The sequence below is a fragment of the Arachis hypogaea genome, chromosome 10 (genome assembly GCF_003086295.3).
Source record: "Arachis hypogaea cultivar Tifrunner chromosome 10, arahy.Tifrunner.gnm2.J5K5, whole genome shotgun sequence".
Classification (NCBI taxonomy): Eukaryota; Viridiplantae; Streptophyta; class Magnoliopsida; order Fabales; family Fabaceae; genus Arachis; species Arachis hypogaea.
In genome coordinates this window covers 114,332,776-114,471,489 of record NC_092045.1, presented here as the reverse complement: position 1 = coordinate 114,471,489, position 138,714 = coordinate 114,332,776, and the positions used below count along the sequence as shown (strand labels likewise).

General features: G+C 32.4%; 21 protein-coding genes and 1 long non-coding RNA gene across 33 annotated transcripts; 9 read left to right on the top strand and 13 right to left on the bottom strand.

The window, feature by feature from the left end:
- Nucleotides 1-18,289: 18,289 nt before the first annotated feature.
- LOC112716875 (probable NAD(P)H dehydrogenase subunit CRR3, chloroplastic) lies at nt 18,290-21,160 on the top strand. 3 transcript variants are annotated; one of them, XR_011866985.1, is made up of 4 exons: nt 18,290-18,698; nt 18,917-19,047; nt 19,395-19,596; nt 19,958-21,160. XR_011866985.1 is itself a non-coding variant. In XM_025768903.3 (3 exons), exons 1-3 carry the CDS (start codon nt 18,490-18,492, stop codon nt 19,517-19,519), a joined length of 465 nt encoding a protein of 154 aa, XP_025624688.1. In that variant the 5' UTR covers nt 18,290-18,489; the 3' UTR covers nt 19,520-19,664. The 3 variants fall into 3 exon arrangements, 1 of the variants encoding a protein (XP_025624688.1); XR_011866986.1 differs by having other exon boundaries at nt 19,856-21,160; XM_025768903.3 differs by lacking the exon at nt 19,958-21,160 and having other exon boundaries at nt 19,395-19,664.
- On the bottom strand, nt 19,811-25,861 carry LOC112716874 (uncharacterized). 2 transcript variants are annotated; one of them, XM_025768901.3, is made up of 9 exons: nt 25,471-25,861; nt 24,416-24,766; nt 24,109-24,324; nt 22,331-22,977; nt 21,983-22,079; nt 21,832-21,897; nt 21,640-21,746; nt 21,296-21,492; nt 19,811-20,636 (listed from the first exon to the last, which is right to left on the bottom strand). In XM_025768901.3, the coding sequence occupies exons 1-9, from the start codon at nt 25,636-25,638 to the stop codon at nt 19,999-20,001; spliced, it is 2,487 nt and encodes an 828-aa protein (XP_025624686.1). In that variant the 5' UTR covers nt 25,639-25,861; the 3' UTR covers nt 19,811-19,998. The 2 variants fall into 2 exon arrangements, with proteins under 2 accessions (XP_025624686.1, XP_025624687.1); XM_025768902.3 differs by having other exon boundaries at nt 21,832-21,885.
- A 2,538-nt stretch (nt 25,862-28,399) lies between these two features.
- On the bottom strand, nt 28,400-36,370 carry LOC112718018 (uncharacterized). Its single transcript, XM_025769933.1, has 15 exons — nt 36,271-36,370; nt 36,097-36,191; nt 35,910-36,023; nt 34,872-34,976; nt 34,686-34,757; nt 34,081-34,193; nt 33,377-33,508; nt 32,468-32,536; nt 31,256-31,343; nt 31,092-31,163; nt 30,388-30,488; nt 30,162-30,279; nt 29,432-29,491; nt 29,210-29,320; nt 28,400-28,528 (listed from the first exon to the last, which is right to left on the bottom strand). The coding sequence occupies exons 1-15, from the start codon at nt 36,368-36,370 to the stop codon at nt 28,400-28,402; spliced, it is 1,479 nt and encodes a 492-aa protein (XP_025625718.1).
- Nucleotides 36,371-37,911: 1,541 nt separating this feature from the next.
- Nucleotides 37,912-40,657, top strand: LOC112718376 (aquaporin SIP1-2-like). The gene is made up of 3 exons (XM_025770148.3): nt 37,912-38,368; nt 39,227-39,499; nt 40,352-40,657. Exons 1-3 carry the CDS (start codon nt 38,054-38,056, stop codon nt 40,499-40,501), a joined length of 738 nt encoding a protein of 245 aa, XP_025625933.1. The 5' UTR covers nt 37,912-38,053; the 3' UTR covers nt 40,502-40,657.
- Nucleotides 40,658-44,455: 3,798 nt separating this feature from the next.
- Nucleotides 44,456-45,469, bottom strand: LOC140175912 (uncharacterized). The gene is made up of 2 exons (XR_011866984.1): nt 45,315-45,469; nt 44,456-44,766 (listed from the first exon to the last, which is right to left on the bottom strand). It is a non-coding gene; the product is annotated as an uncharacterized lncRNA (long non-coding RNA).
- A 3,040-nt stretch (nt 45,470-48,509) lies between these two features.
- Nucleotides 48,510-53,521, top strand: LOC112716873 (apyrase 2). The gene is made up of 9 exons (XM_025768900.3): nt 48,510-49,215; nt 50,454-50,582; nt 50,683-50,739; nt 50,823-50,915; nt 51,967-52,172; nt 52,282-52,373; nt 52,493-52,710; nt 52,785-52,974; nt 53,059-53,521. The coding sequence occupies exons 1-9, from the start codon at nt 48,907-48,909 to the stop codon at nt 53,169-53,171; spliced, it is 1,407 nt and encodes a 468-aa protein (XP_025624685.1). The 5' UTR covers nt 48,510-48,906; the 3' UTR covers nt 53,172-53,521.
- A 3,583-nt stretch (nt 53,522-57,104) lies between these two features.
- Nucleotides 57,105-59,048, top strand: LOC112716871 (NAC domain-containing protein 87). Its single transcript, XM_025768899.2, has 3 exons — nt 57,105-57,431; nt 57,521-57,798; nt 58,245-59,048. The coding sequence occupies exons 1-3, from the start codon at nt 57,257-57,259 to the stop codon at nt 58,617-58,619; spliced, it is 828 nt and encodes a 275-aa protein (XP_025624684.1). The 5' UTR covers nt 57,105-57,256; the 3' UTR covers nt 58,620-59,048.
- Nucleotides 59,049-66,774: 7,726 nt separating this feature from the next.
- On the bottom strand, nt 66,775-67,650 carry LOC112718017 (E3 ubiquitin-protein ligase RING1-like). The gene has a single exon (XM_025769932.1). The coding sequence runs from the start codon at nt 67,648-67,650 to the stop codon at nt 66,775-66,777; it is 876 nt and encodes a 291-aa protein (XP_025625717.1).
- A 1,791-nt stretch (nt 67,651-69,441) lies between these two features.
- Nucleotides 69,442-72,241, top strand: LOC112716870 (glucan endo-1,3-beta-glucosidase 8). Its single transcript, XM_025768898.3, has 3 exons — nt 69,442-70,568; nt 70,941-71,606; nt 71,690-72,241. The coding sequence occupies exons 1-3, from the start codon at nt 70,213-70,215 to the stop codon at nt 72,129-72,131; spliced, it is 1,464 nt and encodes a 487-aa protein (XP_025624683.1). The 5' UTR covers nt 69,442-70,212; the 3' UTR covers nt 72,132-72,241.
- An 871-nt stretch (nt 72,242-73,112) lies between these two features.
- Nucleotides 73,113-74,214, bottom strand: LOC112716869 (NADPH-dependent aldehyde reductase-like protein, chloroplastic). Its single transcript, XM_025768897.3, has one exon. It carries the CDS (start codon nt 74,162-74,164, stop codon nt 73,331-73,333), a length of 834 nt encoding a protein of 277 aa, XP_025624682.1. The 5' UTR covers nt 74,165-74,214; the 3' UTR covers nt 73,113-73,330.
- Nucleotides 74,215-74,341: 127 nt separating this feature from the next.
- LOC112716868 (pentatricopeptide repeat-containing protein At4g13650) lies at nt 74,342-79,879 on the bottom strand. Of its 3 annotated transcripts, none has more exons than XR_011866983.1 (5): nt 79,612-79,879; nt 78,965-79,140; nt 78,034-78,451; nt 74,748-77,941; nt 74,342-74,660 (listed from the first exon to the last, which is right to left on the bottom strand). XR_011866983.1 is itself a non-coding variant. In XM_072205541.1 (4 exons), exons 3-4 carry the CDS (start codon nt 78,148-78,150, stop codon nt 74,846-74,848), a joined length of 3,213 nt encoding a protein of 1,070 aa, XP_072061642.1. In that variant the 5' UTR covers nt 78,151-78,794; nt 78,965-79,140; nt 79,612-79,878; the 3' UTR covers nt 74,342-74,845. The 3 variants fall into 3 exon arrangements, 1 of the variants encoding a protein (XP_072061642.1); XR_011866982.1 differs by having other exon boundaries at nt 78,034-78,794; nt 79,612-79,878; XM_072205541.1 differs by having other exon boundaries at nt 74,342-77,941; nt 78,034-78,794; nt 79,612-79,878.
- A 2,229-nt stretch (nt 79,880-82,108) lies between these two features.
- On the top strand, nt 82,109-84,830 carry LOC112716864 (protein SINE1). Its single transcript, XM_025768893.3, has 3 exons — nt 82,109-82,257; nt 82,571-83,904; nt 84,207-84,830. Exons 2-3 carry the CDS (start codon nt 82,582-82,584, stop codon nt 84,687-84,689), a joined length of 1,806 nt encoding a protein of 601 aa, XP_025624678.1. The 5' UTR covers nt 82,109-82,257; nt 82,571-82,581; the 3' UTR covers nt 84,690-84,830.
- Nucleotides 84,831-85,220: 390 nt separating this feature from the next.
- LOC112716866 (protein NDH-DEPENDENT CYCLIC ELECTRON FLOW 5) lies at nt 85,221-87,948 on the bottom strand. The gene is made up of 3 exons (XM_025768894.3): nt 87,220-87,948; nt 86,552-86,998; nt 85,221-85,573 (listed from the first exon to the last, which is right to left on the bottom strand). The coding sequence occupies exons 1-3, from the start codon at nt 87,745-87,747 to the stop codon at nt 85,379-85,381; spliced, it is 1,170 nt and encodes a 389-aa protein (XP_025624679.1). The 5' UTR covers nt 87,748-87,948; the 3' UTR covers nt 85,221-85,378.
- Nucleotides 87,949-88,093: 145 nt separating this feature from the next.
- Nucleotides 88,094-90,916, bottom strand: LOC112716867 (ADP-glucose phosphorylase). The gene is made up of 3 exons (XM_025768895.3): nt 90,140-90,916; nt 89,423-89,713; nt 88,094-88,589 (listed from the first exon to the last, which is right to left on the bottom strand). The coding sequence occupies exons 1-3, from the start codon at nt 90,626-90,628 to the stop codon at nt 88,323-88,325; spliced, it is 1,047 nt and encodes a 348-aa protein (XP_025624680.1). The 5' UTR covers nt 90,629-90,916; the 3' UTR covers nt 88,094-88,322.
- Nucleotides 90,917-91,579: 663 nt separating this feature from the next.
- LOC112716863 (glutamate dehydrogenase 1) lies at nt 91,580-94,931 on the bottom strand. Its single transcript, XM_025768892.3, has 8 exons — nt 94,596-94,931; nt 94,366-94,479; nt 93,643-93,939; nt 93,431-93,547; nt 92,630-92,880; nt 92,458-92,533; nt 92,295-92,381; nt 91,580-92,089 (listed from the first exon to the last, which is right to left on the bottom strand). Exons 1-8 carry the CDS (start codon nt 94,701-94,703, stop codon nt 91,904-91,906), a joined length of 1,236 nt encoding a protein of 411 aa, XP_025624677.1. The 5' UTR covers nt 94,704-94,931; the 3' UTR covers nt 91,580-91,903.
- A 6,027-nt stretch (nt 94,932-100,958) lies between these two features.
- Nucleotides 100,959-103,965, bottom strand: LOC112716862 (uncharacterized). 2 transcript variants are annotated; one of them, XM_025768891.3, is made up of 3 exons: nt 103,125-103,965; nt 102,567-102,886; nt 100,959-101,253 (listed from the first exon to the last, which is right to left on the bottom strand). In XM_025768891.3, the coding sequence occupies exons 1-3, from the start codon at nt 103,465-103,467 to the stop codon at nt 101,236-101,238; spliced, it is 681 nt and encodes a 226-aa protein (XP_025624676.1). In that variant the 5' UTR covers nt 103,468-103,965; the 3' UTR covers nt 100,959-101,235. The 2 variants fall into 2 exon arrangements, with proteins under 2 accessions (XP_025624676.1, XP_025624675.1); XM_025768890.3 differs by having other exon boundaries at nt 100,959-101,308; nt 103,125-103,716.
- A 2,343-nt stretch (nt 103,966-106,308) lies between these two features.
- On the top strand, nt 106,309-109,417 carry LOC112716859 (eukaryotic translation initiation factor NCBP). Its single transcript, XM_025768885.3, has 6 exons — nt 106,309-106,620; nt 107,004-107,099; nt 107,190-107,294; nt 107,405-107,482; nt 108,850-108,969; nt 109,052-109,417. The coding sequence occupies exons 1-6, from the start codon at nt 106,477-106,479 to the stop codon at nt 109,181-109,183; spliced, it is 675 nt and encodes a 224-aa protein (XP_025624670.1). The 5' UTR covers nt 106,309-106,476; the 3' UTR covers nt 109,184-109,417.
- A 145-nt stretch (nt 109,418-109,562) lies between these two features.
- Nucleotides 109,563-112,233, bottom strand: LOC112716861 (superoxide dismutase [Cu-Zn] 2). 4 transcript variants are annotated; one of them, XM_025768889.2, is made up of 6 exons: nt 111,908-112,233; nt 111,634-111,807; nt 111,486-111,517; nt 111,214-111,289; nt 110,545-110,598; nt 109,563-109,764 (listed from the first exon to the last, which is right to left on the bottom strand). In XM_025768889.2, the coding sequence occupies exons 1-6, from the start codon at nt 112,068-112,070 to the stop codon at nt 109,736-109,738; spliced, it is 528 nt and encodes a 175-aa protein (XP_025624674.1). In that variant the 5' UTR covers nt 112,071-112,233; the 3' UTR covers nt 109,563-109,735. The 4 variants fall into 4 exon arrangements, with proteins under 4 accessions (XP_025624674.1, XP_025624673.1, XP_029145673.1 ...); XM_025768888.2 differs by having other exon boundaries at nt 111,610-111,807; nt 111,908-112,231; XM_029289840.2 differs by lacking the exon at nt 109,563-109,764 and adding an exon at nt 109,952-110,107 and having other exon boundaries at nt 111,908-112,228.
- A 2,079-nt stretch (nt 112,234-114,312) lies between these two features.
- LOC112716858 (tubulin alpha-5 chain-like) lies at nt 114,313-119,303 on the top strand. The gene is made up of 5 exons (XM_025768884.3): nt 114,313-114,605; nt 115,422-115,636; nt 115,702-115,901; nt 117,091-117,599; nt 118,864-119,303. Exons 1-5 carry the CDS (start codon nt 114,493-114,495, stop codon nt 119,168-119,170), a joined length of 1,344 nt encoding a protein of 447 aa, XP_025624669.1. The 5' UTR covers nt 114,313-114,492; the 3' UTR covers nt 119,171-119,303.
- Nucleotides 119,304-122,882: 3,579 nt separating this feature from the next.
- On the bottom strand, nt 122,883-123,777 carry LOC112718374 (ethylene-responsive transcription factor ERN1-like). Its single transcript, XM_025770147.3, has one exon. It carries the CDS (start codon nt 123,663-123,665, stop codon nt 123,045-123,047), a length of 621 nt encoding a protein of 206 aa, XP_025625932.1. The 5' UTR covers nt 123,666-123,777; the 3' UTR covers nt 122,883-123,044.
- Nucleotides 123,778-125,662: 1,885 nt separating this feature from the next.
- LOC112716857 (syntaxin-132) lies at nt 125,663-132,439 on the bottom strand. Of its 2 annotated transcripts, XM_025768883.3 has the most exons (14): nt 132,221-132,439; nt 131,653-131,760; nt 131,437-131,493; nt 130,306-130,354; nt 129,536-129,624; nt 129,152-129,225; nt 128,574-128,616; nt 128,229-128,289; nt 128,103-128,128; nt 127,935-128,012; nt 127,264-127,344; nt 126,663-126,728; nt 126,284-126,492; nt 125,663-125,891 (listed from the first exon to the last, which is right to left on the bottom strand). In XM_025768883.3, exons 1-13 carry the CDS (start codon nt 132,236-132,238, stop codon nt 126,316-126,318), a joined length of 927 nt encoding a protein of 308 aa, XP_025624668.1. In that variant the 5' UTR covers nt 132,239-132,439; the 3' UTR covers nt 125,663-125,891; nt 126,284-126,315. The 2 variants fall into 2 exon arrangements, with proteins under 2 accessions (XP_025624668.1, XP_025624667.1); XM_025768882.3 differs by having other exon boundaries at nt 125,663-126,492.
- Nucleotides 132,440-133,335: 896 nt separating this feature from the next.
- Nucleotides 133,336-136,460, top strand: LOC112716856 (uncharacterized). 2 transcript variants are annotated; one of them, XM_025768879.2, is made up of 2 exons: nt 133,336-133,475; nt 134,890-136,460. In XM_025768879.2, the coding sequence occupies exon 2, from the start codon at nt 134,930-134,932 to the stop codon at nt 135,983-135,985; it is 1,056 nt and encodes a 351-aa protein (XP_025624664.1). In that variant the 5' UTR covers nt 133,336-133,475; nt 134,890-134,929; the 3' UTR covers nt 135,986-136,460. The 2 variants fall into 2 exon arrangements, with proteins under 2 accessions (XP_025624664.1, XP_025624663.1); XM_025768878.3 differs by having other exon boundaries at nt 133,343-133,475; nt 134,928-136,460.
- Nucleotides 136,461-138,714: the final 2,254 nt, after the last annotated feature.

Here is a 138,714-nt window from a genome sequence, read left to right as displayed (position 1 = left end):
ATCAAAACTCTAAAATATGCGAACATAAATAAAAATAAAAAATAAAAAAATTAAATTAAAGTATATTAAAAATTATTATATTATATTGATTTATTATTTTAATATATATATTTTATTTTGATTATAAAATTATTTTGATCAATTTTAATTTAAAATTACCGTTTAATATCTTATCAAGTTTTGTGTGTTATGCTGGATCAACGGATTGAATTGGGAGTAATTGAGAGATTTCTATAATTATCTTATATAAAATAGTATTTGTATATGAAGGGATTTCATTTATTTTTTAATATAAGAATGCAAATGCATATTCTTTAATTTCTAATTCTTTAACTCAAACTCTACATTAGTTTAAAGTATAAATACATTTTTTCATAATAAATGTATAATAAATAAAAGCATGACTTAAAGAGTATTCATTAATTTTTTTCATAAGTTAGAGTAATAAATTTATTTTTATTTCATAGTTGTTACTCTATAAAATATATCTATTCACTCAAATTTATAATGATATATATATATATATATATATATATATATATATATATATATATATATATTTGTTATTATTAGTCTTATAAATATGTTTTTTATTTTATTTTTTTAAATATTTATAATTGAGTTCATAATCTTGTTTGTTAAATAAATATAAATATATAAATATTATATATTACATTATATATTATATTGTATAATGGAGATAGAATATTAAAAAAATATTATTATTTAGGATGAATGATGTCCGAAAAAATTAGACACCAAACTTTAATTTTAACATTTTATATTGTTAACCTTATAATTCTTATATTGTTTAATGTATTGTTTGATTAAGCAATACATCGGTGTATATATAATTTTTTTATCTAAAATTAAACGTTAATACTCAAATATATAATAAACATTGAATATTAATTTGATTAATTTTGTTACAAAATATGAGAGTATTAAATACCAACATTATTATTATTAATTTTTTATTTATTGAATTTTTCATTTTTATTTTTTATTATAACGTAGGCAAGTGGAGGAGTTTACTGTGTTAGCAGTTGCATAACTCCAGCGTAGGTTAATGAAGGAGTTATATAATTAAAGTACAGTTTATAAAATATGATTGTTACAAAGTTGCTTATCCCTCTTCCAATTTTTTTTTAGAACAGTTAATAAATATTTTTGACTCTCAACAGTATATATAAGTCCCTGGTTACCTATGAAAACAGTTAATCTATGTTCTTGATTTTCAACTGTAATAGGATTCCATATTTGGAATAATGGAAAATTATCAAAGAAAATATTTTCCATGCCATACTTACAATTAATATTATGCAGTAAAATAACTTCCAATCTTCATCACTAACGTATATTACATGTCCAAACTACAAGAATAATCAAACCATGTTTAAAGAAAACAATGAATGAAAAGCAATTTTTTTTCTACATTCGTAATGAATTTTAGATTTGGATCCTGCAATACTATTTTTCGAGTACAAAAGCCAAAACTTAACATATAACATTAACAACAACAGAATACCCAATGTGTATATGCAAAAGATTAAATACCCATATCTGAAATAGCTAAAACCCTAACATTTTATTTATAACCAACAGATTTAAAAAGTTTTGGATTTCTTAGTATCACAACTTCTGATTTCTTAGTTATGACATAACAAAACAAAATATAGCGCTCAAATCACAAGGCTGGTAGCTCAATGCAGAAAAGAAGGAATAAACTAAAAAGATAGAGACAACAATGCTATCAATACAAATTAAAGAAGAAAAAATTTCAAGAACTACCATAGATTTCATACATGTAGAAGTAGTTTCACATATGAAACGAAAAAAAAATTACAACTTTTTCACATCAGAGATCGTAAAACCCTAACCTGTTTGTGTAAACTTAGACTGAGAATGATTGTAGTGCAATGTTGATTGTAACAGCAAGATTGAAGAAGAAATACGCTTTGATTCTGTGGTGGAAGTAGAACCTGAACGCTTCTATGTGATGTTCAAGTTCGCCATTTTTGCAGAAGAACTCTTCTATTTTTTGTTCTCCGTTTTTTTGATGAAAGCTCAAATATGAGATAATGCTTTTGGGTTTTCTTTTCCTTTCTGTTTTCCGTCCATAGTGGGAGTGAAAAAATTTGAGTGGGACCTACTCTGAATTCTAAACTATTTTAGTTTTCCATTAAAAATTTCATTCCAAACAAGCAAGGAAAAATACATATTTTTCCTCCCACTTCCTTCCTTTTATTTTCTTTCTGTTGGTTTTCATTCGAAACAAACAATACCTTAGTTTTAATTTATAAAGAGTAAAATAGAAAAATAGAATTGAATACCAAACTCTTCTATTCACTTTATATATTAGATGAGTTTTATAGTATAGAAAGAAGAGAGTTTCTACATCTATAGATATGTGTTAGTTTATTCGAGAGTTTGACAAGTGTTTAAAGGGAGACAAAATCTGAACTCTTTGCAGGAGAAGTACAAGGCCTTTGCAGGAGAAGTACAAGGCCTTGTTTTTTCTGCAAGTAGTTAATTCAAAATTTTGATTGACTAATTATACTAATTAAAATTAAATTTAATAAGATGATGATAAACCTCACTACAAAATTATTTTTTTTTATCAATCTTTAACAACTACAAAAAAAGGTTTCAGTTTATATATTTTATTTTGTTTGAACTTTGAATCATCTTAATATTTTAATAAACTAACTTATTATTTTTATTTTTAATCCATATTTATTATTGTTATTACAATTATAGTAAATTTTGTTAAATTTAAATAAAGGTTTAATTATTTTGTTGATTTCTATAGTTTTGTAAAATTTTTAATTAAGTTTTTATACTTTTTTTAATTTGCTCTCTGCACCAATTTTTTTTAATTAGATTTTTCTTAATAGTAATTGATTTAATTGTATAGGGACCCAACTAAAAAAAAATTTAGTGTAAGAATCCAATAAAAAGAAAAATAAAATATAAGAATTCAATTAAAAAAAATTAAAGTAAAGACTCAATTAAAATATATATATATATATATATATATATATATATATATATATATAGACCTAATTAAAAATTTCGTAAAATTATAGAGATCAATAGAGTAAATAAACCCCAAATAAAAGACATATTCATTATATTATATTGTAAGCCAAAATACAATTGTAATGTATTCCAAAACTACGGTTTACATATTACATAATTAGTCATACTAACTGTTACAGATCCAGCCCACGGATCCTACACCCGGAACGGTCCCCGAACCCGGTTACTCGGGTCGGACCCGGTCCTCCCTTCCAGAAGACTCGGAACCGACCCACTAGAACCCCTAACCAACTTTCGAATTTAAACGTGTCCCTTATCTTAGCCAAATAAGATAAGATAAAGACATTCACCATCACCTATAAATAGAGGACCCAGGTCCCTCCAGGTATTCATTCATTCCATTCACCTTATACCTCTTGGATCCATTCTGACTTGAGCGTCGGAGTGTCTTTGCAGGTACCTCCCCCCGCCGCTGCTCTACTCGAATAGTCCGACATCCGCCTCGACCCGCAGGTTCCCGATCCTCCTCTCAACCCGTACCAGAGACATCTTCTACATTGGCGCCGTCTGTGGGGACTTGCGACAGTCAAACCGGATGGAGGGCGTCCTGGAGGAAAACCCTTCAAGCCAGGATGACTCCCAACCACGTCGTCCGACCTCAGAACACCAGGAAGTCACAAACCAAGCAAGAATAGCAAGTACTATCCACCACACGAACGAACACGTCGTCACGGACCCGCGACATCCTGAGAAAGCCAGGGACAAAGCGGCACAGATCATCCAGGATCTCTGCCTCCGAGTCCAGGAACTTGAAGGTAAACTGACCAACAGAGAAAAACACAACAACGAACACAGAAGCCAGGCGACTTCCAGGTCAAGATCCCACCGCGGCAGGTCGCCAACCCGACAACACGATAGGAGAGACGGTCGCGGTGTCTCATGCGACCATCGACACGAGAAATCGCCGGAACAGCTTTACAACAAGAAACACCACTGCAGCGCTTCCCGTGATCTAAGTCGTCAACACGATTCGGACGAGGATCGAAGATACCGAAACACCAAACACACGAGAAACGACTACACCATAATGGGAGCTACACCCTTCACAGAAAAAATCTTAAGAGCGAAACTTCCCAAAGGTTTCGACAAACCTACCGACATGAAGTATGATGGAACCAAGGACCCTCAGGAACATCTAACGGCCTTCGAGGCCAGAATGAACCTAGAAGGAGCGGCCGACGCAGTCCGGTGCAGAGCCTTCCCGGTAACCCTTGCCGGACCGGCGATCAAATGGTTCAATGCCCTCCCGAACGGATCCATAGCCAGCTTCCACGACATAGCACGAAAATTCATGGCCCAGTTCACGACCAGAATCACCAAAGCCAAACACCCCATCAGCTTATTAGGGGTCACACAAAAGCAAGAAGAATCCACAAGGAAATACCTCGACCGCTTCAATGACGAATGCCTAATGGTCGACGGACTCACGGATTCCGTTGCAAGCCTTTGCCTGACTAACGGGCTCATGAATGAAGATTTTCGCAAGCACCTCACCACTAAACCAGTATGGACCATGCACAAAATCCAGAACGTCGCCAAAGACTACATCAACGACGAAGAAGTCAGCCAGGTCGTCGCCGCCAACAAGCGGCAGCACGCCAACACCCAACACGGCAATTCGGCTCCCCGTCATAACTCGACACCCAAAGAGAATCAACGGGACCACCCCAGGCCGACCAACCGGCCACCAAGAATAGGCAAATTCTCTAACTACACGCCCCTAACAGCACCAATTACGTAGATATACCATCAAATAGCAGATCGAGGCATCATTCCAAGAGCCCGACAACTCAAAGAAAGGACAGGAGGCAACAAAACCCTCTACTGTGACTACCACCGAGGTTACGGCCACAAAACACAAGATTGTTTCGACCTCAAAGATGCTCTGGAACAGGCCATACGAGACGGCAAACTCCCGGAATTTGCCAAAATCATCAGAGAACCGAGACGCGCGGAGAGAGACAAGTCGCCGGAAAGAGAAGGGCGTAACCCGAGAACTCAAAAGCAACCCCCCAGGGAGAGCCCGGAGGAAGACCCGACCATCATAGTGAACATCATCACAGGCAAGGACGTGTCGAGCAAGTCAAAACTAACAATGAAAAAAGATCTCAAGGTAATGGCTGTCAGAAACCAAGCCCCAATCGCCGTGGCCGACAATACGATAACGTTCTTGCCAGAGGACTGCCAACACGGCACCTCAGCCGAAGATGCCCCCTTCGTCATCTCAGCCAGAATCGGAATAGGACTAGTACGAAGGATACTGGTAGACACCGGCGCAGACTCCAACATCCTTTTCCGAGGAGCCTTCGACAAGCTCGGACTCCGCAACGACAACCTCCAAACACACCGCCACGGCGTCACCGGACTCGGGGACAACTTTCTCAAACCAGATGGCTCAATTACCCTCCCCATCACCATAGGAACAAGCAATTAGAAAAAGACAATCCTATCTGAATTCGTAGTCCTAAAAGACTCCACAGCCTATAACGTGATTCTCGGAAGAAAAACAATCAATGACTTCTCTGCAGTCATCTTTACCAAATACCTCCTCATGAAGTTCAGAACCGACGACGGCTCCATCGGTACCATCCGCGGAGACCGAGAGGTCGCAGCCGAATGCGACAACACCAGCCTAGCCCTAAGGAAAAAATCCCGGGATGCGGCCGGAATATTTCTAGCCGACCTAGATGCGCGACAAGACGGCCAACCTAGGCCAGAACCAGAAGGAGACATGGAAAAGCTACAAATAGGGCCAACCAAAGAGGAATACACCTTCATTAATAGAAACCTCCCATACGATCTTAAAGAAGAACTCTCCCAACTCCTGAAACAGAACAGAGACTTGTTCGCATTTACACCAGCCGATATGCCAGGAATAAACCCCGACCTAATGTCCCACCATCTAGCCGTGGACCCCCAAGCTAAGCCAGTGGCACAAAGGAGACGAAAAATGTCACCAGACCGAGCCGGCGAAGTCAAAAAACAAGTCAAAGCCCTACTCAAAGCCAACTTCATCCGGGAACTCCCCTACACGACCTGGCTAGCCAACGTCGTACTAGTAAGGAAATCTAACGGGAAATGGCAAATGTGCGTCGACTACACGGACCTCAACAAAGCTTGCCCGAAGGACGCCTTCCCCCTACCAAACATCGACGGACTAGTAGACGCAACATCCGGCCACCGATACCTCAGCTTCATGGACGCATATTTCGGCTACAACCAGATCCCGATGCACCGACCAGACGAGGAAAAAACAGCGTTCATCACCCCGGACGGAACATACTGCTACACAGTGATGCCCTTCGGCTTGAAAAATGCTGGAGCCACCTATCAAAGACTTGTTAACAAGATATTTCGAGACTTGTCCGGAAACAAGTTAGAAGTCTACATTGACGATATGCTCGTCAAGACTGAATCCGGCGAACAACTAACCAACGACCTCAAGGTCATAATGAACACCCTACGAAAGCACCAAATGCGGCTCAACCCGGCAAAATACGCATTCGGAATGGAGGCAGGGAAGTTCCTCGGCTTCATGATTACGCAACGCGGAGTTGAAGCAAACCCGGAGAAATGTCGTGCCGTCCTCGAGATGACAAGCCCCAAAAACCTTAAAGACATCCAAAAGCTCACCGGCCGACTGACCGCGTTATCATGCTTTCTCGGGGCATCGGCTCAAAAAGCGATCCCTTTCTTCAAACTAATGAAAAAAGGAGCCCCTTTTAAATGGGAGACGGAGTGCGAAGAAGCATTCCAACACTTCAAGAAGGTCCTAGCGGAACCACCAATCCTCGCCAAACCCCAAACAAGGGAAACACTTTACCTGTACCTCTCCATAACGGAAGAGGCACTCGCAGCAGCTCTCATCCGTGAAGACGAGAAATGGGAGCAAAAACCCGTATACTTCATAAGAAAAGTCTTACAGGATGCAGAAGCTCGCTATTCACGCTTAGAAAAGCTAGCTTTCGCACTCCTTACAGCCTCCCGGCGCCTGCGACAATACTTCCAAGCTCACCCCGTGACGGTCCGAACCGACCAGGCGGTCAAGCAAGTATTACAGAAACCCGACCTAGCAGGAAGAATGCTAGCATGGTCCATCGAGTTATCCCAATCCCAGATCAAGTTCGAACCCCGGAACGCTATCAAAGCACAAGTCTTGACCGATTTCATCGCCGAAATGACTCCGGGAAAGCCCACCCCCGAACCATGGAAACTGCACGTCGACGGCTAGTCAAACTCCACTCACGGAGGCGCCGGAATCATACTCGAAAACCAAAACGGGATCACAATTGAACAGTCAGTACGATACGAATTTCCAGTATCAAATAACCAAGCAGAATACGAGGCCCTCTTAGCAGGCCTGACCCTAGCCCGGGAAGTCGGTGCAAAGACCCTAGAGGTAAATACCGATTCCCAGGTAGTCAGTTTCCAAATCAACGGAAACTACCAGGCACGAGATCCCCTGCTCCAACAATACCTCTCCAAGGTAAACAAACTGAAAGAAGGGTTCGAAAGCATTACCATACAACATGTTCCCAGGGAACAAAACGCCAGGGCAGACCTACTTTCCAAGCTAGCCAGTACCAAACCGGGACACGGTAACAAATCACTAATCCAGGAGGTCGTTAGGTCACCTTCTGTGTCAACAACAATCAACGCTCATCTGACGTCCTCGAACCGGGAGTCCTGGACGTACCCTATCCTACAGTACCTCCTCGACGGAACCTTGCCGCCAGACCCGAAATAGGGAAAGCGAATAAAAAGGGAAGCCGCCAACTATACCATCATAGCAGAACAACTATACAAACGTGGATTCTCGCAACCCCTACTCAAATGTGTCAAACCCGGGGACACGGAGTACATACTCCGCGAAATCCACGAGGGCTGCTGCGGTCACCACGTCGGAGGCAAAACATTAGCCCAAAAAATCATCAGAGCTGGCTACTTCTGGCCCACAATCATTCGAGACTCCATACAATTATTAAAAAGCTGTGACAAATGCCAAAGACACGCCAATATCCACCAAGCCGCCCCACACCAACTCAGCACCATATCGGCAGAATGGCCGTTCGGTACGTGGGGGATCGACCTCGTCGGGCCCTTCCCTACAGCATCCGGCCAACTCAGATATCTCATTGTCGCCATAGATTACTATACCAAATGGATCGAGGCCAAACCTCTGGCCTCCATAACAGCGACCCAGTGCCAGAAATTCGTTTGGCGGAAGATCATCACCCGATTCGGAATCCCCGAGGTCGTTATCTCGGACAACGGAACCCAGTTTACCGACAAAAAATTCAGAGAGTTCTTAGAAGGATTACACATATCCCATCGCTTCAGCTCAGTAGAACACCCCCAAACAATAAGACAGGTGGAATCCGCAAACAAAATAATTGTTAAAGGACTCAAGAAACGGCTCGACGAAGCCAAAGGACTGTGGGCAGACAAATTAGGATCGGTTCTATGGTCATACCGAACAACACCCCAAACGACCACGGGGGAAACGCCTTTCCGATTAACATACGGCGTAGAAGCAGTCATCCCAGTAGAAATTGGAGACCCCAGCCCCAGGAAAACGATCGGAGGTAACGACGAAGAAGCAGAACGAGACCTCATTGATGAAGAAAGAAGCATAGCTCAGATCAAAGAGCTAGCACTCAAACAAAGAATCAGCCTAAGATACAATCACGGCGTCGTTCGACGAGAATTCGCGGCCAACGACCTCGTCCTACGACGAAACGATATCGGTCCCCCGACCCCAGGAGAAGGGAAGCTCACCCCTAACTGGGAAGGACCATACAGAATCAAGGTTGTAATCGAAAAAGGAGCATATAAACTCGAACGGCTCAACGGCGACGAAGTCCCGAGGACCTGGAACGCCGCCAACTTGCGACGATATTACGCTTAGACCGACCTAAATAGGTCGCCCCTTTATCTTCATTTTTTCTTTTGTCCTTTATTTTATGTTTTTAGTACTTATCCTCCCGGTTTACGATTCCTAAAGTCTTTGAATATTTTCATCTAAGTTCCAATTTCGGGTACTCTTTCCCGCCACAAACGGAGGGTTTTAACGAGGCCCAACCTTCAATAAAAATTCCATTAAAACAGCTAGTTCCATTTCGATAAGTGTCCCAAATACGGCGCAAAAAACACGGCCACAACCGGGGGACTGATCACCCCCCAGGCCCAAACACACGGATATCCACAAGCCAAACCCGACCAACCAACGGTTCGAAGAAACAAATAGAATACAAACGGAATAGCTTAAAAACGAACATAGGCCCGGACGGCCCAAAAAAAAACAATCTAACAAACGAAACATACAAAAAAGGCCCGACGGCCAAAACATTCAATTATAAACGAAAAAACAGTGTTCCAAAAATCCCAAATACACGGCCCACGACCATCCAAAACACAGATCTAAGAAAAAACCCAAAAAAGACAAAGATAGAAACTACTCGAGGTCAACGATCTGGCCGTCACGAACAGTCTTGAAGGCCCCCATCACGGACACGTCCACGCCCGGAGCCAGCACCAAAGCCTGAGCCCTCATCGTCTCCTCAGTAGCCACGATCCCATCCTTCGCATCAGTCAGCAGCTCCGTCTTCTCCTTCTTCAAGGCAGCAACCTCGGCCTTCAAGGTCTCCACTTCACTGAGAAGCACAGCTGTCTGGGAACCCGCATCAGAGGCCCGCTTACGCTCCTCCGCCAACTGGGAAAGAAGTGAAGTCTCAACCTCGAAAAGTCTCAATCTTTGTACAAGCCAAAAATCTGACGATGAGGCTGAGCTCTGAAAGACACATACCCCTTCTTGTGCTTTCCCTCCTTAGTCGGAAGAGTACACAAGAAGAGGAAAAGAAAAACGTTTACCGAAGCAAGAAGCTCCAAAAAATCACAGACAAGCTCGAAAGACCGTATCGCCGCCCAGCTATTCGGATGTAGCTGGGACGGTGCCACGGAACACCGGTTCAATAACTGCTGGACGAACGGAAAAAAGGGAAGCCGAACACCAAGCCGGGTGAACATTGCCTCATACACCCACATCCAATCCAGCACAGTCGGGGAGTCGAGATTGGTATAGCAAACCCTCTCGTCAACCCCAGGAAGGGAAAGCTCATATTGGCGATCAACATCGCCACCTCCACAAACAGCCCCCTCATCACGGAGCCGTTGGAGGTCCGCCTTCGTCATCCGCGACGGCGTCCCCCAGACATCACTAGTGACCCAAGAGAAAAGACCAGGGACACCCCGTCGGGGCCACCAGAGCCCTCACACCCTCCGTCCGTCGACGAGCCATACCTAAAATATCGATGAACACCACCGTCAGCCAAAATGCACGGTAGAAAACGGCGGATGAAACTAAAAACAAACACCACCATCATACACCACCAACTATACGGTGGCACTCACCCCCCTTATGGAACCCAACAGAACCATCTACCACCATACAATACCATCATACACCCCAAAACTATTGTAAACCTACACCTAGCAAAACACAACACAAAGGCAACGGAAGGTAAAACAGAAGAAGCAAAAAGAAACAGATACTAACCTGATAATTCGAAGGAAATAAAATCCAAGAAACAAATGCCGCGGCAGAAGATCAACAGAAACCACAAAGTGCGAAAGGAAAGTAGAAAGCGCTCTTTTGGAGAACAAAAAGCAATGGAAAAATAAAACAAACGAGGGAACTGAAGAAGGAAAACCAAAACGGTTTTTGAAAAAACAAAATGACACAAACACCCATGGGAAGCAACGCAAACGCAAGGACAAAAGAGGGAAACACCCCTACGCAATAAATGCCCCCCTCAAAAAAAGTAACTCATAAAATCACGCCTCGAAGAACGCAACAGGCGGAGTAGACACGGAAGGGTCACGTCAGACCTAAGCGGTCAGACGAATCTTCCACAACACGAAACCGAGACTCCGACCTCACCTCGGAAGAAACAAGCGGCTACCCGAGAAGAAAATAAACGACCCAGTTCCACGATTAAAACAATATCTCCCAGCGACAGACCGACCTTGCTCGCTCTCCCGCTGCGGGGGCAACTGTTACGAATCCAGCCCACGGATCCTACACCCGGAACGGTCCCTGAACCGGTTACCCGGGTCGGACCCGCTCCTCCCTTCCAGAAGGCCCGGAACCGGCCCACTAGAACCCCTAACCAACTTTCGAATTTAAACGTGTCCCTTATCTTAGCCAACTAAGATAAGATAAAGACATTCACCATCACCTATAAATAGAGGACCCAGGTCTCTCCAGGTATTCATTCATTCCATTCACCTTATACCTCTTGGATCCATTCTGACTTGAGCGTCGGAGTGTCTTTGTAGGTACCTCCCCCTGCCGCCGCTCTACTCGAATAGTCCGACATCCGCCTCGACCCGCAGGTTCCCGATCCTCCTCTCAACCCGTACCACAGACATCTTGTACACTAACAATATCTATTTGTAACTAATTTTTTTTACATTACGAGCAATGCATACTGAATGATCTTTTTATTATTAAAATAAAATAAATTACACTAATTTTTACTAGCATCTAAATTCACTAAATATATTTAATTAAATTAATAATTAACAATAAAAATATCACTTATTATATTATTATTTATAATTTTTAAATTTTGTGACGGTAAACATACTTCTAAGACAATTTAATAATATAAAACATATGATACAAGTTTTTTTATTAGATATACCATACAACCGTTTATTTTTAAACAATATTGCCATATAAACTAATTTACTATATATTTTGTAAATAAAAAATAAATTTGGATTAAATGGTTAATACTTGATACATGTAGTTCTTTTATTGGTTTGACAATTTGTAATTTTTTTAGTATAATAAATCACAGCTACTAAGTCGTTATTTTTGGAACAATAATTAAAAAAAATCCAATTTATAATGAGGTCTATTATTATGTTAACATAATTAGCCATAATAAAAATAATTACTCACCTAAACTCTATGCTAAAAAAGATATTTTTCAATAATATTTCTATAAAGAGCACAAATTTTGTCTCTTTCTCTAAACACTTGTCAACTCTTCAATCAACCAACACATATTTATAAGTGTAGAAAATTTTTCTTTTTTTACACCATAGAACTCACTTATATATTATTATAGATTATAGATATTAGACTTTTATTTCCGTTTCATCCAACAGAATTATACTTAAATTTAAACACTCAGCGCATATATAATTTACCCTTAAGGATTACACTTAATTTGAATTCGCACACAGTCGCTCAAAACTCTTCTAGATTCCTATTTCTTCGTAAATTTTCATCTTCTTCTCTTCTTCTCATTTCGGCTTAAATCTCAATTTTATTTCTCTTTTATTCACTTGAGCTTTCTTTTCTATTTCTCTTTTTTGTTTTTTGAATTTTCAGTTCTGGCTATTGCCACCAAATCCAGTTAATTAAGGATTTCACTCTTCTTTGTGACAATTTCTCATATTATGTTGATTTGGTTTTGGATCTGTTCTTCGCTTTTTGACAATGTTATCTGTTATTTAGATTATTTTTTTATTAATAATAGGTTTATCATTGTAATTTTTATAGTAAATGTATGTAAAGAGTATATAGTATATAAGGTGTAATAATTCAACAAATATTTTAAAAAATTTGCATTTCAAGAAGATTTTTTTCTTGTAATTTTTTAGTGAGAGTACATAAAAAATACATAATATATAAGGTATAATAATTTGTTTGTTAAGTGAGAATTCTTTAACTAATTTCCGTTTTAGGATTCTTCAACTAATTCTGGATGATGAAATTTTTGGTCTAAAAAATAAGACGGCCAGCGGAAACAAGAGGAAGTCTCCCAATGAATATATGATTCTCTAGATAATAAAAAAGTAAGGACCGAGAAGATAAATAAAGAGAAGCAGAATGTAGACGAAGATGGAGATTTCAGATACAACGAAAACATTAAGATATTTTGATTAATATTTCAATTTACTTGTCTCCTCTTGAGTCTAAGGATTACACCCTAATGACTGAAACAAGGAAGCTGATTTGTGAAGTTCAGTTTATTGGGATGAACATCCTTGACTATCATAATGTAATAATTCAACAAATATTTTTTAAAAGAATTTTTCATTCGAAGAGGATTTTTTATTATAATTTTTTTAGTGAGAGTACACAAAGAGTACATAGTATATAAGGTGTAACAATTTGTTTGTTAAGTGAAGATTCTTCAACTAATTCTCATTTTAGTAGGCTTCTTATATAATTATATTTTCAATAAAAAATATATCATATTTCAATAAAGATACACACAAGATAAAAGAAAATGGGGAGGGGATATCTAACAGGATACAACTGAAAAACTTAAATTTTTGAAATAGTTAAACTTTTTAATTTGGGAGAAAAAAAAGAAAGAAAACAGCTAATAGATATTTAAAATCGAACATTCAAAATACACCGTATAAACCCTAAATTTATCTATACCTACTAACATCCAATATCTAATCCAAAATCTTCATAGTCGCCATTATCATCAAATCGAAGAATAAGAAGGACAGACAGTGGGAATGGGACAGATGACAGATTAACAAAAGAAGAACAGATGAAGGAAAATGAGAAAATTTGGGCTTTGGTAATAGAGTCAGATATTGTTCTATATGAAGAAGAAGAAGATATCATGACAATTTTGCAAGCTCAGAATGAAAAATTAGCAGTGACGAAAAAGATGGCAAAACATAAAAAAAGTGTAAAGGAGTCGTCCTAAAAATCACAGTAAGGTGAGTAAAAATTTGTGTAAATGATTTTGAGTTGCTGGAATATTCGGGAGTTGAGGGGGGTGGTAAATTGAGCATGGTGAAATATTTGAAGAGAAATTATAAACTAAACATGTTAGGCTTGATTGAAACAAAAAGGGAGGTGATCTCTAAGTTTGATGTGCTCAAATTTGGGGTAGTGGGGTGGGAGTATGTGGAGTCTAAAGGAGCTTCGGGAGGCTTGCTTTTAATGTGAGACGATGCGATATTTAAATCTACCAGTTGTTATAAAGGGGAGAGATGGTTGTGAGTTGAAGGTGTGTTGACGAAAAATAATTTTAATTGTGCGTATTGTTTGGAGTACGGGGCATTTGGGAGGGAAGAAAAGCGGGTGGTACGGGAGGAGTTGAGCTATTTTGTGGGTCTGTATTAGGTCCCTTTCTGCTTGTTTGGGGACTTTAATGAGATATTACAGATCGAAGAACGCAAATGGGCGAGTAATCTGCTGGCGTCAGCGGAAGAGTTTAGGGATTGGGTACATGATATGCAGTTGGTGAACTTACCTCTTAATGATAGAAAGTTCACGTGGTTTAGGGGTCGTTCGAATTAAAGATAGACCAAGAGGTTTGTCAGATCACTGCCCGTTGATTGTGGAAGTTTCAAGAGTTAGTAGGGGATCCCGACCTTTCAGACGTCTGGATTCCTGATTTACGCATGAGGATTTTCAGAGGATGGTTAAAAATGAATGGAGAAATTTGAGGGATGCTTAATTTACTTGTAAGCTAAAGGCCTTGACGGTACCTTTGTGAAAATGACACAAGGATAACTTTGGAGACATGGATAGGAGATTACTGTTGCTGGAGGAGGAGATTAAGAGGATTGATAACCAGGTGAGTGATGGCACTTATGATGGAACGACAGAAGTTAGAAGGAAGGCGTTGGTGAGCTTTTGTGAGAAGTGGTATGTTCGGAAGGAGATTCACTGGAAGCAGATGTCTAGGTCGCAGCATGCTAGGAACATGGATAGGAATACTAGATACTTCCATAACATCGCCTCGGCAAGAAGAAGGAATAACAGGATCGACGCTCTAAGGATTCATGGCCGGATTGTGCGAAATCAATCTAGGATAAAGGTTGCAGTTAGAGGGTTCTATAAGGACTTGTATCGGCAAGAATATGTTCTGAGAATTGGGTTTCGGGAGGGTTTGGTGAGGCAGATTGATGGAGCTGAGGCTGAGGCCTTGGAAGTTATGCCGTCGGTGGAGAAAATTAGGGAGGCAGTTTCGGACTGTGAATCTTCTAAAGCCCCAGGTAGCGACGGGTTCAATTTGAACTTCATCAAACAATGTTGGGAGAGATTGGTCAGGAGTTCACTGCAGCAGTGATGGGGTTCTTCCAAAGTGCGAAGCTACCAACTGATGCGAATGTCACGTAGGTGACGCTAGCTCCGAAATTTGTGGGTGCCAATGAGATCAAGGACTTTCGGCCGATTAGTATGGTGGGGTGTGTCTATAAGGTGATTTCTAAGGTTTTGGCTTGGATGTGTGGGTACAGCCACTATGTTAGTAATAGTGAATGGATCACCATCCAAGCCGTTTAAGATGGAGAGGGGCCTAAGACAAGGAGATCCATTGTCTCCTCTTCTGTTTGTTCTTGTGGTGGATGTGTTGCATAGGATGTTGGGAGAAGCTATAAGGAATGAGCGTATTACTCCGTTACTGGTCGGGAGAGATCATATTGAACTGTCACATCTCTAATTTGCAGATGACACTATCTTGTTTTGCCCTCCGGAGACAGAGACAATTGTGAATTATAAGAGGTTATTGCGCTGTTTTGAGCTGATGTCGGGTTTGAGCATAAACTTTGATAAGTCGAATCTGATCTCAGTTAACTGTGAGCAGGAGTGGGTAGAGCATGTGTGTGGCCTCCTAGAGTGCAAGCAAGTTGTTCTACCTGTTAGATATCTTGGGATTTCTCTAGGAGCGAACCCGCGTTTGGTGAAGACTTGGAAACCGGTCATAGATAAGGTGGAAGAGAAGCTCAGCTTATGGAAAGCAAAGGTTTTAAACAAAGCAAGCAAGCTAGTTCTTATTAAATTAGTGTTGAATAGCCTGCCGGTATATTACCTTAGCCTATACAAGATGTCGAAAGTGGTTGCTGACATGTTAGTTGCCTTACAAAGGAGATTCTTGTGGTGTAAGGAGGATGGTAACAATGGTATACCTCTAGTGAAGTGGGAAGTGGTTCAAGCACCTCAAAAGGCTGGAGGGTTGGGGGTCGGGGATGCGGTGCTCAGGAACACAGCACTGTTGTTTAAGTGATGGTGGCGGTTTTTCAATGAAGATTGTCTGTTATGGAAGAAGACTGTCTGTTTGTGTAACAATTTGAATCCTAAGGTTATGCTTCCTAGTTAGACTCTACCGGTAAAGGGTGGCCCCTGGAAAGACATCTGTCAGTTGAATATAAAAGCACAGCTGGTAAAAGAAAAAAATTATTAGTGGACTGACAATGGAAGTTGGTAATAGACGAAGGACACTATTTTGGGAAGATAACTGGGTCCAGGGTGGTCATCTGAAAGCGAGTTTTCTAAGACTCTTCTCTGTTTCAAACCAACAAGGATATGTGATAGGGGGATTGTGGGTTATGGGATGGGTTAGAGTGGATTTGAAATTTTCATTAGAGGAGAGAGTTGTTTCAATGGGAGTTGAAACTAGTTCACTAACTTCATGATAGGTTAAGACCAGTGAAGCTAGCAGCTGACAGAGAAGATAATCTTGTTTGGAAATTTGATAATAAATGTATTTTTTCTACTAACTCTTTTTTGCAGGTGTTGCAATTAGAGACCCTTTCGGAGGAGATTACGAGTTATAGCTTCACAAGTCCGATTTGGAAAGGGTTGGTTCCACCTAGGATTGAGCTGTTTGGTTGGTTTGTTTTAGTGGGTAGAGTGAATACTAAAGAAAGGTTTAGTAGATTAGGCGTAATTCACCAGCATGATAGCATTTGTGTCTTGTGTAAAAAGGAGATTGAATGTATTCATCATTTGTTTGTGTTCTGTGAGTTTACGTGGCAAGTGTGGTGCGTCTGGTTAAGATGGTTGCATAGACCTTGGGCTGTCCCAGGAAGCATTAAAGTCTTGTTTGAGAGTTGGAATGGAACGCCTAATAGAAAAGAGGAGTAGAAGGGTGGCTGACTGAGTTTTTTGCAGTTATTTGAAACATCTGGTTGGAATGCAATAATAGAATTTTCAACAATAAAAGAGGTAAATGTTGATGTCATACAAAACAGGACGTTTTTGAGCTATAAGGAATTGACTGGTATTGATCCTACTGTTTGTTGATGGCAATGCCGGAGATAACATAGAATTGTTAACCTTTGTGTTTAGATTTGCTTTTGTATTTATCTGTTTTATACTTTACTTTTATGTGTTAAGCTTCTATTGTTTAAAAAAAAATAGTAAAAGAGATATATAGTAAAGAGGTGTAAAAAATAACATGTAAATTAAGACAACTCTTTCTAAACTCTAACCTAATACACAGATAAAAAGAGAGAAGAGAGAAAAGAAAGAAAGAATAAAAACAACATAAGATCAATATAAGGATAAAAGAAAGAATTAAAACAAAAAAATCTATACATAAATCTAGGGAATGGCATGCTTAGATAATGAATACACCTTTAAGAATTAGTGGATGAGAATTCACTAGCTAATATAAATGTGCTTTCAGCTAGAAAAGGTTAAATTCTTGTGTTGATGATAAAATAATGTTGAAATAACAAATAAAACGAGTTCTACCATTTATTTTTTTATTTAAATAATTAGTTTAAGCAATTTTAGTTTTAGTCTAAGCTGACACGTCAGTAAATCACCATTTATAATATGGCCACACAAAAATTAACTAATGTTAATTAATTAATTTTTTTATAATATATATATATATATATAATTAACTATTAAATTAATTATCATGTATTTTTGTATAAACATATAAATTATTTAACTATTTTTAATAGAATTTTATATTTAAATATATATTTTATATAAATAATTAGTTTAGTAATTATTTTTTTCTATACACCTAAAATGATTATACGAAATTTAAGTTTTAATATACTTATTATATATTTATTAAAATAAAAATATAAATTATTTAAAAAACTTTTATCAAAGGCAGAAAAATTTGAACCCACAATTTTTTTAAGTAAATTTAGAGAGATTATGTCATTTGAATTATAATTTATTATCTAATATTTAAATTTTTTTACCAACTATAGTCTTAACATTTTTGATACAGAAAATAAATTGTATTTATTTTGTAAATAATAAATACACTAGCTCATTAGTCAAGTTCGAATACCACCTTGTTTATGCTAATGGTTAGTAACAAACTCTTAAATAGAAGTTGATGAAATGTTGTGGACAATAAAAAAAAAATTTACATGTCTCTCTATAAATGAATTTTCCATTTTGATTTCTCAGTTGTCACAAACAAAATGATAGCATTAAAAAAAAAAAAAAAAAAAAAAAACAGACAAGTGGTGCAGATATTTTGAATCCCGTTTGTTATATCTTATCCAAATTGCAAGTTGAAGTTCTAAACATGCATATGCTAATTTGAAGAACAACGTTCATCACATCACTACTTTATTGTATGCATGATGAAGATGCTTTGCTTATCGAATATTATTCCCATAAACAAAACAATTCTTGCTTCTTCACCCAATAACGATGTTCCTATTCCTCCTCCTCCTCCTTCTTCGCCCAAGAGAAGAAAAGTTGGGCCTCGAAGACCACCAAAACCCACTGTAATCCAAATTGAACGCATTGTTGGTGCTGGAAGCTTTAGAGATGGCGAACAAGCGGGGCATGCTCTTCTTCTTCTTCCTTCAATTTGGTGAAGACTCACATGCAGTATTTTCATGTGAATTTGATAGTCGAAAACTGTTACATGATAATTTAGCCAATATTACTAAATTATCTAATAGTTTTTAATATCATCTTCGCACGAAGATAACTGCAAGTGCGTTTCCCCCTTCTTCTTAACTCATTCATTCTTAATTTTGGTTTATAATGAATGAACAGAGATTCGGACGTGAGGAAATCAGTGTTCGACTTGTTCTTGGGCCAAGCATTTGAAGGGCCAGTGGAGAAGAAAATCAGAACAACTGGCGAGTGGCTTCTTACTAATGCTGAGCCTCGATTTCAAAAATCGGGTATTCCATTTTCACTTTCTCATTTTTTTATAATATTAATTTTACAAAAATACTATTTGTACGCGTAAAAATTAATTACCAAATCAATAAAATTATCCAAAAAGTTCGACCAAACTATTCAGTATACTATTGATTTTTGATATTTTATCAAATTTGTTAGAAATATAATCATTCATATGCTTTCTCGTCTGAGTTTAAGGTTTTGAAAAGAGTAATATCATGTTATGTTATCAATTATTAGTGACTTTTACAAGAAAGAATTTTAGCAAAAAAAAAAAGAATAGAAATAATGTTAATGTGGACCAATGCTTATGACTTGTTTTCTTCAAACATTTAAATTGCTGCAGGCAAAGGAATTCTCAAGTTTATTTTCCAATTGATGCTACCAATTTGGATTATGTCACTACTAGTTGCTAGTGGAGTTATCAAGTTACCATTCAGTAGTCCTTTTCTTGATGACCTACTCTTGTGAGCCTAGCACACTTGTTCTTTACAGATTCAATGAAGGTCAATTTCCAAGTTCAGATAACACTGTTCTGAGATATAAATGTATGTATATAGAAGTATACAAATATCTTGTCATAGCATGCCTCTCAAATAAAATAAGTTTTTTATAATATCCAAATGTAATAATTCCAAATATAATATTTCTAAGCATATAAATTCTTAAAATATATTTCTTAACCTTCAAACAAATGCCTACTAAGTTTACTTAATTGATAGATAATCAATGAATCAAGTTAAATTTCTGTTTCGTTGAGACTTTGTAAAAATTACTTGTTTTATTTATCAACATCTTTGAAATCAGATATTCTATAACTGCACGAAGATTTCAACATAAAATGTCATGCATATTACACTGGTTCAGACAACAAATATACTATTACAACTAAAAAGAAGCAATTTCAAGATTTGTAGCCCTGCACTGCTCCTGACAGACAGTTGAACTCATCATGTTGGCAAATTTCTAAGCAGACGAAGGGCTCGTTCCCAATGCGGTCTCTGAGCCAGAATAATTCGTCTCAAGGCCGGGACTGCTCCGGCCACCACGATTGCCGAATGGTTGTCGCTGTCCATACTCAGATTGTACAGTATTGCCAAGCTTGCCTCAACTGCCCTTTCACTCCCTTCTTCAATCAGCTTCACCAATGGATAAATCGCTCCCTCAGAAATAATAGCTCCACTGGAATCCACCACTCCTTCAGACACTATTCTGTTGAGTTCCACTACAGCATTTTCCTGTGTTTCTCGAGAAAACGAATTTTTAATCTGTTCCAGAAGCCTCGGAATTGTCTCAAAAAGTGTAACTTCCACATTGATTGGATCAGAAGAAGTGTTGGAACTAGAGAGAAAATTAAGTTTGACAAGGCAAGCAGCTACCCAATCTTTGTGATAGAGAGGGATCCTCGACCGGAGTATTTCACGAAGCAAGCCGATGAAATGGGAGGAATCTGTTTTGTGCCGGAACTGCTCATTATCGAGTAGTCTTGTCATCAGCCGGGATGCTGCAGATATGGCACGACCCGCTTCTTCGAATTCAATTGTGTATGCTTCTGAAAATTGCTCTTCAACATCAGATTCCATGTCCGCTGCAATGACAAGACAAATTATGAGCCAAAATTTGATCCATAGGTAATATATCCCGGGATCAACGAACAGCCAAGAAATCATTTTCCCAATAAATATGTTTCGTTCAACTTTTGCCGAGTAGCTAAGTCTATCGGTTGAGCTGGTTCTCTAAATATCCAAGATACTTACAGTGACTAATATCACTGAGAAGGTTTTGGGAATCAAAGAAATCAAAACCCATTGTTGAAAAGAACAGAGCATGTTGAGGCTAAACATAATTGCCAATTTGATTGCGAAAATATTCGACAAAGACTTCCATTCACTAGACATGTATGGACTAGTGTTACTCGCAACCACCTTCACCAAAGTACTCAATAAAAATAGAATAAATCATATTTGGAACTTGTAAGCATATGCTTAAGCAATATTTTTGGGGAACATGTATTAGTTGACTAGTGAATTGGGCTCATATGACACTATAACCATACTTTTGTAGTGAGTTTTATTCTTCAATATAAATAGAGAGAGGATATCTAACATCAAATTAATCATTCCTACATAATCAACCAAGTACACACATATTGAAGCAGAAAACATTATTATTTTTGGTCAAGAGATTAAAAGAATATGTACTTGTAACAATTCATGTATTGCATATTACAAGTAAGAAATTCCTTACCTGAAATTTTCAGAAGCTTTTGCTGAAAAACAGAGTTGAGACCAGATTCAATATCTGCAGAAATAACAGAGGCCAACGTTTGGTCAGCTAGTGCAACAAACTCGAGCACAGATGCAGCTTTTTCTTGTAAACTGGGTGAAGAGGACTTCAGAATCTCAACAAGACGTGCAATGAAATCAGATTCCAGTATAGCATTCCTGAAGATCCAAATTAGAAAAAAAAAATCAATGTCAACAAAAGCTTCGGAGAGAATTTATGGCTTCTTGCTCAGATCAATCTAGGAACTCCGTGTAATTAAACTTCAATAACACCATCGAAGTCTGCTTTAGATCCTTATGGTCAACCTGGAGTTTGTTTCTGATATGGCTTGTTCAGTTCTTAACCCAGCTGGAATTTCACTTTTCGCTTTGTCAAACATCTTCTCAGATCCATTAACTGGTCCGTCATAAAACTGAAAAGAATCAATGTACTTGATATTTGATAAACAACCAGATAAAAATCAGCTCAAAATCTGCAGCAAGATATGTGATACTAACCTTCAACTGCATCTCTTTACTGGGGTCTAGTATCTGAGCAACTATGTTCAGAGCCTGCAGAAGCAACTTTTCAACCTCAAAGCATTGACTTAACTATTTTAATAAACCAGGCTCTTGCCAGAATTAACTAAAACAAGAAATACATATATACCTTCTCCACAACTGGTTCAGCTATTTCTGAGGACTTTAAAATACTGATTAAAGGATGTAAAACACCCTCAGCTTCAATCATCCGGCAAACAATATTGCTGCATCAAGAAATCATTATGCATCGATTCAGTTTACCAATTATGATTACACAATAAATGGATAAACCTAAAACTATTTTAGCAATTCATCTTATTACGACAACCAAGTCTTACCTTAGGAGAGGCCATGGCTTTCTAATTTCATAAAATATAATTGTTATGTGCTACGTTAAGATTTTCCTCAATTATTTTTTGTTCCACTTATATCCTATAATGTATATCAGACTTCACAAAATTAACAATGGTCCTACCTAGCAGACAGCCTTTCCAAAGCTTGTATTGCAGCAAATTGGACCTCATTATGATCACAATTCAAAAGACGTACTAAATGTTTAATTGCTCCAGCCTCCTTAAATGCAATGCGCATATGTTCATTGATACATGCACCAGCAATTGACTCAGCAGACCTTACAATTGCAGACTTATCTTCAAGTTCTAATATCAGCACCAAACGTGCAACACCATCCATCCAAGGCAAAAGTGTAAGCAGCTGATCATTTGAACATTCAGATACCGTCTTCTCTTCCATTTCTATAGCCCCAATACGAGCAAGGAATTGCTGTTGTGTCCGTCCAATGATTGCATTGACTTTTGCTTCATCTATGTTAGCATTCTTGTCATCAATGTTTAATCCAAGAAGTAATTCTGATGCACCAAATTTGGAATTTTGTCCAGGAGTCTTTTCAATTTCAGTTCCATCTGGTAATGTGGGCCACGCATGTAATCGTGGGGTGAATGATTTATATGCTGCAGCACCAATTAATGGCACAGGAACCAGTCCTTCTTCAATAACAAGAATTCTATAATAATCATCATCCTTAACAAGTTCCAACAATGCATTTCTTGCTTCCTTTTTAATAACTTTAGAACCTTCTGAATTAGATACTAAGAACTTTGCCTGAAAGAAAATCAGAGAATCATATTTAGGAACTGATGGAACCAATGACAATTAAATTATCAACAAACTTTACAAAATGTCTCCTAGTTTTTTATTTCCATTCAATTTTAATTGTGAGGAATAAAAACCAGGGGTTCTGTACAAATTTCAGTATTACAAAAATCAGAAAAAGGTATAGCTAACTGAACAGTAAGAATTTTTTAGATAAAAGAAAATGAACAGTAAAAATTATATTCTGCTGATGAAATACCAAATAAATGCAATACAAACAGACTTATCTACCCCTTTCGTTATACTAACCTTAAGAGATAATGAGTTATGACTAAGAGAAAATACAAATACACCATACCAGGGGAGTACAAACAAACAAACTGTCGATTTAACACAGAAGAATTTTCGTATCACTTCTTTTTAATAAAAGAATTTTATATGTGAATCAGAAAGATAGAGTAAAAAAAATCGGACAACAAGAGATCCTCTTCACAAAGGAAAGGTGAATTATGGGGGAAAAAAGGAAATATCCAAAGAGCAAAGCTCTTGAATCCCTCAACAAGTGAATAAATCTTAGAGAGAAATTTTTCTAAAATGATCATGATTTGTTTGTTCCCGAAATTCTATTATTAAAATTATAAGAATACAACTCCAGCCAAATAGACCAAACAATGGCATAGGCTACTACTAACACAAGGATTTTCTTCCTTCCATTTAACAAAGCCAGCAAAACTGGGCAAGATGAATTGGTCCATAGGATTACAACAATAAAATCTTCTCTAATAACTGGGAAAAAGGGAAAATGATATACACCAGCATAACTGGGCAAAATGAACTGGTCCATAGGATTACAAAAATAAAATCTTCTCTAACAACTGGGAAAATGGGAAAATCATATATACTAATACAATGATAAATCTGAACAGAGAATGTTATAGTCTTATTGCATAATGCACACTATACCTTGAGATTATTTAATAAAGAATATAGGACCTTTTTGCACTTTGATAGGCTTAACACTAGAGAGGAGGATCAAAATCATACTTTTCAGCATGTAAAACCAGAATGGCATGTAATATGTATATATTATTAGAAGAGTAACAACTAACAACGTTCCAATAAACACAAAGGAATCCTCACCAATTTTGGTATAACACCTGATTCAACCATTGCGTCATGATTATTGCGGTTCAATGCTAAATTTGCCAAAATGCCTCCTGCAGCTTCCTTTACTTTCATATCCTCATCATCAAGGTATTTAATAGATAATGGTAGAATGTCACTCTTTGCCATTCTCCTGCAGAGCTTCTCATCAACAGATAAATTCCAGAGTGTACCCATACTCTGCTCCTTCACCTGCCAAAAATGAATACAAAAGATTCTCAATTTTGAACACCAGTGAAATATGTGAATATGAATTAAATTTACAGAATGAGAGGTCACATACCTCAGTGGCCACGGACAATTGCCTCAACAATCTATTTATCTCTTCTACTGCTCCACTATCTGCTACAGTGTTCCTATATAGATTGACTGAAGATATTGATCGCAAAAGACCTGCAGCTGCCTCACATGTTGCACTAGACTCTGATCTAAGGAGGTTTGCAATAAGATTAATACAACCAGGAAATTGCATTATAGTGTCAATACACTTCTTTCCACCAAGTGAATATTTCCAGAGAGCAATTATAGCTTGCTCTCTATCCAGAGGATCATGATCTAGGCCTAACATACGGACAAATAAGGCCACATAACCATCACCAAGGCCAGAAGACGTGCTCTCAACTGCATCAATACCCTGAAACAAAATTCAAGTACTCATTATCACTGAAATGTTAACTATAACATTTGAACAATTTTGGAGAAGGAAAATGTTCAGGGTTCTGTAAAGTTGTGTAGTTTCTGCAATTCTGAGTCCACATAGCAGGAAAGAACTGCTTGCATTTCTCAAGGTGCATTGTGGAGACAGGACTTTGTCTTTACTCCTGTGCTCAAATCATTGTAGTCTTAAGAGGGTTACGGTTTCACATATCAGATGTGCATAGAGATTGAACTACATTATTTTTCTCAATAATTTTTATCTGAGTTACCTTTTTTTTAATAAAAGAAAAACATCAAGACAAGTAAATAATAATACAATTATCCATATAAATTTCTCCTTCTAGCTAACCAATGGAAAGAAGAAATTCTGTCCTCTTATCTTGTAATCTTCTTGTTTCTTAACAGATTTCTTCTTCTATCAAAAGTAAGTATTACATCAAATGAATAGCTGTCTATATTGAATTTATATTATGCACACTCACTACCAAAGTTTTACTACTTCAAAATCAAAAACCCTAAATTTTGAATAATATTTCCTGGTATCACCAACTAGCAAAGCATATTGGCACTAAATTGTTCAACAGCATGGCCTTCAAAAGTGTGACACTTAGCTATAAGGTTCTAATAAACATATATCAGAATAAATAGAGAAAAGAAACGAGAGAGGGAATTTGAACATACTGAAAGGGATGAAGAGTGTTGTGAGGTGGAATCAGGACCGTTACTACTGACCCTGGGAAGGAGAGAGAGTTTGGAATTTGGTTTTGAGAAGATTGAGAGTCTTGTGTTGATTGGGATGAAAGCAGAGACATTAGAGGGCGTAAGAACAGTGAAAACCGCCGGAAACATGTGTCGCAACCTGTCACTTCCGGATTAGTGTTATTCAGAGTGGTTTCTGGGTTTTTCTGGCATGCAACAACAAATTCTATTCATAACAATTAGCGTTGGAGCCTTGCAGCTTAATGCAGCCAAGAAGGAAACCATATCTGGGCCAATTTTACTTTGCATTTTTTTTTTTTTTTGACCCGGCAATGTTAAAAAAACTAATTAGTTGCAGATTTAAATTTTATTTAAGAATGTCTAATGAATTGTTATATATATATATCATGTTTAAATTATTAAAATTTGCTTAAATAAATAAATAAATTGACTATTTGACTAATTTAAAATTTTAAATTCAATAATTTTTTATGCACCGATATAAACAAAAATTCTAATAAAGTGTTGTTTTTTTTTTCTATTTTTAATAAATATTTATGCAATAAATATAAAACATAATTATTTTTTAATGACTTAACATTACTTAATTATATGTACATATAAATTATTTTATTTTTACTCTAAGAATATAACAAAATTAAAATTATTAAATTAGTCAAAATCTCAAATAAATTAGTCTTCTGTTATTTTTAATCAATATTTTAATTTACATATTAAATAAATAAATTTTTAATAAATTTTATTATAAGACAGCACTATTTTTCTTATCGTCTTTTAACTTATTTTTAATCTTGTCCTATGTTTTTCTTGTGGTCGTGCTCTCGTTGGTCGTTGGCAGCCTGATTTTGCTCCTACTCTAGATTTGTCACTGTTTGTGCTAATAAGTATTAGATATCTCTTTTTTTTTTACAAAAAAAAACTCAACACATTAATGTAAAGTAACAAAAATATGTAAATTATTTTTTTATATTGAGATAAAATTAACATTTTCTAAAATCATAAATTATAAGAGTGTTACTTTTAAATATAGAATTTTTATTTAAAATATATAAATAGGACTCTTCAATTCTTTAAGGAACAAAAATCGGATCCTCTTATAAATTTTTTGTTTTGAAAATTCATAACAAACAAATCGAATTCTCGTTTTGATACTAAAATTTTTTTAAAAATTAACTCACAAAATAATGGGCAGGTCCAAATAGTGATTCTTATACCAAAATAAAAATACATGCACAACCAATAAAATTAAATTGCACTTATTATTTTTTTATAATAAAAAATTTTAGCCACATAAACAAATACAGATACAAAAGAATACAAAAAACCTATGAAAACAGCAAAATTAACTTAAAAATAATCTATTGTCATCTCTAGTATTACTATTAATAACGAAATGAGTCAATATCATATCATTTTTATAGCTAAAAAAATATTCTGTTAATAAGAACATTCAGGATTTTTTTAAATTAAAAAATATAATATTTACTAATTTAAATAAACGTGTAAATATTTACTAGAATATATTTTGAGTCACATCTCAGATGCACTGCCTCCGTTTTGTGATACGGGACGTACTGGTCATATTCCGGATACATCCGATATATAAACAAGAGAACATCTCGAATACACTGCATCCGAGATATGTTCATATTCTAACATGGAGCAGTGCATCTGAGATACGTGTAAGGAATTAAAACATGAACACTATACTGCATCCGAGATATATAAATATATATATGATTTAATTTATTTTTTATGTGTATTTATATTTTAATATGTATAATTTTATATATTTGTAATGACTAATTTTAATATACACATAATATAATTATATTTCTAAAGAGCTAAATAATTTGGTTTTAACATATATTCCTAAAACACATATTAACTAAACATTATTTTATTTTATTTTGTTATAAAATTTCATGAAAAAAGTATTTTTAATACCCAGATATTAATTCCAAAAATAACAAAAACAAACAATTTAATACGGATAGGGAAAGGATCTGTTAGTCGAGTAAAACGAAATAAATTAAGGGGCCTCTCCTATCAATAATAATCAATGTAGCATACAAAATTTATGTTACAATCTTTAATGTAAATTAAGAAAATATTTAATGTTAGTTTTAAGTTTAAGTTTATTTTGGATTTTATAAAATTATATATATTAAAATATAAATACACATAAAAAATAAATTAAATCATACATATAAGTATATACAATATTTTCATAACATTGGATCTTGACTATATCTTAGTCTTCAGATGCAGGGTTTCTGTTTTTGCTTCCTTGTACGTATTTCGGATGCACTGCTCTATGTCAGAATATGAGCATATTTCGGGTGCACCTGGGATATCATGAGTACGTCCCGTATCACAAAACAGAATTACTGCATTCAAGATACGTTGTTTTTTAGTTTTTTCCTACTATATCCGAAATACGACTCTAAATATAATTATAGGTTTATTTAAATCGATAAATATTATTTTTTTTAATTTAAATAAAAAAACTTGTCTATTTGTTTTTAAATATTTTTTTATTCTTTTCATTCCAAATATTTTAAATTACTACCAAAAAAAATTCAATCAATATAATTAAATATAATTATTGATTTAAATGGTTAATAAACTTGAAATGCAACCCATTATTTACGTTATCGTATCTCAAATTTTGTTCACTTAGCGGAATTGTTAACACATACATAATTTAACAAACAATGATTTCCTCTCAAACAATTATGTATCTCATATAACTATGCAACTAAACTTGAGTATTCGAAACGTTTGCACACATTCATGTTAGTGGCATAGTATGATAAAATTATATTGATGTAGAATTTTACATATTGACATATCGCATAAGTTTAAAAAATAGTTGAAAACAGAATCATCAGGAATTAGAGTTAGAGTTAGGATTAATGGTTCCTTGTTTTGCCTTAAGGACAAGTTCCTCGGTAGTGGTTCCAATGATTTCATTTGCTCGTTTCAGCCCAACACATATATACCTACCAATCACGTCCTATATTTAAAAAAAAAAAAACTCAAATCAACAAAAGGTAATTATATGGCTAAAAAATTTAGATATAGAGTAATTAGAATAATATATCTTAACATGATAATTTTTTGTGTTTTTTTTTAAATTGTGGAAAATACACAAATTGGACGGTTCGATTTCTACTTCTCTAATTAAACAATTCAATATTTGAGAATAACACTTCAGTCCACGTTTTAAAAAACACTACTACTATTCCAATATCAAAAACAAAAAAGTTTAATTATATATAGAGTTAAAAAAAACTCACCAAAAAAAGATAGAGTATACCTATGGCCATAGTAGCTAAACAATTTAAGTAATATTTAAAAATGTTATTAAAATTACATTTTTTTATTTTGATAATTTTTTTTATTTTTAAATTAAAAATTGTTAAATAAAAAATATTATTTTATATATAGTTTCAAAATGAAGTTATTGGTTTCAAAGAGCCTCTAAAGTATTATAAAATTTTTGAAGTGACTAAGTTAATATAAGATGGAGTTTAAAGTGATGATTATTTTATGGTTGCTAAATTATCAAAAATAATATTTTTTTTAAATTAAAAGTATTTTTAAATATTGAAAAAATATTACTTTAATTTTAGTAACATTAGCTTAATAGAATTGATGAAAGACATAATGAGTTTAGGAGGAAATTAAATCTGACCTGGGTAACAATTCCTAGCTTTTCTAATTTTTGAATTGCATCATCCACATCAAAGTTACAAGTTTCTCCAAACTCTTCCCGAATCAATTCCTCACACCAATTATCAAGACACTGATTCAATTTGCCATACAAATTTATAAGTAGCATTAGCAACACCCTCTTTGTTTTTAAATATTATAAAACACAAATTAAATTCCTCAATTAATATTGTTGTATAAATACCTCTCTTGAAGCTTTTCCTTGTTCCATAAGAATAAAGAATGAAATTATTACCTCCTTAACCTGCAAATAAACATTTAAGATTTGCATCTTTTAAGATACATGTAACAATTAATAAAACATCTCACAATATATATTTGAGTAAAATGACAAATAAACTCTTAAAAAAGAAAAAAAATCAATAAAATTTTTTAGGATAGCAGATGTAGACACACTATCTTTAAATTAGCTTATATAATTATGGTAGAAAATTTTAATTTAAACTAATTTATCCATATTTGTTATTTTAGAGGACTTTATTGATACTTTTTTTTAGTCGGTCTAAAATATAAATCTTTAAAGATTTAGACAAAAGGACAAATAGATCATTAACCTTTTAGTTCGTGAATATTTAAATCCCTGGGAATTCGAAAATACATTTAAGTCATTAACCTTCTTAAAATCTTGACAAATCGATCCTTCTATTCACTTAGGTTTATTAGACTCAACGGAAAAATCAAACGTGACTTCTATAGAACTAATTTGGTCGACAAAGATACACACGTAGGAGAGTTTTTAAAATAGAACAAATTAATGGAACAAATTAGATCTAGGGATCGATGTGTCCAAATTTTAAAGAGATAAAACACTTAACTGTATTTTCAAATATTCAAAAACTTAAACATTTACAAACCAAAAAAATCAGAAATTAATTCATCCTTTTCTCAAAAATTTATTTATTTTTTTCACTCACTTCTTGTTGAATTACGTCGTCACATAAATGGAGAAGTGTAGCCTTTCCACTATCAAGTTGTTTGTCATACATTGACTTTGTAATCAAATTTTGGTACACAACCAAATTTTGTTGGAACCTATTTCAAATAAAATATAAATAGCAACGTTAACTAAACCGTCAGAATTATTTTATAATTTGACATATTTTACTAAATTATTTAATAAACTTTAATTAAAATACTTACGTGAAATATGTCTTAGCACAATAACCAATTAATGTGGAGAGAACAACTCCAATGACTTTCCAATCAGTTGTGCTCGTTTCAAGTGTACTAATTACAGTAACCTAAAAAAAATCTGTCACTAATTATTATTCAGAATATACATACATATTTAACATCTCATAACTTTTTATTATACTACTAAAAAATTTCAAGTTTGATTATTTTACTTAATTATTCTAGTGGCAAAGTATTTAATTGAAAAATAGGTGATCAATATGCATATATATACATATATGAATACAAGTGATTGATTTTTTATATGTACATAATATTTTTTAAGTTAAATTACACAATTGATATGTATACTTTTAGTGAAATTGTAAATTAGACACCTTAAAAGTTTGTAATTGAGTCTCTAAAGATAATTAAAATTTATAATTTAGTACCTGCCGATCAAAAAGTATTGATTTAACAGAATATTCTCAGAATATGTTGAGAATATTATGTTAAAATAAAAAATATACTGAGAATATTCTGTTAATCAAATATTTTTTGAATGACGGGACTAAATTGTAAATTTTAATTATTTTTAGGGATCCAATTATAAACTTTTAAAGTGTAGGGACCAATTTATAATTTCACTAAAAATATAGAAACTAACTGTGTAATTTAATCTATTTTTTAATCACAAATAATCTAACAACAACAACAATGATAATACTAACCAGTCCAAGAACAGCAGAAACAATAAACTTGACCCAATCCATTGGTGTCAAACCTGGATTCTTTTTTTCTGGCTATCAAGCACAAAAATTTTTAGGTAAAGATACAATTGAAATAATACTTTCAGAAATTAAAGCTTCATATATATTATAATAAGGTAACTCACAAGAACTAATTCCAAATCAGCCATTGGAATGCTTCTGAAATGCTTTACAAATATTCCTCGGTCTATTTTCGACTTTGAACTTGCTTGCCTAAATAAACAATTGTTTCTAATTACAAGTAATTGAGAAGTTTACTAAAATTAATTTATCAATTCCACGAATTAAATTGTATATGCATGAGAGACCAACATTTTAGAGTACCTTAAATTTCTCTATATTTATGCGTTACTAAGGTAGCGTTTGTTTTGAGGTATTGAGATTGAGACTCAATATTATGTTTGTTGGTTCTGTCTCTGTCTCCAAAATTTTAATAGTTTAGTACCTCCAAAAAGTGGGAACACAGGAGACTAAAATTTTTAGAGATTGAGACTGAAACTTTAATAACATTTTATACCTAAAATATCTTTATTTCAATTAATTAATTTTAATTTTATCCTTTGTACAAATTAAATTAGAATTTTATTCTTATTTCAATTTCTGTCTCCTACTTTGTACCAAATAGAATACTAAAATTTATTTCAATTTCTGTCTTTTAATCTCCGCCTCTTAATCTCAGTCTTTTTGTGTCTATCTCTCCACCAAACATTACCTAACTGAATTTATGTAGCAATCCCTTATATTCACGATTTTTATTAATTTGGTCTACACTAAGCTTCTAATTGCATTATAATGTTCTTCGAGATTGAGTTTCGAGCCTGGACCCTTTCTCGGTGTTGATTTAGCACTTTTTTATCATGTTGAATTAGGGTAAACGATGACATCCAATAAAACCGAAAACAACGTTATTTTACACATTATGATTAAACATAAAGGGGGTGCTAAATAAAAATGTCTATTGTTTCACACTAGTCCAATATGATAAAAATGTGTCAGTTTACTGAGTCACGCTGAAAAGAGTTAAAAGACTATTATGATACTCATAGCTCAATCTCAGAATCAGTATAGTACAATTGGTATCTGAAATATTATATTATTAGTAATGATTCTAACAAACTAATATTTTTAATGTGAAATTTTTTCTTTGAAATTTGAAAATTGGTATATACTAAACAATAGTTATTATATACTAAACGATATATATTTTTTGGGCTAATCTTTATTATTTCTATGTATATTAACAAAAAGGTTTTAGTTCTTAATGATCATTCTTTTTATTTAAAGATAGAAAAATATTAGCACAATTGATATATACTAGAGATATATGGTAGTAATACCTGTAGATAACAATTATTCTTTCGAATGTAGGTTCTTGGATTTTGGTCTTGTTTAACAAATTGCCAAAACTGTAAATTGTAGCAAATAATTTAGACAAGACAATCAAAATAATAAGCATAAAAAATATATCGATATGAATAAGTATATGAAATCAACTATTGTTAATTAGCCAATAGTAGTTAATTTTTTATTATAAAATTATCTTTTATTAATCCTTATTTTTTAAAATGTTTAGTATTATTAGAATTTAGAATTTAAAATTTAGAATATAGGTTAGAGTGGTCGGCTACCGCAAGTGGTCAGCGGTGGTAGTGGATGGCCCGTGATGATGGATAAAATTATGGTATTAAGAGAAAGAATGAGAAAAATGTATATAGGGTTGGAAGTGAGTCAAATCAGTTCATGAGTCAATTCGAGTTCGACTCGTTAATAACTCAATAAGTTGAATTTCTGAGCTAGTGAGCCGAGTTTAAGCCTAGAATTGAGCTCATAAATTAAATGAGTCGAGTTTAAGTTTAAATAAGTTGAGCTCATTAGATCGTGAGATGGTTCGATTATATGTACATATATATAATTATTAATACACATATAAAATAATAATGTATATTTACGTTAATAATCTTAATTATTTAAAAATTTATATTTATTTTATATATATATGAATTGTATCTATATATATATATATAGCAAGAACATCAATAAGAATAAAATGATATTAGATAGTTAATTAAATTTTATGTTTAATATCAGCTCATTTTTTAAAAATAATTTTATTTATTTTAAATTTTAAATCTTAAATCATAAATACTAAAATTGGGTACCTAAAGTTAGCTAGTTTCCTATATATTTTGGTAAAGATAATATTAAAAGAAGAAAGAAAAGAGAGAAAAATAGAGGGATAGGAAGACCTCAAAGGCATATTTTCAAGGCGTATTCGTTCATATGCGTCTTCTTGATAATCTTCTGTGTCTGTGTCGTCATTATTCTTTTGAGCATTCTTATGATGTCTTTTAAACCTTTTTAAGAAAATCTTTTCCAACCTGCATCCATGCATTCACCATATATATGTCATAAAAAAATGTACGTGCAGTTATTTTTATATAACTTTCATGGTTAAAAATTGTTATATAATAGTTTAGTCAAATTTATTAAATTATCTAACAATTTTTAAATATTAACTTCACATGAAGATCAGATGAATTTTTATTTTTTCTTTAAAAAATTTTTTATGAAAAAAGTTAATTATGCTTATATGAAAAGCACCTTTTTTAATAGATAACTCAATAAAATTTACTAATTTTTTCTTTTTTCTCAATAAACATGCTTTTAGATTTGCTTTCAAAGGTGTTTCCAAAATTGATGTTTAAACTTAAGAGCAATGCTAGGGCCAGTAATTTTTGTGATTGTTAGCCATCAACTAGCCATCAATAATAATTTGATGGTGTGAGATTGGTGTGAGATTTCATCCAATGACTCACATTTCTCTGCTGGTTATATGCTGGCCAAAATTCAATAAAACTGTTGGTCCCCTAGAGTTTTCCTAAACTTAATAGTAATCAAGACTTTGGTCTAATTAATAAATAAATAAATTCATGGTGGAATAATTGCTTGCCTGGTTTTTCTCAATAAATAGGCCCAAAATCTAGCAATGAGCATATCCACTTTCTCCATTATAAAGAAATCAATTGTGCGATCGATTCCAATTCCACGTCTAAAGATAACATACTAAAATAGTAGCAAGTGTTAGTTATTCATTTTTATAAATCACTCATAAACTTGAAAAAGCAAAAAAAAAAAGGACAATAATTTTGATTGCTATTGTAGTCTTTTAGTTTAATATATATATCCAAAAAAAACTTCAGTATAGTTTATTTTCAGATATTAAAATTAAGAGATTGAAACTTAAATATTGTATTTAGTGATCAGAGGCTGAAACTAAATTTTCAATCTCAAAATACAAAATTTCAATCCATTATAGAAAATAGAAATGGAACTAAAATTTTGATAATATTTTTTTAAAAAATATTCTCATTTAAATTTTTAAATTTTAAAGTTATCTTTTAGTGTCTATATTTTTTTTAAACTAAACATAATAGTAAGACATAATTTAGTTCAGTATATTTTACAACAAAAATAATAACATCTTGCATAAACGAATAACATAATGAAACTATTACTTTATAAATAATATATACTACTATTAGATTTAAATTATACCTTATCAGAAAAATCTGGAAGGTTGTCACGAGGATGTCTTTCGAAATATTTTCTCAAAAGTTTCTTATCAAGCTACATTCAATAAAAAAAAAAAAATGTTATTTGCTACTTAAACAATCAAGCATATCAAATAATAATCTAGCTAGGTATCATATATTAATATTGTATATAAGAATAATTGGAAACCTTAGATTCATCAACGGTAATGGGAAGATTTAAAAGATATTGGCCTGAAAGAGCTACATCAATCTCTTCATCAGTTGCAATCTTGAAGTTGCTCTTTTCCATAACCTGTATTAAGCATTCACAAATATTTCTATCTTGTTTATATCATGATTCTGAGAACTAAATCGAATTGATTGGTTCGGTCTGATTTAATTACTAAATCAGTTTGGTTTAAAATAAAAATCGCTTGATAGTAAATCAGTTAAAAATTGATTAACTAATTAAATTGGTGCGTTTTTTAATAATTAACCGATTTAAAATAATACATCACAAAAAATTAATCTTTTTACAAAATTTATATATTTTATTATATTAAATTTAATTTTGGTGAAAATTTTAAATCATTTAACCTTTAATTTAGAACCTTAGTTCATATGGTTAGGTATATTTTATTAAACGGCTATAATTTGATGGAGATTAAATTACACAGTTGATCCCTACACTATCAGTGAAATTGTAAATTGGTCTTTATACTTTAAAATTTTGTAATTGAATCCCTAAAGAGAATTAAAATTTGTAATTTAGTAGTGTTGATTTAACAGAACATTCTCAAAAGATGTTGAGAATATTCTAAGAATATTCTATTAAATCAAACACTTTAATTTTTGAACAAAAAGGACTAAATTGTAAATTTTGATTATCTTTAAGAATCCAATTACAAATTTTTAAAATGTATGGACCAGTTTACAATTTCATTGAAAGTGTAAGGACTAACTGTGTAATTTAATTCTTTGATGGATAATGATAGAATCAAAATTAAAATACCTGAAAGAGGAATTTCAAGAAATTTTGTTAAAATAGAGAATATTCTAAGAATATTCTATTAAATCAAACACACACTTTTTGAACGACAGGGACTAAATTGAAAATTTTAATTATCTTTAGAAACCCAATTACAAATTTTTAAAGTATAGGGACTAATTTGTAATTTCATTGAAAATGTAGGACCAACTGTGTAATTTAACCCAATGGATAATGATAGAATCGAAATTAAAATACCTGAAAGAGGAATTTCAAGAAATTTTGTTCAAGTTGATCAATTTCTTCATTGGATAATTTTTGTTGCTCTAACTTGGAAGCCCCATAAACAGGATCAAAAAGAGCATAGAGTTGCTGTGAGGCCAAAAAGAAATGAATTAGTTTCCATAATGTTTATGGTAAGGTAAAATATAAAAAGAATGAGTACCATCATATCCTCAAACTGCAGATGATACCATGCTCGAATTGTATACTCTATTCTCTTACACAGCTTCAGAAATTCAGCTCGGTCCGAACCATGTTCTACACATTATTGTCAACTATGTTAATTAGCAACTCAAACTAACACTTAACACTATTTTGGAATGAAAAGAAAACTTACTAATAAGATTGGCCAATGTCAATATAAGTCTTGGTTTAAGAATAGGAATCACAGATTCACGCTCTAATCTTATCACTTCATTGTTCCTTTGCTGAGCCATGCATGCATCTATTTGCAATTGGAATTCAACTAAGAGATTGCTTATTATATCAAATCATACTCTTGGTTACACATTATTATTCTTGTCTATAAAATTTGGGTTCGATTTCTACGGAAGAGGAATTCTCATACATGGCCATTATTTATTGTTTGCAAGAGATGTGCGCTAAGAAAAATTCTCATAAAATATATACTTTGAACTATTCAAAATTATTATTCCCCTTTTTTTCAACAAAAAGAAATATATTTCTTATTGGTCAACCATTATGGTTTGCCAACGTCTCATTCTAAGTAACATGGGAATGTGAAATAATTTCCTATTATCCGCTATGTTTGATAAAATTCCATGGAATAAATAATTTGTTATCTTTTACTAATCTTAATTTTTTGTCTGTCACGGTATTTTCTAGTTCGGTAAATTATAAATTAATCTGTTATAAATTTGAGTTGTATGTATAAAATAAAATTCGAACTTTTAATACCTAATTAAATAAACAAGTGAATTAAATATTCGACCAATTTAAATTAATTGTATTAGTTGTTAATTAATCGAGGAATTCATTCTCTTGATTAAGGCTGGAAGTGAGGCGAGTTAAGTCAAACTAAACCAAACTCAATTTGGATTCACGAAAATTGAGCTTAGTTCACGGTTCAATTCATTAACAATCGAGCCTATTTCTTAAACTCAAGCTGAGCTCATTAAAAGCTCATGAGCTAACTCGAACTCACGAGCTAGTTTAAATAATAGAAACATAATCTATAATTCTATATCAATAAATTATAATTTATATATATTAAAAAATATTAATTTTATATGTTATATATCTATTAATTATAAATTCTTTATTTATGTCCTACATCAAAACCATATAAAAAATAATTATAAAATTTTAAATAAGAACATTAATATATGTAAAATTATATATTACTATTTTATATGTATATATATAATATTAAAAGTATAAACTAAATTTATAAAAAATATGTGTATTAATAATTTAATATATATAATCGAACCAACTCATGAACTAATGAGCTGAGCTTATCTAAGCTATAAGTTCAGCTCATTTAATTTATGAGCTCAATTTCAAGTTCAAGCTCGGCTCATAAGCTTACGAGTTCAGCTTATCGAGCAATTAGTGAGTCGAATTCGAACTGGCTCATGAGCTGACTTGACTCACTTTCAGCCATAATCTTTGTCTATAATAATAAGTAAAATGAAAAAGGAAAAGTATAGGTAAACAATGAAAATATTAAATAATGTAAACAATAGATATATTGGATGTTCATTTTACTTGTGTACGGATGATTATTTTAATATTAAAATTTAGAGGTTTAATTTAAAAGTATAATGTATTTTTATTTGATTGGTAGTTGTTCACATTATTCAACAAAATTATTGTCCCCCTGACATTTTCGAATGAAAAATAAAGCAAGTAATTAATAGTGAAAAATAAACAAACAATCAAGTTAATTAAAACATTTGGCAGTGTGGTGCTTTTTTATAATTTACATAAAAAGCCTGACTCAATATAACAACATCCAAATTAAAGAGCTTAAAATTCGGCACAGTTTTTGGTAACCCAATCACACACAATATCATCCAAAAGAAAAAAAAAAATTTGATTCAAAGTCTGAATTGATGCAAAAAGGAGAATAATCTGAAAAGATAAAAAAAAAAAAGATGGTTAATGCAATAAAGGTAGCGATTGCAGATGCAACGGTGACATGTATGTGGGTATTCATATCAGCGACGTTTGGGATGATGACAAGTTATATAACAAAAATGGTTGATCTTCATCACCTATCACATGGTGGTGTTGATTACCCTGCTATCATGGTAACAACTTTAGTCTTCTTCACATTTTTCTCTATATTCAATACTATTTGCAATGCCTTTGGAGGTGCCAGTTTCAACCCCACTGGTAATGCTTCCTTCTATGCTGCTGGTTCTGGCTCTGATTCCCTTTTCTCCATGGCTCTTCGTTTTCCAGCTCAGGTAACATTACTTCATTTATAACTATCAATATAACTTTTTTTATATTAATATTTAATTATATTTTTATATAATATAAAAAATATTTTTTAAATAACAAACAAAAAAATTAATTATTTCTATTTGTACAACAAATTTAATATCTAATCAAATATAAAAATATATATGTTAATTTTTTTTTAAATTTTAGATAACGAATGTTAAAATTAAGTAAAAAAATTAAATTTTTTTATTTGAAAATAATAACTAAAAAAATTTATTATTTAATTTTGTTTAAGACTTTGGTCTTTTTAGTCGATAGAAGCTTTTGTTCCTTAAGATGCTATAAATTTTTTTTGTCATAATCTATAATATCAAGACTTACGTAATTTTAAAAAAAAATTTATATTCATATAATAATATTACGAGTAAAAATATTAGTATGAACTAATCATTATACCAACCTAAATTGGTTAATGTTTTTTATTAGACTATTTTGTACAGACATGACAAAGAATAATAATTAAAAGGTTGGGACTTAAATTTATTAGTATTATCAAAATGTATCATCTGGATTATGTACTCTGGAAAAATATGGTTTTATTTTAAACAAACAATTTCGTAAAAGTCTATTTTAAGAGTTGATAATAAACACTGGCTAATTTGGATTAGTTAAATGGTTAATTTATTCTCATTCAAATAAGTAATAGAATTTAAATTTCATCTTGTGTATACAGTAATCAATTAATCACAGACCTTTAAATGGAGTTTAAATTCACCGTTAATAAACACTATTATTTTCTTTGCTGTTAGTTATGAATAGTGTTAGAAAGAGACATTAATTATGCATGAGATATGACTAAAATGTGTTTGCATACATAGGCACTGGGTGCAGTTGGTGGTGCAGTGGCAATCATGGAAGTAATGCCATTAAAATACAGGCACATGATTGGTGGGCCTACTTTGAAAGTTGACTCACAAACAGGAGCAATTGTTGAAGGGGTTTTGACATTTCTGATTAGCTTTGTGGTACTCCTAATCTCACTGAAAGGCCCTCGTAGTTCAATCATGAAGACTTGGTTAATCGCCATGGCAGTTGTCATTGTTGTCCATCTCGGTTCTGTTTACACCGGCCCAGCCTTGAATCCTGCCATTGTTAGTAAATCATTTCTTTCACAAAAATTTCATGCTAACAAAACAATTTTAAAATATATTTTCATTTCACTCGTTACATTTAGATGAAAACTCAGGTGTAGTTGATTTCACGTAAAGTTGATAGTTGAGAGTGGTTAGATGATTTGACTGATTTGACTAAATTTTCATCTAATAACTCTCAACTATCAACTTTACGTAAAGTCAACTGCATTTGAATTTTTACCGTACATTTATCATGTATATAATTGTCTAAGAAAACAATCATGCTTAATCATTTTTGTATAAAATATATTATTTAATTTATTTTTAATATATATTTTATATTTTAATATATATTTTATACCAATAACTAATTTAGTGACTTATTTTTTATATACACATAATATGATCAGTTTATAATGATATATATATAATAACTAATGTGACTTAATTTTTTATACCGAATATTTTAAAAAAAATTTAACGTAAAAAAAATTATTTTCATTTAAAACTTAAATTTGATAATTTAAAATAATATTAATATATTAATAAAACTGAATTCAGTTTTTTTTATTCAAAATAACTTTTAAATGAATTAAATTTTCTTTTTTTACAATTTTATTATTGATAAAATTAAACCATATTCATTAAACACTCACATATAAATTAAATAAAAATATTTTTAACATTTCAAACATTAAATATACTTATTTTGAGAATTAATTTAGAAACAAAATTTTTTTAGTATGGTTTATAAAAAAAATAAATATAAAATTAGAATTTTTAAATAAAATAAAAAGGAATTTATTTTTTAAGTGAATTCTAATTCTTATTATAGCAAACCTCACTGATTTTTTACTGTTGACTTTTCAGGCCTTTGGTTGGGCATACTTAGAGAATTCACACAATACATGGGAGCAATTTTATGTTTATTGGATTGCCCCTTTCATTGGTGCAATATTGGCTTCTTGGTTATTTCGTATTGTCTTTCCACCAAGAGTAGTAAAACACAAGAAAGCTTGAACTATTACAGTAGATTTCACTCTTATGTACTCCTATGCCATGCTAGTGTAATTTTAAATTTGTTTAATTATGTGTATATTATGCTCATAATTAGTTTTTCCTCATTTACTGAAAATATATTTATCTTTCTTTAATGAATAAAGTTAAGTTTATAAATTAATTCAAATGGTTTTTCACAGTATATATTTTCAGTTCGACAAGGTAAATATTAATTCGTCGTGATACTAAATTTTATTTAAAAATTTAGAGAAAAAGATAAATTAGTCCCTGACCTTTTAACCCGCAGACATTTTTGTCCTTGACTATTGAAAAATACATTTAAATCCCTGACGTCTTTGAAAATCAGACGGATCAATCCCTCCGTCCATAACCCTCCGTCAGATCCGCCAGAAAAGGCTGACCTGGTTCCCCCTCTGCTTACCTGGCTCAACGTCGTTCCCACGTGGCACGCTAGTGGGATGAATCTTTTGAAAACGGGACACATAAGTCCCTCTCACTCAAAACGACGTCGTTTTGAGTGCTGTCCTAATCCTAAAATTCATTTGGGTCGTTCCTTCATGGTGGTGGCTGGTGGTGAGAAGAAGAGTTGTTCAGATTTCAACAATGGCTATGAAGGGGCATCATCAACTTCAAAAAGAAGCGTTAATGGACATCATCACACCTCACACATAACAGAGATCATAATCACAAGCTTCTTCTGCCATAAGTCTTAGATCCTTTGCTTCAGTTCTCATCTCCATGGCTCCTTGAGAAATATATTATCTCTATCTTCCATTCCTTTTTCTTTTATCCCTTAACACCCATCATCACCCATGGCGGGTGGGAGGCTCTTCAGCTCTGCCTTCTCCAACACCAACAACAGTAACACTGTTCTTCTTCATCAGAACCAATCTTTCCAGCCGCTTCCTCCTCCGTCCCTCTTCCTATCTTCATCACTTCCTTTTCTCGGTCCGTAATTTTCTTCCCGTCGTTGACCCCTTTTTCTTCTTTTTTTTCCTTGTACTTGTTATTGCTTGTTATTCTGTAATGGCTCTGATGATGTGATCAAAGTTTGTCACATCGAATCATTAATCTAAGTTAGCTAGCTAGCTATTTAATCCACTACAACAAGAATTTTCAAAATATTATATTTTTATATTCATCAAAAAAGCGCACTCACCAAAGATTTGATTTGTTCAATCTTATTATCTAATTAATTGAATTGTTTAAACGAGCCATGTTCAATTGTTCATGTTAATTGATCAGGTTCTCGATCCATGGTGAGCTTCGAAGATGTTCCAGGAGGGAAAGGGTGTAAAAATGGGTAGTTCTTCTGGACATGAGAAGGACGGGGAGGAGAGCATGGAGGAGTACTTGACGCAGCCGGCGGAGAAGAAGCAGCGGCTATCGGCGGAGCAAGTTGAGTTCCCGGAGGATTAGGGAAGCACTCAAAACGACGTCGTTTTGAGTGAGAGGGACTTATGTGCCCGTTTTCAAAAGTTTCATCCCACTAACGTGCCACGTGGGAACGCCGTTGAGCCAGGTAAGCAGAGGGGGAGCCAAGCCAGCTTTTTCCGGCGGGTCTGGCGGTGAGTTATGAACGGAGGGATTGATCCGTCTGATTTTCAAAGACGTTAGGGATTTAAATGTATTTTTCAATGGTCAGGAACGAAAATTTTCGCGAGTTAAAAAGTCAGGGACTAATTTGTTATTTTCTCAAAAAAATTTTGTTAGTCAATAAATTATTGCATACAAAACAGTTCAAACTAGAGCTATAAGAGTCACCAAAAAAAAAAAAAACTAGAACTATGAGACCCATGTGTTGCATACTTGCATGGACAGACAAAGTATATAGAAAGTGATTAATTGGTAAACATGTATAGCCTCTACGAATATTGCAAGGATATGTAAACTTAGGTTAGTTTAAGTTTCTAAAAGGGTTAAATATAATTTTGGTCCCCAACGTAGAGGTCAAAAATTGATTTTATCCCCAATTTTTTTTGCTACAAAATAATCTCTAAAGTTTCAATTTATTTTAAAATCGTTTTTTTGACCAATTTTATCTTTTTATTACCAAATAAAATAAAATAAATATAAAATAAATAAAAAGAAAGAAAGAAAGGGATACAGAGAGAATTGTGGGGGGGGAAGAAGGGGGGTGGGGCGCAAGAAACGGGGAGGGGTGGAGGCGGGAGGGAAGGGAAGCCGCGTCGCCGGTGTCTCTCTCCTGTCCAGATCAATCGCGACCCTCTCCCTTCCTTCTCTTTTTCCCTGTCTCGGATCTCCTCGAACCAGAGCTCACCGCCGGCGAGCCTCTCTTGCTTCACTATCACGCAGCAACGTGGAGTCTACACTGCCTGTTATCTTCCCTCTAGTCCCTTGATTTGATTTTGTGTTAGTTTAGCTAGATTTTAATTTTCTGTTAGTTGATTTTAGGTTATTGAATTGCTGGAATAAATGCCTCTCTATGCCAAGTTCATGAATGAACTGTTGTCAAAGAAGAGGAGAGAAGAGTATTTTTGTCCGACAGACGATTTTAAAACAAACAGAAACTTTGGGGACCATTTTGTAGCAAAAAAAAAGTTGGGGATGAAATCGATTTTCGGCCTCTATGTTAGGGACCAAAATCATACTTAACCCTTTCTAAAACTTAGATGGATAATTGAATTGATAAAATAAAAAATTTAATTAAAATTAAATAGAGTATAATAAAATAATCAATTATTTATCAAAATTTAAACTATAAATCAATCATTATATATAAAAATATGTGTTGATAGTTTATAAAAATGTTTATTATAATATTACTAATAGGTTTAATTATTAATTTATTTTAGATTTAATTAATTTATTAAAATATAAGTTGGTCATCACATGATATGTTTAGATTCATAACAAATTAATTCTATGTTTGTAGGATTAGATATATTATGAAAAATATATTTAATTATCTTAGTTGCTAATTATTAGTTAAAAAAGTATTTTGAATTATATCTAAAAATAAATATTTAATTTGGTCTCTGAAATTTAAATTATGCATTAATTAAATCTTTTATTTTTATAAATGACTAACTAGGTTTCTTAAATTGAAAAGCGTTAATCTTTGTTCGTTTTTAAGTAAATTTTCGTCTTAACAGAACTTATATGTTCTATTAAGTGTCAATTTGACATTCTACCTGTATACTAATATAATCAAATTAGACTGTAATTTTATTTTTTAATACTCAAATTAGTCCATCTTAAATTACAAAATTCTTACATTTTTTCATCTCCAATTTTTATCATCTCTTTTTGTCTGTTTTTTGTCTTTTCTTCTCCCATTCATCTTTTGTTTATGTGTTGCATGAAAAATTTCATTAATCTTCATCTTTTTGGAGTTATTTTTTTTCTTTTCATCAACTTCCTCAACATCATCTTCCTCTTTTTTCTTTGGTTCATCATCTCATTATCACTGATCTCTTTTTCAATAGCTTTCTCATTCCAAAAATAAATAGAATATCGAATAAATTATGAGTATTTATTTACAAGATCCTTAATCCTCCTCTCCTCAAAGTGCTCTAGCTATTTAAACCAAAAACAATATTAATCATTCGGCTATTATCTCCTATTGCAAGTCAAATTAAATCAACTTTCAATTAAAATTTTTTTTAAAACACTATAAAAATTTTTTCTAAAGTCTAAAAACTAAGCATGCACAATTTCTAAAGGGAAAAGTCTAGGGGCCAGCGATTTTATTGAATTTTGGCCAGCATATAATCAGCAGAGGAAGGTGAGCCATTGGATGAAATCTCATACCAATCTCACACCGTCAAATCATCATTGATGGCTAGTTGATGGCTAACAATCACAAAAATTGCTGGTCCCCTAACATTGCTCATTCTAAAGTCTAAAAACTAAGCATGCACAATGATTCAAATTACTATATATATATATATATATATATATATATATATATATATATATATATTAAATAAATTCATATACAAATAAATATGTAATTTTTTGTCTGTTTTTTTTACAGAAGAGGAAGCATTTATTTTTTCTTCCAAATTATTTCTCACTGGAATTGCTAGTCACAGTGAATGATCTATCAGCCTACAATTATCAGATATATTGCTTATCATCTTTATGCTTAGTTGCCACAATCTTCTTTTCAGTAATCAAGTATGCAGAATAGAATCTAACACCAGACTGCTCAATCATGTCAACGTCAGCACCGGCCTACAACGTCTCCATAGATTTTTTCATCCCATACCTCACAATTGTTTCCAATTTATTCACCAGATCTGCATGCACAAAAGAACAGATAACTCGTGAAGAAAAAGTTTCTTTGATTTTTTTTTTGTGGAAAATATTTTTTGTAGTACAAGACTTTTAAAGTTGGCACTTAACATATTAGATCTATTAAGATGAAAGTTCACTCAGAAACAAACTTATTGATGCGTGGTTTAAATTTTGACTATGAATTTATTATAATTGATTTTTTTGTAGAGATACAGTAATGAAAAAAAAGGAAAGGACAATGAAAGAAATAAAAAAAAAAAAAAACAAAGCCAAAGGATGATCACACAAGAGCCTTAGCCTCTATGGTCACACGCTCCCAAACTTCATCCGATAGGATAAACCATTCTAGAGTCAACTGAGCTATTAACCCCTAATTTAACAAGATTATCAGTCACAAAATTTAACTTCTTAAGAACAACAATGGAATGAACCACCCTCTCCAAATGAATAAAATCAGCAATTCGTGTTAGAAGATATGCAACATTCGATTGACTTATCTCGACAATATGAGAAGAAACCAAGATGAAATTGTTGAGGTTAGCAGTCTCACAAACAACTTGCCGACAACTACACTCACGGACTAGGAGGAGACATCTTCAAATCGCCACTAGTTCACAGCAGAAGATGAAGCCACCAGAGAGGTTCCCAGCAACGCCTTTCACCCGGCCACCATTCTCATAACGAAAAACATATCGACTCTATTATAATAACTGATTTGATTACTAATCCTTAAAATATGTATAATTATTTTAAAAATAATATATTTAAGTGTGTATACCCATTTTGATACTCAAAGAATTTTAGACCAGATACTTTAGTTTTTAACTAAAATTAATTACTCGATTGGTCTCTAACAATTAACTCCATCAATCACTTAGGTCCTTTACTCCATCAACTCTAATGGAGGACAAAATAGCCCCTGACAACTCTAACAGAGGACAAAATGGTCCCTGATTTTCTCTGTTCGGAAATAACACTGTTCTCTCCCAATTTCTATCATATCTCACATAACACTAACAGTTTAACACTGTAACTTCAAGTTACACAATGCACACTCTATAACTTTAATGTTCATAAAGGGAAAAAATTTCCAACTTGTTCTCAACCAATTCATACTCAGAAAACTAATGAATATGTCTCTAACCTACTTGTCGTCTTCGATGAATCCTATTAATCTAGACAGCAAGTCTGATTTGTTAAGACTCGTCATCGTCGTTGTCATCTCCCTCCTCCTCTGCCCTATCATCTCCATGACACCACATTGCCACCACTCCGATCGCTTCCTTCAGTTTCTTCTTCAAACCAATGTTTAGTAATTGCTTCAGTTTTCATATGAGCGGCAACGACGACATTGCTCGTTGTACTGATAGCTTAGATGCGAGGTCGAAGCTGTCTGCCAACTTGGACTTCAGAAAAGAAGGAATGAAGCACTTGGTGTCTATTTCAAATGAGAATTTGCATATGATGTCGAAGGAGAATCTTCTTATGATGTCCTAATGTCCAATAATCTATATTGCTTGCCGGAGAGTGGAGAAAGGCATGCCCTGGGAGTAGTTGTGAAAATTGGTCTTGAGAATGTTGTGAACTCGTGGATGTTGTCGGGGTTGGAGGTGATATTATTGAAGACGTGAAAGTGAATGGTTCTGATGGGTGAAGTGCAGAGGAGGTAGATGTACCAATCACAAAAATTTAGGAAGTATGTGATCCATGACATGTTGAGGTAGGTGCGGCACGTGTGGCAATTACACCATGGCTTAATCTTGGAGCTAAAGAGGAGGAAGAAAAAGATAGAAAAGATGACTGTGAAGGTGAAGAAGAAGAGTATGAATATTAGGGTTATGCAAGATATGATAAAAAATGGGGAAGAATAGTGTCATTTTCGAATAAAATGATCAGGAATCATTTTGTCCTTTGTTAGAGTTGTCAGGGTTAATGTTGTCCCCTGTTAGAGTTATCAGGGACCATTTTATCTTCCGTTAGAGTTAACGGAGCCAAGAATCTAAGTGATTGACGGAATTAATTGTTAAGGACCAATTGAGTAATTAATTTTAGTTAAAGAGTAAAATGTTTAGTCTAAAATTCTTTGAGAATCAAAATGAGTATATACTATATATTTAATTTTATTTTTAATTAAGGAACCAAATTTAAAAAAAATTAAAGAATATATTTCTAAATAAGTCTCTAAAAAATTTTGTCGGAAGTCTTTATTTTTAAAAATTTTGTAATACGTTGAAATTTATAAAAATAAAATATATAAGTTCTTTCGTCATATTTTTAAAGATTTATTTATCCAAATAAAAATAATAAATTTAATTAAAATAAGAAATATTCTGCACGTCCAAGAAATTTTGGCATCCAAACTCATCTAAGTAATTTTAGGTAACTTGCCTTTTCGTTTTTCTTCTTTCCTTACGCTTCTTCTCCTCTCCTTTTTCTCTTCTCTCCGCGTTTCTTCTTCTTCTTCTCACGTTTGTTTACGCACGGAGTGTCTTCTTCTTCGCCTTCTTCCTCCTCCTCATTCTCCTCATTCTTTTTCGTATTCCTTCTTCACGTGTTTTCTCCTTATCGTCATTCTTTTGTTGTTGTTGCTACTATATTTTTTTTATCTTTTTCTCTTTCTCTCACTAGTGAAAAAGCAATAGAAGGTGAGGAAGAAGAGTTTTAAATTGTGTTATGCATAATGAACCGAACACGTGTGAAACAATTATATATTACTGAATGAACGAAACATAATCCATTATATAAAATCAAATTCGAACAGCTTTCTGCATAGTGAACCGAACACGTACTCATGGTGAAACAATTGTATGATACTGACTGAACGAAAGACAATCCATTATATAAAATCAAATTCGAACAACTTTTTGCATAGTGAACCGAACACGTACTCATGGTGAAATAATTGTATAGTACTGAATGAACGAAAGATAATCCAGTATATAAAATTAAATTCAAATAGGTTTCTGCATAATGAACCAAACACGTACTTATGGTAAAACAATTGTATAATACTGACTAAATGAAACATAATCCATTATATAAAATCAAATTTGAAACACCTCTATCTACAATTTAAATATTATCATTTCAATTCAGATTCAAAACACCTACGTCCATTCAATTCAATTGAAAAAACAATGTAAATAATGTTTGTGTTGTTGGTGATGACGATAACGAAAGAGGAGAAAAAGAAGAGGAGAAGGAGGAGAAGCAGAACGAGAAGTAAAATCTGCATGCGCAAAGAAGAAGGAGGAGGAGATATACGTGAATTTGAAAGAAGAAGATGACTTATACGTGTATTTGAAAGAAGAAGAAGTGCTGGGGAGGAGAAAAAGAAGAAGTGCTGGAAAGAAAAGAAGAAGAAGCACGTGTAATGACACTCCTTTAGGCTATGTTTGGTTGGAAGGAAAGAGATAGAGAGGAAGGAAATATAAATGAAAGAAATTGACTGAATTTTTATTTTCTTTAGATGTGTTTGGATGGAAAGAAAATAAGAAGGAAAGAAATATTATAAAAAGACAATTTTATTCTTATATTATAATATATATTGAAAAAGTGAAAGGATAGTATTAAAAGTAAAGAGAAAAACATTAATTTTCTCTCCATTTTCTTTTTAATGTTAGAGAGAAACTGATGGGCCATTCATTTTTTTTTCTTCTAATTTTTCTTCTCAATCAAATAATAAAAAAAATTATTTTCCTTCTTTTTTTCTTTATTCCCTTTTCTTTGCTTCCATTTTTATCTCAAACAAACATAGATGAGGACCTATTTAGTTATATAATAAAAAATAAAAAATTGAGTGTGACACACACAAGACAGTGAGTACCAAGTGGCAGCGACAGCTAGCACCCCCATCCACATCCTCTTTATCATCTTCATCCTCACTCACACGAATCACTCAAAGGAAAAAACTCTCATTGCCAAAACGACGTCGTTTATCGGTTTCTTCCTTCATCTCTTCGATTCCCGTTACGCTAACAGAGCTGGACTCGCAGCATTTGAACTCTCCCTCCTCCGCCGCCGTTTCCTGCAACGGCAAGATCCGCCACCGGTCGCCATCCTCCACCGAGCTCCTCGACGGCCATACTGCCACCTCGCCGTCGTCCTCCTCCGTGGAGCTGCCAGAACTCGGATTCGGAAGAATGCTGAAGCGGTTGCCGCATGAGTCGTCCTCCGACAAGATTTACCAGCTCCGCGGAGCGCTAATGATGGTGGCCGTTCCTTTGGTGCTCGTCACGATTGTGCTTTACGTGTTGCCTTCCATTTCCTCCAACGAGTCCATCGAAGATTACACCCTCACGCACCGGAAGATTTCGCCCGATAACAGAGCCTCTAGCTCCTACGCCGTCGTCTTCGATGCTGGCAGCTCCGGCAGCCGCGTTCACGTTTTCCACTTCGACCGCAATCTCAACCTTGTTCACATTGGCAAAGATCTCGAGCTATTCGTTCAGGTTGGTGATATTCTGCCGATTTGCATTTTGCTTCACTAGTTCATAGTAAGATTTGGTTGTATAAGCAATAAGATATTAAACTTACAATTTGTGTTGTACTCATTATTTTTACTTTTTTAGAATAGAGTTATACACTTCCACACATTCGTTTCACTTGTTAAGACTCTGTTCTATGAGGCAGAGAAGGTGATGAAAGTGGAGAGTTGATGGATTCTGAATTGAGTGATGAATCTCAAATGATTCAATGTGGACAAAACTGTATATATACAAGCCTGGAAGATCTCAACTCATGATAGTTAAGTTAACTCTACGTCTAACAACTAATTAACTATGGTTCTAACTATTTATCAATGGCAAACTAAGTGATTAACTAGCAAATCTGTTAAGTTTTCAAATTAGGCAGCTGTACAAACTGCCAGCTAAGCTGCAGCATCAACTAACTAGAAACTTGGTGTGCGGGCATCCTGTAGTCTCAACTAACATCACTCGAGGTTAATGGCTTTTAGTTGGTCTGAGCAGTGAGTGAATCTTATACTGAAGATTGAGAAGCTTTCTTGATCAAAGATATTTATTTATTTATTTTATTGATAAAACGAGAGACATTATTATCAATGAAGGGGGTTATTATATTTGTCATGGAAGCTTTGGGGTGATAGAGAAAACTGCTATGAAGCAATCAAAGCTCTTTGTTTATTGGAGCTTGATGAGATTGTAAGAAATTTAAGTAAGACGAAATTGCCACAAAGAAATCAATCAACTGATTCGATGCTATAGAGATAGCAGTTAAACTCAGATTTCCCTAATCAGGGTTTTCTCAGGTTTATGCTTACTTTGAAGCCTCGTGCTCCTTTGTCAAAGTTAAAGTCACATGTGCTGCTCCTTTTCAGCTTTCATCTCAGAAAATGCAACCAAACATGCACTATCAAACAGATAAAATCCAATGAAGGATAAATCTATGACGGACAAGAAGTTACATCACTGCAGTGGCTAACATGGATAGCAGGTGGCCTACAAGTAGACTATAATTTGCATCTCAAGTGATTTTGGATTCAAAATTAGATCCACACACAATATATATTAGTAGGAATTTCTCATACCAAAAGAATTAAAAATTTAAATTATGTGTTATAATATTTCTCTTAAGTTTTTTAATTCAATCCACTTGCTCATTTTCTTTTCTAATGCCTATTATGGTTCTTTTTATGCCTTTCTGATGTCATTATTTTCTGATGCTGCAGATTAAACCAGGTTTGAGTGCGTATGCACAGAATCCACAACAGGCAGCGGAGTCTCTGATTACACTTCTGGACAAAGCTGAAAGTGTTGTTCCTCTGGAGTTTCGCCCCAGAACACCTGTTAGAGTAGGGGTATGTATGTACATATGACATGTGTATGATCTTTCTTCTCTCTTTCTTTCCTTTTACATTTTAACTGTCACATGGAGATTGAATATGTATCCTAATATAGGCAACTGCAGGATTGAGAGCTTTGGAAGGGGATGCTTCTGACAGGATCTTGGAAGCGGTAGATATTTCTTTCATCTGCTTGGATCCCCCTCCTCCACCCCTCTTGTGTTGACTGTTGTCTCTAAATTTTGGTAATTTAAGGTCAGGGAATTGCTTAAGCAAAGGAGCACTTTGAAATCTGGGCCTAATGCTGTTACTGTGCTGGATGGAACCCAAGAAGGTGCTTTCCAATGGGTATGGTTTGCTGACTTAATTACTAGTGATTAGTTTTAACTTTTCAATGCACGTAGGCTTGGGAAAATTGACCATCTTTTGGTGACATTGATTGGATGGTTAAAAGCCTGTTCCAGTATTTGGTATACAGTGAGTCTAGGTTTGTGATAATGTACAAACTGCAAATAGTGCTGTGAGTGTATAAATAACTGTAAAGTTAGAGTTGTGGAGACAGGCTTTAGAGGAACTTGTTTTTTAATTTCAAGTAACATGGACTAATGAGTGTAATTTGACAATAGGCATACCAAATCTAGCTAGAGGTGAAAATTGGGACCATATTATTACATCACAAATCACATAGTTTAATTATCTCAAGTTTGTCATACTTAATGACGGAAATATGGGGAGCTTGGAACTATAGCTTTGGGTAGCATGAATGAATGGAGTGTTTTTAATTGTATTTGTGGTAGAAAAGCTGTACCTAATTAAAGGGAAGTTTTAACTGCTCCTTGCAGATACAAATACCTATAATGTTTCATACAACTGATTGCTAAACAATAAAATTTAATGGAAGAATAAGTTGAAAATTAGATATTTGAATGTTGGTTGCATTGATGAGTGACACACTAGACAAAATAGGATTAAAAATGAGTTCATTAGGAGAAGTTGTAAGTAGCATATATAATCTGTGAAAAAAGATGGTAGGGTCTCAAATGAGAAGATATGTAGAAGCCCAGTTGTTTGTTGGGATAGGATTAATTATTTGGCAATCATTTGGTACTTATAAGAGGGGATCATTTTTGTTTGGCTAACTCTTTTTTTTTTTTTTCAATTTATTTGGATGAGTGGATGACTTATAGACTTTTATGCATTATTTTCTCTTCTAATATAATTTCTTTATCTATCCAAAAAGCAAATGGTAAACCACTGCTATTATTGAATTAATATTACTTGACATGCAGCTATGTACACCTCTTGCAGATAAAAAAAGGGAAACTGAGGTCTTTGTACTCTCCTTGAAAGAACAAATGCAGTATTTTGTTTTTCTTATCTTGCCTTTTAATTTGCTTAGGTGACTATTAACTATTTGCTGGGAAACTTGGGAAAAGATTATTCAAAGACTATTGGGGTTGTTGATCTTGGAGGTGGATCTGTTCAAATGGCATATGCCATCTCAGAGGCAGATTCTGCCAAGGCTCCAAAAGTACTTGGTGGAGAGGATCCATATGTCAAGGAGATGTTTTTAAGGGGAAGAAAATATTACCTCTATGTTCACAGGTTCTGAGAGTGTCCTTATTTTTAGTGTTAATCCTGATTTTCTGATATGAGTATTCTGAAATAGCTTTTCGTCATCCATGACTAAATGATATTAACATCTTACTTTCAGTTACTTGCACTATGGTTTGCTAGCAGCTCGCGCAGAAATTTTAAAGGTTTCTGATGATTCTGGCAACCCGTGTGTTTTAGCTGGCTTTGATGGTAAGCTTTTGACATGCCAGGTTGTATGTTAATCAACAGGGAAAGAGAACTCCGAATTTCTTGTGCATTTTTCAGCATATGTTATCCAATGACAATTAGAACGTTTTGGTTTGACTTAGGGTATTACAATTATGGAGGAAAGTCATTCAATTCCTCATCGTCCCCATCTGGCTCAAGATTGAATGAATGCAAAACCATGGCTCTTAAAGCTCTCAAAGTTAATGAGTCAAAATGTACACATATGAAGTGCACATTCGGAGGGATTTGGAATGGTGGCGGCGGGGATGGACAGAAAAACCTTTTTGTTGCCTCATTTTTCTTTGACCGTGCTGCCGAGGTATTTTATTATTCATATTCATGGAATCATATAATTTAACAATATTGCCATGCTAATCACTTTATCACTCATAGGCGGGTTTTGCCGATCCAAACTTGCCCATTGTCAAAGTTCGTCCTGTGGACTTCGAGGTCGCAGCTAAGCGAGCTTGTCAAACAAAACTTGAGGAAGCAAAATCAGCTTATCAACGTGTGGAGGAGGGGAACCTACCATATTTATGCATGGATCTTGTATACCAGTATACATTACTTGTAGCTGGATTTGGTAGGTTTTGCTACAATGATGGATTATGCAAAATTTTAGTAACCTTATATTCTTGTTTCCCTGATTTCTTCGGTTTATCTGTAGGTCTCGATCCACGGCAACCGATTACATTGGTGAAAAAGGTTCAGTACCGTGATGCTCTTGTTGAAGCAGCATGGCCCCTCGGCAGCGCCATAGAAGCTGTGTCATCTACGTAATATGGCCAGTATGAAAACCAATTACTATTAGAATTATTCGTTCAAAATACAGCTCCAACGGAGTACTATCACAAGTCTTTCAGAGATGAAAATGAAATTAGAAACGGGTCTTTGTTTTAATAATAATGATAGAAGATAGACTCGTCAACTTTCATTTGTAATTATTTTGGAAAAATATCAGTTCCCATATTCGATTCATTTTGTTCATTCATATTTGTAATAGGTAGAGACAAACTTACATAATGGTGATATTGATATTATTCCAATTTTGGTTGATTCATGGAAGCAATTAATTATTGGCTTCGTTCCTGTCATTTCAGTTTTAATTGCAATAAAATGTTACTGCTGAATGTGCTGTTTTAGTGTTTGATTAATTATGTTATATGTAACAAGATAAATTTAGTTTAACATGCCCTAAGATGAGTCACTGTTACAAATTTTGTGTCATTATACACCTATAATTGCTACTAAATTACTATTCACAATTAAATTTGATGTGTTTGCTATGACACTTGATGCACTATGTGTCTCTCATGGCTAAGAGGTGGTAGTTTCAATGGATGATTATATCTTTAATATGTTTTTTTTAAGTAGGTTTTTTTGGATTGTTTTATTTTTTACATAAATTCTTTTTGTCTTTATTTGACTGATGTTTTTGGGTTTACTAAAAATCGAATTCTAAATTTTTTGAATATAGAATTATGATATAATGTCATTTTAAATTTTTTGAATATAAAATTTTGATATAATATCATGATCTATTTCTTCCAAAAATTTAAGATGATAAGTAAGAAAAAATAAAAAAAATTGTAAAATAAAAAATTATTAGATAAATTTGTATAAAAATATTTCATTTTAGTTTTATTCTGTAAAATTTAAAATTATTTATTTTAGTCTCCTCATTAATTTACTTCCTAAAATACCAATATGGCAAACTAAAATTAAATAACATAAAAAGTTTTGCAACATCAACATCTTATTTACACGCAAGAGAGGAGGAAGCACCGAATATTCGTTAACATAATAACCGCGGTGGATAACTTAACTTGACAGTTTTCTCATCGGACGGTTGAGGTTATTTTAGGTGGCGCCAATGATTGAGTGATAGGGGCATAGGGCATAGTCTTTAGATTCTCCCTTGTAGTAATTAGCTAACAAGCAAGCAAGCATTCACTCTCTACGTCACAAAACGTCACCCTTTTTTTCTCTTTTCTGAGTTCTACTTCTTCTATCTATGGCAAACACCAACCCTTTTCCGTTTTGCTTTGCTGTTCAGTTTCGTTTCCTTTCGTTGAGCAAAAGTCAAACTTTCATTTTTATTAAGATCAAGTTAAATAAGAGCTTCATAATAAGCCATGTCATGTCAGGTCTAGAACCTACAACCCTAGAATGGGGTCCACACGTTTTCCTTATTTGGTTTATCCTATTTTTAGTTACTTTATATTATCTCATATGAATTATTTTAACAGAGTTACTATTAGTAGTAAAGTAATAAACATGTTGAATAAAATAAAGAATGCTTCAGCGGAATCTGTTCCGTATCATTAGATATGATTATTGTCTCACAAGTTAATAATTAATGTTAATATCATCCACCCATTAGAGACCGCGTAGCTAATTTAAATCTTAGGGGTTTGGATTTCATTTGAGGATGGTGTATGTCATGAAAATACAATTATTATAATATATGAGAATATAATATTAGAATTGAAGAAGAATAAAAACGAAGTTATGCGTATCTAATTTATGACTTATGAGCTTTGGACATTTTATGATTTTGATTTGAGTGAGATTATGTGATTTGCATGGTTGAGGGAGTGAAAAATTAAATATTTTTGGTTGAAATATAGAGAAATAGTGTGAGTGAATTTTTTTAATAAAAATGATAAAATTTATTACAGTAGAATAATCAAATATCTTGTATAGAATAATAAAATAAAAAAGTATTATAATTTCGGATTCTTTTCAAAAGGAGGCAATAATAATGCTTTTTAATCAGCTGTATTATTGTTTGGAGAATCCTATTCCAAAATTTGCACTATAAAAAAAGGTTTTAGTAGTATATTTAGAAGAAAATTACTCTACTTAATAATAATTACGTACATACCTCCCTAATAATTTGGAAGCAGCAACTAACATTTCATATTAAATATTTTAACTATTGTTATATAAACTTAAGTATGTTTTAAATTTGTTTATACACTAAATATTTTATTTTCTTATTAGTCTTTTATATCTTTGTTTTTTTTTTCAAACGTCAATTATGTATATATACATACTCAGAATATTTTCAACGTGGTTGGGCGGCAAATATGAACTTATTGTATAAAATAGCCGAACCATATTAGAAATTGTAGTTACCTAGCTAAAAAAAACAACCACCATCACCCACCTAAAGCTGCGCAAGAATATAGACAAATCAAATATATATATATTCAACTAAAGCAGCAGCTACTACTAAAATTACTACTATATTTTTAAAAGAGCAAATAATATAGAATTAATTAATTAGGACAAGAATCACACTTTTTCACAACTTTAGCTAATACGCTTTTTAGATAATATATAGTTATTTATTTATATATTTTTACTTAATAGTTTAAACTTGTTAAAAAGGCAACAGAAGTTTTACATAAAAAAACGTATATTAAATAATATAATTTATTTAGAGTTTGTTTGAATGTGATTTAAAAAAAAATCTTTTTTTAATAATTTTTTAAAAAGATTTTTTATGAAAATAAAAATAGTTTTATATTTAATTTAAATATTTTATGTAAATTTTTTTTATTTATCAATTATATTTAAATAAAATAAGATAAAAATATTTTTTTGTTTATTTATTATGTAAAAAATATTTAAAAAAAAATTAAAAAAATTTAAATAATAATTTTTCAAAAAATATATTTTTTATATTTTTAATATTGTTTTTTATTATTAAAAATTTACTAAATATATTAAAAAATTAAAAAATTATTAAAAAATAATTTTTTATCGATTTAAGGACGTTCAAACAAACACTTAGATGCTTTCACTCAAATTATTTGTCCTCATGTATATGTTAGTGTTTTCTTCTTCCGAATTAACCCTCGAGCAGTAAAACTTCTTGAGAGGTGTTGGAGTACCATGGAGAATCGGCAATGGAAACAAGGCTATGAAAAAAAAAATTAATTCAACTGAATCCAAGAAAAAAGTGGTGGGGACTTGGAAGCAAGGGTCCACACTCCACAAGGATACACCACCGTTTCATTATCGCCATTTTCTTTGATCACATTCGTTTTCAAACGGGTAGAGAATTAGAGATATAGATATAGCCAACAAACAACATAGGTGGAACCGTGGAACATATACCAATACGAATCACGAGCTTTTTTTAAAGAGAAATATGGTCCAGACTTCTATGATTCTATCCTAACACTTTTAGTATACTAATAATTAAAAAAATAATGTTGCATGCCCTATTTTATGTATATTTTTTAAACAACAATACTATATAGTCATTAAATATTATTATTTTTAACCAGCACTTAACTAATAATAATTTACAAAAATATTTACAAAAATTTTGTACATATAAATTGTACTTATCTTTGCTAAAATTTTACACACATAAATTAATACAGTAGTAAATTTAGGTGCAGTCAATTTTACGTGAAGCTAATAATTGAGAATCGTTAAATCATTTAACAGATTTGACTAAATTATCATCTAACGGCTCTTAGTTATTAACTTTCTCGTAATTAATAGAATAATATAGAAATAAAAAAAGGTGAAAACTCAGATGCAGTCGAAGTTGATAGGTGAGAACTGCTAGATAGTTTGATTGATTTTCATCTTACAGCTTTAAGTTATCAACTTCACGTACAGTTAACTGCACATGAGTTTCCACCACTAAAAAAATGCATTATGTTTGTAAGCTTGCCTAGGAAGTGGCTTGCAAAGCACGGATCCGTGAAGCGTAACGTGTGAGAGGTGCGTGTAGTGTATCTCTTCTCTTCTCTATCTTGTCTTGTGTATTTAAGCACACCTTCTTCCCTTCATTTTACTTTCTTAATCTTTCATCACTTCATAATTAATTCCTCATCGCTATGGATGCGGAAGATCATAATCATGCTTTGGATTTGCCTCCCGGTTTCAGGTTCCACCCTACAGATGAGGAGATCATCTCTTATTATCTCACTCACAAGGTTTTGAACACAAGTTTCACCGCAACTGCCATTGGAGAAGTTGATCTCAATAAGTGTGAGCCTTGGGACTTGCCTCGTAAGTCACCATTTCTTGCTTCTTTCTCTTTATTTCGTGAAAACAAACTACATATTTGATTAAATTGTTTTGTTATTGTGAATGTTTAGAGAAAGCAAAGATGGGGGAGAAAGATTGGTACTTCTTCTGGCAAAGAGATAAAAAGTACCCAACTGGGATCAGAACGAATCGAGCCACGGAATCCGGCTACTGGAAGGCCACCGGAAAAGACAAAGAGATTTACAAAGGGAGAAACCTTGTTGGTATGAAGAAAACCCTTGTGTTCTATAGAGGTAGAGCCCCTCATGGACACAAAACCAATTGGGTTATGCATGAATTCAGATTGGAAGGCCTTTTTGCTACTTACAACCTCCCTAAACCTGCTAAGGTACTCATCAATTTCTTTCCTAAAAATTCACCAACAATTGTGTTCGTGGGAAGCTATTAGTTAAGAATTGTTAGATGATTTGATAGTTCACTAAATTGTTATTTAACGGTTTTTAACTATTAATTTTACAAAAAAATAACAACCATACTTGAATGTTCACCTAATTATATATACATAGTCTCAAAAATAATAACTTAAAACTGTTAAATAATTTAATATATTTAACTAAACTGTTTAAAGATTATTTGTTACTTTGATTTTAGTGGAAACTCAGGTGCAGTCGACTTTACGTAAAGTTGATACCTGAGAGCTGTTAGATGATTTGACTAAATTTTTCTCTAACGAACTCTCAAGTATCAACTTCACGTGAATTCGACTACACCTGAGTTTTCATCTTTGATTTTTGTATATGGTATTTTTCAAGGATTGCTTTTTCTCTTTTGCAGGAGGAATGGGTTGTGTCGAGGGTTTTCCATAAGAACACAACAGAAAAATTGAACCCAACAATTCCATCTGGCCTCTTTAGGATAATGAAGAACGTGAACTCAATTGAGGATGATGATCTTGTAGATTTTTCTTCTCTCCCACCTCTCATGGATCCTTCTAATAATTATGATGATGAACACACCACCACCACCAACAATATGTTTCCATCATCATCAGATTATAATATTACTATTCAGCAAAACAAGAAGGATATGATGGGAGTAAGGAATAATAATATTAGAGCATTATTAATGTACGACGGTCCATCATCATCATCATCAGAAGTAGTTGCTCCTCCTCTCTCTGACTTGGAATTATGCCTCTGGGATTTATAACTTCTTACCAAGATTATTATGACAAGACACAAACATATTTAATCATATATATTTATAAGGTGAAAATTCACGTACAGTTTATTTTTATGTAAAGTTGGTAGTAAAAAATCGTTAGATGATGATTTAGTCAAACTTATTAAATCATTTGACAATTTTTAAATATCAACTTCACGTAAAAATAACTGCATGCGAATTTTTACTTGTTTATGATTTAATTTAGGATTGACTGTGTTACATACCATATTTTCCTTCTTCCATAACAGCATGATATATATTATAGTTCATGGATGGATATATCTATATAGATAATCTTCCATAGATTTTATTTGTCAGAAGAGTTTTAGGATTTTCTCATAGAAGACAGCTAGTGTGGCTCTTGTATGTATGTACATTATTCTTTTGATATGTAAGTGTGTTTTTGTTTGATTCTTTTCTTTTGTTTAATAATTATTTTTGCTCATCATATCATCGTTACTGTGTGTATGATTCCAACTTTTGCGTGTTGTAAATCTTCTTGTATATGGAGCACTTATTGTCATTTATTTAGGGTGTAACGCTTTATGAGAATATATATAACACACAAATAAACACATATCAGATATATAGATATATATAAAGAATGTGCAAATTTTTATTTTATTTTATGATGAACAAGATAGAACAAACAAATAAAGTAGCAAGGTTGTGAAAATTAAATCATCTTAAAATCGATAAAGTTAAATGTTCAAAGTTTAAAATTTTTAAAAGAAATTTATTTGAAATTATATTGAATATAATAAAATAGTATATTTTTATATAAAATATATATTTTTCAAAAAAATTAAGTTTTACAATATAACTTTTATCGATTTCTAAACAAAAAAAAAATGAACTGCTCAACTGATTCACCACTCTTTTATTGATTTTTTACAATTAATTTTTGGTATAACTTGGTTAGATAAGCCAATTTAATCTGATTTTCATAATCATATAAACGGTAATATTAGAGGAAAAAAATATCTAAAGTTATTTTATATAATATAATATTTATAATTTTATACACATAATAATATCTATAATTATATATTTATTATATCTAAAATTATAGAATTATTTTAATAATAATTATTAAATATTAAATAAAATAATTTTAGACAATTTAAATTAATTTTTTATTATTTTTTAATAATAATTATTGTAATATATAAAAGAAAAGTGTTAGAGAATCAACAAATTTTATAATTTATAGTTATTAATTAACTATTATTAATATTTTTAATGGTATAAGATTATATCTAATGACATAGAATTGCTTTTTTTTTTTTTGCTGGTTAAGTACTGACAGCCAAATTTAAATAAAATTGTTGGCTCCATAAACTTTCTCTGTATTTATTCACCTTTATATCTTGATTTAACTCTAGACAACAACAAAAAAATCTTGATTTAACTCTAAAAAAAAAAGGTATAGTGGTATGTGCATATATATATATATATATATATAATTGTGTGTTTCTATGTACTTTTGTATGTATATCAAAAACTAAATAGTAGACATGTATCATCTTTTGAAGATGGACATGCATGCATTATAAAACAATAATTGTTGGCACTCCAAATGATTTTAACCTAAATTTAGGAGTCATACTTTGAATGGTGCTATTGTTCTTGCATTCAACAATTTTGATGGTGTGTGGAATATGCCTATGTGACATCCCACCAACAGAAGGGAGAGCATTAATTCCAAAGAAATTGTGCATTTCTTATTTCAACTTTACAATTTAGAAGTTCTGGCCAGCTAGCTTAGTGCCTCACACCAAGGCATGGCTGCAGTTAATAGATCAAAGTTTCAAGTACACTACAAGATACTATGCTCTAATTTCATCATTAATTTATTTTGCTTGCACTTCTCTATTATTTCTTATATGTGCTTAGATGCTTAAAAGCCTAGCAATTGCATAAATTTACGCTCTAATTAAGTTAATTATACACATTCAAATCATTTAGAACATTATTTTACCCTCAAAAGTATCTATCTTAAGAGTTACGAAACAATAAACTAATTTAAATTACAGTAATTTTTTACATACAAGCGTTTTCCCATACAAGTCTCTATAAGTTATTTATATTCACGCACTTTGAGCCGTTATTATATCTTTCGTTATCGTCATCACCAACACTACTTTCGAGCTGTTACTGCACGTTCTTCTTCTTCTTTTTTTGCTGCACATTCGTCTTTCTTCTTTTCTTTCGTTATCGTCGTCACTAACTCCACCACTTTCTCATCCTCATCTTTCTCCTTTTTTTCTCATTGGAATTTCTTCTAGTTAATTTTTTCGTTAGTAGTTTATGATTCTGTAGGTGAATAATGTTTCATCATTGTTGATTTGAATTAAATTTAATGTAAAAATTCTACATTGAAAAAAATATTTTTTTGTATGTGCAGTAAATTTGGGTGTATTTTAAGAATTTTTGGGTGTATTTTTATTCTGATAAGTTCTGCATAATTCAAAAGTTTTCTTCTTCCTCATATTCTATTGGTTCTTCTTTTTTTTTTTTATCATCCTCACTATTTTCTTCTACTTTTTTTTCTTATTCATTTTTTTTCGTTTTACCTTCTCAAGTTTCTTCTTATTTTACTCTCTTAACAAGAATAAAAACAAAAAAAAATCAAACAAAGAAGAAGAAAAAATACATAATGATGCAAAATTATTTGGAAGAGGATGAACTTACATTCATTTAACTAAAAGAAAGAAAAAAATAAGAAAAAAAGAAGAAAAAAAATGCAATATTAGAGAATACATTTTTCTATATTTGCAACTAATTTGGATGTAACACGAAGATATTTGGGTGCATTGTTAAGAATTTTGGGTGTATTTTTATTCTGATAAATTTTGCATAATTCAAAACTATTCATTTTCCTCCTCCTCATCTTCTTATTTCGTTTTCTTATAATTTTTCTTGAGAAAAAAAAAATCAAACAAAGAAAAAATACATAATATTGCAAAATCAATATAAATAGAAAGAGGAAAAAAATGCAGCAGCAACAACAATAATAAAAAATAACGATAAAGATGAAACACGCAAAGAAAAAGGAGAAGAAACGTAAAGAAGAAGGAGAAGAAGAAGAAAGAGGAGGAGGTGGAGGAACGCAAAGCACGCTAATGAAACTTGTTGAGTAGCGCGTGTGGTTTGGCCCAACTTGTATGACTTATAAACCCAAATAACTTGTATGTATAACATTATTTTTTAAATTAATCTAGTAATTAAATTTACTAATTTACTTAAATAAATATAAAAAATTTGATTATGCATTATGCATGCAACAACAACAAACTGGTAAATAAAACTAAAATTTATGACGGACTAATCCTTGTTATTATGTTGAATTAGAAAATATAATAAAAAAATTATAAAACAATTAAATATACCCTTAGTGATTGCTTTTTGCATTATAATATATATTTAATGCTTATAATAATGTTTTATGTAAGCATCTAATTTCGTATTGTCACACTACATAAAAATAATGAGATTTCTTTATATCTATAACTTGAATAATGAGAAAAAATTAAAATTTGATTAAATAATTTTATAAAATATATATTTTTTTATATATATAATCTATATTTTATAATATACCTGTATATATGTCAAAATTAAACTGTATACTATATAGTTACATGGCCTGAATAATAAAAAGTAATTAAGCTGCTAAATACAAATTAAATATATAACATGCTGATAATATTTTCCCCAAATCCGTGCAGAAGATACCTTGGGCCGGGGAGAGAGGAGTGATGAACCTATGCAATATTAAAAGGTAAAGGGTAAGAATTTAGAGACTCGGTAATAATTACAAAGTTTTAACAAGTAAAATAAATAAAAATAATTAGAAACATGTTTATGGGACAAGAACAGCAACAATGGAGGGGTTTCTTGACTAACATCTGAATCTTATGCCCAAAGAAACATCACATGCCTACCAACACAGACACTACACACCTTCACCTTGCATTGAGCTGTTTTCTGCCTAAACGGTGTGCTGCTTTTCCTTCTTTTTGTATACCATTTTTCTCTCGATTTAATTTTGATGTATTGATACAGATATATTAAATTACGTAATAGTATAGCAATAAAAATAATTATTTTTTATATTAATTGTTAAAAATATAATTATTTATATTATTTTTTTCATTAGATTAAGTTTTTAATATTAATAATTTTATAACATGGTATCAGAATTATATATCAAAACAGCAAAATACAAATAAAAAATAAAGAAAGATCTATAAAAAAATTAAGTAAACCTTGCTTAAAAAAAATGTTAAAAATATAACTATTTGTATTGTATTTTTTTATCAGCTTAAATTTTTAAAAGAAATAGTTTTATGACATTAATAAAGTAAATAATTATTTAAAAAAATAATATAATTTATATTTTCAATGTAGCAAAACTAAACTTTATATATATTGTTTGATTTCATGTGCACATTTCTTTCCATTGAAAGCAAAGAGTTCATTGTGGTTTTATATATGCTTCAGGGAAACTTAACAGCCTTTTGTTATTATATATATGTGGTTGCAACTTCTCTGGCTTATTAATTATTCTTTTGTTTTAATAATGCATGCACTACCACCAATTTGATCTTGCTGTCTTTCTTTCCTTTTCATTCATGGCGAGAAAAAACTGCAAAAAAACGGAAAGTTTGTGAAAATGAAATGAAGCTTGAACCAAAGGCTATATAAGTTTTGTATATATTGAGTAATGATACTTAAACTATATATAATATTAAAATTTTAATTAAAGTATGGTTTTAGCAATTTTACATATATATTAATTTGCATTATTAACTTTTAATTAATTATGTTGTATAAAATTAAATCTACAAGTCTCATAGTATAAAATATTTTTTACAGTCGTATAATTATATCCGTCATTTTAGATGATCAATGAAAATAATAATTATTTTTTATGGTGTAATGTTATGTGATTAGATGCATGCGTAAAATTATTTTATATTACTGTCAATACATCAAAATTAAATTCTAAAATTAATTGTTAAAAGTTTGATAAGCATTTTATAAAAGAAAAGAATTCAGTATCATTATAGGTATATGCTTGTTTGTGAATCAGAAAAACCGGATTTGTTGCATGGAAACATGGTTGGAGAAGGGTGATGTGTGGTTCTCACCAACCAATGAGAAACCTCCATCACATAACCATGTGTCTTAGTGAAAACGATTTCTCTAGCTATCTAATAACCTCACCTCATATGTCATATGACATTTTTATTTTCTTTATTTTAAATAAAATAAAATATCATTTAATTTCATGTCCATTTCATTCATTCCATCAAATAGTCTTCATTTTATTTTATTTTCTCTTATCTTCTTATCTAATTATTTTAATGTTTTACCTATAATTATATATAATTAGCAATAAACAAATATTCGGACGTATTATTCTAGAATATCTTGTATACAAGAAAACAGAGAAGTAGGTGTCTTACCTAATTAATAACCATATATGCGTATAAGCGTAGCTTATCATTAATTAGGTATAGGGATAAGATTCTTTATAAAGAAATGTTTTTTTTATTTACTTATTTATTTTTCTTAATGAAAATAATATTATAGAGGATACTGTACTATGAGACTTTTATTTTTTTTATTTTATTTTTTTACATATTTGTATCGTCACTTGTTGGTATATCTCAAATGTATTATTTTTTTATATATTAAAAGAGAAATTTTTACACTTTCTCTAATATCTATTTAATCTTTACTTAAAATACTAAAAAATAAAAAAAATAATGTATAATATTTATTTTGTTAAAAAAGGGATTAATAGGAGAGAACACTTAGAAATCTGACTATAAAGCTCTAATGACCTTCCTTGCTTCCATAAACCCCATGCCTATTACAAACATATATTAATCATGTTAATATTGATGATTCCAAAAAATGATTATTTAGAACTTGGATATCAGAAGCAAATTAAAGTAGATACAAGATAGCATTGTGATTTGGAAGGAAGCAAGCTCCACGTGATATGTGTACTATGATATTATGGTATCTTTGGTTGTTGAGTTTGAGCATTTTATGTAACATTGGAGGGTTGTGCCTAGAATCTAGATATTTTATTGCATGTACTTTGCTAAGATTCTGTCCAACGAGAGGAAGAGTCAAATTGCTAAATTGAGATTGAATTGTGTTGAATCCATGGATCTACTACTCTTTCAATGCCATCATCATGTTATTTTTAGAGTCGGATCCAACCGACAAAAAAGTCTACCAAAAAAAGTGGTTTTTACCATTTATTTGACTTTTTTTTAGAGGTCAGACCCGATAAGAGGTGTCTACTTTATTCATCTAAATAAATAACTGTTTTTTTAAATTTCTTATTATTTTTATCTCCACTAAAAAATAGATTCCAACAAACTTTTAAAATAAAGAAAACGGTTATCCACCAATAAAGATGGAGCTACTCTAAATAAATGATTACCAATCCTACTATAAATACACTTATACCTATTAAGTATATACACATTCTATTCTACTAAAACTCTGTCAAAGTCCTTATTTACTTAAGTATCGGAGTCTCTTGCAGATAACACCCCACCTCTTCACAAAAAACTTGGACGGCGGCACCTCATGCAAGAATAAGTCGGACGCTGGCTTATAGGGAGTTTGGACCTCATGTTCAGACCCAAATCAACATTTTAGGTAATTTTTGGAATAAATAATTTTATGTATTTTTTTATATTTTTTATTTTGAGGAAGTATAGAGAGCCAATACATATTCCGTACAATGTATACAATGGGGTTAATTTCAAATTAAAATTAAAGTATCGGATGTTTATTTAAAGCGATTCAGTAAGATATCATATGTTTATTATCCCTGGAATGGTTATTTTGGATAATATAAGTGTATTATGTTTGATAAACTATTAATATTTTATCTTGGATGTTCGAACTTGTACGCGGATGATTATTTTTTCTTATTGGGCCAAAGAATCAGCCCATATATTTATTCCATTGGTTGTCTAGTGGGATTTTTTTATTTTTTATATTATAAAAATATACAAAAAAAAAAGTAACACACATGTTAATTTTTTTTTCTTGTTTATACGAGTAAGGTCAAGGATAAATAACAAAGGGGATTTTCTACATCCCTTTGGGTAACAGGTTTTTCTTTTGTCTTGGATGGGCCGAAGCCCACGTTGAAGGACATGTTCTATAATAATTGATCTTTTTGGGTTGGGTGATCAACTTTTTTCACCGTAGCCCGATTTTGGCAGTTACGTTTTGTGGAAACATGGGCTTCCACTCTTTAATGGTTTTTCCTTTGAGCTTAGGCCCTGTTTTAATTAAAAAAATGTATGTATTATTCATATGAAGGTGGAAACATAACTATACGCAAGTCAACCAAGAAAATATTGTAACTATATGGTTTAATTTTGCATTATATAACATAAGTATATATTATTTTTAAATTATAAATTCATGGATCAATTAATCGCCACAAACATAAGTGTATTATTGATTTATTTGTATAAAAATATATTAAATCATATAACAAAATTAATTAATAATTTTATATAAAAATATTTGTATATAAATTTTTATTATTTTATTTTATGAGTTTTTCCTACTAGTACTTTGGTACTTGTTAAAAATAAAGAGTATATATTTTTTTAGAAAATAATAAAAACTCAGGATGTCAAAAATAATAAATATAAAAAAATATTTATCTAAAAAAAGTTTTCTTTTATATTTTTAATGGTATTATTATCAAAACTTTTAAACAAAATAAACAAGTTATCCTCCAATATAATAGAAAGATAAATTAGTTCTTAATATTTTTATAAAATAAAAAATTATAAAAAAATACACACAAAACTTTTACAAATATCATACAATTGCTTTCATTTATTTTTAAATTGTTAAGAAAAAATAATCCACAAAAATAAGGTAGGAAACTAATGCTACCAAAATTAAGTCTAAATAATGAAATTAAACATTCAAAAATGAAATTATATACATAATTGAAAAAAACATTAGACTCCACTATGCAAAATAACCTAACACATATATATTTAAAAAAAAGTAGAAACTCACGTGCAATCGGTTTCACGTGAAGTTGATAATTAAGAGGAAGTGCAACAATGAATGATCAAGGTGGTGGAAGAAAATTATTAAACGATTGCAGCATTGGAAACCAGTTCCTTCTTGATCCTGTGACAAGTTCACTATTTTGATTCCCATCGTTGCTAATTTCAGCTGTGAAATCCTCAAAAGGCATCTGAAACCTACAAACAGGGCATGAACTATGAGGTTTAAGCCATGAGATTATGCAGTCACCATGAAATTTATGGAGACATGGCATCTCCTTTGCTTCATTTCCAATCTCAATCTCTTCCAAACAAACCATGCACTGTAAAATCTCTTCACTGATAATCACACTCGGTAATGCTTCTATTGCTGCCTTCTTTGTTGGCGGGTTCACAACACTTCCATATCCACTTCCTCCGTTCTGTGCCAACTGCTGCAGCAACAAATCAAATCCTGATCCCACCAGAAACTCATGGAAGGATCCAATGCTCGTGCTCTCATTTTGATTGCTTGTTGTTGTATGATGATTCATGTTCGGAACTCGAAAAATCAAGGCTCCGTCCGTAAACGGATCAATCACAACCATGTTGCTGGCGTCTACACTTCTATTGCGAGTACTACGATTATTATTATCAAAGCTCCTAACATGAAGACCTCGGAAGAGATGCATTACATAGCTAGTCGATCCTCTTCTCCTCGTCGTAAGTTCGTTCTCTGCCTCGTCTTCGCCGGCCGGAGGGGCGGCGCCGGGGGGAATAAGAGGGCTAATTGCACCCATCAAGCCTAGAAATATTGGTGCATAAAGTATGAACATCCAAGTAGACCTTAAATCAATAGCATTATCACTTTGATCCATTATGTTATCCATGATTATCTCAGCAAATTCTGTGTCACAAATGGGGCACTTGTTATCAGCTTCAGTAATTGGATTCACCATTTCTGAGCATATGTTACACCAGTGTACCCCATTCATATTATTATTATTATCATTCTCCATAACACTTTTTTGAACATAACTTCTGAGCATGCAGTCCTTTCTAATTACTCCTAATGCATAATAATAATAACCCTTTCTTCAATGAAGGTTACATGTAGAATTTAAAAGAAATCTCATTAAGGAGGAAATTTGTTAACCTTGTACAGGTATCACAGATTATGTCCAGAATCTCCGTTACACTACAAAGTTTTTAGTTAGGTTTCTTTTAGGTAGTTAATTTCCACCCTTCATTCCATGTTCTATATTATGTATTTTTAAGGTTAAATTTGAACAAGATTATTCTTTCTTTGTGACATACTAATTTTTTTTTCATTTAGTTAATACTAGTATCTAATAAAGAAGTCCAAGGATCTGAAAAATGGAGTTATTTAAAGTTAAATCAAAATAGGTTCATCCCAACTATATTCCTAAGCGTTTCTTTCCTAGAATATGAAGGCATATGTTCTTGTATGTGGAAGAATTTAATTTTTATATGTCATATTTGGTTTTTTATGCAATTAAATAGAAGTACACCTTGTCTCACTTCAAAGTTATAGCTAATTTTTTTAAAAAAATACTATGGACACAACAATAAAAATCAGTCTGTAAATTATTTATTATATATGTGTTATGTAATTTACTTTTAGGATTAATTATTCTATTGGTTTCTATAGTTTCGCGAAATATTCAATTTGGTCCTATACTTTTTTTCTTTGAATTAGGTCCTGCACTAATTTTTTTTCGATTAAGTCCCTCTTTGTAGTAATTGGCTTAATTGTATAGGGACCCAACTAAAAAAAATTGGTGCATGAACTCAAATAAAAGGAAAAAAAATATAGGGACTCAATTGAAAAAAAAATTGGTGTAGGGACCAATTAAAAGAAAAAAAAATATAAGGACCTAATTGAAAATTTCGCAAAACTATAGAGATCAATAGAGTAATTAGACCTAATTTTTAATACATATTTTATATGAATAGCTGATTTGATGAATAATTTTTTATGAAAAAGTCTAAAGGATCAACAACTTTATTAAATTCTAGCCCTAGCAAAAAAAAGTGAGTAATTTTACACGGTTAGATAAAATCTCACACCATTAAAAATATCGTTACTTGATGACTACAAATCACAAAACTTATTACCCCTAACACTCAATATAGTTGATCTTTTTAATACAACTTTTTAAAAACGAATTATATTTTACCTAAAAAATAAGTTAGTCAAAAAGAGGATTGGACAAATAACATTCCCTGAATTACACACAAAGAATGAGTTCTAGAATAAAGTAAAATATAATTTAAATTTAAAAATTACAGTGGGAATTAACTTGATATTATTGAAAAGGTAACATTTCTTAGAATTTCTCATTTTCCGATGGTGAGGTGGAGTTCGATGCAATCACCGACCATCTGACTCCAAAGATTTACACTTAGCACCCTTATTTATTGGTAAACAGCAACACATTCATGTGGAAGCCGACACTCTACACTGTCCCCATCAATTCTATTATCCATTATTATTTTCACTCGTTTAACATGGCAAAATCTATTTCAATAACATATTAATTCTTTCAATGATTATTTATTTATAAATAAAATTCATATAAAATTATTTTTATATAAAACTGATAATTAAAAATTATTAAATAATTTAATATATTTAATTAATTATTATCTAATAATTTTTAACTATTAATTTTAGTTGAATGGACGTGATTCTTCATTTTTATTTATTTATATATTTTGAAGTAACCAAAGAGGAGACAAGCCAGCACCTCGACCCACTCTTCTTTGTGTAAATTGTAAAACTCAGAAGCCATCACTTTCAATTTCAAGAAACCAAACCCCAGCTTCACGGGGGGAAGAACATGGCCATGATATCAACAACACACACTTTCTTTTTCTTTCTACCTTCCATTTTTCTCCATCTTCACTAAGCAAAGCAAAACACACTTCATTATTCTTTTCTTTTCTTTTTCTCCTTCAATTATTCGTGATTCCCACTTCCATTAATTTCACAAACTAATATATATATAGCTGGTTGTTATAAGTTTCAGCTTTTATCAGATCGTCTCATTTCTACTTTTACTTCTTCATTCATTCCTCAGTCCACTGCAAAAAACAAGGTTCTATTATAACTAACACAAAATAAAATGAGAAGATTGTATCTTTATTTCTGGGTTTATGTTATTATTATTATTAGTCTCTTGAGCGTTCCACGTTTGTCGCTGTTAAGTAGAAATAGGCCAATAGAGTAAACAAATAATAAGTAATTAATTAAAATTACCAAAAGAGAAAAGTTCCTTTCTTTTTAATTCTTAACTCATATATTTGACGAATTCCTTATTAATTCTCATTCAGTTCATCGTGGGGTTGTAAAGTGTGCTAAAGTTTCGCGTATCATTAGTAAAACGGTTACTTTTATTTTCATATATAAGGAAAGTTTTGAATACTTGGCATCCTATTTTAACTTCTTATTATTAAACAGTTAATTTTTTCTTGTATTTACAAATACTTGTATTATAATGGGGAGGAAATGGTTTGAGAGATGGGTTATGGTAGAAGCAGTTGTTGAAGTGATTAGTATAATTATTATGATGAGTTGGTGTGTGGAAGGGGTTGGAGTGAATTGGGGAACACAAGCTACACAGCAATTGAGAGCAGATACAGTGGTGCAGATGATGAAGGACAATGGAATAGAGAAAGTGAAACTGTTTGATGCAGATGGAAGAATCATGAGTGCACTTGCTGGGTCTGGGATTGAAGTTATGGTTGCCATTCCCAATGACCAGCTTGCTGCCATGACTAGCTATGATCGAGCTGTTCAGTGGGTCAGAAAGAATGTTACCAGTTACAACTTCAAGGGTGGAGTTAACATCAAGTCAGTTCATTATTTCCTTTTAATTTATATCTATCAATTTCATTTCATCATAATGCTACTTCTCTCTCTTCTAATTACATAGTAGTTAGTAGTAGTATTACTATTCTTTTGTTGAGTTTAATTTTGATGCACTAATAGTATAGAGCCTTTTACTCAGTGAAAGATAGTAATTTTTACAACAAAGGTGATTAACTTCTTTTCTTTCTTTGCTTTTGATCTAATCTTCATCTTCCACTTCATTTCTCCAACATACAAACTATTCTGAATCATCCTATAATAATAGTTTGATCATCACTAATCATATAGTTTTTTAATTAAAAGAGTTTACAAGTATTAAGTGAGCATAATATTTATGCATATTGTATACTACAGATATGTAGCAGTTGGGAACGAACCATTCTTGAAATCATACAACAATTCATTCTTGAATGTGACCATGCCTGCCCTACAAAACATACAAAATGCCCTTAATGAAGCTGGCATGGGGGAGAAGATAAAGGCCACAGTGCCCTTAAATGCTGACGTGTACCAATCCCCACAGAACAACCCTGTTCCATCAGCAGGAACTTTTAGGCCTGACATATCAGATCTCATGACACAAATAGTGCAATTCTTGCACAACAACAATGCACCATTCACCGTTAACATCTACCCATTCTTGAGTCTCTATGGCAATGATGATTTCCCTTTTGACTATGCCTTCTTTGATGGGGTATCCAACCCCATAAACGACAATGGGGTTCTTTACACCAATGTCTTTGATGCAAATTTTGACACCTTGGTTTCTGCTCTCAAAGGGGTTGGGTATGGTGACATGGCAATCTTGGTTGGAGAAGTAGGGTGGCCCACAGATGGAGACAAGAATGCCAACGTGGCCAATGCTGTAAGGTTCTATAATGGACTTCTTCCAAGGATTTCATCAAGTAAAGGTACACCTCTAAGACCAGGGCACCTTCAAGTTTATCTCTTTGGCCTTATTGATGAGGATGCTAAGAGCATTGCTCCTGGCAACTTTGAGCGTCATTGGGGAATATTCCGGTATTGACTTAATCTTTTATCATTTTGCAGGGAAGTTGATAGTTAAAAATAATTAGATGACTTAACATGTTTGATTGTAACAGGTATGATGGACAACCTAAGTTCCCAATGGATCTTTCTGGTCAAGGTCAAAACAAAATATTAGTGGGTGCTAAGAATGTGATTTACTTGGACCCAAAATGGTGCATGTTCAATCCAGATGCCACGGATCTTAGCAAACTAGCTGATAATATAAACTATGCTTGCACATTTGCGGATTGCACTGCATTAGGATATGGTTCTTCATGCAACAATCTTGATGCTAATGGGAATGCCTCATATGCATTTAATATGTACTACCAAGCGCAAAATCAGAATGACATGGCTTGCAATTTTGAAGGCTTAGCCCAAATTACTATGAAGAATATTTCTACTCCCACTTGCGACTTTATTATTCAGATAAACCCTTCATCATCTTCTTCTTTGACACCCTCATCAGCAGTAGCTTTCTTATTTATTGCATTAGCCATTATTCTATTTTTTTAGGCATATATTGTTAACAAGAGATGCAGATTTGTTCTCTTAATAAAGAATTTTGTAGATCTGATGAGTATTGTGCCTTTGATGGCTTTCAAAAGTCAGAAATTTCCCATACATTTGACTTCTGAGTTCGTGAACTATTTTAATTTCACTCCTCACATGTCTTGGAACTGCTTTGTGTAGAAGCCACTCTATTTCCCAACAAAAGAATCAAGATATGGGAAAATTAGCATTTAGGAGTATATACAAGATTTAATTAACAAAAACAAAAATTTTAGTTAAACAACTCAAACCGAAAAATAAGGTGAAGACTCAGGTGCATAACTGAGTTGTTATTAACTTGAGTTTCCACTGAAAAATAAAAGAAAATCTCTCACTCGTCACACCTCACATGGCACGGAAAAATCACATGGCACGGAATACACTACCTAGGTGAAAACACACTCGTGTGGCGAGAAGTTTAGGAAATTAATTATTTTAAATCGTTGAAATGGAATTATGTTACTAAAAAGAATAAATTACATCAAAAGTTTTATAAACCTTTTTAAATGAAAATTATGGAGAATGACCAAAATACAATTATATCCTCAATATTTTACCTCAAATTGTTAATAATCCTAACCTAAAACTTTAAGAAGCCTAATTCCTAAATTCAAGAAACCTAAATTCTCAATATTTCATGACAGACATGATAGATAATAGGACCCAATAATTGTTTGATCTATGTAACTGATACTATCTAGTGGGATAAGTATTTTTTGTTGTTCTTCAATCAGTGATCAAATTTAACAATTGGTGCAAATTTACCTTCTTTTATGAAATGATTTAGCTCACGATTATTATTAGTGAAATTTTTATTTTAATAAATATATAACAAATCCATTAAAGACTTAAATTTGTGAGAAGTATGTATCAGTCAAACTGTCAAAGATTCTAAAGGTGAGAACCTGAGGGAAGTATGAGAAGAAGTGAAAGAGTTTCAGAGAGTTTTGGAAGAACAAAAACTCTATTTTGATTTCTCAATTAAGTGCTGGTGTGAATAACATCATACAAAATCCATATGCCTTAAGTTTTCACTTGACAGAGCAACAGAACAATTGAAATTGACAGGTCAGCATAACGGACTGATAACCAACTATAACAAACCGTAACTGTCATCATAACTAACCTTGGTGAAAGGCATAAGGACCAAAGTCATAACCGTTTTACACGTAACCGCCGTTGACTCGAATAACCTGACCGTTGACCCATTCGCCAGCATCAGAGGCCAGAAACCCAACCAGAGGAGCCACATCCTTGGTCTCCCCAAGTCTCTGCATCGGCGACTCCTCAATCAGCTTCTGAACCTGCTCCTCCGTCCTGCTACTGAAGAACAACTCCGTCGCGATCGGCCCCGGCGCCACGCAATTCGCGGTGATCCCGGTCCCCTTCAGCTCCTTCGCCAGGATCTTCGTCATCGCCTCCACTGCTGCCTTTGACGCCGTGTACGCGCCGAACCCCGGCCTTAGTGCCGCCACTTGCGACGAAGACAACAGTATGATCCGTCCCCCACCGCCGCGTTTCAGCCGGTTCGCCGCCTCCCGCGCGCACAGGAAGGCGCCCCTGGCGTTCACGGCGAAGACATGGTCGAAGCTCTCGTCGGAGGTGTCGGCGATGGAAGGCTGCTTGGGATCTAGGGTTCCGGCGGAGTTGACGAGGATGTGAACCGGCGAGTTGAAGGCGTTCTCGGCGGAGTCGAAGAGGTGCCGGACCTGAGTGGGGTCGGAGATGTCAGCGCGGACTGCGATGGCTTGCGGGAGCGCAGAGGAGGCGGAGGTAGCGTTGATTTGGGCGGCGAGTGAGTCGGCTGGGTTGGAGTTGGAAGAGGAGTAGTTGAGTACGAGTCGGGCTCCAAGTGAAGAGAGGTGGAGGGCGATTTGACGACCGATTCCACGTGAGGAGCCAGTCACTATAGCCACCCTGTCTTGCAGTGGAAGAGTTTGGGTTTGTGTGGAAGACGAAGAAGTAGTACCGCCCTGTCCCTGTGCTGGTGAAGCCATGGCTCCTTTGGACTTTCGATTGCTTTTCTTTTTGTCTAATTTCGATTGCTTTAAATCAAAATCAATTCAATGCTTCAATTTATTTTTTAATATGAAATCTTAAAATCATCTAAAAATAACTAAATTGTAATTCCATATCTCCCCTTTCTATTTCAATATGATAAAACAACAGTAAAAGGACTAAACTTATAATGATTGTTAAATTAAATGGATCAATTTACAGTAATACTATAGTGGTTGCCTACTATAGTAACAAGTTTTACAATTTTACAAGTTGAAATTCACATTTGGCTTCAAAAAAATTTGTACAAGATGATTTATATGAACAAAGGCATGAAGCTTGCTCTACTTATATTCCATCACTATCCATCTGTGTGTACTGTTACAATCGCTAAGGAGCAATTTAATTTTAGGTTTCCATAGTTCCATGATCCTTTTCCCTTCACACCCTACAGCCTTGGATCATACACATCTCATAGGATACCCTGTTAACTACCTGTAAAGGAGAGAACATATAAATAATGACTTTGTTACTCATGAAAGGTAAAATGTGTAGCTCAAAAAGATATAGTCTTACTCTTACCACAGATTTGGGAGAAATGCTAAGATTATTATGTGAATCTTTTCATAAACAGTTTGCATAACGAAAATCCAGAATGTTCATTTCGTTGACCATCTTCCTTACCAATAATCTTTACATGAACAAACACCACCTTCAAAATGATGAAAGCGATAAGCATCTCTTACAATAATAGCACGATTCGTTGTCACGGAAACATACTTAATCCAGCTGTGGCAATCGCCACAAACACGTAGGTTTTTGAAAACCCGGATAGGGGTGGAGCTTGACAAACTAAGCAATCCAAAAGCAATAGCCAGTTTTTCACTGTGAATAATTTGCGTTTGATCCCTTTGACCTCGCTCTGCCTCACTCAAAAGGTTATTGTGTTGCGGCACATAACCGATTTGAGCTGCCTGTTCATTCAGATCTCTGAGATACTCGTATATCATATCCGCACGAGGGTGTTTCTGATCACCAACAAAAAATGCATGAACTGAATTATTAACCTCTATCCAACTTCGACCAGGCTCCTTCTTGACACCCCTATCTTTCATAATTCGCCTTGTCCGATCCCTACAACCCCATTTTCCAGTCACCGCGTACATATTTGAAAGCAGAACATATGTTGCTGAATCTTTGGGTTCCAGTTCTAGAAGATGTCTTGCAGCAAACTCTCCAATATCAATATTCTTATGAACAATACATGCACTTAGAAGGGTCCTCCAGATCATTGCATCTGGTCGAATTGGCATCTCCTCTATAAATCTCCTTGCACGACTTAAAAGACCAGACCGCCCAAGAAGATCCACGATACATGCATAATGTTCAGGCTTTGGAATTAAATTGTGTACTTCACTCATTGATTTGAAGTAGCTAATTCCCTCATCCACCAAACCCACATGGCTACATGCAGATAAAACTCCAACGAAGGTAACATGATTTGGCAATACACCAAGCTGTTTCATATCCTCAACAAGGCTTAGAGCTTCAAATCCTTTGCCATGTTGAGAATAAGCTGTAATTATAGCATTCCAAGAAACCTCATTCTTTTCATTCATTTCAAAGAACTGCCTCTTAGCATCATCAATGCTACCACATTTTGAATATAACGTGATTAAAACATTAGAAACCTCGCTTTCTGAATCATAACCAGTTTTTTTAATCATGGCATGAATCTGCTTCCCTAGTTTAACATTAGTAACATTGGCAGCAGCACTAACTGCAGAGCCAAATGTGAATGCATTGATTTCCTGTCCAGCTTTATTCATCTGAGCAAATAGTTTCAGTGCTTCTTCGAAATATCCACTTCGTGAAAAACCTGATACCAATGAGTTCCATGATATATTGTCTTTGGCAAATATTTTATCGAAAGCGATATATGCTTCTCGTACTTTCCCACACCTAGCATAAAGACTAACAAGTGCATTACCAATTGAAAGATCATCAGAATAACCAGAGACACATGATTGTGCATGAATCTGCCGTCCTTGATCAAGTGCTTGGATACCTGCACATGCACTAATTGCACTTGCAAATCCTATATTATCAGATTGAATCCCTTGATCTTGCATTTCTTCAAAGAGGTTAAGAGCTTCAGTAAACATACCATGCTGTGCATAACCAGCAATCATGGCTGTCCATGAAACAACATCTTTCTCTTTTATTCTCCTAAGGATTTTCAAGGCAGTAACTAGTTCTCTATGTTTAGCATACATGTCAATAAGGACGCTCGAAACATATACATTGAACTGAAAGCCAGTTTTAAGCACTTGAGTATGAATCTGTTCTCCTAGATCAAGGGCTCCCAACGAGGTGCAAGTCCTCAAAATACTTGGATATGTAAACTGATTAGGTACAATGCCTTCCATCTGCATCTGTGTAAATATTTGAGCTGAATCAGTTAGATTGTCTAACTGACCATAAGCCACGAGCATCATATTCCACAGCACCACATTTTCTGATTCTGTTGTCAGGAAAAAATCATGGGCAGTTTCTATATCTGAGCATTTAACATAAAGATCAAGAAGTGAACCTTCCAGGATTATGTCTGACGACATTCCTGCCTTTATTACATATGAGTGGAGTTGTCTTCCTTTCAGAATATCTCTGACTAATGCACAGGCACTCAAAAGACTTGCAACTGTGACACAGTCTGGCTTGAGGCTATCGAGATGCATTTTCTTAAATAACTTTAAAGCCCTGTCACCATATCCTTGTTGGGCTAGACCTGAGATGAGTGAATTATATGAAACTCCATCCCTCTCTAACATTGTATTGAAAATCTGTTCTGCAGATATCAAATTCCCCAATCGAGAATACAACATCACAAGGGCATTGCAGACATATATTTCCTTCGAGAATCCCTGCTTCAGAGCAAGGCTATGGAGCTGCTCTCCAAAATCAAAAAATCCTATTTTTGTACAGGCACTTAGAACACTCGAAAATATATACGGGGTAAGGCAGAATCCTGATGTATGCATCTGGCAAAAAAGATGAATGGCTTCTTGTTCATAGCCACATTGCGATAAACCAGAGATCATAGCAACCCAAGAAACACTATCCTTCTTCTGTATATCATCAAAGACCTTCCTAGCAGAATTTACAAAGTTGTTCTTAAAATATAAATCAATCAGAGGGTTACATATCCATGGACTGGTTTCATAACCATGAGTTATGGTCCTGGCATGTATTTGCTCCACATAATAGAAAGGAACATCAGCACTACATGCCCTCAAAACCCCTGCAAAAGTCTTCTCGTCAGGCTTCACCTCTTCCTTCATCATTTGCTGAAACAAACTTAGAACGTGACAATTAAATTTCTCCACAACAAATCTATGAATAATCTTATTCCAACAGGACAGAGGTCTAACACGCATATCTTCAAAAACCTTGACTGCACCTTTCAAATCACCAAATTTGAGATACAAATCGATCAGCCGATCACACAACACCTGTTCTGAATAAAAACCCATCTTTAGAATTTTCCCATGAAGCTTCAAACCATCAGAAAATGATCCATAATTAATACATCCTTCTAACAACCACAGAAAGGTCTGTGAATTTGCGCGAAGGCCACGTTCTTCCATGAGATGCAAGAAGTCAAATCCCTCCGAACCCGCTTCTTCACCTTTCCTCTCAGGAAGTTCATCATAGCCATTCACATAGCTCACTGCAGTGTTGTTGAAGGCAGCTAAACTCACTGCTCCGCTTAGTAGCTACATATAGAAACTTAAAAGACATCAACTTTTCAACATAAAAGAGCATGATTATAACCAAGCGCAGAACTTTTTGGTTGAAATAGCATTACCTTACAGTTCTTTGGAATGGGGTTGGGGCAAAATTGATGCATACATTTCCTCGGGAAAGAATAGGATTTGGGGCATGTGAAGAAGAACCCACGGAGAGAGAGGGGGGAAGGAAGCATAGATTATTGGTGGGTTAGCATCTAATAATTCCTCTAAACATCACCCTCACTGATAACAAAATCCACACAAGGCTCTAACCACTTTGAATTTCAACATGCTTCCAAAAGAAATGAAAAAACTCATCCTGAATTCTCATTCCATATCGCACTCCAAACTCTATGCTAAAAAGTTTAATGCAATGGGGCACCAGACAATAATGATAAGGCCTTGCACTTACTGAGCCACCATCGGCGGGAACCTCCAGCACAACCTCCTAGCTTAACCAGAATCTTGTGTTCCAAACACAGCTTATTGCCAGTGCTGAAATTGGAAGACAGAGATTATTCTGTGAAGATGAGAAGAACCCTATCTTTAATTATTCTGGGACCTAAATTTGCTTTTTTTTTTTTAAAGGAAAATTTTGGTAATCGGCAAATCCTTTTTTTTTTTAAGAAAAGCATGATATTATTTCAGAATTCACCTTTTCAAAGAATTGAATAAATAAAAAATTTCTTCTAATCTAGTCAACAACAATTTTGGAGAAAGGTGAAAAATGGTTTTGTGTTGTAAAAACCAAATCGGTTATCAAATCGGTTAAACTATTGGGTCACTAGATTACTGGCTCAACTTATTACTGGTTACAAGTTGAACTGTTGGTTCAGTCCTACATAAATAAAAAATACAAAATAATAAGGAAACTTAAAATTCAGATCACATGTTAAAAACATTGGTATAACTAGAGATATAATTATTCAAATTGAAATGAACTGTAATGGTTTTTCAGTAATAAATTTATAACTAGAAGGAATGTAGTGCATCAATTACTATACAAACCTCTGTATTAGGGAATACTGTTTCACCACTACTGGTCATATCAGTGAGATACATGAAAATAGTTGCAAGATGGTGTCCACCTCGAGCTATATTAACTTTGTCAGGGAAGTAGTCATAATGTGGATCATATTTCTGCCCATGCTCATACCTCAATACTTGAATGTCTTCTCCATTTCCTGAAAATTAATAACAATATTACAAGAAACTAATCAATACTTAACTGCTTTAGTATAACAATGTCCACTAATGAAATCATTTAAATGATCATACAAATACAGGTTCATTCCCCTATGAAATCCTAGCTTGCAAGTGAACAATGATATTGTCTTATGATGATGATTGGCAGTCAAAGGTTAATTTTGTTTCCTAACAAAATCCTGTCTATTTTTTTTTCCATATGACTACTCAATTGCTCTAAATTGGCCCATAAATTATGATTTGGACCTAATTAGCCAGTCTGTTAAATGTTGCAAACTTTCATTCCACAGGTGAAAATATTAGCATAGAGCAATCTAGATTTTAGCTTTGTGGCCCTCTATTAATGAACTTCCTTCTGGTAATTACAGATTAATATACAATAAAGCACAGCTAGAAGAGAAAGGAAACAGATTCATATATAAACCAAAACAAAAAAAATTAAAGCTCACCTCTTGCAACCTAGCTCAGCTTCGACAATGGAACAGAAGCAAGAGGCGGAGTCAGAGGAGAAGGCGGGTGCGCAAGAACTGCCGGTGCGGAGACAAGGCAGAGCTGCTGATGAGAGGCACGGAGACGCGGCCGGTGAATGAGACGCCGCTGCTACTTTGACATTGTGTGTCTGTGCTTTGGTGTGAGATGATTGAGGTTAGGGATGGGGATGGCGGTTTCAGAGGAAACAGAAAAACAGTAAAGATAACATTGACCCGGTCCGATTTTTTCAAAGCCGGATGGGCCACCTGTTTTTATTAACAAAAAATGTACCAGTTCAAACCGGGTTGCACCAGTTTTGAAGAGCCTAACCAGTCAGGTGCCCGGTTTATGGTCTAACCAGACAAGTCGGTCTGGCTTTTACAAGTCTTCAACATTTATTTTCATTAGAGAATATACTGTCCCTCCATTAGTCGTTGATTTTCACATGTAGCTGTTAAGTGTTTATACGTGGGGAGTGGATTCTCTTGGTAAAAAAAAAAGAGCAATGCTAGGGGCCAGTAATTTTTGTGATTGTTAGCCATCAATTAACCATCAATGATGATTTGATGGTGTGAGATTGGTGTGAGATTTCATCTAATGGCTCACCTTTCTCTGCTGGTTAAATGCTGGCCAAAATTCAACAAAACTGCTGGCCCCTAGACTTTTCCAAAAAAAAAATAGATGATATTCAGTGTTAAATTTAATCTTTTATTATTTTTTTTATATTTATTTTTGGTCCCACTTATAGAATTAAATGTAAGAGATCACACTTCATTTTTTTAAGTGTTGAAAAAACTGGAAAAGATCCATTTCTCGAGTTGGACAAATAAATTTTCTAAGTGAAATACAAAATAGTCTTCGAAAATTTTAAAAATCTCAAAATTGTACCTAAAAAAGTTTTAAAATTTTAGAACAGTCTCTTCACATGATTTAAATTTTTTTCAAAAGTCAACGTCTTATAATATTTTTGTTAATCAAAAAATAAGTATTATTGAAACATATATAATAAATAAAAAATAACAAAATATATACTAAAGGATAATTTTATTTATTAACACTAAAATGTCATAAAAAATAACATTATTTAATCATTAACACATGTTACTTATATCAAAGTGGAATAAAAGCCACAATAATAACAACTAAACTTAAAAGGTTATTGAATTATGAAGGTCATTACATTATTTATATACCTAAAATTCTAAGATATTAACATAAAATAAATTTAGAAAAGAAATTTTAAGTGAAAAAAATTGTTTTTTTTTTTATAATTATTAACTGTGGTGACACAAATAGTTTTAACTATAAATATATTTTGTGTAACATTACACCAACTGAATTTTAAAATTTTCTAATAAACATAAACAAAACACTTGAATTTGTCAAAGCATTTATTTTTCAAATATTACAAAGTATTAAAAATTTTACATTAAAATTTTGTAAATCATCTACATTGATTTTGTAGTTTATCAAAACTTACAATTTTAATTTGTAGTTTAATTTGAATAAGTTTTAAAGTGTTATCTTGTAAGCATCTGTACAAACATTTTTAATAATTGATGTAGAAATTTTTATGTTAAATGAAAATTCTCTAATATCTTCGAATAATAATATCTCATTATCTTTTTAATTATTAAAAAATGATTATAAAATTTGGTATCTATAAATTAAATTAAATTAAATTAAAATATATTGTATGGTAAAAAATAAATATAAATCTATTTATTTTAATTTTTTTTAAAAAATGCCTTTTGAAAATATATAAAAAATTTGTATATAAATAATTAAATTTAATATAAATAGACTGAAAATGTAAAAAAATTAAAATTTGTTAATTTAAAAGAATATATATAATCATTTGAAAGAAATATTTTAAAATTTTTTAGAAATTATTTTTCGATTTTTTAAATTTTTTTGGCGATTATTTTATAATTTATTCTAGGATTTATTTGTTCAGAATGCATACATAGAATACAAGTTAATATTTTACTGTGAGTAACTAATGAAAAAAGACTATATTAAGTATTATCTAACAAAAATAAATATTAGAGATTTTTTGTGTATTTTAAAACATGAGAAATGAACCTATTTAAAAAATATAGTAATTACTCTTAATTCATATTCATTAGTGTATTCCTATTTTAATGGATTTGGATCTTCCAAATTTTGAATTTTAATTTAAAGAATAAAATATGATCTCTCACTATTTATTTTATAGATAAGACAAAAAAAATACTAAAGAAAAATTATTCAAGATTAAGACATCACACTTTACTATCTAAATTGAAAATTCAAAATTTAGATAGTTTTGCTTTTGAAAATCTAAGCTGACTAAACAGCAAAGAAAGGATAGCGGTGGAATTTTGAAGGAAGAATTTTTAAAATGGAAATGAAATTGATTGTGCATTAAATAGTTGATGAATACAAATATAACATTCCATGTATATATAAAGCCAGAAATTGAAAACACAGAACGTGTTTCTTTTAATCTTTTCTTACACAAACCCCTAAAATAACGCTTACATTTGAAAACTTGAAAGTTGAAACCCAAAAACACTTTCAGAATTCAGACAGTGACACTCACATTACACAGCTTCAAAAACATTCCTTCTTACTCTGTAAAGGTGTGTTTCTGTTTCCTTCTTGATTTAATTATAGCTTATTATTTTTTTTTAATAATTCAAGATAAAGAAACGAGGTACTGGGTTTCGAGTTAGCACTTTCAGTTAATATCCCAAATTTTCTTGTACGATTAATCATTTCGTCATCTTTTTGTTTAGAAAAAAAAATCTGATCGTTCAAAGGGGAAAAATTGGGTGCAATTCGGCAATATAGAATGCCCAAAATGATTGATATATTTACCATGCGATGGAAGTAGGTGCTTTTGAAATTTACTTTCTTACTATTGTATTCATGGTGTTTGTTATATTGCTTCAGTTAATTAAGCTATGGGAAGAAGTTTTAGTCCAACACTGTTGCGAGAGCTAGAAAATATTGACAAAGATCCAGATAGCTACAAATCAGTGATGAGATCATTGAAGTCATATGTGAAAGATTTGGACTTCGAGGCAATTCCGATCTTTGTTGCACAAGTTTCCGAGACTGCGAAAATTGGCTCCTTATCTAAGGAGCTCACAGTTTCTCTCTATGAAGTTCTTGCACAGGTTCATAGTGTCAAAATTGTTCCAATGATAGGTAGTATTATGCAATCCATAGTTCAGACCTTAGCATCAAGCGCAGGATCTTTACAGATTCAGGAAGCTTGCTCAAAGGTGGTTCTAGCTATTGCAAGATATGGAATTGACCCAACAACCGCAGAAGACAAGAAGAGGAACATAATTTGTTCGCTTTGTAAGCCTCTATGTGATGGACTCTCGAGTACTCAGGAGTGTTTGACCTCCGGTGCTGCACTCTGCTTGAAGGCTCTAGTGGATTCAGACAACTGGCGGTTTGCCTCTGATGAAATGGTTAACAAGGTTTGCCTGAATGTGGCTGCGGCGTTAGAGGGAAAGTCTCAGGCCAATGCACACATGGATTTGGTTATGTCCTTAGCTAAGTCCAATCCTTTGATTGTTGAAGCCTATGCAAGACTACTCATACAAGCAGGACTAAGAATACTAAATGCTGGAGCTGAGATATTGGAAGCGAATTTTCAGAAGCGACTTGCAGCCATTCAAATGGTGAACTTGTTGATGAAATGCATAGACCCCAGGAGTATTTTCTCAGAGTTAGAACAGATAATTGAGAAGATGGAGATCTGTCAATTTGACAACATGGCATGTGTCAAAGATGCTGCGTATGAAGCTCTGCAAACTGCCAGGAGAATTACGGCAAGCAAAAAATCATGTGTAAAGAGTCCTGCATCAGTAACAGGGTCAAATTTTAGGAGTGACTGTATGGAAGCAGATAGTTTTTATGGTGATGAAGATCATTCTCCTACTGCATCTATTTCGCCAGAACCACGAACCTTGGACTTTTTTCCTGGATATGAATATGCAGTGAAGTCTCCTATTTTAGCGAGTCAACCTTTGCAGCACTCAAAATATAGTCGAAGGGGTGTGAACCGGAAGCTTTGGAGTCAAGAAAATGGACGGATTGATGTGTCTCTCAGAGATGGTTTGTTCTCAGCTGTAGCTCAGGAAAATGCCTGGTCGGGACACACTGAGAATCCGTTTTGTAATCAAGCAAGAAATTTATCAGACGAGTTTGCTGGTTTCGTGAACATGAATTCTTGTCATAGAGTATCCAGAAGTACCACCACAAGTCCCCGAGTAAGTGTTTCTGTCTCTGATTTTATTCATTATTCATATTTCATAAAAAGGTGGCTGAAGAAATTAGGAACAGAGGTTCTTTTGAATAGTATTTACCAAAAAAGAGAGAAATTCATACCTTGCAATGTGTAGATTGAATGTACAATTATTTAGCATAACCTTTCCGTGTGTATACATATCAAGTCAGTTTTAGGAATGCATATCAAGTCAGAATGTGTGATTTTGTGGTTAATTGAAACTTGTCATTTATTTTTATGTTGCCAAGAGTTTTAGAGTATTCCTGTTTTCTTTATTGTACTCAGAGATCACAGATTGGAGTTAATTCCGACACCATGAACATCTGTATGACCCCTCGGAAGCTCATTCACTCTCTAGAAGATCCAGATGCCGAGACTTCGTGTTGCTCCAACAGGCAGAGCAGACGGTTCAGGAGTCTATCGACCGGCAACGTGGAGAGGAGCCAAAGATCCAACTTCGAACATGACCAAAATGGTTTCACAGACTATGTGAACTGCGATTGTAATCCGAACGGAAGCTTATTTGATTATGATGAGTTCCAAGATGGGCAAGAACCAGTCTCATCAACAGATGACATTCCTGTTGGTTCTGCTTTGCAGGTGCCTCCTGAAAATAGTGATAACATTGAGACGGTTTGCATTCGAAAACCATTTCAGAAGACTAAATATAAAGTGGTTTGTGGCATTTCATTTGCTCTTCTTGCAATGGCTACTCCGTTACTCTGGATCACCAATCAGGAAGATGGTCATTATCTTGTTCCTACATAATGTGTTCATTCCTTGTTTACAGACTTATATTTTAAGAGCATTTTAGGTATACCTTTATGTAAAGTATCAGTCAATTCCAAGTGAATGTTGGTAAGTTCAATGTAGATGTAAAGGATCAAATAAAGTTGAGCACTTCTCTCTTGATTTTCTATACAAAGTCACAATTTAGAAAAATGAAGAGAAAAATATGAGTAAATAATCATTTTGACACTTGAAAGGTTCTGAATTTGAGAAAACGAACTTCAATATTTGTTTTTGACAAAATAAACCTCAAATATTAGCTCTGTTTGACAAAACAGGCTAACTGTTAACTTATCACTCGAGATGTTTAGGTTATTTTGTCAAACAAAACTTATATTTAGAAGTTCATTTTGTCAAAAACAAATATTAGAATTTGTTCTGTCAAAGAATCTTTTAGATACCGAAATGATTATTTTCTCAAAAAATATTTAAGTGACTCATTTTATATCATACATCTTATCAATTTGCAATTTTATTACTATGAGATGAAAAATGTGAGGTGGATGTCTATGGTTTAGAATTAGTATAATACTTTAATAATTAAGTCAAAGTAAATATTTTATATACAAATATCGAATGGAAATAAAAATTCAAAAGAGAAACCTAAATTGCAAACATGAATCATAATTTTCTATTAATTGTAATATAAACTTAGCTTAAGCATCATATTATAGATTTGGATTGTGTATGTATTGCCCTCCGTTCCAAACATCTTGAGGATTTACTACTATTGGTTTGAGAATGGCAGTTTGGCCAACCAATATGTAAGAATACTTGCTGTAAATTTCAACTTTTGAGCCAGGACTGAAGAGGTACATCTCGTCCAATCCGATTCTTCCAATTGACAATGAGTTTCTTCTACCCTGATACAAGGAAGCATTTATTTCATGAAATCATGAAAAGAATTAGCATGAAATAAATCACATTTTTGGACTGAAAATTAAATTTGATGCCAAATGTGGGTTAACTTAATTAGCCATCAATTTTTAGTTCAAATAAGAACTCACTACTAAAATTTGATAAAATATTTTTCAAAGATTTAGCTATTTGATAAAATATTTTTTTATAGTATTCTTAAGGGGAGCTACTCACATAAAGACGTTTAAAACGTTTTTTTAAAGACGTTTTTTAATAATTAAAATTCAACCAATATAATCGACCAAAATATATCATTTTTGTCAAAATTTGACCAAATAAATTAATTTAACCGAAAAATTGATAAGTTAAATGTTGAACTGATCTAAATTAATATTTTTTTATAAAAAATGACTATAATACTCTAATTATAAAAAATATCTAAAATCCTCTTATTATATACATTAATTTTAAAAACCCTAAATTCTAATTCTATGACTGCATAGAGAGAAGAGAAGCGTTAGGATTTATAATTTTTAAAAATAAAAATATATATATTTTAAGTCATTTTTTATAATAGAGATATTATAATCATCTTTATAAAAAATATTAATTTAGATCAGTTTAAGATTTAATTTATCAATTTTTCGGTCAAACCAATTTATTTAGTATAATTTTGATAAAAATAATACAATTTGATTGATTATATAAGTTAAATTTTAATTATTAAAAAATATATTTAAAAAAAGACATTTTAAATATCTTTATGTAAGTGGCTCCCATTCTTAACATGTGTCTTAAGACAGAAGTTAGCAAAATCTTATTTTAAAATACATTTTATCAAACATTTTTAGTTTAAAGAATTACAGAGATATTTATTATTTTTAAAAACTAAATTGTCAAAAATCAAAATCATAATTTTTTGAGAACTAAATTAGTGATTTATTCTCTCCTATTGTAGCTACCAAAACTAGAGGATTACTTACCCTATCTATAACTGTAATACTACGAGGGGCATCTGTGTAAATGAGACTAATCTTGTCTCGTAAATTCTTATACCCATCCTCTTCTTCACCACTCATATCTTCTTTGTTCTGATCTTTTGTTGCACCCCAATGAGGAATTAGTTGCTGAAGTGCTGGTATGTTCCATATTTTTCCAAACCCTTCTTGGTAATTAGAATCCGGAGGAGGACTCAAAATAAATTCTGATTCCAAAAGGGGCCTCCTCCAGTAATTTGATCTTTCTAATCCAACTGCATAGGTTGCTTCTGGTGAACTCACTGTCAGATGGCTCAGGATAGACCCTGTTATCTGAAGGGGTGAATGCATTGAGTTTTGGACTTCAAACTCTGACTGCAACCCATCTTCTTCTAAAGTTACAATGTACTTAATTCCAATCTTGTCCTCTGATGATTTATTAATTAATTCTACCTGCACCACATATGTTCTAGGATCTAAGTATATAAATTAAAAACATTATAAGCTACTACATAGGTGACAACTCACGTGCAGTTGCCTTAATATGTAATGACTTAATATGTAATGACAATAGTTAACTGCACATGAATTTCCACTCAACAAGTTGTGTTTGTATTTATGGGAGTAAAGCAATTCATTATGGAGTTATTGAGTTATGCAAAGGAAAACAAGACCTTAATGGATTCCTCAGGGTGGCTTTTAATTTTATTGAGAACCCAATGAGTTGGAGAGAAAGAAACTTGGCAGTCATCAGTTGTGAAAGTGAAGTTTGAAGAGACCCCTCCTTGAATGAGGGCAGCACCATGATCTCCCTCTGACACCGCAGTGTGCAGCAGCTCCACCGTGCCGCCATGCCACATGGGAGCCTTGTAGGAGGTGATCACCCCACTGGGCAGCAACATACTCACAACGCTTCCGTTTTTCAGTTCCATCTTGGCAACGACGGAGCCATCGCCAACTGCTTCAAAGGTGACTCCATCATGTCCAATGAACTCTTCTTTTTCAAGGTAGTCCAAGTTGTTGGTGGGTTGGTATGGAACTGAAGAAGCAACTGCTGCTAATGGCTTGCAGCAGTTGAAAGTGTGGTTTCCTGAGGGAAATTTAAAGTAAGTGTGTGAAGGTGTGTTAATAGCACAAGTTATAGCTAAGCTACTGCTGGAATTGAATTGAGTGGGGAGTAAAGGGGAAGTTATTAGAGCCATGCTTTCTAAGGTTCATAGCAAGTGAGGTCTCGTTATGCACATTTTGGAGGGACCAAGAGAGAATTGATAAGAGGATAAGGTGAGGGCTGAGGTTGGTTCTGTGAAGTTTACATTAGACATTTATAATCTAAGATATTTCCAAGATATTTCTTGGTGTTTGTCCTATTCCCAACACACTGGCTTGTCTTTCATTACACGTTTTATCAATGAAATTTCTTTCTTTCTTTCAATTTATTTACAAAGGGACATTTAATCTGTGGAAGCTACTCATTATAAAAGAAAGAAAACTGAAATGATGGAACCATTCATAAGTTCAACATAACTCGTTCCTAAATGAACCCACATATTCATAATCAACATTTCATTCCAATTTTCAGTATCTCAAGGTTTTGCCAACATACTTATTCATAGTAAATGGTTTGGTTTGCTTCCAATATCCGATAACTTATGGTTTCAGGACTAGGATTGAAGTCACATGCAAGATGTTGAACTCCCTCAATGGAGATTCGAAGTATACAATCGATCACAGGATAGTTGATCAATTAGGTCTCAATACATTCATGTTTCTACCTGGTTCATCCTGACTCTGGTACATTTACTTCTCTCAGAACCTTCGCAGCATCTTCCGGGAAAACAGGATTTATGTGACACCCAGTTGCGATTTCAAAACCCGCAGTCAGTGTTAGTTGAGGCACTATCTGTATGAACCAATGAGTGTATGCTAATTCTGATGCATTACTGTGCAATGGACTAGTGTGAATCATAAAATTGAACGGTGGATTGTTCAATTGCAGAGACATCTTTCTAAGCATTAGTTTCAACAACCTTCCAAGGTCAACGGCCTACAAAATCAAAGTCAAGAAATAGTAATAATAATAACAATAATCATTCCTTGAAATTGAAAAGGACAAATTAATAAATGAATATAAATAATTGATAAATGATAATAGTGCGCAACATGTTCTAGATATGGGTACAAGGAGCATATGATCAAATATGCTAAACCATGGCATTGCACAATACACAATGTGGGTTTAGGGCAAGCAATCTGTTCTGTTAAAGAAGCTCAATCTGCACCATCATAATAAATTCTCAAATCACAATGTCTGTTAGACCACAAATCACTTTTTATAGATAGCTATCATTCTCTTCCGAGATCATTGCCAATTTCCAGCTTCTTCAATGGAAATCAGGGTTTTGCACGAGATTGATTAGCTGCAAACATGGCATGACTGAGGAGTTGTATTTTTTCATTACGCCTAGAGAGAAAACTTAGTTGTTGCATATCTAATTGCTCCGCAATAGCAATAAAATCCCCTGTTGCTTTAAGTGCTATTTGCATAACATCTAAGCAACACCACGTACACAAATACTACTCGTCTTTACCGAGTTCTTGTTATAGTTTTATAAGCACTTCACCAATCTCGTGATTTCAAACACAATTAATGCAATTGTATTCTAAAATTACCATACTACACAACAGAAACAACTAACTGTCTAACAACATTTCAAATTTAATTGTTCAATATGTTTAATTGTTTATGTCCCCTGCACCAAAACTATAACAGCTAGCACTAATTCTTCGGTTAAAGTTAAGACTTTTAATCCATGACTTATATAAATAAATAATTTTCACTTAATCATTATTAGCACTTGAAGAACAAAGAAACACTACCTTTTCGGCATCCAATTCATGGAAATGAGCTGAGTGATGCCTGGGAACAATCCATATCTCAAAAGGAAATGTAGCGGCATAGGGAACCAGTGAAGAGAAGTCATCAGATGTATCAATCAAAAGATCTTCCTGTTGAATTTCACAAATACAACATTTGCCTGTCTTCTCGAAATAATCCTTCATATTTCCGAGACGAGCAGAAACATTAGGTGGAATAACAGGAAGAGCTATCATCTGACTGTGAGAATGAGTCATTGATGCACCAGCTGAAGCACCATGGTTTTTGAACACCTTCAAATGTTAATACATCAAGTTTATAAATGACAAATTATATGAAGCAAGTGCAAGAAGACAATGAAGAAGGAAAGTATTATTGATTAAATAGAAAAATGCAAGATTAGATTTAGAGTAATTTCTGAAGTCACTATTGAAAATATCATAAATTTAGCTTGAAACTACTTCCATTTGATTAAAATACAAATAGTTTAAAATGTATTTACTAACAATCAAACAAATCCAATAGATGAAAACTTGAAAATCGTTAGATAGCAATGTGTTAAACTAAACTATCAACTTCGCACAAGGAAAACTGCATGCGAGTCTCACTAATCTAATATCCCCTAACACTAAGAATTTATGTGTCTAAGATACTAACCAAACTAACAAGATTATCAAGAACTCCAAACCGCAAAAAAAAAAAAGAAAAAAAAAACTAACCTGCACATATTTGATAGAGTCATTGGTAGCGAGCTGGTGGATCCTCTTGATATGAGCGAGGAAAACCTGACCAACATCGTGCGGCGACAAATCCAATAGCTGAACCGAATGAACCGGGGTCTCGATTATGACGTCGTGGAAGCCGAAGCCATCAAGAACCGAACCGGTGAGGTTGTTAGCGAGTCGGGGAGGGGCGGGGGCAGGGAGGTCGCGAGAGAGAGCAGGATAAAGGTTCTGGATGAGGCGGAGGGTCCAATCGGGGTTGTCTGGAGGGAAGCGGAAGATCTCAGGAGCGCACTGGTGCTCATTGCCGATGCAGAAAGGGCAGCGCTGGTGAAGCTGTTGGTCTGAGACGGCCGGCGAGTTGGACTTGAATTCGGAGGGTCGTTTGGCTCTGGCAGGTGAGAATATTACCCATCGGTTTGAGATTGCGTCTTTTCTTAGCTCTGGGATTCGATTCCCTGAGCTACCACTTGTAGTTGCTGCCATCTCACGCTGTTTCTTCCTTTTCTTATTCTTAGTATCTCTTATTCCAGAACTATCACTCAGAATCTCATAATTACTAGTATCTTCAGACTCAAAGCCAGAGAGAGGAGATTTGTAAGTTTCGTCATCAATACTCTTATAACCATCATGACTTGATGTTAGCCTCAGGCCGAGTTGGAATTTTACTCTTTGATTTACATCTTCATCGGCTTTATATTATTTAAATATTTTAACACTTTTTTCTTTTACTTATTTCCAACGAGTTTTTTATTTTTAATATTAGGATAGATCGTGGGTAATAGCTGTGTTATGCACATATATAGGTTTGATAATTGATGTATTCAGAAATCGTTAATATCGATTTTAAATAAATTGTGTGAATGACATTAGATTAGGTGAGAACGACTAGGATCAATAAATCAAATGAGAGTACCAATTTCATATTTTTATAGATTCAAAACTTATTTTTGTCTTACTTAAAATCGTAAGTTATATTTTTTTATATTTTTTGTCTAATTCAAAAATCGTTAGTCTTATTTTCATAGCATTTTATCCGTTTTAAATCCTTAATAACGATTTTTTATTGTATTTTCTCAATTCCCATGTCAATGCATTACACTAAATTAGCATAATATCCCCCTATTACACTTATGCTTTAATAATATCTAAAAAGATTAGCCTATTTCAACACTTTTAAATATTTCATAATGTTTTTCAAGTACCTTAGAAGGTGGACTACCAGACTTCAGTTTTAGTTTTTCAATTCACCTTTTTTTTTGTTGTTGCAGCATTGTAATAGCCCAATATGGACCTACGACAAGCCGGGCCCAACCCAAACAACAAAATAAAACAGCTCTACCATAAACAAATTTTACCAAAAATATAAAATTAAATACAAAAAAAAATAATAAAATAAATATAAATAACAATATTCCCTGCTCAATGCTCCAAGACTAACAGAGAAACAGATATATTTATACATCATTATATCAACAAATATGTTCATACAATAATTCAATGAAGTTCTTTTGATAAGAATAAGAATAAGAATATAAAGAAATCATGAAAAAGAAAACACAAAAAAGTGGATGTGAGGAGAACAAATCAACAAAATTTTTGAACCATTTACAGATGAGATTTATCTGAATTAGTAGCGGTTGCTGAGAACAACAACAAACAAAAAAAAAATGTATGGTATTGCAGAGACTGAAACTTGAACACTGAATCTACATTGCTGAAATAATGAGCAAAGACAATGATCTGAAGAATGAAGAGTGATCAAGCTTCCCAACCCCTAAGGAGTGTAGCCCTTGCCACACGGTTAACAGCAAGGGTGAAGGCTCCCATACGAAGATCACAATCATGGGTTTTGCACATCTCCTTCACATCTTTGAAACCTTTGGTCATGTATGTCTTCAACTCTTTGTTCACCTTCTCTTCGTCCCACATGAACCCTTGTATATTCTGTGCATGTGTGCCAAGATTATCATTTATTGAATTGTGGACTTTTTAGACATGTTCCAATATTGTTCTAAATTCATATTTAGGTTTATATTTCGATTCTGTCACTTGGACGGAAATATAGAATTGGAGATTTTCATACACTGTTATGCAATATCAGTAAAAATAACTATTTTTCAAACTCGTTAGAATATAATTGGATTAGTACCTGCACCCACTCAAAGTAGCTAACTGTAACTCCTCCTGAATTTGCCAATATATCTGGGAGGATCACTACTCCTTTCTTTTTGAGAATCTGCAACATAGAATGATGGTTAACATTATACTTTTCTGATTGAGAGAAGGCAAGGAGAGAAGATATTAAGACCAACCTCATCAGCCTCTGGGTCAGTTGGATGATTGGCTGCTTCAACAACGAATTTGGCTTTGATCTCATTTGCATTTTCCCTTCGATTAGAGCACAAGTTGAAAACCAAATAAGTTAAGACTTAGCATGTTATTTTACAGAAGAAAATAGAAAGAAATTGGGGTAAATTAAAGCACCTATTGATGACACCACCAAGAGCTGCAGGAATGAGAACATCACAATCTTGAAGCAATATTGAATTGGAATCAATAGGATCTCCACCTTGAAATCCTCTTACTCCTCTGTGCTCTTTAGAATGTTTTAGTAGGCTTGGGATGTTCAAACCTTCACTGTTCATGATTGCTCCGGTTATATCACTCACTGCTACCACTTTTCCACCTTTTTCGCTTATTAATTTGGCAGCCCAAGATCCCACATTCCCAAATCCCTGAAGAGATTAACAACAACATCATCCATTTCATCTCATATATAAATTCTTTATATGATACTAAGTTTTGTTTTCAAACATGTCAAAATGTTGTAAATGTTTAATTTGAGTATCTTTTTTAGTTGCTCAAGGTTTTTCTTAACTTGATCGGATAGGGACTAATCCGTCGTAGACTCGATCTCTATTTAAGAGTTTGACGCTAGTTAATGAGTTGCTGCATACATAAGACGAAATTTGAACTTTCGACACTTATTTAAGTAGACGAGTGAGCTAACCACTCGACCAACCCAAGTTGGTTGTTAAATTTGAGTATCTAATATTATTGGTTGTTAAATTTGAGTATCTAATATTAGAGTATATACAATAAGTTTAATTTTGATCCATGTCTATACAATCGTCCAATCACATCCGTTCTTCTCTTTTAAAAGACACCGTCAATGTAACCGAATATTACGTAATTAGTGTACGTGTAAAACTATTTACACTAACATTAAAACAATTATAAGAGTAATAAGCAATTTGTATAAAAATACAGATAATATAAGAGTACCTGTATGACAAAGCGTTGGCCTGATATTGTCTTTCCATGCTGATTAAGCAAAGCCTCCGTTGCAAACAGCACTCCTCGCCCTGTAGCTGCATCTCTCCCCAGAGATCCACCAAGATCCTACGCAAATTAGGGTTTATCAATTTAATTTAGGTGCAATTTATAATTAAACATTTGAATTGCATTTAAGAAAGAATTTAAGTAATTGAACATACTATAGGTTTGCCGGTGACAATTGCAGGTGAATGGCCATGAAATTTGGAATACTCATCTAGGATCCAAGCCATAGTCTGGGGTCCAGTTCCCATGTCAGGTGCTGGAACATCAATCTGAATTCCAATGAGATCATGAATTTTCTGAGTGAAAACTCTGGTAAGTCTTTCCAACTCAGAAACACTTAATTCTGAAGGATCACAACCTATGCCTCCTTTCGCACCACCGTATGGTATGTTTGCTACTGCAGCCTTCCACGTCATCAGTTGCGCCAAAGCATTCACTTCGTCATTTTCAACCTTCACAATGCCAAATCTTTTCATTTTCAAATCATCTAATAAAATAAGAGTTTAATTTTAATACATGTATAAAATATAATTATAATTATTTTTTAAATAATTATTCATGTAGCTAAATATAAAAAATAATTATTTTTATTAATAATAATTTTATATTAATAATATATTAAAATTAAATTTATAAGATAATAAATTTATTTTTTTATTTTAAAATAAAATTAATTTTATTTAGTTTGAATTCTCATAATCATAAAATTTAAAAAAATTGAGCCTATTTTAAATATTTTATATATAATTAAAAATTATTAAACATATTTGACTAAATTATTATTCGACCCATCTAAACTATTAATTTCATATACATGATGAGTATTCACTTTAAAAGAAATTGTCACGTTCTTATTTAAGAAAAAAAGAAAGGAAAACCTGTGGATGGTATCGAATCCCTCCTTTCATAGGTCCTCTGGAATTATCATGTTGAATTCTGAATCCAACGTAAGTTGCTAAGCTTCCATCGTCTTTTGGTATTGTACACTCAACCTGCATTTTCATTTAAATATACAACCAAGGAAAAATGACGACGGAACATTATTGAACTAATAATTAATCAATTATTAACAAACAAACACATATTGTTGTTGTTGAGTTTCACTTGCCTTCACTTCCCTGAATGGAATCAGCAAACTCTTCGCAAGCTTTGAATCTATTCCAAGAAGCTTAGAAGCCAACCTAAAGTTCCTGTTTGTGGCTGCTAATGCATTCATTTTTCTCCCAAAATTTAATGTCTAATACACGCAAATCCAATCTTATAGAAAGTAGTTATTGTTTGAAAGATGCGGAAAATAGTTCGTGTGTGTGTATATATAGGTATTATATGGAGAAAAAATTAATAAAAGATAAACGTGAAGAAGAAAAACACGTCCACTATTTCATACTATAAAAAGCATATAATAAAACGTTTTAACAATTAATTATCTAAACAAAAATAATACTAGTAAGAGTTTGGCGGCATCTAACATGGATAAGTATAAAGCAAAACGTGAAACAATACGTGGATCAAAGTCAGCGTTACAGCAATTAGTCTAAAAAGTAAATAACGGAACTATAGGGGGTGGAACCAAAAAAAAAAAATCAAATTGTTCCACTTAGCTATTGGTGCATTTAGATTGACTTTTGTAGAGAAATAATAGCTTTTCAAACTTATTAAAAAAATGCGTTAATACAATTTTTTTAAAGAAAAGTCTAGTGACCAGCGATTTTATTACATTTTGGCCAGCATATAACCAGTAGAGAAATGTGAGCCATTGGATAAAATCTCACACTAATTTCATATTATTAAATCATCATTAATAGTTAGTTGATGGCTACCAATCACAAATATTGCTGGTCCTAACATTACTCTTTTTTTAATAAAGAAAAGGTTTTGAATTATTAGTTAAAAAGGTATATCTCTTATGTTTATCTAATTTTTTTTTTCAAAATCCATCTTAACCCACCCTAGTTACACATTTTTTTGAAGATGTTGTTGCGTCCTTTTCATCCAACTAACTAGATGGAAAATTCTTAGAGGACACTTTTTTGTGCTGTATCCATCAAAGTAGGAGAAAATGCTCACCGATTTGTTAGAATATGTTTATTAGTCGGTGTGCCTATTTTATTCTACCCTCTTTCTTTTATTAATTTTATTTTTTATTCTAAATAATTGCCTGCTCGCTCTTAAAATTTAATTATTTAGAAGAGAAACTAGCATATGAACTGTCCAGGATGTTCGGCTTTCTTATCTTCTAGTTGGCATTCAGAGTTTATATATTCTGGAAACTTCAAAATAAAGGTTTCTTAAACTAATCACGTTACATTACCTCCACGTGATAATGTACATTTAATTTTGCTGGTCAAAATTCAAACCCATTGCCTATTACGGAGTTATCGGAAAAACAAAAATTCCCAATTAATTAATTCTTCGTCAAATATTGAATAAACTATTAAAATAATATTTAAAAGTTTATAATGTTAATAAAAATAATTTTAAAAAATATTAAAAACAAATAGATTTTTAAAAAATTAAAAAATGTGATAACAAAAATATTCAATATATATTCTAAAAAAATTTAAAAATTATATTTTAATATGAATTTTTGTAAAGATCATTAAAAAAATATGATATTTCTATCTTCAAAATTTGATAATTTTATATTTAGTGATTTTTATAAAAAAAATTATTGTGAATAACCTTTTTTTTTGGGGAAATAAAAATCTAAAAATCAAATTTTATTCTAATTTTTTTATATATTTTTAAATATTTATTCAAATAATATTAAAAAAATGTAGATTAAATAAATGAGTCATTTGTTAAATATAAATTTTTTTGTTATTTATAAAAAATATAATATTTATTGATTATTTTTATTGTATTTAAATTATTTAAAATTTTTTTTGTCGGTAATATTTTTTTGGAATTAATTTTTATCGGTGTCTAAATTTTTTAGTACATAGTTAATTCTCAAATATTTTATTCCACGTGTTAATAGAAATTACAAAGCTTGAGTCATATTTTTATTTTTATTGTCCATTTATCCCAATTATTGAAACACAACAGCGTTTTGCCTCATAATTTCTTTGTCACCATGTACTTGCCTTGCACGAAGTCTACGTTGACTCAAAAGAACGTGGTTATGATATGATTCTCTCAAAGCCATGCACCAGATTCTCTCTTAGACAATTGAAGGGTTCAAATTCATTCAAAAGTTTAGAAGTTCAGTCAAACGTTTTGTAAATATATTATAATTTATAACATAAAATTCAACAAAATAATTTATATTTTATTATGAATACAAATGTAATATAATAACAGAAACTCTAGGGAACATTATTTTTTAGTAATTTTAGTCAAATACAAACATTAAATTATTTTTAATAAATAAATTTTATTAATTTATATATATATTTTAAAAAATATAAATATAAATTTTAATAAATATAAATAAAAATTATATAACTTCATATATAAATACTTATAAATATAAATATAAAATTATTACCGATTAAATATTGATCTAAAATAATAATATTTATGATAATGTAACGTTGTTTATCTAATAATTAGAGGTACTATACATTCCACCAAAAATTGCTTATATGCACAGCCTTATTCAATTGAAAAATAATTAAAATAAACCCATCCATGATCCATCCACTCTTCGCTTATTGTGAGTTTCTCTAAGCTTATCCAGTAATCCACTTTATTTATCATTATTCCTCCACCACAATCTAAATCCTTCTAACTTCATTCATCCGTAGGAGATTCTTGAGTTTTCCAAAACAAATTGGAAAGAGCTTTAGCCTTTAGCAGCAAGGATAAACAAATAAGGTGAAAAATGATATGCATGTCACTACTGAAGTCACACACTTAATGATATGATTGATCCAACAATCACAAGAACCAAAAGCTTCTAGTAATATAATTTTTTAATCAAGTCCCATTCCAAAAACGCTTCCCTCCAGTCTAATATGACCACCATTGCCATCTTTTTTTTTTCCAAATGAGTTGGGCCTCTGAGTAAACTCTCCATTTACATTTTGTATTGGGCCAAAAATAAAATGGCAGCCCATTTTGCAGGCACCTTATACAAAATAGGTGTCAGATCTTTGTAAGCCCAATTTTGTGGGTGGAAAAAACTAACATTTGTACCCATAAATTTTAGGAACGTCCTTCAAATAAGAAAATTAAAAGATGGGTTCCATGCGACAATAATACCCAAACCCTGATTTTTTGTTGACTTTTTTAATAAAATTCCCAAATTTCTCGTTCTATCTTCTTCCCCAAATTCCAAATTTCACAACCCTCACCATTCGTCTTCCTTTGCCACCGCCAGTCACCATTCTCTCAAGACCCTAGCACCTGATGTCTTCCTCCAACCTTTATCCTCAACCTCCATCTCTCTTTATTCCAATCCTAATTTGTTTTCCAAATCTAAATCCAAATCAACTTTAACATTATTACCCTTGTTGTTTCTTTCTTCTCCGGATGCAACAACAACACTCAGAAAACACACCCTTTTCAATCTCTTCAACCTGAATATTGTTGTTCTTCTTATTCCAAAGCAATAAGTAGCAGAATTCAGCAACCAGAGCCAACAAAAGGCCAGTGGCCACCGTCTCTTTTTAACGATGACTCCAGCGCCCTTGATCTGTAGAAAAAGGGGCTACTGTTAGAGTATCTTCATGCCATTTGGTGGACTGATATTCACACTGCAGCTGCCACCGCTGCTCAGGCTAGGCTTCCGAGGCCACTTCAGAACCCTCTAGAAGGTTGTGGTGGTAGTAACATTATTGTTGAAGGATCTTGTTTCACTTTGAGTACTGAGAACAAGGATGGATGATGGTGGCGGAGTACATTGATGAGGATGAGTTTCTGAACATGCCGAGTATGATCGAAGACATGGCCAGGGAAATGCAGGATGAAGAAGGACCCAAACTCCCAAGCTCGCCTTACATCATCAGCAAGTGCTGCTCCTCCAGTGAGTTCCCAACGAATCTTCTCCTCTGCAATAAATGCAACCGAGGCTATCACATCTGCTGTCTCCGACCTATCATTTCTTCCGTTCCCAAAGGCTCTTGGTTCTGCCCCTCTTGTTCCCACAGTGTCACTAAGAAATCAAAATGTATGTTTTTTTTGTTAATTTCAAATTTTTTTCTTTTTCTGCACCAGATCTACAAATCTATAATATTTGAACAATAACTTCAGATAATTAATAATTCACAGTTTTTTATTTTTTTAATTTTTTGGTGGCTGGCAGCAGCAGAGGAAGACGAAGGGTGAGGGTGGTGAATGTTTTGAAATTTGGGAGAGAAGATAAAAGGGATAATTTGAAAATTTTATTAAAAAGTCAACAAAAATTAGGATTTGGGTACTATTGTCACACGGAACCCGTCTTTCATGGGTACAACGTTCATTTTCTTGTTTGATTGGTACTTTTGTCAGCGTTCGCAAAATTCATGGGTACAAATGGTAGTTTATTCTATTCACGTGCGTTAATAATAATAATAATAATAATAATAATAATAATAATAATAATAATAATAATAATAATAATCAAATTGGATTGGTTTAGTGGTTAGCTCACTAGTTTACTTAAGTAAGTGTCGATAATTTAAATCTTATCTTATGCATGTAGCAACCCATTAGTCGTCTATTATTAGAAGATTTTTTTATGATTATTTTAAAAAATAATATTTTTTACTATTTAAATCAATGAAAAAAGCCATCAAATGCAAGAGCAAAAAGGAAAATTACAACTCAACACTCTCACCAATAAACGGAAATGGATCATTTTTTTTTTTCTAAATTATGATATTATATTTTATAAAATTTAAATAGAATGAAAAAAAAAATGTATGGTGCTGGATTACACCTAGCACTTGTGAAAACCTTTATAATAATAATGTAACATAACTTTAATTCTTAATAGAATCATGTATTCAAATTTTACGTCATCATATCTTAGAGTCAAATGTAAGAAAAGATACTAAGGGAAAAAAATGTATTCATTTTTCGAAGAATATAATGTTTCAAAAACATAACCATATTTTATTGTTTCAACTTTTCATTTTCATAAAATTTTGTAAAATAAAAAAAAATAAAAGCACAAAATTTTCTAAGGACAGCCATATATAACTGAGATTCTCTTTTGTCCAATGTCACTCACCCTTTTTCTGATTCTCAAGTTACGAATCTTAAATTATTGGAATCCTTCAATTCTATTTTCTTAATAAAACAAAATAAAATATTATCCAAATCCTTGACAAGTATCCTTAATATGTTTCCAAAAAGGTTATGCAATTTTGTAGTTTCTTCCAAAATACATTGAACAAATTTGTGTAATTCCAACTAACACCTACCAACCAGTCACTTATATTGACAATGCAACTGAACAACGTGTGCCATTAGAAATCGTCCATGGATGCAAATTGAGAGAGTAGTTCTCCCAAGTGGGCCATCTCTTAATAAATCTCATTTTGTTTGCAACCATATTTTCGTTCAATCACTCCTTTTCTTTCTTATTCACAGCTTCGTGACTTCATGCATATCATAATAAATATCTCCATGTTTTTTTGTCATGGAGACGTGAGAAGAGAGGAGAAGAAACTATTTGATAGTAACCTCAACCTTGGCTACTATTTTGGTATGGTAAATCCAAGAATAAAATAATATGTATTGTTAAATTTTATATGAAGGGTCAAGTTTAGAATAACATAAAGTCACAACCTTTTTTCATGTTGAAGATACTTTTTTTTTTTTAAAGTTACGAGTAAGACTCGAACACGACACCTTTAAGTAAAGATAGGAATACTATATCATTTGAATTATAGTTAGTTGGCCATTATTCTATTTACTATTTAGGCCCTAAGCACTAAAGAAAAAAATTGCTACCATCAACACAGAAAAAAGGTAACATATTGAAATAGTATGAAAAAAAATATGCTACTTGTCCTTTAAAATTTAGCTTTTGTTAAGTTTTTATGAATTTATTAATATTTAATTAATTTAAATATTCACTTTTACGGTATCAATTATTTAAAAAATTAAAAAAATTATTTATTTTTTATTTTTTTAAAGATAGAATAAAAGATAATAGTTAAAGAATATCTAGTTGTACTAAAAAAATAATAATTTTGTAATAAGTTTTAAAAGGATTGCAATTAGGTATTTAGTTCTCATTTTGTCTTAGATTGTATTTATTTAGATAGGAAAAAATTAGTTGGCGAATATTTTTAGTATAAAAACTAAAAAGCTAAGAATTGGTTAGTGTTGATTCGACTACAAAGTAAAAATAAAGAAATAAAAAATGTAAAATATAAAAATAAAAAATGTGTATATCTATGGCTATTTCTACAATTACAAAAATTTATGTCCCACAATTTTGTATTTTAATACAATCATGCATAGTGCTTTATAGATTTTTTTTTTTTTGAAGTTTTATAATTGTAGCTCTTTTTTAGTGACTAATTTCATAGAAAGATTGAACTCTTTAATCTTTTCCTTTGCACTAATATAACCAAAACAAAAATTAATAGAGACAAATCTAAATAATGTTCACTCTAATTTTTTTTCCCCTAGCTAATTTAGTGTATCTACAAGGAAAACAGAAGTATCCCTGCATCATGTTATTTACAGAAGTATATTTTTGCTTAAACAGCCAGCCATGTATAAATTCCAATAATTTTTTCAAGAAATAATCACATAATCATTGGTTCAAAGTCCATCATAGTAACCTCCAATGGTGATGTGAGCTCTGCTTATAGGAACACCTGCCACTACAGAAACTGCTTCATTAAATTTTGTTGCATGCTGTACCACTTTTTTAATGTTCTGCAATCATATCCAAATTATATTCATGGGTTAACCCAATTATCCAATAATTTCATAACCATGCATTTATTAAAAACTTAACTTAATCTGGCTAAAATTTTCATCATTTCAAGTAGGATAAAATATTCAGTTTGGTTCCTAAAATTATACTCGAGTCTTAATTTAGTTTTTGAAGTTTCAATTGTCTTAATTTAGTACTTAAATTTTTCAAATTTTAATCACTGGTATTTTCGGTGATTTTCGTCATAGAGTCAATTAAAAAGTTTAAAGACTAAATTGAGGTAATTAAAACTTTAAGAGCTAAATTAAGATTAAGTGTAACTTTAAAGACCAAAACTGAATCTTTTTTCTTTCAAATAGTATCACGAATTTAATTGATATACATTATTATACGGTTATCTAATTAGATATTGATGTTTATATGACATTTAAAATAGTAAGAAGTTAATTAAATATTTTGACAATGACAATTGGTTAATGTAGGTTTTGATTACATCTTTTGCAATTAGTTTTACAACACCATTTATTTTTTTTCTAAAATTTAATTTTTTATTGTGACAGGGATACATAATATAAAAATGAGCAAGATCCGTGATGTAACACATTTATCTCAAAAGATCTATTGGAAAAAAAAAATCAACTACCAAAGTAAAAAAGTTGTTCAATATTTCAAAGAGAGACTTAGTTTGAAATATAAATTTGTTCGAAAAGTAAATATTTTAAAAAAACTGTATATATAAATAATATTTTTATCTTTTAAATCATGTTTATGAATATTCTACAAATAAATTCCTATTCTTTTAAGAATAATTTTGTTCACATATTTGTCACTTTGTTCCACAAACTACCAGAGCATCATGAAGGTATGGATTTCAAATTTAAAAAGCCATACAAATATAACTATTTATGTAGAGATAGCAGTTAAGATATTGATTCGTGTCATATATTATGCAATTTAGTTAAGGTGAAAACTTAGGTCCAGTCGACTTCAGGTGAAGTTAATACCTAAAAGCCGTTAGATGATTTGACTGATTTGACTAAATTTTTATCTAACGGTTATGAGAAATTAACTTCACGTGAAGTCGACTGTACCTGAGTTTTCACTTTTAATTAATCATTTCAATTTATTTAATAATTTTTAATTATTATTTTTACAAAATATGTTTATACGGAATTTAGGTGCAATAAATTTTATGCGAAGTTAATCTTGTTAAATAATAGATTTAATTAAATTATCATCTAATAACTTTTAACTGACCTTGTCATCGGCATAGATCTGGAAGCGAATTTTGTTGTCGTGGAGGATGTTGTTCCTCTTTTGGTGGCTTCCAAAGAAGAGAAAACAGATGGTGGCTGCAGCAACACCAAAAGAACAGATAGCTCCAACCCCACTCAAGCTCCACTTCCATATGTTGAATCCACCCTCATTCTCTTCTTCCCAACTTCGATCCTCTTCCTCTTCATCCTCCTCATCGCACTCCATCCCAAGAACTTCTTTCTTCTCAATCTTCATTCTAGGCGAAGTTATCATTCTTGGAGACGTAATCATCTCACCTTTCTCCTCAAATTTTAAGCTACCTGTATGCATGTTAGGCACACCAATAATGAATCAAACAATGTTCTAGCCAAGGTATTATATGTATGTAGAACATTTTAGAACATTTTCTAATGCTAAGAATCAGTTATCTGTATAAAATACATAAAAAACAATGTATATGCAAAAATTCAGTTATCAAATCAGTTATTTATATAGAATATTTGTCAAAATATAAAATATAAATTGAAAATGCGTGAAATAATAGGTGTATTTATATACCCGTGTCCAATTTCATGTCGGCGAATTCGTTTTCCTTGGTCTTGAAGAAAACCTGTGAGACAGTGTCATGATCAACTGTGTTAGGGGAAACAACGTTGTTATCTGATGAGGAGTTTCCAATTCTGGGTTGTAAAAGAATTGGAAGAGGAACAAGTTGATTGTGATTGTGATTGTTATGCATCATGGTCCTTGGGCTTCTTGGTGGAGATGAACAAAAGTAATCCATGTCAAAAGCACTTTTTGGCTCCAAGTTTCTCTTGCCAAGGAAGATTTGCTTCCCACCCTCGTCATTGAAATCAAGGTACCCATTATCTGGAAGGTACTCCCACTCTTCAATATCCATGATCTCTCTCTAGAATTTGATAGTTGAGGAATGGTGTCTTGTAGCATGTGGGAGAAGAGTGAACTCAAAAGGTATAATAAGGAAAGCAAATAAAATGAAATGATGAGTTGGTTTGAGACTTTGAGTTAGAGTTATTGTCCATTCTTGAAGATGACAAATTTAGGAATGGTCCACATGCCCCAATAAGGAGAAAATCCTCTACCATACGCTTCTTATTGGATTTTTTTTTGTTTTGAATTATCTATTTATATTGTTAAAATAAGGTTTTTTTTTTACTTTGTAAAAAATACAAAAATATTTTTTATATGAATGATGAAATTATGATTTTTTTTAAAATAAAAGTTTTCATTTACTTTCTCTTAAAGCAATTGTTGTTGACAACATTTCTCTAATTATTTTTCAAAATTCATGTGTGTAATTATAATTGCACACTATTTTATACCAAAAATAGGTGTTTGTAATTTCTAATATTGTATCGTAACCTTTGAACCACCACCCAACACACAAGCGAGCTATACTAATCTATGACTGACATTATGACCTCACTTCTAAGTTTTAGTCGCAACATACAACCAAGGCAAGACAATAATACATCTCTTTTGGCCCAGCCTAATAACTAATAAGGGCCGAAAATCCACTCGCTAAATTACCGATTTGACTAGGATGAATCGAATCGGATTGAATTAGATATAGTTAAAATTTTAATTCAATTCACATTAAAATAATCGAATCCAATATTCACAATTTTTAATTTTGGATTCGATCTAATCTGTACATATGTAGATCAGATATTCGATATATTTACAAGACACAAAAATACTTTTAAAAATTTATTTTTATTAAAAAAATATCAATAAAAATTATTTTTTTATTTTTTTAAATATATTTATTTTTAAAATAATATTAAACATATTTTTTTAAATAATAAATTAAAATAATATAACATATATAATAATTATTAGTTAAAATAAAATATAAAAAGAATATTTGCTTATTTATTTCTTTATTTTTGTGAATACGCGGATATGCGGATATCTATACAAAATTCGCAATCCGATCCTATGAGTGTGCGGATCAGATTCGATCCGATCCGATAGTCTTCCGGATCGGATCCATATCCACAATTTTCGAATCGGATTCGGATAAATACTGCTAGATCTGACAGTTTTTTTATCCGTACAAGTTAAAGTGACCCACAAGTCACACCACTAGTATTTTATTTTTTAAATCGACCATTTTTTTTTTACAGAAATATAGTATGATTTGACATCAGAATCGCAAAATGTTAAGGAAATTTAGATTATTGTATATACAAAATACCTAATTTTAAATTAGTATCATTACTATTACAGATCAAACAAGATATCTATAAAATATGGAAGAGGGAGAAGAACACTTTTAACTTATGGTAAAAAATTTATTTCTACCAGGATTTTCACAACAAAAAAAAAAGAAAAAAACCCCGGCTCGGTTGAATTTCAAGTATTAAATTTCACCAATAAGATACGAAGACTTACCGCACATTTGGAATTGCACTGAAAAGATTATTTATCTCAAAGAGGTTTACAAAAAATTTTGGGAAAACGACAACGGCTACTATCTTATTTGTCAAATAAAAATAGAATACGCTCCTGAAAAAGAACTAGACAGCTAATAGAAATTTTCAGGTGAATGGCTCGAACGAAAAGATCCACACTAGTATAAAATATCAAAAGGGAAAGACCTATCCCTCTTCTAAGGTACATCATTCTTTTATTCTAATTAGCCGTCTTATCATATAGACATTAATTTTAGCATCAGAGTGTCCTTACAAGTGACTCCTGTCGCCGACTTACCAATGATCGTGGCCTCACTCCCTTTCGCCAAACTCGCGTCCAAGTCCTGATTCTCAACATCTCACCGTTGCTCACACCTAACCATACAACCGACCATTAGTCTCAACGAGCAACCGAACATTGGCGCCGTCTGTGCGGACCTGACGCGAGCGGAACATGGAGCTTATCCCTCGTCTCGAGAAGGTACGAGAGGAGGGAGGTGCTACCGGGCATCCAGGGGGCTGCCTTAGGAGTAGAGTGAGCTCGGAAACTTTTCAAAAACGCTGAAAAACTCTCTCTCGCTATGGCGACTCCCATACTTGATCTCCGAAAAAGCGTTTGTTTGGTGGTATGGGTAGCGACAATTCTCGAATCATGCAGGAACTCAGATACAGAGTCCAGAATCTGGAAAAAAAATTGACGGCAAAAAATCGCTACCATCCCAGCCAAAATTTTCGCTCACGTTCAAGAGTTCATTCGAATTTTTCACGCACCCAATTTTCGTTAAAGAAATTGAAAGGTATCTCAATGTTTTTTTTATACCAAAGATAAGCGACTCGAACTCGTAATCTTTTAATTAAGTATGGAAAAATTATGCCATTTGAGCTATAACTCATTGGCGAAGATATCTCAATGTTTGTACATATTTTGATTGGACATTTTAACTTTGATTAAATATCACCATTATTCTACATAGTAAAAAAGTACTAGTTCATCATTCCATTTACTAAGTTAATGGTAAAATAAGATTAAAAATTACTATAATATCTAAAATTCAATATAAAAATTATAATAGTGTAACTAAAAATTTAAAAATCAAATCGTTATATGTTGTGAATTTTATAGATGAATATAGAATTTTTAAAATATTATTTATATATCAAAATCAATTATTAATTTATTTATATATAAATATATATAATTTAATTTATTTTTAATATATATTTATATTTTAATATGTATTTTATATTAATAAATAAATTTTATAACTGATTTTAATATATTTGTAACAGAGGTGATAAAATTTAGTCCCACAGGTGGCATTCGCATTTCAATTTCCAAACGCCCTCTAAATTAATAAAAAATAAAAAATGAAATGATAGAATAATGATTTGAAGACGCCAACATGAAGAAACGAAGATTAAACACACAACACAATAAGGGGAAAAGGGGATTAGGGTTTTAGCAGCCGATAATGGATTTCACAGCGGAGAAGAAGGAATTGGAGAGCAACAACAACAACACTAACTCTGACACTGCTCAGCGAACCCTAGATTCTTCTTCCGAAGTCGAGGAGCGCCATGCTCGTGATCTTAAAGCTGGTCTTCACCCGCTAAAGGTTCATCTCTCCATCTTCTTTCAGAGAAAAAAGAAGGATTTTTCTCCTCCATTTTAGTTTAATTTATCTTGTTTTAGGTCAATCTCAACTTTGAATCCAATCTTTGTACTTTCTGTATTTTCGAACAATTACTTGCGACAATAGCATGGTACAGTTCTTTGAAAATTAAATGCTAGTTTCATTTTTCTTCTCTGTTTTCGTTCCTAAAGAAGGGGTTATTCTGGCTTGTTTTCGTTCTAATTAGATTAAGCTCTTATCAGCTTGACATTATGTTCTACTATGTGTGGTGTTTATACGAATTTATCTCCATTTTCGCTTCCATAGAAGCTCTTGGTGGAGGTTGACATTTCAGTTGATTTCTGTTGGGTTATTTCCTTGAGCAGCACAAATTTGTATTTTGGTACACACGGCGAACACCAGGAGTTCGAAATCAAACATCATATGAGGATAACATTAAGAAGATTGTTGATTTCAGTACTGTAAGTAGAATACTATGCTGAGGTTTGTTGATGAATGTAAATCCATTGTCATGTATTCTTTATTTGACAATTGTTTGTTTATATAAATAGGTTGAAGGATTTTGGGTTTGCTATTGCCATCTTGCTCGACCTTCTTCTTTGCCTAGTCCAACAGATTTGCATCTTTTTAAGGAAGGAATCCGACCCCTATGGGAGGTAGGTACTTAAAGACTTAGCTGAAGTTGCATTCTCTTGTGTTCTGCTTTATATATATAAACTTCAAATAACACACTATAAGTTTTTTTTTTTCTCCTTTTTGAAAATAGGACTCTGCTAACTGCAATGGTGGTAAATGGATTATACGGTTCAAAAAAGCTGTTTCGGGTCGTTTTTGGGAGGACCTGGTGAGTCAAATATTTTCTCTGAGTCTTCTTTCTTTTTTATTCCCTGATAAATGTCTGCTAACAATTTCTGTACTAGTAATATTAAAGCTTCAAAAGAAGTTTTCCAGTGATTATTTAAATCTGTACTACAGAAAAGCGGAAAACTACTTTTTAAAAAAAAATATTTTACTTATTTTTAGGGATTGTAATGTTATGTATGTATTGATACATGTAGGCTAAGTCTTGTTGCTATCTGAATATACCCTTACAATTGAAGAATAATTAATAATTGAGTGGCATATGAGCTGTATATGTTTCTGCCTTGATTTAAATTACTGAAACTGAAGACAAAAATGAATCTTTAAACATCGTAGTTAATCTCAGCGATCCCAGTGTGGTTCCCATCCCATCCCAGTGACAACCTGGGATGAGATCATATGCGATCTTTGTTTTTGGTCTTAGCCATCCCTGGCAAGATCGCTGCCAGAATCTCGGCCTATTGTGGCAAATCTCACAAAGATCACATGTGGAGTGCCAAATCCCCAAATTTCCCTGCCTAATGGATTTTAGAGTGGGTTGTGGGTATTTTCCGTCTAATTTCCAGTTTGTTCACTTACTACACCCCGCGTTAGTAACCGCTATACATTCATTAGTAAATATTTATAACTTAATAATTTGACTATAGACACGCTTTGCAATAGAACACAAAAGTGTCGATCAATCCATGTAGCTAGCTAGTAGCTACCCCCCAAGTGGAAGACTTGGTCATTGCTATTGTTGTTGTTGAATCTGTGCAATTTGAAAATAAAATTGTTTCAAAAGCAAACTATGAATTTTGAACACCATATAGAACTCGTCCTAGAATAAATTCCTTGACTACAGTTGAATTTGAATTTGTATTTGTAGTTGCAAAACCTCGAGTTCCTCTTTATGATGTAATTAATTAGTGGGAATCCTATTAAAGGAAATTAGTTTGCTTCGGATAGAGGAAATATTTGCTAGTGACTAATTGAAAAAGTAATCCTATTCATCAGTTTCCTTGCATATGATTTTTGACGGAACTAGTTTCATCATTTTGGAAAAAAATGCAAATGGATTAGCTAATTTTCTTCTGTTTTCAATTTCTATTGGTTTTATTTTTGCCGACAATTTTGCATATGGTGACAATTTAATGGCTTTTCTAATTATATCGACCTGATTTTGTTGATTAAAGTCTTTCCTATGCTTTTGTCCCCAACCAAATACATATTCCTTCCCCTTCAGAATAAATCTATGATGGCAACAAAATATCTCGTTATCCATGCTGTCAATTACTGTTGTATTTCTATCTTTTATTATTGGACTCGGAAATGGTGAAAGTAGTAATAGCATTACATGGTTGAGTGCAGGTTCTTGCCTTAGTAGGTGACCAATTGGATTATGGAGATCAGATATGTGGTGCAGTACTTAGCATTCGTTTTAATGAAGATATACTTAGCGTCTGGAATCGCAACGCTTCTGACAATCAGGTTGGCATTATTATGGATTCTGGACATGTGTGTAAATGCATATTCATGCTTGTCTCTAATTATATCTTGCTTCGCTTTCCAGGCTGTAATGGCTCTCAGAGATTCCATTAAGCGCCATTTAAAGCTTCCTCATGGCTATATTATGGAGTACAAGCCCCATGATGCCTCCCTAAAGGACAATTCATCTTACAGGAACACTTGGTTGAGAGGCTAGCCGTACACATTCTTTGTCAACATTGTGAGACAGTTAACATTGTTACTGATTTAAGTAGTTTCATTACATTTAGTTAACTCAGCTTTGCAGTCAACAGGTTCATGTCCACCCAGTGTTTAGTTGTAAATAATTTTTATCTCTCTTATCCTATCCTTTTTGAAGGAGAAGCATTTTCATTCAGATGATAGATTGATTAACTCTTAACGTTTAATATGAATGTTACATTTTATGCAAGCGATGCTGTTAACAACGAAATTTAAATTTTGACAGAGTGTAACAGAATGTGTTGGCGCATTTGATTCAAGAATTGTTTCTTATTTTGTAATGTGCGGATGCACTATCCGGGATGATGTTGAAGACCGTTCTTGCCAAATCAATCTCAAGATCAAGATAACTCCACCTTATATATTGTGAACCAAGATTGTCATGGAGTTGATATGAAACTTTTAACATGTCACACTGTAGTTGCTATAAAAGTAGTTACATCATGCTCCTAATCTTATATTGAAACCATAGACCTGCGAATATATCAAGTATCTGCAGCAAACCATCCTAAACAGATGACTGAAGCCCAATGATACCTGATACACAATTAACAATTGTCAGTCTTCAACGTATAAAATACCAAAGACTCATTTTCATGAACTAATATTCGAAGGTGTAGTCAATTTTACGTAAAATTGATAACTGAGAGCTATTAGATGAAAATTTAGTCAAATCATTCAATGGCTCTTAGCTATCAATTTCACGTGAAGTAAACTGCACCTGAGTTTTCACCTTTTCGTGAAAGTCCTATCGAAAAGTCCTAGAAAGGATGGCGCTGTGATATTTTAGGTGCATATAAAGCAAGAAGAAGCAGGCTGTACAACTGAACTGAACTGCAGGCTATGTGACATTCTTCCTTGCCTATTATGCTGAGCAAACCTAATTTAATGGCTATGATGATGATGTGTAATTGTGTATATGAATAATTAAGTTTTCAAGCATTTAAACCAAAGAAAAGGTAAGAATAAATTACATGAATAATTTAATGGCTATGATGATGATGTACTATTGTCTAACTTCAGCATATATGAGTGTAATTTACCCAAAACATAATAACTTATCATGATAAGTGTCTAGTGAAGGTTCTTTTGTCCTTACTCAAACATGTTTGACAAGAAAAATCCATATGCTGTGGCCATTCAATAACTATGAGCATGTGGTTTTGCAGACTGTTTTCAAATTTCTCATGTTCTGATTCCTAGGAATCTAAAAAATGTTCCACAAACCACACACCCACACTCCTGGAATAGCTCATAGCTTAGTAATGGGGAATCACTATACTAAACAGCAGACAATCCAAAGTTCAGAAGTATTACCGCATCCTACTCTTGCACCTGCATTCCCAGTAGTTTTGCTGAGTTCATGACCACCTGTTTCATGATAAACAAATGCTCAAAAACTCAAAAATGGTGAATAGGTACAAGCAGTATCAATTTTATAGATAAATAATAACACTTTATCGTGGACTATGTCTGAGATATGAATACAAAGACAAAGACAAAGAAACATACAGGCATTTCTATCTCCAGTGTCTCAGAGACAGTATTCAAAGCAACCAAAATGTTAGGTTTTACACTATATGCATCTATAAAGCAAGCAATAAACATAAACCTTTAAACAAACAAGTAAGGCACTTTAGCATAAGACTCATACATGGTGCAAAAAATACAAGATATCAATCAGATTGAAAGAGCTGGAGTAAATAATATGAAGCATAACGCTTATCGGCATTAAGCAAGCTAACAAAATCCTTTGTACTTCCCATAATAACAGATTTTGTTCGCAGTAAATAACATCCAACCAAGCACCCAGATACAGAATTTGAAGGTGCACTTTCAACAGAACAGAATCAAGCAGGACTAAATCATAATTCTCTCTTTCAACATCTCAATATTAAGGAAAAATAATCCAAAAGAGTAGTAACAGTTATGGAGTAAAAGAAGAGTAAATCACATTGACATGTTCAACTACTTGACCTATCTTACCCCTTCCAAGGTCATCAGGATCAGCATGCACAACAACCGCCCTGCCAAGTATGGAATGCACTCCACTTAACGGAATCTACATCGAAAACGGAAAGGAATCAGAAAGAAGAACTAAAGCATTCTAGATCCAATTGAACTACATTTAAAGTTGAAAGAGATAAGTACAATTAAAGGTTCATTTGTCAAATTGAAATGTGAATTATATAACAAAAAAGATGTCAAACTTGAATTCTACAAACACAGCAATAACCAAAGTCTAGTTGTGTAATTACCTGTGAATCTGTGATAGAAATCTCAGCAACCCCTGAATGAGAAAAGAACAAAATGTGTTGTTAGGAGAAAAATCAAATGATAGAAAGAATTGAGAAAATAAAAAGAATTGATAAAAAATGATACCATCAGGGCCTGCAAGAATGTTACCCAAATCACCGGCATGACGGTGATGATCTGCAGGAGCTCCATGGTGTTTGTTAAGAGGATTGAAGTGAGGACCGGTGGAATTGCAGCCATTGGTAGTGTCACCAAGAGCATGGATATGGAAGCCATGAAGCCCCGGTGAGAGTCCTGTTATCCTTCCTGAAACATGAGTAGTACCTGCAACCATCCATCCATCCATATACACAGTGAAGTGAAATTGAGAGAAAGAGACGGAAGAAGAAGAAGAAGAAGAAGAAGAAGAAGAAGAAGAAGAAACCATTGGATTGGTGAAGGAAGTGAATAGAACCCTTGACGTTGTTATCTCCGACGATGAGAGCTACAGCTTTGACGGTTCCCTTTCCAGCTTCCATCTCTCTCTCTCTCTCTCTCACACTGCCACTGATGTTCTCTTGTTTCAATCTCTGGATATATAAACTCATCCAAATGAAATTAAACAATAACAAAATATAAGAGCAAAAACAAAGAAGGATTCGTCAAAGAGCTATAGTTCAAATTGTATAATTTTTTCATCTTCATCTATAGATTTTAGATTTGAGTCTTATTCATAATTTTAGAAAAAAAAAATTATTATTTATGCACCTATTTATTAAGATTCATCCTAAATTTATACCCTTCGTAATAACATGGGTTTAGTTAACATATAAATCTATTCTTGGTAAAAAAATTTAAATTTTTATCTTAATAGATGAGTACAATTTTATTAAAAATTTAAATATTATATTTTTTATATCAATATTTTAATTAACAATATTCATATATATTCTCAAGATACATAAAATTAGGATAAGTTGTGAATAACTCTCTTTGCACAAATGACAAAATCAATCAACAAAAGTTATTTGAGTGATGTTTCTAACTTTCAAAAGCAACTCACTTTGGCTCTCAATGGTACATTTTGTTCAAACTAATCTACACAACCAATAAATATTATTATTTTTTATTAACATTTAATCAACAATAATTTATATTTATATTTATAAAAAAATTATATACAAAATATATATAATATATTTATATTTATCAAAATTTTATACACATAAATCAATATAATTTGTATATATATATATTTTAAATTTACACATAAATTTAAAAAATTTATTTATTGAAGATAATTTAATATTCATGTTGATCAAATTTAAATTCTAAAAATTTCTCTTTTTTTATAGAATTGTTTTTACAATTGTTATAAGTTTTTCTTATTGAAAAGAGGCATGCTACACATACAAGTCTTTTTGACTTACAAGTCTTACAAGTTGCTACATATACGTGCCTTTTAGTGCGTTATTCAGTTTCCAAAGCGCTACACTCACCATGTATTATGAACGACTCTTCTTTTTCTTCTTCTTCCTTCCTCTTCCTCTTCTTTCTCTTCTTCTTCTTCTTCCTCTTCCTCCATGTATTTCTTCGTTATTCTCTTCGTCTTTTCATTAGTTGTTTTACTTGCGTTTATCACTGGTATTCTTGCTTCGTTTTTTTTTCGATTTTCATGGTTTCTGAAATCAAGCTTTGAAATCATTTTGAAGATAATGGAATTTCAGAAATACACCCAAACGATTACAGAAATACATCCAAACGATTATAGAAATACACCCAAAGGATTAAAGAAATACACCCAAAGGATTTAAGAAATACACCCAAAATTCGTTGAAGTACACTTTATGCATAATTCAGAACTCTTTTTCTTTCTCCTCCTCATCTTCTGCTGCTTCTTCTTCTTCTAAAACGATTTCAGAGTTTGATGTCAAAAAACAATGAAAATCGAGGAAAGAAAACAAAGAGAAAAGCACGTAAATGAAGAAGGAGAAATAGAAGGCAAAAAATGAAAAAAAAAAAGAAAAAGAAGAAGAACGTGCAGTAAGAAGAAGAAGAATGTGCAGTAAAATTGTGCAGTAACGGTTGAAGAAGGAGAAAGAGAAGGCAAAAAACGAAAGAAAAAAGAAGAAGAGAAAGAGAAGAAGCACGTGCAGTAACGGTTCAAGCGCGTTAATATAATGACTTGTAAAGACTTGTATAAAAAAATGATTGTATGTGAAGAATTTTTCTATTGAAAATTACTTTTATTTCGATTTATCAAATTTGACAGTTATAACTAAAAAAAATAATTTTCAAGGCCAATTTTAGTAAGTTGTTTTCAAAAAAATGAAAGTCTTACTAAGTTGTACCTTTGTATTTGGTAATAAAAAATTATATATTTATCTTTTTCATTTTAAAAATTAGAAATACTTATAAAAATACCTAATAAAAAATTAAATTTATTTTCACTTTTTATGACATTTATATCTGTTAAAATTATTTTAAAAGTTGAAAATAATTTTATCGAATATAACTTTTATTACTTCATTCTAAAATTACTTTTATGTTAATTTATCAAATACACTTAGTATACTTTTAAAAAGCATAAATCTTACGAAATTCGTCCTAAAAAAAGACGCATTCTGCTTGAAGAAAAGAAAATCCATCAAATAAACTCAATTAATATTTCAAGAAAAAAGAAAAAACAAAAAGATCTTCAGTCCCCGTAAATTTGGCAACAAATGACAGCTGCTAGTCAATATTATTAAAAAAAAAAAAACAGAAATTCGTCCATTAACTTAAACATGGAATCAACGGCTAAAAATTAATTTTTTGGGCTTTGGAGTTTGACGTAATGATTTAGTTTGTGTTAGATGTTAATTGCAAAGTTAGGGAGAAAAGGGATAAAATAAGATTTTCTTCTTCTCCTTCTCCATTTACTTTTTGCATTTTCCTTCTCATATAGAATTTACATTTCTTCGAAAGTCAATAATTATTGTCATTAGCGTTCTTCGTTCATATAGAAAATAAAAATAAAGAGAAAGAAAGATGAGAGAAATAATAAGCATTCATATTGGACAAGCTGGAATTCAGGTTGGGAATTCATGTTGGGAGCTATATTGCCTTGAACATGGCATTCAACCTGATGGGGTCATGGCCAGGTTTGTGCTTTCCATTTTTTATTTTCATATATTCTTTTCTGATTGACTTGCTGGAAAATTCTTTGAATGCCAAGGATTTTCTTATTATTTTGGGTGCATTTTTTTTATCAGTGTTATCAATTTTGGTATTTTGTATTAATTTTTCATTATTAGATCATTATAGCAAATGTGTATTTTTTACGGAGGAAAAAAAAGAAAAAGAAAAAGAGAAAACTAGCAAACATGAGAAAGGTTCATTTAATCCAATTTGGAACTTCTTTGCTTTTTTTTGTTCTGGAGAATGCTATGGTGTTTAAAAATGGTGCTTAATTATTAAAATAAGTTAAAAATTAATATTTAATTTAAAAGATATAAAAATAAATAATTTTTAAAAAATTAAAATTTACTACAAAAAAAATTTAGACAAAATTTAGACGCCAATAGACACCTTAGAATTGGCCTTTTTTTTTTTCATTTGAAGAAATTTAATACCTTTGAAACATTGCATGCATTCTAATCTTGTTATGGTCGGTTGTAGGCCGTGGATTGAATTGACATTTCAGCTTTGCTAATCAATGTTATATATTGATTATTCATCTTGCTCGATTTAATTATAGTGTATTCAATTATTCTTTAGTTATGTGATGAAAATTTTGTTAAATGATGAGTAACCAACATCACCAATAAATTTGATAACGTGTATTTTATATTACTGACTAATTTTAGTAGCGTACGCATAGCATAATTGTAAAAAATAATTAACAGAAGGAAAAAAAAGGTTTATTCCTATAAAATATAGAATGATAAATACCAATTTGACATACTTGTGTATTGTAGTGATTCGGCAGAAGTTTCAGAACACGACGCATTCAGCACATTCTTTAGTGAAAGTGGATCTGGTCACTTTGTTCCAAGGGCTTTATTTGTTGATCTTGAACCCACTGTAGTTGATGAAGTAAGATCTGGTGCTTACAGACAACTCTTTCATCCTGACAAGTTAATTTCTGGCAAAGAAGATGCTGCTAATAATTTTTCAAGAGGACGTTATACAGGTGAGTCAGTGTTTTCAAGTGAAGTTAGTTGAATCGAATATAATAAAATAATATATATGTTGTAGTTGGAAGAGAAGTTGAAGAGGTATGCTTGAACCGTATTCGGAAGTTGGCTGAAAATTGCAGTGGGTTGCAAGGATTCATGTTTTTCAATGCTGCTGGTGGTGGCACTGGTTCTGGTCTAGGCTCATTGCTTTTGGAACGCTTGTCTTCTGAATATGGCAAGAAGTCTAGACTTGGCTTCATCATTTATCCTTCTCCCCAGGTATTAATTAATTAATTATAGTCTAGAGTGTTCATAGATCGATCGGTTTTAATTAGATGTAGGTAGCTTCTAAAAAGATATTAGATCTATTTTAATTTGGTGCGAAAGTAATTCGAAATAAACCGAGTTAAACCAGATTGATTTGATGCAAAATTAGTATATATAAATTTGTAAATTTTATATACTAAAATAATAAAATTTTAATTTTAAAAATTAAATTTAATAAATATTATATTATATTATATTTATACTATATTTTAAAACAAAAATAATATCGTATGATATAAAAAATATCAATTAAAATATAAAAATATAATTTACTCTACTCATTTTATTTTAAAATATATATTTTTATTAGGTTTAATTATTCTGTTGGTTCTTATAGTTTTGTGAAATTTTCAATTAGGTCGCTATATTTTTTTTCCTTTTAATTTAGTTCTTGCACCAATTTTTTTTTCAATTAGATCCCTCTTAACAGTAATTGGTTTAATTATATAGGGACTCAATGGAAAAAAAATTTGGTGTAGAGACTCAAATAAAAGGAAAAAAAAGTATAGGGACCCAATTAAAAATAAAATTTGGTGCAATGACTCAATTAAAAGAAAAAAAAGATATAGGAACCTAATTAAAAATTTCGCAAAACTATAGGAACCAACAGAATAGTTAAACCTTTTTACTATAAAAAACCGATTCTAGATCAGATGATTCCAAGCAAAATTCGAATCCGAGCCTAAAATGGCACTAAAAAAATCTGAACCTGACAAAATATATATTGGGTCCGGAACTAATTTTGGACCAAACCATATCTTAAACACTCCTAAATTACACTAAATCATTGCAAAATAAGCTAAGATTAGAATAAATTGAATTGAAATATCTTATTATATCATCTAAGATTGATATATTACTTTATGTGCTTTTAATTTGGATGATACTCTTTTACATTTCTTACCTCCCTGTACTTTTGACTATAGTTTTTATAACAAAAGTTATGTACACAAAAATCAATCATATGTACATACTGAAAATATTTCAATAAGTGTGTCAATATGTGATGTACTAATGATAAAGGCATGCCTGATGATATCTTATGGTATATATATTCTCTGTTTGATCAAATTCATGCTTTAATAATAATATTAGTGCTTTATTGAATAATGTATGTGATGAAATAATGTTGTTGTTGAAGGTATCTACCGCTGTGGTTGAACCTTACAACACAGTTCTAGCGAACCATGGTCTAATTGAGCACAGCGATGTGGTTGTGCTTTTGGACAACGAAGCAATATACGATATCTGCAGAAGATCATTGGACATTGAAAGACCAACTTACTCCAACTTGAACCGCTTGATATCTCAGTGCATCTCTTCATTAACAACTTCATTGAGATTTCAGGGAGCCATAAATGTTGACATAACAGAGTTCCAAACAAACCTTGTGCCGTATCCAAGAATTCACTTCATGCTCTCCTCCTATGCGCCCGTGATATCGTCCGCCAAGGCGTATCACGAGCAGCTGGCGGTGGCCGAGATCACCAGAGCAGTCTTTGAACCGGCAAACATGATGGCAAAGTGTGATCCAAGAAATGGAAAGTACATGGCTTGCTGCCTAATGTATCGTGGAGATGTTGTCCCAAAAGATGTTAATGTTGCTGTCTCAAATATTAAGACAAAGCGAACCGTTCAATTTGTTGATTGGTAACTACACTTTTTCCCTCTCTAAATAATCTCCATCTTAAGCCTTTTATAATACACATTATTTTTTTATGATTAATAGAAAGTGGAAACTCAGGTGCAATCATGTGAAGTTGATAATCGAGAGTGGTTAGATGATTTGATTGATTTGATTAAATTTTTATCTAACGACTCTTAACTATCAACTTTACGTGAAGTCGACTGCATCTGAATTTCCACTTTTATAAAAATATATATCATCGCTCTTATTTTAATGATGTTATTTTTTTTTATAAATTTATGTATACATACCATGTTAAAAAAATCACATATAGAGTAACATTATAAATAATAAGAGTGACATTATTATTTTTTAAATAATATATATTTTGTTTGTTTTGTTAATTAAAAAATAAAAATATTATGTATTGTATATAAACTAAAACCCAGTTACTAAATTAATTATTATAGTATTGTAGTATAATAAAAAAATATGAGATGTCAAATTTGTATTTTTATTCGCATTGGTTGATTGATGGTTTGGTTTTTTTTTGTATATAAGTGGATTTTAATATAACTGTGTCATGTTAATTGCAGTGATTATGCCAATATTATTAAAATTAAAGCCATATTTTTTATATTTTAGTAATACTTCTTAAAAAGAGTTATTTTAATTTTAATAATATTTTTTAAAATATTATAATTACTGTAACATAATCATTGTAGCAAAATATCGAAATAGAAAATTTTTTCTATTCTATTTATATAGAATAATACTTGTTAATTTCCTTTTTTGAGCGGAACCTTTATGAGATAAGATAAAATATCATCTTAATAAATACAGTATACCACATTATGCAGTGAACAATCAAATGATTGTTGTTAAAAGATAATTTATATACCTAATTAATTGACAAAAATATTATGTATACATAAAAAAATTAATAACTTTAACTATTATATATTTTTAATATATATTTTATATTTTAACGTATATTTTTTATAAATAATTAGTTTAATAACTATTTCTTTTTGTGTTTATAGCTAGTTTGATCAATTAATAATAGGTAAAAGTGTCTATAACTTGCTGTTTAACTTTTGCCTAATTTATATTTTGTAGTAATTTTAGAATATTTAATAATTACTTATTTTTATACTTTTAAAATTAAATATTAATTTTTAATCTTTTTGATAAGTTAGACAAACACTTTTAGACACCATAATAATCACATTAGTAATAATCATATTTTTATAATTATTAAGAGTGTTTATTACGATGAAATTGCAGGTGTCCAACTGGTTTCAAGTGCGGAATCAACTACCAGCCACCAACGGCGGTGCCGGGAGGAGATCTGGCAAAGGTGAAGAGAGCAGTGTGTATGATAAGCAACAACACAGCAGTGGCAGAGGTTTTCTCTCGCATTGACCACAAATTCGATCTCATGTTCGCAAAGAGAGCCTTTGTTCATTGGTATGTCAGTGAAGGCATGGAAGAAGGTGAGTTCTCTGAGGCTCGTGAGGATCTTGCTGCTCTCCAGAAGGACTACGAAGAAGTTGGTGCAGAAGGTGCAGATCAAGAAGTTGAAGATTACTAAACATTTTTCTTTTTTATTTTTTATTTTCTACCACACACACATTATTATATTCTATTTGTTTTCTATGCTATATCACATCTTTTCTATAATCAATCGTTGATCTATAATTTATATAAAACTTTTATTTTTTTAATACCTTTTTGAATACATATAATTATAGTTATGTTAGATTTTTTTATTTAAATAAAGTTTATTCTTTGCTACACGATGAGTTTGATTTTGACAGGTAATTTCACAGGAGTTACCATTTCTTGCTTCAAATTAAGGTTTAGCCATTGTTAATATGCAACTATGCATGTAAGATAGAGTGCTTGATTCAAGTTTCATGGTCCAAAATCCTCATTATTTATCAAAAAATTAAAATAATTTTTTATAATTTAAAATTTTTATTCGATCTCTAATCATTTAAATAATTAGTTTAAGCATGAAGTCTTTAACACGGCAACAAGTCAATATTTATAGAAATCGTTTAAACCAATTACTTAAATGGTTGAAAATTGGTTGGACTAATTATTTGAATAGTTTGAGAAATTATTAAAAAATGTTTTTCGGATGAATGATAAAAAAATAATATTTATTTTTTATATTTTTTTAGTCAACATTCACTTGAATTACCTTTATTTCTTACTTACTACAAGAAGGGCGAAACTGAAGATGTTGTCTTTGGAATGGTAAGCAAGATGTAAGCATATCATCTTTGGATGTCATGAATCATTCACCCACTAAAGTCTGATCTCACATTTTAGATAACTTATATCCGCCAATAATTCGTTGCCTCTAGGGGCCGAGTTAGGTTAAAATTTTGGGAGAAGTTAAAAATTAATTTTATAATAAAAAAATAAATTAAATTTTTAAGAGAAGTTAAATTAAAATTTATACATAATTTATAAAAGAATTTAAAGTTTAGAAAGGAACATCATCCTTCCTTTTATTCTATGAGACTGTTAGTATTGTAAGTGTGAACAATGTTGAAGTTAGTTCCACATAAAAAAAACATAGAAGAGTGAGAAATTTATAAGACGAGAGATCCATTAATTTGACATTTTAAGATTTTGAGTTAGATGTGGTGTCTTTTCAAAAGAGATCTAAAGTTAGAAATTTCTCAATAGATAATGTTTATTAGATTCCTTGGTATCTCATATGGGTTGCATTAGTTGTCAATTCTTCTCTTTATCGCGGGATAGAGCAGCTTGGTTCAAATCCCGGATCAAAGAAAAAACATGGAAGAAGAGTTTATAAGATGAGTGCTGTGATTAAATTATGTAAATTAATATCAATATCATTTTGCAATTTAGCATGATGTGGTTGTGGATCCTAATTCAAATATTTGAACTCCTAAGTTGACTCGTGTAGATTTCTATTTTATGGCTAACTGAACATATTTTCGTTATAAAACTTTAGATTTTGGAAAAAAGACAGGGTATTAAAATTGAGGTTAATTTGGATGCAGTGATAATATAAAAAATTTTACATAGTCATTTAATTAAATTCATATATTTAAATAATTTTTTTAAAATAATAAATTTAAAAATTAAATACTTTATTTATACAAACTAACGTATAATGAGATTGATACAGAAAAAGGATAAGAAAAAGTATAAAAAATAATAACAATAGTAAATAATGTGAATAATAAATTAAAAAAAAGGTAAAATTATAATTAAAAATTAAATTATTAATTAATTATTTAATTTTAAATTTTAAAATTTAAAAAATTAGGATTAGCAATTAAACTTATTCACACTACCTACGGTTATTTCTAATCTCATCATAACTTTCCAATCTCCGATTTCCTCTCGCCGCCGCAGCTTTTTACCTGTGTTGTTGCAACCCTCTCCCCCCTCCCGCCACCGTGGATTCCTGTCGACACCGCCCAATACAAAATCGGATGGTTATTGTTAGTGCAAATGGTTGTTTTAATGGATAATCGAATGATTATTTTATTGGATTCGATTTAAGTGTAAACAGTTAACAAATGTGAGATGTTCAATTTTCTAGGAAGCTGGATGGTTATTTTAAGTGTTACGTGAGTAGTTGTTTTGTGCACATGAGAGGCAAAATCTATTCACTCAACCAAATGCATTTCATGACCACCCTTTTAAAAATTAAAACCCTAAACATCAACTAACCTATTATAGTAGCGAGTGGGAAGAGTGCGACAACGGTGATGGTGTCTGCCGTGCCAACTAGCGACGAATGCAAGGAGTCTGGTAACAAGTATGAGTGGGTGAGTGTCGCACGGTGATGGTGGATGGTGAGCCAAGCAGCGCGTCAAGGGGGAGCACAGAGCTGACCTTCTTTCTCGCGCTGGTTGAAACTGACGCCGAGGTTGACTTCTGGCAAGGGAGAGAGAGACGCGCGGGGCACAACGAACGCGCGATGGGGAGGAGGAGTCTGTCGGCGATGTTGGCTGCCGGCGCGGAAGAGAGGGACGCGCAGGGGAGGGGTGTGATTGACGCCGATGAGGGTGCGATTGACGCCCGTAAATTGGAATGATTGATGAAGGTGGGGAGACAGGGAGTTTGGGGAGAAGAAACTGTTTAGATAAATTAGTGTGGTAAATTAGGGTTTGACATGGTTAAATTTTTTTAATAATTGAGTGAATTTTTTAATTTGGATAATTTGAAAAGTATTGTTTATTTTTTACTTGCATTGGACTAAATTTCCATCCCATTATTCACATTGTTCATATTTTCTATTGTCTACCTAGCAGAATTGGATCAGGATAATTCAATAATTTTGTAATCAACTCCGATAAATAGACAATGAAAAATCTAAATAATGTAAATAACGAACTAATTTCTTAGCCCACTAAAAAATAAAAAAATACCCCAATTCATTAAAATTTTAACCATATGCTCCCTCTCCCAAAACACTACCAGCGCGATCCCCTACCCAAGCAGCCCCCACATTGTTGCTCTCTCCTCATCGTCGGTCGCTATCGTCACCAACCCAGGTGCGACGTCGCTTTCTTCCCATACTGAAATCCTTCTCGTCGCTTAGCTCGTGGGCGCAGTCGCTGCTTCGCTAACCATCCCTAACCGGAGTCACTCTCTACCCCGTCCGACACCAACCTCGCGGCCAATCTTCCTCGTCTGTCGCTGGTTCGGCTAAAACCTCCCAACGGCGTCGTGTCTCCTCCTTACGGCATTATCATGGGCTTGTCACCGTCGGATTCTCATCGGCATCCCTCGCTTCTAGACCGAAAACGAACGACGCCGTCGGACTCCTCCTAGCCTTTGTTGCTTGACTAGTCCACACCGTCATCGCATCGCTTAGCCTCTAATAAAAATAATCATCCACATACATAGTGAATTAACCATCTGCATACCTATTAAAATGATTATTCTGAACATTACAGAAGGAGGCTTTGGCGGTGTTGGCCGTAGGCGGCACTGGCGTCAGTACGGCTGGAGGTGCAGCAATGCGAGGTAAGGATCGAAGAACGATGACAGTGAGTTTTGTGTATATCAGAAGTTATGATGAGATTAGGAATAACTGTACACATTATGAATATACTTAAATTTAAAAATGTTAATCTTAATTTTTTTAATTTTAAAATTTAAAATTAAATAATTAATTAATTATGTGACTTTTAATTTTAATTTTACCTTTCCTTTTAATCTATTCACATTATTCACAATTATCATTGTTTCCTATACTTTTTCTTTTGCAATTTATAAATTAGGAATGAGAACAAGGACAACATCAATGCTTAAACTTTCTTCATCACAACGACGACTTCAATTAAAAAGATTTTGATTTTAAAGAGTTTCATAGAATTCGAAATCGCACCGAATCTAATAACTATGCTAATAAAATCCTAGCAAGATTAAACTTATACAAACCTCTAGAAAGAAACTGGGAAAAATGATTAAGGGAAAAACGAGCTCATCAAAGGTGGAAGATCCCAGAGAGATTCGTTAGAGTCCTTAACTTGAAAAGCATCCATGAATCCATGAACCCCATGAATTGCATAAGGTGAACCAGAACCTGAACCTGAACCTGATACTTGTCTTTCAAAACTACTCAAATCTGGTCTATAAGCATTATCATCAGATAGAATTGTTGGTGTGCTTTCTGTACCAATTGTCTCACTCGAACTCGAAAGCGATGATGATGATGATGAGTTCTCAATGATCTCATCACTGCTGCTGATTCCCTTTTTGCTGTTCAAAAGATTCCGAATCCGGGAAGCGACAGGAGAATCCAAGGACGACGAGAAATGATGAGTGATGAAGTTGGTCCGAGCAGCGGAGCCGCGAAGAAGACGCGCGGCTTCGTCGTAGGCTCTGGCCGCTTCCTCTGCAGTCTGATAAGTGCCAAGCCACATTCTGATGTTGTGCGTTGTGTCTTTGATCTCAGCTACCCATCTCCCTGAAGCTCTCTGTCTCACTCCAACAAACTTACTACTCTTCTTGTTTCTTTTTCTTGCTTTTTGCTTGCTGGAATCTTTCACTGAGTACTGCTTTGCTTGCTGGAATTCAATTTCCATTCGCTAAAAGAATAACAGAACAATCTGAAGTAATATGGGTTGATGCAGAAAGTCTTGAATTTGAAGGATGCAGAATACACCTAAAGTTTTATATTAATTCCTTAAATAGTTGCTTGTGACCTGAAAAATTATATATATATTTTTTGGTTTTCTATAGTATCTTTTAACTCGACAGGTATTCGTCACGGATCAAAACTTTATTTAAGAGTTTGTTATTGGCCAATGGGTTACTAAATGTATAAGGCAGGATTCGAATCCCAACACTTGTTTAAACGGACTTGTGAGCTAATCTAAACTAACCCAACTTAATTGAAAAATTATATATATAATGATGACGAAAGTTGATAAGGTTTTTAAGAAGTACAAGTGGGCTCTTAATGTATTGCACATGAACTAACATTTTTTTTTTTAAATTGAAATTTGTCATTTGATAGTATTTTTTTCTTTAATTTGAAGTATTAAAAACTTTAGCATGATATGGACATGTTAACTTACTTTATCTTCAATGTCTCCACGATTTTGATAAGAATGGCCGCCGTATGTACCTGTCTCGTTTGTTGGCATTGCATTCAAAGTTCAAACGGCGTTTAGATTTTTTTTTTTTTAATTTCTTGATAGATTGCAATTCAAATGATGTGCTTTACTAGAAATTTAGTCTTCCCCAATAAATAAATAACAAATTGGTAACACATTTAATTTTTAATATCACTAATTCTCGAGACTTGTAGGATAAGACTTAATTTTGGACGTAGGACACTACATAATTAAATTAATGTAATTTTAATTGTAACTACAAATTTTTTCTAGAAGGCGTAATTGCACTACATACACATTTCGTTCTAGCAATTTGGTAAAAGAACCTTATACTATCATTACCTTAAACTGATGTTTAGTTGTTTACATTTGTATGAACCTTATTGTTGGGTACAAAATTTGGTGGTTGTTCTTTTTCATTTTTTTTAAGTTCGTAATACATAAAAAAATACAAAATAAAAATTCCACACATGTATTATTGATTGATACATTGTTCTCAATTTTATTCTACTGAATTTTACTAGGTTGACAATGACTTTTGTGAACAATATAAACAATGAACTCTAAAATTTGTCCAATAAAATAAAACACATTACACTTTCAAATTATTTATCTAAATCTTAATATTAGGATAACAATCTGCACACCTAGTAAATTGAACATCCGATATATCTATTATTCACATTATTTAATATTTTCATTGTTTATTTATACTTTTCCTTTTTGTAAATATTTTCTCTTTTGGGGAAAAGACAAAAAGAAAAAAGAATCTAAGGCAAAGATCACAACCTAGTAAGACAAAACCAAAGCAAGAAGCTAGTGTCTGTCCTTCTTCTCCGCAGTTGAAACTCGAAAGGATTATGACAAATGCCTGAATGACTTCCAGTTGGAGGCTGCACAATGATCCTTAACATGCATCTATGATCTATCTGTATCTCAGGTACAATTGCTTCTTTTTTCTTTTTTTTTTGGGGGGAAGGAGGAGGAGGAGGATGATTAAAAGTGAGTTTTTTAACTAAAAATATCATTCTTCTCATGTACTTGGATATTTGTAAAAATTTTATAAGAACAATTAATTTTCAACTTTTGTTTTCAATTATATAAAATATTCTTATACACTTATTCTTTTAATAGAAAGTAAACGCACTCTTAACCTTAATAACCTGATTTTTTCACCATTATTATCTACAATAGTAACTTGTAATCGAATTTGTACTGCAATTAATATTACAACTTGTAAATAAATTATGTACAAGTTAAAAATTTATCTTTTGGAAATTATTATAGTTATGTATTTTGTATTTACAATGATTTTTTAAACCTTTTAACCATTATAACTATATCATTAAAATATAAAATATGAGCAAACCTGTTTCAACGAATCAACTTTCACTTTAATTATGATCAAACTCACTAGCTTTTGTCGGAGATAGTTTAGTAGAAAATTAAATGTACACCAATAATTATTAAGCAATGTGTTTTCTTCAAGTAGAAACTCGTATACACTTTTTGAGCTTTTTAGCCCAATTTGTCCACCAAAGTCAGAAATTAGAACACAAGTCAACTGAATTTTCTATATATTGATGCAGGATTCATTGAAGTGAATTCAACACTGAGAAAGGTATAAAAACAAGCAAAAGCTGAACAAGGAAGTGACAAAGGAGAATGATGGGATACGAATTGGTTCATTTCCTAGGACAAAAGGAACAGAGCACAAAGACATTAGAGTCACAAACACAAAGACAATGGAGATAGGAACAGACACAATAGAAACAGAGACACATATATATACTGTGTTTGGTTAAATTGATGCTTCAAATTTCACTCATTAGTTAAATTAATCTCCAAATTTTAACTAAATCATATTGATCCTCCAAATTAATTAACGTTAATTATGTTCATCCTCCGAATACTCTATGCAAAGACAAACATAGCTTATGTTGATAAATTTGGGAGACTAATTTGACTAATGAGTGAAATTTGAAGAACTAGTTTGACTATTTACTCTAAAATGTGTGCATATTTTAAACGAAAAGAAAAAGGAAAAGAATGAAAGAATATGAAAAAGCAGCGAGGACACAGACCAAACACAGGCATATGGATCAAGAATCAGTAATTAAACACCCTGCTTTTTGGCAAGCCATGGTTTGATGACACTGGTAAGGAGGATTATAAGAATGACAAGAAATATTATGAGTGCAATGCACATCCATTTTCTAGATTTCCTTTGAATTTTCTTTGCCTTATGGAGGGCTGTATTGCCCTGTTGCACGTGATCTACTGCATTTAAAACCTGATTCAACAGAAAATACAAACAAATATTCATTGGAAAATATAGAAAATATAGAAATTTTCTGTCTCTAGGAAAGAAAATTGTGTCTCTATTTCTGTCTCCATATTTCTCTTCGGAGACAGAACCCAAACACAATCCAACAGCTTTGTATTATGGAGTGATCCAAATACCTGTGTTTCTATGTTGTTAAGCATGTCACCTTGTGCATCGACTAATACTGCCATATCCATAAAAATCTGCCAAGACATGTAAATACATTTCTCAGACAAAAGAAAATAAATTACAATAATTTTCGCAAGGTTTCTAACTGCATCTTTAACTTCCTAGTCCTACAGATGTAGCAGTGCAATGTATATCTAATCTTTCTTTTCTATGGATCAGTTTTATTTACACTATTCTATAAAAGCTCCATACTAGTTTATACACATTAAATATCTTCATTGCACACATTTTTTAACTCCATACTAGTCTGTACTTTGTAATGGTTACTGATATGCCCTAGTGAAAGACTGTAGGGTGATGAAGTGTTAAAAATCTGTACCTATATTTAAACAGAATAGATATAGAAATCAAAAGGTAATTACTAGTTTACTACCACAACATCATGGTGAAAAAAGTAACCACTAGTCTATCTTGGGAGGAAAAAAAAAGTAACTACTATTAATTCCTCGCCACTGTGTACAGGATATCATCATTTGATACATGTAGCTAATCTGACCTAGTAGGATACTATCACATTGTAGTTGATGCAGATTATTTGAAACAAATTACCTGTTGTAATTCAACAAGCTTCTTCTCGACGTCTCTAGCTGCTTCATGCCGCTCATGAATTTCTGCTAGTGTGTCCATTATCTACATAGAGAACATAGAAGTTTGAGAGGCACAAACTAAAAGAAGGTAAATTCTTAAGATTCATTGTCCTCAGCCTATTTACCAATGACCAAGAAGCAAGGAACATCAACAATGCTCCTTACTCATTCCAGAAATAGGATTTGAAAAAGTGCATATGATGAAAGTTATGGGAGAGTATAAGATATTCATGATAGAAAGTTGGCTTAAATAAACTTTTGGACTCTAAAATATGCTCTTTTTGGTTTCTGTCCCCGTGGTTATAATTCAGTAAAATTTAGAAGTAAAATATTTTTGTCCTTGCCATCATAGGACTTCAATAAATGATGACATACAACTTAAATTTTTGGTGAAAACTCAGGTGCAGTGGTCTTTATATGAAGTTGATAGTTAAGAATCGTTAGCATTTAACGGAGCAAACAAACGGCCAAGACAACAATAGATAACTTTTAAATTTTACTAGACCAAAACCAAAACAAAAATGACATATATCTTATAGAGTTAAAAGACTTAAATTAAGACTTAAAAAAGCTAGAAAATTAAATAGGAAAATGAAGAGGAAGAGATGGAGAAAGTATCAGAATGAGACAAACCTGCCCTCTTCCTTGTTCCTGAATTGCCTTCTGGAAGATTTGCTCACTGTCTCCAGTCTCAATTAATCTGTCAATTGTCTGTACATTGTTAAATGATTAGAAGAAAAACTTCTCAAAGGCATACAGTTTCCTATAAAAAAAAAAAGTTTCAGGGAAAAATGAAAATACCTCCTCATCAGCTCTTGTGCCCGTTACTAACAACCATGAAAAACAGGGAATACCAAAAATTTAACTCCACGGCAAAGAAAATCAATGGAATCAAATTGCATGGATTTATATATATAAAAAACTAACCTGTAAACACACGTCTCTCAACAACTTCACGGTATTCTTGATGAATGGCTTCTCTAAGGGTCTGCAAAGATTTGAAAAAATTAGATATAACCCAGCTTTCATTATATAGAAAAATAAAATTGAGAAAATAAATTCCATGTGTTCAAAAATCATAAAACTTGTGGTTTAACTTCTATAATTCCCTGATAACTTATATAACAATTAAACAAAATCTCACAAAGAATTACGACATAATATTTTCTTATATGTATTTTACATATAGTATACATCTGCACGAGTTAAACACACTATATGAAAGAACTAAACACATTCTAAAACAAAAGAGACAAGTTTAGACAAACCAACCTGAAATTCAGCCATCTTGTCCTTCAGTTTCTTTTTCAAGTTACTGCAAAAAAATTTAATACAAAAAATCAGGTGCATATAACATTGGTCAAACATTAAGCAAATAACAATTACAATATAATACTTCTGTGTAATCCTTGTTTGTGATCCAATATTATAGGTAGATTTCACTGTCTGCAAAGAGAAAATCAGGCTAAGAGAAGCAAGGCTTTTCAATTTTTCCTCATTTCTTATGGGCCCTCAAATATACTGTGTTACAAATTGGATTTCTGGAATATAATAGCAACAATGTCAACATCCTTGGAGATTGAAGAATATGATATGCAATGTTCTTTGTAGATTTGTATACTGAGACATTTTTCACCTTTCAGAATCTAAAAAAATTCTAATGCAGTGGCAGAACTTGTGACTTCAATATTTGAAAACTTGAGAAAGAAAAGAGAAAAAATTACACTATACTATAATTTGAAATTCAAACCAGTAAGGCATTTATATCACTAATCTGAAATTCAAACCAGTAAGGCATTTATATCACACAATAATAATAATAATAACTAGAGAGTTGGAAAAGCACTAACATAGTTGTTGCTGTTCGTGATCGGTCAACACCTGATCCTTTTCCACATCCAGGTTTCTGCCTATTTGCCAAATTCTGCAACAGAAAATGGACTAAGTGGTGTTAAGGGAGGAGAAAAGGGACTGTATAACAAGAATCTACGTCTTTATTCAAACTTTAGTGGCTACATTTGGATACTGTCACTGAGATAGAAATACAAAGACAGTGGACACAGAAACTCATCAGGTTGCTGTGACAGACAAAAAAGTTGTCCCAGAAAGAAAATTCTTGCATTTTCTTTACTTCTTGAAAAATAGGATCAGGAAATATCCATATCTGTCTCTGTATTTTAGTCTTGGAGACAAAATCCAAATGCAACTTGACAAACATGTATTAGAGATCTCACCTCTTTGTCCAGTTCTTCAATTTTTGTCTTTATGTAATATCCAGTTTTTTTAACTTCATCAACATCTTTCTCCATTCTCTCTTTAATAGCTGCAAAGGATGTGTGGATCGAACAGAATTAATTAGTCTAGTACTTGTGAAGTCAATCTTAAACTTCCAAACACCAATATTCAAATGTATCCTCTGGCTGAAGTTAACGTGGTATCAAACATCTGCAATCATTGCTTCCGTAGCACATCATTTTCTCAACTTATCCAACTTTGATCCCACTGCCTTTAGCAGTTTCTTTTTTTTCAACACTTTCTTATGCAGTTCCAACTTTGCGATTTTCACTGTCCCATTCAACATAGTTGTCCCTTTGCAGTTTCAATGAACTTCATATACACATCCCAACAAATCTAATAAAAAGGTGAAAAGACCACCCTCACTTTACATCCTTTTTTAACTGTGTTTTAAAGACTTATCAATCAAACACGCCATTTTAGACATTCCACTACAAGATATATAATTAGTTTTGATAATAAAAGAGTTTCATAATTTTAAATGATAACTTTTTATAATTTATTAGTCTCAAACTATAATATAAATAAAAAGAAAAGTGGATTAATAAGCATTAGCATGCTTATTGTTCATTTATTTATTCACTATGGAATTTACATTTATGATAATGAAACTAAATTCAATCTTTAGCTCAAAAGAAGCACATGAAATAAAACATGCAAAAGAATTGTATAGGAAGAAACTAAGAAAACAGACCGGAATTATACTAACCCTTCATGGCAGGAGCCTTGGTCACAGATCTTGACTCGTCATGGGCTTCCTGTAAGCAAGTTTTGAGCAAAATGATGAAAAAATTGCAAGCAGTTTTTACTAGATAAAGTACAGAAACAAGCAAGCACAAGTGCACAACACTTAATAGAAAATTTTCCTAAACAAGTCATACATACAGAGTGCTCTACTCTTACCAATTTGAAAATTCTGAAGTTGGAGCAAAAGCAAATTATTTATTCCACTTTCTATTTCGTCAATTAACTTGTTAAAAATCTGACTAAATAGAGCAATAATTCAAGGCTTATTTCAACTGCATTCAAGCTAGAATCTTCTCCTTCTTTGTCCTTCATAAATGGTTTTCGAATGGCAACATTTCTTTCTCCTATGTTTCTCCCTCACTCTTGACATGCAAGCTGTCTATCAATTGCAAACAAACACTTTTCACTCTCTGACAAAGTCCGTACTTGCTAATTTTAGAGAACTAAAAGTACTTATAAGATGAGATATATGAATTTGGGTGGTTTTTTCATCAATTCTTATCAGGAACAACTTTCATGAAGAGAATCAGAAAAAAAAAATGAATGAAGTACGTAAAGAATATGGTGTCCTTACAAGAAGAAACAGAAATGTGTCATCCCTATGAGATCAACCCACCTAACAAGGCAGGCCAATCTCTGTAATATATCTATCAACAAAACACCTCTAATAAGACCATTTACAGAACTGTATACTAAAGCTAAGAAGTTAAAAAAGAGGAAGAAATCCCTTTAAAAATTCTAGTTTTTTTTTTCCCTCTCAAGCCAAAGACTTTGAATTCTACAAGAGAAACTGCTTCAGTCCTTAGGATATACGCCATCTCTCTAATGGTTCTTTTGGTGACCCTTCCAAGTTCTAACTGTGCTAGTGTACGTCAAGAAGGAGAAATTCAAGAAGAAAAGTATTTATATGGTTGTATAACCCTTAATATCGATATTTTACCTGGATTGACCGCTTCTGTATTTATCATATTTATGTTAAGACACTAGTACAAGTATATCTGATATCTTAGTGTTCATCATAAACACAACAAAACTGATTCATTATCAATGTAAATTTTTTGTTACAGGTGTGTTTAAGGGTGAGACAGCTTACCTGGAGCCTTCTCAAAAGCATATCCAGCTTAGCATATTGTTTATCGAGCTCTTGAATCTACAAGACAAGGGAGAAATCCATACATTCCATGAGATGACAAGATGATTGAACATGGATTTTAAAGTCATTCTCTAATTTTACAAAATTGAGGGGGAAAAAAGAAAGAAAAGTTTATTAATGGTGTTCAACATAAGTATAAGGATTAAGAACAAACACCTTTTTGAAGAAAAGATTCAAGCCCAGTTCTCCTGAGTTCATTCCATATGCTCCTAACTCAATGTCTACACCACCACGACCTTGGCCACGTGGGATCTCAAATGATTCCTAAAGAAAAAAGGTCATCAAGTTAATAAATATAGTTTCACCTTAATGTTGCATATGCCATCTACACGTTCTAATTCCTAAGTAAAATATTCACAGACATTACTGCTATTCTATTAGCTCTTGCTCTGCATAGGATTGAAGAATAAGCTGATCTATGATGCATGTAGAATTCAAAGTGTGCAAAATAACACTCCAAGCTAAAACGTTGCAATAGGAAATATTTTATAGTCAACTCTCTATAGTACCAAAACAAAAGAAAGGAAAAAAACAATTGAAATACATCCAAAATCTACAAAAACGTCACAATAGATGCAATATTTTATAAATATCAATTAGACAACAAATACATCCAAAATCTACAATGCCTAATACAAAACCCTCAAACAAAACTGGATCTGGATGAACACAAATTAGACAAGAAATATGAATCAAGATTATTACGTGAAAGAGGATTAAATACCGTTAGAAGATCGTTCATTGTGGAAGAAATTAAAGTTGAAGAATGTCAATGGCGGAATGGAACGCAAGGAGAGGAAGATTGGGAGCTGGGAAGGACGACCTGGTTAAGAAAAAACCAGGCCATACGCCAAGTGCAAACCCAGAGCCAGAGGCACGGAGATAAGGAAAATGGTTAGGTTTCTGTTACTTTTATTTCCTTCGTTTCTTCGTTGTCATCATACGGAGTAACAATGCAAGCTTTGGAAACGGAATCACCAACCAATGCGGACACACACACAACATGCTTCCGCCACAGATCATCAACTTTCAATCAAGCAAAATAATAAATAATTAAATTTATCAAAATAGAAACCCCTACGCCTGCACCACATCCATGCATCACTATTACTTTTACGTACTACCAATTTTGTTTCTTTTTTTTTATCTATTTTCTTTTCATTAATTTTGAATAAAAATTATATTTTTATTATTTTGACTTTGTTTGATTTTTTTTAGCATTAAAAGATGACATTCTTAGATTCTTAAAAAATTTGATTTTAGATTATTTAGTTGTTGAAGAAAAAAAATTACAAATTGAATTTTTCGCGATCGTAAATATATGTATATAAATTTTGTTATTTATAATGGTAGATATTTTGTTGCTTAGATGAACATGAAAAAAATATAATTTTAGATAATAAAATATTATTATTTTTTGAATTTTTATATAACTTGTATTAGCATTTTTCTATTTATTATAATATTATCAAAACAGAAGTTTTAAGTCACAAAAAAAATAGGTAAAATTTTATTCTAAAAATTATTATCTACTTAAAAATTTTCATAAATAGATACGTCATAACTAATTATACATATAAGAATGACGGTTAAATTTTACGTAATGAATAAATAAAAACACTTAACATAACGTGTCTATCATAATCTTAAAATACCTAATTGTTATTTTACACATTTTTATTTTATATTTCTATCTTTTACTTTAAACTTGAAACAAATATACATCAAAGTAATATATAATTTTTATAATTGATTTTGCGATTAATTTTTAGGATAAAGGATAAAATGTTTCTTTTAAAAATTAAATTCGGACGTGATGAAAACGTTAAAAAAAAAAAATTCTAATTTCGTGTCAAGTGAGGTCCGCAATAGCGACTCACCACAAAACTCCAGAAACTACGAAGCTACCGTTTGTTTCAAGGCAAAGTCCAACTTTCACTTCTATACTCTGCTCTTAACCTACTTTCTCCTCTCTTCAGGTACCGTATTTCTCTCCGTAATCTCTTGATTTTCACAAATCTGCTTTTCTGTATCTTTGATTTGTCTCCATCGCTGCCTGGATTGTATTCAACTCACTGATCGCTTTTTTTAATTTTTTATTTGGAATTGTGATAGTCTGCTAATGTTATTTTTTCGTGACATCAGAAATTGAATTATTGAAACTATGTGTTATATCGATAATATATATGCAGTATGTTTTATTTGATTTGGTTCGTGTTTTGCATTGATTTTGGATGGACTAGGGTTCTTCATGTAAATGATCGTTGCAGCTGAAATTTATTTTATTTTGTTTTATATTTCTTTACTGCATAGTTTATTTCATGAATTGTTTTGGTATAGGGTTGGAAACAGCAATAAAATGTTAAAAGATGAGTTTCTATTAATCCTAATTCATCAGCTTTTCACCGCAATTTCATCCTCTATGTCAAACTGGACCCAAAGAAGTTTCTGCTGGCTGTCACAGGTTGTGTGAAATTCTGAGGCTTCGGTTTGAATTAGATTAGAGGAATTGATTTCCAAATCCACTTCAGTAGCGTTAAACTAAAAAATCTTTTGGTACGAGTGGAATAGGCTATAAAGGCTGGGTTTGGATTCTTATCTATACATAGATAGTGAAAATATCCGTGATTGTTTCTGTATCCCTGTATTTCCATCTCAAAGACAAAATCTAATGTAGCCATATGAATATATGATGACTGAGATAGCATTTCCAATCCTTCTTACTTTTAATTATTGTTGCAATTTTACCTTTGATGTTTCTAGACAGTTTCAATTTCATTGTAATTTAGAAACAGTTGGGGTAAAATTGAAATAATTCAAAAACATTAAGTGTAAAAAGTGCACTTATCCCTTATTTCTTTTTATTGTCTCAAGTATGACCCTTCCCATAGTGGTTGGCATCCTTTGGAACAGATGCTCTATTTTGGTTGTTTTATGTAAATAACTTTTGAAAAACTCTGTATTTGACATTCTATTTGAGTTTCCAAACTCTGCTTTCTACTATAGTTTCTTTTCCATTTGATGCTTCTTAGTTCCCTCTTCCTTGTATGCTGAGCTGCATTTTTAGTTTTAGTTAAATTGAATTATTTGAATTGGATCCATATTGTTGAAATGATGCACTATATTGGTGGTGAAAGACAAAGTAGCAATTTAAGAAGCATACACAATGACAATGAAGCTGAGTAATATAACAAAACTAAAATGATAGATAAACCAATTTTTTCCATTCACATTTGTGTGTGTTTTTGGCATGATAATACTTGTTTGCTACGAGGCTTTTCTGTTATCTCATTAGTATAGAGTTGCTTGAATGTTTAGATAGTAAATATCGGTGAATTTCTTAGGGGAAGGTGAAATTCATACTTCTTACTACTTTGATTTTTGGATTGTCAGATTCAGTCAAAGATTTTTTACATCATCAGTTTTTATAGATATGGAAGACAAATCTAAAGTGTCCCTGAAAATCAAGATTGACGATAAAAACCCGGGTGATGTGAAGGAGGACAAGACCGAGGTAGAATTGGAGCTGAAGAACAAATCCAAAGAGAAAAAGGACAAGACTAAGGTAGAACTGGAGCTGAAGAACAAATCGAAAGAGAAAAAGGATGAGGAGGAACTGCAAAAGAAGAAGAAGGAAACGAAAGAAAAAGGTGGTAAAAGTGGCGATGAGAAGGTGAAAGGGAAAGAAAATGATGGCGAGGAAGGTGATGATAAGAAGGAAAAGAAGAGCAAGGCGGGCAAAATAGATCTTAAGGAAAAAAATGAAGACATCAAGGACAAGGATGGTAAGGAGAAGAAGAAAAAGGAAGAGAAGAAGAAAAAGGAAAAGAAGGAGAAGGATGTTGAAAATGAAACAAAGGACAAGGAAAAAGGAGACAAAGGAGAGGATGGTAAAGAGAAGATGAAAAAGAAGGATGAGAAGAAGAAAAAGGAAAAGAAGGAGGATGATGTAGAAATTGAAGAGAAGAACAAGGAGAAAGAGGAGGGAGGAGAATATGGTGATGAGAAGAAAGATAAGAAGGACAAGAAGGAGGAGAAGAAAAACGAAAAGAAGGACAAGAATGAGAAAATCAAGCTAGAGGAGGACAAAGAAAAAACTAAAGAAGTTGTTGTAGAACAGAAGAAGAAAAAGAAGGAAAAAGAAAAGGAGCATAAGGATGATGAGAAAGATGAGAAGTCAATAAAGAAGAGAGAGATGAAACCAAAAATTGAGGGAGAAGAGGAAGCAGAACAACAGAAAGATGATGTGAACCAAGTGAAGGAGAAGGAGGAAAAAGAAGAGAAGGTTAAAGGGGGAAAGAAGAGAAAGCCTATTGGAAAGGACAGGTCCAACGATGTCACCAAGCTGAAACAAAAGCTTGGGAAGATTAATGAGAAGATAGAAACACTCCTACAAAAAAAGGCTGACATTGAAAAACAGATAAAAGAAGCCTTAAATGAAAACGAAGGTAATGCAGACATGGAGAAGGCCAAAGTTTTAGTAGAATAGCAGTTATGTGTATCTATATGCACTCTATACATTGTAAACTATGTATCTTTACCCACGTAGTTAGCAGCATTTAATGCTTCATACACATGACTTCTCCCAAACCACATTCCATAAGATATAATAGAGGCTGTAAATGGAGACAGCAACCTATGCAACCGATATTTCTGAACCATTTTAGGGACAGTTAATTCAGACATAATTGTATCAAGCACGCGAATTGGGATGTCAATAGTTCGAGGCAGCGGGAACAGGGTGGAACTGTGGAAGTGTCTCCCTGCGTCTATTTTTTGAACTACAATTTTTTTCCGTTCACATTATTATGTCATTTGTCATAATACGTATTATTAATGGTCTATCTCAATAAGTCATGTCGGTATACTGAAATCACAAAGACTAATGTTATATACTTTTGTCAATTTCAAAAAGGTCATTGATGTTATTTGAATCTCAAAATAATTTCGATGTACAACACCAAGTTATATGTTGTTATATTTCCTTTTCTTTTCTTTTGTTTTTTTGTTATTTGTGATCTTAAGAGAAATATTGAAACCTAAATTTTTATAGATACATTTTGCAGTGTATAACTGTATAAGATTTGGTAGGGCACAATTAACCTTTTTTTTTCTAATTTATTCATTTATCACGTGGGTTAGGTACTGTATAAGATTTGGTAGGGCCAAATTATTATACAATAATTGGCGTTAATAAATGTTATTTTCACGATGATAACGTTTTATATATACACGCGTCACGCGTGTGAGCTAAACACTTTTTTTACTAAATTTTAATATTTCAAATCAATCTCTAAAATATTTTTAGTTAGATAATCTAATCCTCAATAAATTTTAATCACCATGTGCCATGCATGATTGTTGTCTGTACTATATGCCACGCTTGCTTTCATTATATAGCTAATGCGATTCACACTTGCCATGCAAAATTGATTCTCTATTAAAATAGAGTATTGTTACGCATGCAACTTCTTTTGGCATACAAGTCATATAAGTCACTTATATAACATTTGTGTAACAAATAAACAAACAACAACAAAGCATTGTCCCACTAAGTGGGGTCGGCTACATAAATCAAACGACGTCATTGTGCTCTGTCATGTATCATGTCTACAGAGAGACCGTTTACATGTAGATCTCGTTTGACCACCTCATGGATGGTCTTCTTAGGTCTTCCTCTGCTTTTCGCCCTTTGTCCATCTTCCATCTCATCCACCCTCCTGACTGGATGTTCTATCGGTCTTCTTCTCACATGTCCAAACCACCTAAGACGCGATTCAACCATATTTTCCACAATGGGTGCTACTCCAACTCTCTCCCTTATATCCTCATTCCTTATTTTATCCAATCGCGTATGACCACTCATCCATCTCAACATCTTCATCTCTGCCACACTCAGCTTATGTTCGTGCTCCCCTTTAGCCGCCCAACACTCCGTACCATACAGCATAGCCGGTCTTATAGCGGTGATAGAATTTACCTTTAAGTTTTAAAGACACTTTTTTGTCGCATATAAAACCAGATGCACTCCGCCATTTTGACCAACCTGCTTGGATCCTATGATTTACATCATGTTCAATCTCTCCATTATCCTGTTGATGCACCCAAGATACTTAAAACTTTTAACTTTTCGTAGGATGTTCTCTCCAATTTTCACCTCTATATTGGAGTTTTCCCTTCTCAGACTGAACTTACATTCCATATATTCCGTCTTGCTACGGCTTATGCGCAGACCATACACTTCTGGAGCTTCTCTCCATAACTCCAACTTCTTATTTAGGTCTTCCCTTGACTCTCCCATAAGGACGATATCATCGGCAAAAAGCATGCACCATGGCACAGGCTCTTGGATGTGCTCTGTGAGTACTTCCAAGACTAATGTAAAAAGGTATGGACTTAAGGATGATCCCTGGTGTAATCCTATACCAATAGGGAATTCCTCTGTCACACCACCTTGAGTCTTCACACTAGTTGTGGCCCCATCATATATGTCTTTAATTGCCCGAATATATGCGATCCTTACTCTCCTCTTTTCTAAAACCTTCCATAAGACTTCCTTTGGTACCCTATCATACGCTTTTTCCAAATCAATAAACACCATGTGTAGATCCCTTTTATTACTACGATACCTCTCCATTATCCTTCTTAATAGGTATATCGCTTCAGTGGTAGATCTGCCTGGCATAAATCCAAATTGGTTCTCTGTTACTTGTGTCTCTTTTCTCAACCTCCATTCTATCACCCTTTCCCATAACTTCATAGTATGACTCATATAACATTTGTGTAAAATTACGTTATTTTTTTGTATCCTACGTTTCTCCTCTTCTTCCTTCTTCTCTTCATTTTTCTTTGCGTTTCTCCTCCTTTTTCTTTGCGTATTTCATCTTTATTATCGTTTTTCTATTACTGTTGTTGTTGCTGTATTTTTTCTTCTTCTTCTTTTTCTATTGATTTTGTAGCATTATGTATTTTTTTTCTTCTTGGTTTGATTTTTTCCTCTCAAAAAGAATTATGAGAATATGAAATAAGAAGATGAAGAAGAAGAAGCAGCGGAAGATAAAAAGGAGGAAGATGAAGAGTTTTGAATTATGCAGAACTTATCAGCACACATACACCAAAAATTCTTAAACAATATACTCGAATATCTTTGTGTTACACCCAAATTTACTGTAAATACAGAAAAATGTTTCCTCTAATGCTACATTTTCTTCTTCTTTT

Excerpts from the sequence above, each read along its gene's own strand:
- LOC112716864 (XM_025768893.3), top strand. The coding sequence starts at position 82,582 with ATGGGAAGAAGTTTTAGTCCAACACTGTTGCGAGAGCTAGAAAATATT. Across the intron at positions 83,905-84,206 it reads GTACCACCACAAGTCCCCGA|AGATCACAGATTGGAGTTAA; the intron begins GTAAGTGTTTCT and ends TATTGTACTCAG.
- LOC112718374 (XM_025770147.3), bottom strand. The coding sequence starts at position 123,665 with ATGGAAATTGAATTCCAGCAAGCAAAGCAGTACTCAGTGAAAGATTCC.
- LOC112716873 (XM_025768900.3), top strand. The coding sequence starts at position 48,907 with ATGCTGAAGCGGTTGCCGCATGAGTCGTCCTCCGACAAGATTTACCAG. Across the intron at positions 52,173-52,281 it reads TATTACCTCTATGTTCACAG|TTACTTGCACTATGGTTTGC; the intron begins GTTCTGAGAGTG and ends TCTTACTTTCAG. Across the intron at positions 52,975-53,058 it reads ATTACTTGTAGCTGGATTTG|GTCTCGATCCACGGCAACCG; the intron begins GTAGGTTTTGCT and ends GTTTATCTGTAG.
- LOC112716870 (XM_025768898.3), top strand. The coding sequence starts at position 70,213 with ATGGGGAGGAAATGGTTTGAGAGATGGGTTATGGTAGAAGCAGTTGTT. Across the intron at positions 70,569-70,940 it reads AAGGGTGGAGTTAACATCAA|ATATGTAGCAGTTGGGAACG; the intron begins GTCAGTTCATTA and ends TGTATACTACAG. Across the intron at positions 71,607-71,689 it reads CGTCATTGGGGAATATTCCG|GTATGATGGACAACCTAAGT; the intron begins GTATTGACTTAA and ends TGATTGTAACAG.
- LOC112716867 (XM_025768895.3), bottom strand. The coding sequence starts at position 90,628 with ATGGCAGCAACTACAAGTGGTAGCTCAGGGAATCGAATCCCAGAGCTA. Across the intron at positions 89,714-90,139 it reads ACTCTATCAAATATGTGCAG|GTGTTCAAAAACCATGGTGC; the intron begins GTTAGTTTTTTT and ends TAACATTTGAAG. Across the intron at positions 88,590-89,422 it reads ATGAATTGGATGCCGAAAAG|GCCGTTGACCTTGGAAGGTT; the intron begins GTAGTGTTTCTT and ends TTGATTTTGTAG.
- LOC112716875 (XM_025768903.3), top strand. The coding sequence starts at position 18,490 with ATGATGAAGATGCTTTGCTTATCGAATATTATTCCCATAAACAAAACA. Across the intron at positions 18,699-18,916 it reads AGAGATGGCGAACAAGCGGG|AGATTCGGACGTGAGGAAAT; the intron begins GCATGCTCTTCT and ends ATGAATGAACAG. Across the intron at positions 19,048-19,394 it reads GCCTCGATTTCAAAAATCGG|GCAAAGGAATTCTCAAGTTT; the intron begins GTATTCCATTTT and ends AAATTGCTGCAG.
- LOC112716857 (XM_025768882.3), bottom strand. Across the intron at positions 129,625-130,305 it reads CAAGGCTCCTGCCATGAAGG|CTATTAAAGAGAGAATGGAG; the intron begins GTTAGTATAATT and ends CATCCTTTGCAG. Across the intron at positions 129,226-129,535 it reads TTGAAGAACTGGACAAAGAG|AATTTGGCAAATAGGCAGAA; the intron begins GTGAGATCTCTA and ends TTTCTGTTGCAG.
- LOC112718017 (XM_025769932.1), bottom strand. The coding sequence starts at position 67,650 with ATGGTGAATCCAATTACTGAAGCTGATAACAAGTGCCCCATTTGTGAC.
- LOC112716856 (XM_025768879.2), top strand. The coding sequence starts at position 134,930 with ATGGAAGACAAATCTAAAGTGTCCCTGAAAATCAAGATTGACGATAAA.
- LOC112716874 (XM_025768901.3), bottom strand. The coding sequence starts at position 25,638 with ATGTTTCCGGCGGTTTTCACTGTTCTTACGCCCTCTAATGTCTCTGCT. Across the intron at positions 24,325-24,415 it reads AATTGTCCGTGGCCACTGAG|GTGAAGGAGCAGAGTATGGG; the intron begins GTATGTGACCTC and ends CATTTTTGGCAG. Across the intron at positions 22,978-24,108 it reads CAGGTGTTATACCAAAATTG|GCAAAGTTCTTAGTATCTAA; the intron begins GTGAGGATTCCT and ends ATTTTCTTTCAG.
- LOC112718376 (XM_025770148.3), top strand. The coding sequence starts at position 38,054 with ATGGTTAATGCAATAAAGGTAGCGATTGCAGATGCAACGGTGACATGT. Across the intron at positions 38,369-39,226 it reads CTCTTCGTTTTCCAGCTCAG|GCACTGGGTGCAGTTGGTGG; the intron begins GTAACATTACTT and ends TTGCATACATAG. Across the intron at positions 39,500-40,351 it reads CAGCCTTGAATCCTGCCATT|GCCTTTGGTTGGGCATACTT; the intron begins GTTAGTAAATCA and ends TTGACTTTTCAG.
- LOC112716861 (XM_029289839.2), bottom strand. The coding sequence starts at position 112,070 with ATGAGTTTATATATCCAGAGATTGAAACAAGAGAACATCAGTGGCAGT. Across the intron at positions 111,518-111,609 it reads CATTCTTGCAGGCCCTGATG|GGGTTGCTGAGATTTCTATC; the intron begins GTATCATTTTTT and ends TTTCTCATTCAG. Across the intron at positions 110,599-111,213 it reads TCCTGATGACCTTGGAAGGG|GTGGTCATGAACTCAGCAAA; the intron begins GTAAGATAGGTC and ends ATCATGAAACAG.
- LOC112716869 (XM_025768897.3), bottom strand. The coding sequence starts at position 74,164 with ATGGCTTCACCAGCACAGGGACAGGGCGGTACTACTTCTTCGTCTTCC.
- LOC112716859 (XM_025768885.3), top strand. The coding sequence starts at position 106,477 with ATGGATTTCACAGCGGAGAAGAAGGAATTGGAGAGCAACAACAACAAC. Across the intron at positions 107,100-107,189 it reads AGATTGTTGATTTCAGTACT|GTTGAAGGATTTTGGGTTTG; the intron begins GTAAGTAGAATA and ends TTATATAAATAG. Across the intron at positions 107,483-108,849 it reads GTCGTTTTTGGGAGGACCTG|GTTCTTGCCTTAGTAGGTGA; the intron begins GTGAGTCAAATA and ends GGTTGAGTGCAG.
- LOC112716871 (XM_025768899.2), top strand. The coding sequence starts at position 57,257 with ATGGATGCGGAAGATCATAATCATGCTTTGGATTTGCCTCCCGGTTTC. Across the intron at positions 57,432-57,520 it reads TGAGCCTTGGGACTTGCCTC|AGAAAGCAAAGATGGGGGAG; the intron begins GTAAGTCACCAT and ends GTGAATGTTTAG. Across the intron at positions 57,799-58,244 it reads ACCTCCCTAAACCTGCTAAG|GAGGAATGGGTTGTGTCGAG; the intron begins GTACTCATCAAT and ends TCTCTTTTGCAG.
- LOC112716858 (XM_025768884.3), top strand. The coding sequence starts at position 114,493 with ATGAGAGAAATAATAAGCATTCATATTGGACAAGCTGGAATTCAGGTT. Across the intron at positions 115,637-115,701 it reads TTCAAGAGGACGTTATACAG|TTGGAAGAGAAGTTGAAGAG; the intron begins GTGAGTCAGTGT and ends TATATGTTGTAG. Across the intron at positions 115,902-117,090 it reads TCATTTATCCTTCTCCCCAG|GTATCTACCGCTGTGGTTGA; the intron begins GTATTAATTAAT and ends TTGTTGTTGAAG.
- LOC112716868 (XM_072205541.1), bottom strand. The coding sequence starts at position 78,150 with ATGCTTCCTTCCCCCCTCTCTCTCCGTGGGTTCTTCTTCACATGCCCC. Across the intron at positions 77,942-78,033 it reads CCATTCCAAAGAACTGTAAG|CTACTAAGCGGAGCAGTGAG; the intron begins GTAATGCTATTT and ends TTCTATATGTAG.
- LOC112716863 (XM_025768892.3), bottom strand. The coding sequence starts at position 94,703 with ATGAATGCATTAGCAGCCACAAACAGGAACTTTAGGTTGGCTTCTAAG. Across the intron at positions 92,881-93,430 it reads GCCAACGCTTTGTCATACAG|GGATTTGGGAATGTGGGATC; the intron begins GTACTCTTATAT and ends TAATCTCTTCAG. Across the intron at positions 92,090-92,294 it reads GCTACTTTGAGTGGGTGCAG|AATATACAAGGGTTCATGTG; the intron begins GTACTAATCCAA and ends ACACATGCACAG.
- LOC112718018 (XM_025769933.1), bottom strand. The coding sequence starts at position 36,370 with ATGGCTCAGCAAAGGAACAATGAAGTGATAAGATTAGAGCGTGAATCT. Across the intron at positions 34,758-34,871 it reads TTACCGTTGATGAATCTAAG|CTTGATAAGAAACTTTTGAG; the intron begins GTTTCCAATTAT and ends TATTGAATGTAG. Across the intron at positions 28,529-29,209 it reads AGCTAGGAATTGTTACCCAG|GACGTGATTGGTAGGTATAT; the intron begins GTCAGATTTAAT and ends TTTTAAATATAG.
- LOC112716862 (XM_025768890.3), bottom strand. The coding sequence starts at position 103,467 with ATGGATATTGAAGAGTGGGAGTACCTTCCAGATAATGGGTACCTTGAT. Across the intron at positions 102,887-103,124 it reads CGACATGAAATTGGACACGG|GTAGCTTAAAATTTGAGGAG; the intron begins GTATATAAATAC and ends ACATGCATACAG. Across the intron at positions 101,309-102,566 it reads AGATCTATGCCGATGACAAG|AACATTAAAAAAGTGGTACA; the intron begins GTCAGTTAAAAG and ends ATATGATTGCAG.
- LOC112716866 (XM_025768894.3), bottom strand. The coding sequence starts at position 87,747 with ATGGCTCTAATAACTTCCCCTTTACTCCCCACTCAATTCAATTCCAGC. Across the intron at positions 86,999-87,219 it reads ACCCTGAGGAATCCATTAAG|GTAGAATTAATTAATAAATC; the intron begins GTCTTGTTTTCC and ends TATGTGGTGCAG. Across the intron at positions 85,574-86,551 it reads GTATTACAGTTATAGATAGG|GGTAGAAGAAACTCATTGTC; the intron begins GTAAGTAATCCT and ends TCCTTGTATCAG.